General features: G+C 54.4%; 5 protein-coding genes and 1 pseudogene across 6 annotated transcripts; 2 read left to right on the top strand and 4 right to left on the bottom strand.

Moving 5' to 3' along the window:
- Positions 1-5,579: 5,579 nt before the first annotated feature.
- Positions 5,580-24,861, bottom strand: NCLN (nicalin). Of its 2 annotated transcripts, none has more exons than XM_037042496.1 (15): positions 24,395-24,861; positions 18,785-18,975; positions 17,568-17,712; positions 15,899-15,993; positions 14,394-14,474; positions 12,411-12,514; positions 11,217-11,305; positions 10,988-11,127; positions 10,378-10,556; positions 8,517-8,604; positions 8,392-8,430; positions 8,149-8,309; positions 7,158-7,211; positions 6,954-7,032; positions 5,580-6,794 (listed from the first exon to the last, which is right to left on the bottom strand). In XM_037042496.1, exons 1-15 carry the CDS (start codon positions 24,576-24,578, stop codon positions 6,735-6,737), a joined length of 1,689 nt encoding a protein of 562 aa, XP_036898391.1. In that variant the 5' UTR covers positions 24,579-24,861; the 3' UTR covers positions 5,580-6,734. The 2 variants fall into 2 exon arrangements, with proteins under 2 accessions (XP_036898391.1, XP_036898390.1); XM_037042495.1 differs by having other exon boundaries at positions 8,149-8,312; positions 24,395-24,860.
- A 1,568-nt stretch (positions 24,862-26,429) lies between these two features.
- On the top strand, positions 26,430-26,562 carry LOC118984654 (uncharacterized; annotated as a pseudogene).
- Positions 26,563-26,914: 352 nt separating this feature from the next.
- Positions 26,915-31,393, bottom strand: S1PR4 (sphingosine-1-phosphate receptor 4). The gene has a single exon (XM_037042494.1). It carries the CDS (start codon positions 30,893-30,895, stop codon positions 29,741-29,743), a length of 1,155 nt encoding a protein of 384 aa, XP_036898389.1. The 5' UTR covers positions 30,896-31,393; the 3' UTR covers positions 26,915-29,740.
- Positions 31,394-36,825: 5,432 nt separating this feature from the next.
- GNA15 (G protein subunit alpha 15) lies at positions 36,826-57,875 on the bottom strand. The gene is made up of 7 exons (XM_037042493.1): positions 57,312-57,875; positions 50,023-50,207; positions 45,540-45,694; positions 44,750-44,878; positions 42,314-42,443; positions 41,022-41,175; positions 36,826-37,766 (listed from the first exon to the last, which is right to left on the bottom strand). The coding sequence occupies exons 1-7, from the start codon at positions 57,454-57,456 to the stop codon at positions 37,540-37,542; spliced, it is 1,125 nt and encodes a 374-aa protein (XP_036898388.1). The 5' UTR covers positions 57,457-57,875; the 3' UTR covers positions 36,826-37,539.
- Positions 57,876-64,716: 6,841 nt separating this feature from the next.
- GNA11 (G protein subunit alpha 11) lies at positions 64,717-88,006 on the bottom strand. Its single transcript, XM_037042492.1, has 7 exons — positions 87,637-88,006; positions 73,967-74,151; positions 71,772-71,926; positions 71,002-71,130; positions 69,036-69,165; positions 68,747-68,900; positions 64,717-67,439 (listed from the first exon to the last, which is right to left on the bottom strand). Exons 1-7 carry the CDS (start codon positions 87,770-87,772, stop codon positions 67,249-67,251), a joined length of 1,080 nt encoding a protein of 359 aa, XP_036898387.1. The 5' UTR covers positions 87,773-88,006; the 3' UTR covers positions 64,717-67,248.
- A 17,519-nt stretch (positions 88,007-105,525) lies between these two features.
- On the top strand, positions 105,526-114,775 carry TLE5 (TLE family member 5, transcriptional modulator). The gene is made up of 7 exons (XM_037042490.1): positions 105,526-106,021; positions 107,110-107,207; positions 109,535-109,598; positions 111,361-111,405; positions 112,061-112,123; positions 113,536-113,610; positions 113,712-114,775. The coding sequence occupies exons 1-7, from the start codon at positions 105,995-105,997 to the stop codon at positions 113,931-113,933; spliced, it is 594 nt and encodes a 197-aa protein (XP_036898385.1). The 5' UTR covers positions 105,526-105,994; the 3' UTR covers positions 113,934-114,775.
- Positions 114,776-121,896: the final 7,121 nt, after the last annotated feature.

The raw sequence follows: 121,896 nt of genomic DNA, 5'->3' as shown, positions 1-121,896 counted from the left end.
GAAGGACACTGTTGGGGACAAGGGCCAACCCGTGAGTAAAGTCTGTAATTTGTTGACACTGTTGTACTGGTGTCGATTTCCTGATCTGGGTGATCATTTGGTTACCCCGGAGGAGAACGCCTGGGATATTAGGAAATGCATCTTGGCATCTTTAGGAGTGAAGGGGTGGAGAGAGAGACAGAGGGAGAGGAGACAGAGGCAGAAAGGAACAAAACAAAGGTGATAAAATGTCATCATTTGCAGGATATAGGAAGTGTTTAGAAAGCTCTTTGTATGATCTCTGTAAATCTGAAATTATATCAAAATAAAAAGTTAGAAAACAGAAGGGAAGTGTTGCAAAGCGTCGGGCAACACACTCAGCTTCTCCCATCAGGGCCATCAGGTGAGTCGGCCGGTGGCCCAGCCGCTGCGCTGTCTGGCCACAGGCTGACGTCTGTCTCGAACCCCAGCTGCAAGCATCGCTGTTGCCTCCTCCTCCCTGGGCCCTGAAGTCTCTGGCCCCAGGGCAGGTGCCAGGCACGGGTTAAGGTTGCCCTTGCAATTTGGGCCGGCGGTGGAGAAGCTCATGCAGCCCTTTGGGATGCGATCCCCTTGGGGTCACGTTTCTTTTACGCCCCACCCAGCACCCCTGTTCAATTTGCTCTGGACAATTTTGTACGTCAAAGTGGTGATTAAGATCATTAGTAACTCTCAGAACTGAGACTGAAATGTCAAAAACAGCCAAAAATGTGTATCCATTGCAAAATGGATGTTTTGCTGCCTGGTAGTGGCCAACACTTACCCACTATGAAAGAGAAAGAAAACCAGAGTCTGGAATTTTCCTGTAAAGAGTCCGGTGCTAAGCATGTTGGGTTTGGCAGGCCCCACAGTCTCTGCTGCAACTGTTCAGCTCCACCCTCGCATGTGAAAGCAGCCCCAGAAGATATACAACCAAGTGGGCATGGCCTTGTGCCAATAAAACTTTATTTACAACAGAAAGAGGGCCGGAATAGGCTGTGGGTGCAGTTTGCTGATCTCTGATTCAACACATTTCCTCCTGGTGTGCCAAGAGGGACCTATAAAGGTTATAGTGGTGCAAAGGTGGGCACAAGCAGTGTGTCCATCAGCATGGGGTTGGGTGGACAGCTCAAGGCACTGCGCATGGAATACGATACAGCAATGAAAAGGTGTGTGTGTGTGAACAAAATATATAAAAGCGAGAGCTGGGCCCACCCAGAGAATGAACAGGCTGGCTTCTCTCCTCAGCCACAAACATGGGTCACAAGTCTCAATGTTGGTGTGTTAGTCTGGAATCTCCGGGAAACAGAACCAGGAAGATGTGTATATAAAGAGAGGGTGTGGGGCTGGACACTCTGAAATCCCCAGGGGAAGCCAGAAGCCTGGAAATCCCAGCAGGAGCCAAAGTTGCCTCCGAAGGCGCCCTGAGCAGGATTCCTTCCTCCTCGTGGGACCTTCCCTCCAACCGATCAGACAGGGCTCACTCATGTTCCAGAGGGTGGTCATTCAGTCAGCAGTTTTAAATACTCATTATGCCCTGAAAATGCCTTCACGGCAACATCCAGACTGATGTTGGACCAAACAGCTGGGCACCGTGGCCTCGTCAAGTTGACACAATTAACCATTGCAATCAGTAACTTCTCAGTTCTACAGTTCTTTTCCAACTGATTTATAGATTCCTTGTAATCCCAGTTAAACCCAAGGCTTAAAAACAACAACAACAATTGATAGGCTGACTCAAAAATCACATGGAAGTGCAAAGAAACTGGAATAGTCCAAACAACTCTGAAAAAGAAGATCAAAATGGAAGGACTCACACTACCTAAGTTCAAGACTTACTAGGCGGCCAAGGTAGTTGAAACAGTGTGGTGTGAATGAAAGAAGAGGCGCACAGGTCAGCGGTACAGAACGCAGCCCGGAAATGGACTCACACGCAGCCATCAGTTGGATTAAAAGATAAACTAAAAAACAGGTGTGAAGGGTAGTCTTTTCAACAAACGATGCTGGGACAATGGGATACTCACATGTGAAAATCTAAACTTGTCCCATATTGCAAAACATATTTTAAAGGGAGGGGCTGACCTCTTCGGCCCCTTGGTCTTCCTCACTACAGCATTGGTTTCACCCTTTCTTTTCACTTTCATGCTATTTTCATCATCGTCAAAGAAAACAGACATTTTTGTAGCTAAAAATAAGTATGGGGTTTAAGGGCTTAAATTTTTAAACATCAGTTCCTAAGTTTAAATTCCTCAGTACCTAAAAAAAAGCATTCAATGGATCATAAATCTAAATGTAAAACCTAAAGCTATTACACTTTGAGAAGAAAACAGAAAGAAATCTTTGTGACCTTGAGTTGGGGAAACAGTTCTTAGGTACAACTGACACCGGAGCACAATTCATAAAACAACAAACTGACATGCTGGACTTGGGAAAATTAAGAACTTTTGCTCTTTGGAAGATACTTAACAAAAAGACAAACCACAGACTGGAAGAAAATATTTACAAATACATAGCTGCAAAACAGGTTGTACCAGGCATATATAAAGAATTCACATCCTTGGCTGGTGTCGCTCAGTGGATTGAGCACGGGCCTGCGAACCAGACGATCGCGGTTCAATTCCCAGTCGGGGCACATGCCTGGGTTGCAGGCCAGTTCCCAGCAGGGGACTCACGAGAGGCAACCATACATTGATATTTCTCTCCTTCCCTTCCCCTCTGAAGATAAATAAATAAAATGTGATATTAAAAATGTGATATTCTTTTAAAAAAGGAATTCACAAAAGTCAATAAAAGAAAACCCATAGAAAATGGGCAAAAGCTTTCACAGGCACGTCACAGGCATGTCACCAAAGGAAGACACACCAAAGATGTGGGAGACAGATACAACCGTGCAAACAGTCAACAGGAAGACACGAGTTAAAGCCGCGGTGAGACAGCACTACGCACAAGACCGACCACACGGAGCACCAACAAGGATTCGGAGGAACTGGTGGTGGGAGCATAAAATGGTAACATCATCTTCAAAAAAATTCGGATGCCCATGAGGAGACCCAGCCATGTCGCTCCTGGGCATTTACCAAAGAGAGATGAAAGCACACGTCCACGCATTTAATCGTCTACAAATGTTTATAGCAGCTGATGGGTAACAGCCCAAATTGGCAAACAACCCAAATGTCTCTCAACAGGTGAGCTGACAACAAATTGTGGTCCAGTACGTCCTCATTAATGCCGTCAGAAAGTTCTGTGACTATAAGCGAAGAGACACATGATGAGATCAGTCACCACAAGCTGCATCCCGATGTTCTAAGGAAACAACACTGAATGAAGTGCCATCACTGGAGAGCCTGCTGTCCGTCCACCCGCCCAGGGGACACCACTCGGAATAAAAAGGAGTGAACTTTGGGGACAAGCCACAGTACGAGCCTCAGAATAACCATGCTGAGTGAAAGAAGCCGGATAAGAGGGTCACCTGCAGCGTGACCCCATCCATGTAAAAATCTAAGATATGCCGACCAACATGCAGCGACCGCAGATCAGTGGTTGCCTGGGATGGGGTAAAGGAGAAACTACGAAAGAACAAGAGAAAACTTTGAGAGCGAGGACTCTGTTCATCATTTTGATTGTATCTGATTAGAGATCAATAAAGCTGTTTCAGAGGTTTTTTAAAAAGACAACACAAGATAAGGCCAGTATGCTATTGTCTATCCAAAATGTTTAAGCTGTACAGAAAAATGTTGACTATTGTTCCTGTGCTCATAAGCATGTATGCAAAAAATCTTTTAAAGAACCAAAAGGATGTGGGCAGGGGATCATGCCTTTGGGTAAAAGGGGGAGAGATTGAAGTGGTTACAAGGGGCATTGACTTGTGTTTTCCTGCCTTAAAACAAAGAACCCCAGGGAAGAGGTCAAAGTCGCTGGTTGGGACCCCTTTGGGGTCCTGGTGGAGGACACCTTTGCCCAAACTGCTCACTGCCACCCAGGAAGTGACAGGGACCAAGGACGATGCTCACAGCGCTGAGGGAGCCCAGGCAACAACCCCCGATGGGCTGGCAGGGGTGGCCTGACCTCATTTCACCTTCACAGCCGTCCCTGGGGCACAAGTGACCTTTCCAAGTGCAAGTCAGGCCCCACCCTCCCCTCCTCAGCCACCCCTCCTCATGGGGCCCCATCGTACTGAAGAGTAAAATGTGAACACCCCACCAAGACCCTTTTGAGTGGCCAGACATCTCCTCTACACTCCTCTCCAGCTACACGGGCCTGCCCACCATTCCCCCAGCACTCCAGCCACTGCCCGTGCCGAGGCCTGTGCTGGCAGTGCCCTCTGCCTGGACCACCCGTCTGGGTCTCCAGGCAGCTTAACCCTCCCTGTCATTGACTTCACTCAAAAGCCCCAGCTTCAGGGAGCCATCACTGGCCTGCCTGTTACTGTTACTTGTCTTCCCCAGGGGACTGCAGGCCCCAAAGTGGCTGGGACAGGTTCTCTAGTTCTGAGCACCCGGCAGAGGGGAAAACATGAAAATGTTAGCGTGGGTGCGTACTCACCCACCCACGCACACAGGGAGGCAGGACATCTTTGCCAGCTGGGCTAGTGTTTTTGTTTTCCTGGTTATATTCAGTGGGACTTCTTGTGTAAAAAGAGTTAAGGAAACACAAATCCCCGTTAATGAGGCGATAGGCAGGCCTTTCTTCTGAAATGTGGCGGCTTTACCCACGTTCATGCTGAGGCCAAAGTCACTTAGCAGACTTACTTGGGGAAGGCAGGGGGACAGCTGCGACGATCTTCCCACACCCAGAGGACCCCAGAGCTGCACCCAAGCCTGGTCATCCCCAGAGCCTGGTGTGGGGCTGGGAGGTGGGCCTGGCCAGTGGGAGGAGCCTCTACACAGCCTGGAGTGCCCCCCTACCCCCATACTGGGTTGAATGCTGCCCCCTCAAATTCATGTCCCCTGAGAACCTCAGAATGAAACCCTATTTGGAAAGTGGGTCTTCACACATTGTTAGTTGTGAATTTGCATGGACCGTGGGCCCGCCTCCAATGGCCAGTGCCCTCCCCAGATGCAAACACAGTACACACAAGACCACACAAAGATGGAGGCAGACAAAGCCATGCGTCCACAAGCCAAGGGACAGACCCTCACAGCCCCCAGGGATCAGCCCTGACCACCCCCAGAAGGAACACTCAGAGATGATTGTTCGATATGGCTTTATTTTCTGACCATCTGACTGCATCCCACAACCAGCCTGAGCTCTAAACAGTCAACAGCCCTGCAGGAGGACCCTCGTCAGGTGACCCCAGACAGTGTACCCATCACTGTCACAAAGGGAAGGATGAGCCCCCAGAGGTGGCTGGGCATCTGGTGACCGACCAATCTCTGGGGCAGTTGGTCCACCAGACGAGGCGGAGATCGGACGAGGCAGAACCTGTGGCCCCCACGCTGGCCTTCCCATAGGTCTGGCTTAGCCAACGCCCACAGCCTGGAAGGCTGGACGGCCAGCCAGACATGCTCGTGCTCAGGGAGGGGAGGGCTGGCCGGCCCAGGGGGGGAGCCAGAGCCAGAGGCAGAGATTAGAGTCCCCAGAGGAGCCCAGGCCCTCCTGCTGGCGGGCTGTGGGGAAGGGGCAGCAGCAGGCCAGGGGAGGGGTGGGAGGGCCAGTCCTCTAGCCCCTTCAGACATGTCTGGAGCCCTGTGTCCCCAGTCCTGACCCTCCCCCCTTAGCACTTAACGCTTGACTGGTTATATTGCTCATGAATTGGTACACCTGCACCTCCCTGAGGTCCACCCGGTGCTGAGGCCTCCTCCCCACCATGAAAGCAGCTCTCACCCCATGAGGCACCTGGCTTCTGGGGTGAGGGCTCGGGTATGGCTCCCAAGAACCCCACACCTTCCCTCTGGGTCCCACGGCAGCGGCATCCTCTCCAGCAAGCCCTGCCCCACGCCCCACCTGATGTGGGTGTTGCTTCCCCAAGACACACCTGCCTTTCAGATGAGAAAATAGGCCCAGAGGGATGTGCTAAGGAGTTAGCAGAGCGACCAGTGGGTCTGCAGCCCTGGGCCTCCCAAGGCACCCATGTCCCCCTCGAGAGCCAGGGCTTGGGAGTCCAGGCGCCGAGAGAAACCAGCCCGGGGAGATGCCGCTCTCCCAGGGCACAGTGAGAGGGAGCAGAGGCTAGAGGCTCCAGTGAGGGGGATCAATGCAGGGCCGGACAGGGAGGCGGCAGAGTGGGGGTGGCGCCATGTTGCTGGGTCTTCAGGGCACCAGTGTGGTTCAGGGGAGGCATGTCCCTCAGCCCTGGCCCGGGGAGGAGCCACAACCTGGGGACCCAGGGGCTGGTGCCGCCCTCTTCAGAGAGACATGAGGAGTGTGTCTGGGTCATGGGGGGATGGAGACAGCGCTGAAGACAGATGCAGGGCCGGTGCCGGCTATGGTCAGCATCCCAAGCAGGAGCAGCTCCACGGCTGTGCCGGGTAACTCGCCTTCTGCAGCATAGCTTAGCGCCCTGTGGGCTGTGGGGCCACCTCCTGGGCCAGAGGCTCTGCCACGACTTGTTCCCAGGTCCGCGGCTTGGCCCCAGAACTCTACTGAATTCTCCTCCAAGGAGTTCGAAGGACAAAAATGAGAAAGTATCCCCCAAGTCTTCAAGAGCAACACAGAAAAGCTCTGTAATTCAGGGTCTTGGCAAGCCCCTACAGACTGAGGGTGGTGAGGGTGGCAGGCGGGGGGGCCCGCGGTGCTTGTCACTGTGTCTTGGCCTTCAGGAGCAGTCTCTGAACTGTTTTGTACAGGAGGTCGAAGTGCTGGGGGCAGCAGGAGGGCCAAGTGGTCACGAGTGAGGCTGGGAACAAACCCCACCAGGGAGGGCCCGGGGAGCTGTGCAGTCACCTGCTTCCAGGCCGGATGGGGGCAAGGACACGCGTGGCCCATCCAACCCTCCCATCCGAGCCCCATGTGCTCACCTGGACTGCCGTGTAGGCCATGCCGAGGTAGGCGCCAATGCAGACTGCCAGGAGGAGGTCAAAAATGGCTGGTTTGACCCTGGAGAGAGGGGAGGCGGAGGTCAGGGGAGGGTGCGGGACTCGCTGCTCCCTGGCTGTCCTGTGGACCACAGTCCCCTGGATGGTAACCCAGGGGACACGGGCTCCTGGCCCAGAGCAGCTCACCTGTAGGCATTCATCACCTGCTTCAGCTGGTCGTAGAAGACAAACTCGGGGTCCCTGGGAGAGAGTGCATTCTCAGTGGACTCGCCCCAACAGCCGCGCCAGGTCCTGCGGCGCCCCCTCCCTTCCTCAGACACCAGACCACCTGGAGGTCCCACCTGCCCGCAAGTGGCAGGGAGCACCCCATGTGTGCGCCCCCTCGAGGCTGCCGCTGCCCCTCCTGGGACAGGGCTACCTTCTGTTCCAAAACCCCATCTTCCCTATTGCTTTTCTGGGTGCGGAAGTGCACTCCTGAACAATGGAAGGTGGACTACAGACACCGTGCTGGTCTAGAAAGCGTTTCTTTATAGGACGGGTGACCGTGGCCTGGGAATCAGAGACCCTGGCTCCACAGATGTGGATGGACCCTCTTCGGCCTCAGTCCCATCTGAGCGCTGTGTCTCCCGAGAGTTCCATGAGCCGGGAGGAAGGTGAATACCAGCAAGGGCAACGAACACTCTGGAGGACATCTCCTGTGGTGTCTGTGGACACCCCCGGGTGCCCCTTCTACCACTGGCCCTGAGGGGCCTGCTCAGTACAACTGGGGGGCTCGGGAGCCTTGAGTAGAAAAAAGACAACCCAAGGGCTTGCAGTGGGGAGGAGCACCCTAAGGGCACACAGGGCCCCAGGCACAAGCCACCTAATGCACAACGGGACCTCTGGTCCTTCCAGCCCCCGGCTGGGAGTACACGGCTGCCAGATAAAACACGACACCCGTTCTGTGGACTGAGATAAGCCAAGAATCGGCCTTCAGTATGCCCTGTGGGACGGACTTATACTGCAATCTGTTGTTTGTCTAGAACTCAAGTTTAACTGGCACCCTGTAGTTTTTTAGCTATCGTTTTACTTGCTTGCTTGACCCGGCACAGGGGGAGATGCAGAAGACTCTAACGGAGCGTGCTCACCAGGAGCTACACCTTCCATGAGCCTGGGGCGGGGGCTGCCCGCGCCTCACCGTTTGTCAGCCTTGATGTGATGCTGCTTCACCTCCTTCAGATAGCGGCTCAGGTAGTGCTCCAGTGTGCTGAGGAACGTGCCGTCCTTGTCCACCAGCTGGGCAGCCCGTGGCTGGTTGGTGAGCCAGTCCATCACCGAGTCCAGCTGCTCCTGCTGGATCTGCTGCGAAGGGCATGGCCATGGTCACGGGGCCCTGCTCGGCACTGCACCAGGGTCCCTGCCCACCCGGCCCGGGGGTTACCATCTGCTCTGTGAAGACAGGCATGTCCGGGGGGGTCCCCTGCAAAGAGAGGAAGGGACAGACCCTCAGTCCAGACCCACCTGGGGCCCTGGGCAGAGGGCCCGCGGCCACAGTGGGGGTCTCACCTTCTCAGTCAGGTTGTAGATGACTCGAGTCAGGGCCTCCGCGATGAGCCTCGTGTTGCGGGTCAGGGTTTTAGAGTCAACCCGGGACCTTCAGGGGCAGATGGGAAACAACTCTATAAATACTTGGAATCAGCATCATTGATAACCACCAAAAGGCAAAAACAATCACACATCTAATAACAATGAAAGTAAGAAAAGTCACGGCCTCCTTAGGCAGGCTGGGCACCTCTTCACACCTTAGATTCTGCTGTTTTGTTTTGTTGTTTTTTTAACCCTCACCTGAGAATACGTTTATTCATTTTAAAGAGAAAAGGAAGGGGGCGGGGGGAGAGAAAAAAACATCAATCAGTTGCCTCCTATACCCACCCTGACTGGGGATCAAACCCCCAACCTAGGTTTATGTCTTGACTGGGGATTGAACCTGCAACCTTTTGGTATGCAGGACGATGCTCTGATCAACTAAGCCACCTAGCTAGGGCCAGGTTCCACTTTAAAATAGGGCGCCCTGCCTTCCTCAAAGGGCTGTCCAGCACCCTCAGGGGTTATTTGCAGGTGCAGAGAAGCAGGCCTGAAATGACTGGACCCCTCGAAGCCTGTTTCTTCCCCTGCATCATGGGATGGGGGTGGTCGGCATACCTGTCTCCATGGTTTGTTGAGGGCAAAGTCAATGTAACACCCAGGAGTAGGTAAAATATCCCCCCAATCCACACGCACCTGAACCTAGGAACGTGACCTGAGGCAGAGGTATGATCTCTGCAGATGTGGTGAGGAGGAGGTCACACTAGCGTGGGTGGCCCTACGTCCAATGGCGGGCATCCTTTTAAGAGGGAAATTGGCAACAACAGAGGAAGAGATTTGGGTACTGTGGCCCCAAGCCAAGAGACACCAAGGACTGCCGACAACACGGACCCAAAAAGAAGCACTTTGGAGGCAAAATGTCACTGACCCAAGGTGTGAGAGGCTGGGATCCCTGAGAGGGGCAAGGAGAGGGGTGGCCTGGCTCACTCCTCGGTCAGTTTCTCCTTCCCTCCACTTCTCCTTTGCTCTCAGCACCCTCTGCCCCAGAACAACCTTCTCCTGACTCATGTCCCTTGGTTTCATTGTCACCTCCTCCAAGAAGCCCTCTAGCCCCAGGACCAGCTAACGTTCCTGCTGTGCCTGTTCTCTCTCTCTGGGCCCCTGTCACCAGGCTGCCTGCACCCCTCCAGACTACCTGTTTATTTCCCACCCCCTCACTGATGTGTGTCCAGTAGCTAGGCCGTTGTCCACGGGTGGCCAATGAGAGGACAGAGGCAGATACTCCCAGGACTGGGTTTGGCAGCCAATGCCACCATGAAACCCTAGCCCCCCCCGAGGGCTGCCACGCCAGCAGGGGGAACCAAGGGGATGCGAGGTCCTAAAACGACAGCAGCCAGAGACGCCCATCATCCCAGAGGGTGAAGTGAGAAGGGGCTGTTGGGAGGGCTCCCAAGGAGGCAAGAGGGTCCACAGAGGCAGGTCACAGCCCCCCAGCAACAGCTGTGCAAAGGCCTGGGTGCAGAAGCCACAGGGCAAACTGAGGCACTTAGGGTCTGAAAGGCATGCACAGGGGCTGGGGGTGCTGGCAAGCCATTCACTGTGTCCCCCCTGTCCCCAGCAGCCCCCTGCTGAGTTAGCACAGGTAGACCGCCCTTCTGTTTCTTGAGCTGCCAGGACAGTGCCAGCCTCTCCCCCCCATCCACACAGTGACGTGTTCCCTCCAGGCACTCCCATCTACCTACCGCCAGCACCCCCAACTCTGAAAGAGACAGCTTTGTTCCTAGGGCCCAGATGGCAGGGGGAGGCTAGGCGAGAAAGTGGGAGTCCTCAGGGTCCCACTCACCGCACGTCCATAATGCTGCTGCGCTGGCCGTCACGGTGGCTCTCCAGGTGGGACAGGGTGAAGGCAGGCAGCCGGCGGATGGCGAAGCGCTCGTGCTCCCAGGCCAGGATGTCCTCCGCCAGGTTGATCTTCTTGTGCACCATGGAGAAGCGCACCTCCGGGAACTGGTGAGCAGCCACCTATGTGGGTAGGGCAGTCGGAGAGTCTACCCACCGCCCCAGATCCTGGCCACATCCCACCAAGTCTGCAGAGGGACCCCTTGCACCAAGCTTGTTCCACAATATGTTCACCCAGGGCCCTGAGAGTTCACGCAGGAGTGTCCCACGGACCTCCCTAAACCTCCCACATTTGGAAATGGGGAGGAACCCACTTAGCGCCCCAGGAATCCAACTGAAGCTCATGCAAGGCCCCAGGGTCTACAAAACAGCTGGTCTGATACCTGGCCGATGGTGAACGCTAGCTAATGAGGAACAGTAGGGCTAGATAACCCAGCCTGTGGGACACGCCGCGGCCCTTCTCAGAGCCTCAGGGGGGCCTTCTGTGAAATGGGCACACGCCCAGCACCAGTCAAGCTGCTGCCTGGAAGGCCCCCTTGCTCCCAGGCACCTACCACCTCCAGTTCCCGCAGGAAGGCATGCTGCAGTGTCCCCTCCCTGGGCGGCTTGGACACATGCAGGTGGAGGCTGTTCCCCCGGCCCAGGGTGTCCAGGCAGAGGACGAAAGCCACGTTGTCCTGGAGCAGGCTGGAATCTGTGGGAGCAGCAGGAGCTGACTCGAGGCGGGGTGGGGGAAACCAGGGCCCCCGACCCCATGTCCTGTACCAGCTGGGGGCCACTAACCTGTGTGGTCCAGGTTGTCTTCTAACCAGCGCTTTGTCCCCTGATAATTAAATTTGCCTCCTCCAGAGGCGAAGAACAGGAGATTATACCTGGTGGGGAGAGAGGAGGTGTCAGTTCTGGCCGATGACGACTCAGGTCCTCAACAAGGAGGAGGCGGTCTCCCCCAAGTACAAAACCCTAACCAGCCCTTGGGGCAGGGCTTCCCTACTGCCCGCCGCCGATATCAGGGCCGGGTCGTCTCTGGGGGGCTGTCCTCGGCCTGTTGAGCAGCGCTGCTAACTCCCACCCACTTGACACCAGGAGCGCCCCCAGTTCTGACAACCACCAATGTCCCGGACATGGACCAGTGTCCCCTAGGGGTGAGAGTCACTGCTCCAGGGCTTCTCTGAGCTCTCAAGACCAGCCAGGAAACAGACCCAGCAGACGAGCGGTGGAAGGGGTTTGGGGCTACGGCTCCCTGACGTGCACTGAGCCCAGGGCCGTCACAGGCACCGCGTCCCCGGCCTCCCCTCTTCCTCCACCTCACCCGCCCCGCCTGGGCCACAGCTGTCCTTATGGGAGAGAAAAGACGGAAAAAGAGAGGACGTGTGGGGATGGAGGCAGAGACTGGAGTCACGCAGCCACATCCAAGGAACTCTAAGGACGGCAGGGAGCTTCCGGAAGCTGGGGAAGGCAGGAAGCACCCTGTCCCGGAGCGGGGAGCACGGCCCTGTGGCACCTGACCTCGGCCTTCTGGTCTCCAGAACTGGGAACATAAATGTCCGCTGCTCGGCGACCCTGACCCTACGTGCAGTGTTTGGTGGCAATGGCTCTAAGGGACTGACAATCCCACTGAGCCCCTTCCCGCCGCACGGCGGTGCGGTGTGGGCGAACAAACAGAACCACCTGGCCCGGTGTCCACAGTGCTGGGACAAGGAACCCAGTTTAAGTGACTGGTTTTTTTTTTTGAGTGTTTCTATTACTTGCAGCTGAAGGCCTCCACGACACTCGAGGGGACTAACAGCATCTGGGCCTCCTGAGCGGGACTCCAAGGAGTGAATGGGGGAGGCCTGGCCTATGGCAGCCCTCAGCACACACACACTGTTCCTCAGGCCCGAACTGCATGCAGGCCCCAGGGCTCAAGTGTACCCGCTGCGCCCCCATCAGCGAGGGGCCTAGGCTGGCCCCCGGTTCTCCCACCTGGCCATCACTTACGCCGCATGGGTGCGCTTGTAGGTGTACAGCCTGGAGAAGAGGCGGGCGAGCTCCAGCAGCACAGAGATGCCACTCCCGTTGGAGTCTGCGCCGTGAGACAGCCACTGTGGGCAGGCAAAACGAGGCTGACAGTCACCCCCCAACAGTCATGCACAGCACCTCGTCACCCCCCTCCCACAGCACCTGCGGCCCACTCTGCCTGTCCCTGACCTTGTCCCTAGTCCACACTCAGAGCACAGCTGGGAGAGCTGCCCTCCTCTGCTGGGAACTCCAGGCTGCCAGCACCCTGGTGTCCGCGGGGAGGAGCCCTGGACACTTGAGGCCCTTCTGAGTCGCTTGCTCATAGCACCTGCCTGTGCCCAGCAGGTGGCTGTGCCACCAGGGCAGCCTCTGTCAGCCTCAGCACGTGCACCCGGGCCCTCACACCCGTCACTGTGGGGCAGATGGCAGCACCGGCTCCCTCCAACTGGGCCACCAGCCTTCTGGGCCTTGAGAGCCTCCCCCAACCCCAATCAGCAGGGTTCTGTGTTCGAAAGCAGTACTCTGAAGAGGCCGGGACTGGTTCTTGGGGGGAAAAAATCTTGCGATGCCATAGTGGCTTGGGAACCTCCCAAGGTCACGGTCTATAAACCAACATATGTTGTATCAACGTAATTCAATGCATGATGTTCAGCAAGAGAAGCCAGACACCAAAGGCCACACACTGTGTGATTCCATTTACGTGAGATGCCCAGACTGCTAATGGGGATGCGGCTTCTTTTGGGATAATGGAATGTTCTGGAATTAGATATTGGTGATGATTATATAACCCTGTGACTATATTAAAAACCACTGAATTGTATGCTTTAAAAAAGTGAATTTTACATTACGGAAACTGTTTCAAAATTTTTTTTAAATTTCACAGACGGTGAAAAATCAGGACAAAATGTCTAAAAAGAAATAATGAACAAGTTGAGAAGCGTTCTCAGCTGACTGTTCAGGGTCTGACTCTGAGCCTCGCTGATCCAGGTGTTCTCCAGGTTGGCCTTGGCCTTCTAGGTGGTGTGACCCCTGGAACAGCTGTCACTGGTCTAGGCACAATCAGGAGCTCACACCAGGTCCACCCACCGTCGGCACCCTATTTGGTTCAGCTGACTGTTCTTTCAAAGAGAGACTTTCTTGGTGAAGGAAGTGGAGTCACACTCAGCGTGTGCCCCCCGACCTCACTGTGCTGGGGAACCTGAGAGCAGGCCCAGGTGCTGAGGCTTGCAGCCTGGGGGCCGGGCTAAGAGCACCTCTGACTCCTGCCAGAGTGGCATCTGGAACTGAACCCTGGGGGGGCTCCCTGACCATGAACTGCCTGTGCAAACACATGGTTCATCACATGTGTGTGTTCTCCTTCTGGAGTCCGGGATCTGGTATGTGCCAGACAGAGGGCCCCGGATGACTGGCCCCCAGTGAGAGCCCCAAGCACTGGGTTTCCATGAGACTCCTGGGGACCACACCTCACACACATTGTCACATCGTTTTGTGAAAATAAGTGCGTCCTGTGGACTCCACCCAGAGAGGACACTGGAAGCTGACACCTGGCCCCCACCTCGACCTTCTCCCTGCCCTTTCCTCTGGGCTCATTTTGCTCCGCCCTGCCCCTGCATGAAGCATGGCCACAAGGACCAGCATCTGCTGAGTCTGGGGTGCTCCCAGCAAATTATCTTGAAGAGCCACACAGACACCCTGACCTCTATTCCTGGCCTGGCCACCCACCTGAAATGGGACCCTGGCCACAAAACCCATCCCAGCTTAGCCTCTGTCTCAGCTCCACGATGCCGCCCACTCTGCAGGTTCCTCACGGGGAGCTGACATAATGCCTAAAGGGCCTCCGAGTAGGCGCTGCTGATCTGACTGCCGCTGCTGCCCACAGACAGCCGCCCCAGTCCCTGGGCCCGGCTGGAGCCGTGTGGGAAGACAGGCCCCTCCCCTCCTCCGGGTCAGGCGTATACGTACAGGGGCCACTCCGAAGGCATCATAGTGTGCCACAATGACGATGGTAGGCAGGTCCTCTCCGCCCAGGCCCGTCAGCCGCCCCTGTGGAAAGATGGCCCGTGAAGCACCAGCCAGGAGAGGTTCTCATGGCCAGAAGAGTTGGGCTCCCCCACCCAGCGGGAGTGGGGCTGGGGCAGTATTTTTAGCTTTGCTGGCTCTATGGGATGTCATGACTAGTGAATCGTGGGTGATATGTGAACGAATGGACATGGCTGGGTGCCAGTAAAACTTTATTTATAGAAACAGGCTGGGGGCCAAACTTGGCCAAGGGCTGCAGCTCGCTGACCATGGCTGTAGTGACAAGAATCTGCTCACTCCTCTTGCCTCATGCTTCTCCCCCTGGAAACCAAGGCCACGCTTCAAAGGCTGAGCTACATGCCCGCTTGGGGGGCAAAGCTCTGCTGATGAGGAAAAACAGTGCGGTTGTGAGGGGAGCCCCGAGAGCCCCAGGGTGTCAGGGTCCCAGCACCAGCTGAGGACAGTGGGGGTAGTCCAAGCGCCCCGACCTGCTCCCTGACCCTGCTTCCCAGGTAAGTAACAAGGACAGCAGAGCATGCATGGCAGCACAGACACCACAGAACCAAAGGCCACAGCAGCCAGGCTGGCAGCTTGGAAGAGAACCCCACATGATGGGAGGGGCCCACCGGACCCTCAGTGGCTCACCCTGTGACCCCCAGGGAACCAGACCCACTGCGGCTAAACTCGGCCTCTGGGGTCTGACAACAAGGCCTCTGGCCAGCGCATGTTTCCTGCCCCCAAATCACCGGCATCGCATACAGTTCCAAAAAAAGTATCCACCCGATTATTGTGTGGCTTGCCAGAGGCTATAGCAGCAGCCCCCCGCCCTCCCCGAATCAGCCTCTGCAACAGCTGCTGCACCTTCTCCCCGGCCCCTGCAGGGCAGCCCGCTCCACCCAGGACCCCAGCTCCAATCCTCACGGCCACTTCACTCGGCTCCAGGACTCGCAACCCACACGTCCCTAAGCGCCTTTCAGAAAATGCAGGAGAAATTCTAGAGAGTGATGGCATCTTGCTCACCACTGCCCCCTGCGTACAGCAGGGGCTCAAAAGTTACTCACGGAAAGGCATAGGATTCTCCACTGATCATGTGTGCTAAGCAACCCTGAGGGTGACTCACTGAGCTCTGAACGGGGAGCGATGAGAGATGGCCAACAATGTGGCTGCACCCCAACTTTTACCAGTCTGCACACCAACATGGGGGGCAGTGCCAAGCAGCCTTGCACCATCTGGTGTAAACCCCTGGAGATCTGGGCCCACAGAAGCCTCGCTAACGCTGAAGGCAGTCCGGCCCAAGCAGAGGGCTGAGGAGACCAGCACGATCAGCTTCCAGTGCTCACTGGTGGCCTACTGGGCACTGGGCACCAAGGCAGACTCTGAAGATGGGACAGTGGTCTCGGCACAGCCCCGTCCCGGGGTCTCAGCACGGCAACAGAGCGGGCACTCACCTCCACACTGGTGATGAGCCAGTCACTCACGGCCTTGCTCTGGACCCCACTGGTGACCATCTGAAAGCCGTTGGCGGTGGCGGTGTGGAGCAGCACTGGGGACAAGAGCAGGGAGGGGTCAGCCCAAGGGCTCCCCAACACCCTGGACCCTAGGTGCTCAGCCTATGCAAAGCTGTATGCAGAACTGACCTCACAAACTAGAACGCAAAGTGATGACTGGACACAGGAAAGAGCCTAGGCGTCCAGGATAAGAGATGGGGAGTCTCCCTGAGCCCAGGCAGGCAGGGAGCGCCCTCACTCTGCAGGACCCCGAGGCCTCCGTTCCAAATTTAGAGGCACGTGCAGACCCTGACCCAGCCTCCACGCAGCAGTCGGAGGTAACGGGGAAACAGGAGTCTCCCATTGGGCAGCACACGACCCCCAGTCCTGTGCCAAAGGCCCACATAGCCCAAGCTCCCAAAGTGTTGTGACCCGTTCGCTCCTAACTAGAAACACCTGCTTCTGCATCTCGGGCCAGGGACTACAAACAGCCTTGAGTCCCCACCTCCAGCCTGCTGTTACCCACGGACTTACAAACACACTGTATGGGTACATAAGACGGTGCCCCAGAGGACCCCGGAGAAAGGTGCCCTCAGGTGCTATGATAGATTCTCAACTTCTTCTAAGTCTTACTGCATTTCTAAGACAGACAGTTGTGATCAACATTTATGATTTTATCTTCCGTTTTTTTTCACTTACCAATATAAAATAAGCATTTTTCCATGCTGCTAACATTCTGCCCAATGTCATTTTTAATGATTACATAATATTCTATTGAGTAGAAGATCCCCCCTCTGTTCTGTTCTAACTGGAAATGGAGGTTTTTCCAAAAATTCACTCTTCTGCCGCCACAAAGCAGACGACTGTTGTCAGGACTCTGATCTAGACCAGGGGTTGACAAACTTTTCCTATAAAGGGCCAGAGAGGCAGAATATCTTCGGCTCTGCTCTGCCACAACCACTCAACTGGGCTGCTTTGGCGTGAAAACCACTGTGAACAATACATGAATGAATGGACATAGCCAGGTGACAATAAAACTTTATTTACACAGACAGGCAGCCGAGGGCTGTAGTCTGCCAACCCCCAATCTGCCTACCATCCCATGCAGCCTACCACATAATCAGGTGGACCAAACCTTTGTCCAAAGCTTAAACACACAGCGCCAGACTACTTCCCCACGGAGTTGGCTGGGTCTCCCCCCACAGAACCAGTCCGCCCCCCTGTCCACTCCTGTCAATTCTGAGTTTGTTCCTGTGACACTGCCACTTCGATAGGTGGAAACAGAGCAGTGGGCGGCTCCTTTCAGCTGCACTTCTTTGAGTGACTGCTGCCCCACTCCCCACAGCAACCCACCCCTGCTCCCAGTTCCCCACAGCATCCCCAGGCCCTGGAAGGAGGAAGTGGATTTTCTCCTCCCCCAGCAGAGATCACTGCTGACCGACCTGGACGCACTCTGCAGGCAGGATCACCAACAGACCAAGACTGACACACAGGTCTGGGCGAGGCCTGGTAACCTGCACTGGTAATATGGGTAATGTGCTACGGGTCTCGGAGGTGGCACAGCGTGATGTGGCCCTCAACAGGGAGGGCTGCCCACAAACCCACTCCACTCCTGCAGCCCCTGGCCCACCTTCGGCAGCAGAGGCAGAGCCCTGGGAGGCGGAGGCAGCCTGAGTCTGCTCGTAGATGGAGAGCAGGGCCTCGTCTTCCACAGCAAAGTACACAGGAACAACAGTCTCCATGGCCAGCATCTCGGGCTCAATCTCCATGAATTGCTGTAGAAGAGACACACATTTAGGTGACCTACAGACAAGGGCTGTCCCTGGAGGGCAGGTAGGCCAGCGCCTGAAAGAATGCCTCCTCTGAGGGAGCTAATGAAGCGAGGGCTGAGCAAGAGAAGGGGAAGGGGCAGGAGGGGAACTGGGGAGTGCGGCGAAGGGGGAGGGACAGGTGAGGTGTGGCAATGCCCAGGGGTCCTCACCCCACAGGGAGGAAGTAGGCTGGGAGAACAGGCGCTGGGGCCAGCCAGGCTGGGTTAGCTCTGGCACCACTGTGGGCCCATCCTGCCCATTATGTCTTCCCAAGGTGCTGACTTCCCAAGCTGACGTCAGAGACCCACATGGACAGTGGGCATGAACTGCCAGCCTGGTACAGATCTGGTTTTCAGAGAGCGTGGGCTCCCCCATCTCCCCAACCCCCACACCGCCTTCGCATCTGCAAAAGCTGCTGCTTCTTTTTTTTAAAGATTTTATTTATTTATCTTTAGAGGGGAAGGGAAGGAGAGAAGCAGAGAAATATCAATGTATGGTTGCCTATTGTGAGTCCCCTGCCAGGAACTGGCCTGCAACCCAGGCATGTGCCCTGACTGGGAATCGAACCGCGATCGTGTGGTTTGCAGGCCCGTGCTCAATCCATTGAGCTACACCAGCCAGGGCTGCAAAAGCTTCTTTAACACAGAATCTGGGGGCAATTCTATCAGACCCTGTGCATTCAAAGTAGCTCTCTGCCCCTTGGCACTGCTGACATCGGGGTCAGGTCACTCTCTGTGGGGTCTGTCCTGGAGACTGTGGGGTGCGCAGCAGCACCCCTGGCCTCACCCACTTGATGCCAAGAGCACCTCCAGTCGTGACAACGACAGATGTCCCCAGACATCACCCAGTGTCCCCTGCAGAGTCACTCCAGGTAGATAAGGACAAGTGATGACCGGGAAGAGGTGCCATCCGCTTCCTACAGGGCAAGGGCTCAGGGAGGTAAAATGGCCACACAGCTGACTCCAAACCCAGGCACTCCTTTCTCCACAGAAGGTTCTGGACCCTGGCCTGGGCAGAAGGGGGGGCAGGGGCTCACCCGCATGACATCCTGGGGCACAGCGGCCATGGCCCGAGGCAGGATGATGACCACAGCGCCTGCCGACTGCCGCAGGGCCTTCTGATACTGCTCGTAGGAGAAGTCCAGCAGCCGCACAAGCACGCAGCGGCGGCTCAGCACATCTGCGTCAATGGTGCGCGCCTCCGTGTTAAGCACTGCATTCCGTGTGCCTGAGGGAGGGACGGAGAAGGGGAACCACTCCCTCAGCAGGATCCAAGACCTCTGCCCAGAGACCACTGACTCAGGAGCCCCCCAAGTCCCAGCAGCCCCCTACCCACACGCCTGACGTGAGTCCGCCACAGCCAGCAGCCCCCTGCCCACGCTGCAGTGCCCACTGGAACCCTGGAGAGCTGCAGCACCGTCTGAGACCCAAGTGAAGGCTGAGACCCTTCCCCCACGCAAATCCACAGGCCTGATGTCCCAAAGCTCCCAGAACCTGGGGCAAACCCACACTCCGGGCCCGGCTGACCGGAGCCTGGTGGCCCTGTCCTGCTCTCTCTGGCCCCTCCTGCCAGGTGCCCCATCCCCTCTAACATTACCTTGGTCATTTCCCTGGGGCCTCACCACCAAGTAGAAAGTTTATGACCATCTAACCCTCTGATTAGACTGGGTTCCAGGGGCAGAGACCTTGGTTGCTGCAATGTGAAAACAGCACTGACAGCCACTCCTGGCCCCCAGGTTCCTGACGACTCCAGCCAGGAGAAGAAACAAGCAAACACTAAGTCCCCCAGTGAGCCTGAGAAGGCTCCAGACAGGCCAGGGTCGAGTCACTCTCTATGGGGGGCTGTCCTGGGCACTGTCAGGGGTTAGCTGCACCCCTGCCCCCACCCACTTGATGCCAGGAGCAACTCCAGGTGTGACAAACACAGATGTCCCCAAACAATAACCACCTAGGTCCCTAGACATGGGCAAGAGTCTCCTGGGGGCAGCCACCCCATGCAGAAACTCCCCCCTGCTCTACACCCAAGTGCCAGCTTCCGCTTCTCGTCAAGAGCTCAAGAAAGGTAAAAAGACTCAGAGCAAGAGGGAGAGCCTGAGGCCCAGAACGGGCACAGACTCAGCCACTCACAAGCCTCCCCCAGGCAAATGAACCCCCGACTCCCACCTAACCAAAAGTCGCAGAGTTTTTCTAAGGCCAACAGGGACCCCCTGGGCACACAGCACGTGAACACTGCTGCCCTGAGAGAGTTACACTGGGGGAAGGTGGCCCAAAGAAGCCCTAGTGAGGTTAAATTCAGGAGCACGGAGGCCAGTGCAGTGGCACAGGCAAGCGAGGAGTCCAGAGCGCTTCACATACTGCAGGCTGGCCCAGGCTGCAGCGAGCAAGCAAACCCTAGCCACACGGGGACTAGATGGGGCCCCAGGGCCTCCAGGTTGAGACCTGGGCAGCGAGCACAGAGAGGGACACCTCGAAGCGATCGGGCTCCCCAGGGGAGCCAGCCTCGAGCCGTCCTGGAGGTGGAAGCGCCGGGAAGGCGCCATCCATGTACTGATAGATGCGGACCTGCGCGAGGCTATGCTAAGCCTCAGGCTCAGGGCCAGGAGCCTAGATCCCTGCCTCTGCTTTCCAGGAATGAGCTCTTGGAGTGAGCAGATGGGAGAAAAGCTGCTTCCAGTGGAGTGCCCTATGCCGATGGTGGGAGAGGAGACGGGAAGGACACAGCAGGAACAGCGTCCCAGGTGGGAACAGGGAAGGCCATCTCTGGAGCAGGTGCCTGCAACCAAGGAGAAAAGGTGGGCCAGGTGGCACCCGCAATCCGCTAAGGACCTTTTCTCTGCTTTAGACAGGGGGAGGGCAACAAAGACCTTCAGGATGCCCTTGAAGGTCTTAGAACACCTGGAAGGCCCCACCTCCAGGCCCCAGCTGTTTCAGGCCTCCGCCTCCCAGGGGCCCACAGCCTCCGATGTCATTTCAGGGGAAACCGAGGAGGGCAGCCTGTGGAGCCAACTGTGTACATCTTCCCCCTGGGCCTGGTGTGCCCGTGGGGCAGGAGTCAGGACCCCAATCTCCAGAGGGAGGAAGCGAGACCAGAGAAGGAGGGGGATAACAGCAAAGCCAGGCACTGTCCCCCAGACTCTGAGCGCCCTGAGGGCAGAGACCATCTTTGCTGATGTGACCCCCACCCCCCTGCTCTACACCAGCAGAGATTCAGGCTGGGTGGGCAGCCCTGGACACCTAGACAGAAGCCACAGGTTCCCACACCTGGCAGGACCAGACCTGCAACCTTTCCTATTGAGGGCCAAAGGATCGATCCTCTGACCTGATTGGGCCACAACCACTCTGTCACTTGGCTACTTAGCACATCAACTAGTAGTGGCTGTGTGCCAACAAAACTTTACTTACAACAATGGCGCAAGGGCAATCCCAGGTGAAAAAACCCTGGCAAGTCTGGGGTGCCAACACCCCTACCTCCCCGGGCCCTGTGGAGCCTATGGTATCAAGACTGAGATGGGCATGAGCAGGCTGCTACCCGCAGCGCACAAGCACACAGAAAGTGCTGCTGAAGCAGCAGCCCCCCCTGGAAGGACAGAGTCCACCTGGGAGGGTGTGAGGCCACATCTGTGGCCCTGTACCTGGTATATTACTCTCAACACAATTCACAGCACAGCACAAAGAGCACACACCTTCCCTTCCTGGGCAGTTGCCCAGCCCCGTTTCTCAACAGAAGTGAACAGGAAGTTGGGAAATGAGAGACCCAGAGCCAGGATTGCACCAGAGGTGGGGAGCCTGGGGCGTGCACTCTAGAAGAGGGCGTAAAAGACACCGGGGAGACTGCAATCAGCAGTGACCTAGCAGACCAGCTCTCAAAGGCACCACAGGCAGGGAGGGGCACGGGGCTCCTCCCAGCACTCAGGGTCGTTCTGCTGCTGGAGAATGAGCAGCAGAGCCTCAGACTCCTGGGGGGTCTTCCCTCCAACAACCAACTCCCCCTCCACAGCACTAACAACCCCATCAGCTTCTCCCCAGGCAACGATGGTCCGCCCCACATCTATGCAGGGGACATCACTAGGTGTGACCATTATGGACATGCAGGCCTCTCTCATGGGCCTTCATCAGAGTTTCTCAAGCTAGGCCTCTGTTTTCCAGCTTTGCAGACAAGAAGCACTTGGCTGAGATGGGTGGGCACCCTACCATGCCCCCTCTGATTACTCCCAGAACCCACACTCTCTATAAATGCCCCATGCAGGGCAGGCAGTGTTTAGGTTTCTAACTAGGAGCAACAAAGATAGGGGGCCAGGAATGTGGGGGGAGACACCAAGTCAGAAAAAAGGATAGGAAGGAATCTCAGGATCAGGAGCAAAGGACTCAGAGAAGGGAGGGAAAAGGAAAAGAAAGTTTAGGGAAAGGAGAGAAGAGGTCAGGGAGAGAAGGTTCCCAAGGACCGGCAACAGGTGAGGATGGAGAACGCGGCTCTGCATTCAGAAAGACAGTGACCTGGCACCTGTTTCCTCCTCAAATTCAGCCAGTGTTTCCTGGGCAGGTTTGGAGAGGAGAGAGGAGGCCACATCAGGTACAAGCAGGACAGTGTCGAGAGGTCCAAAGGAGGCCAGGGGCCTCCAGGCTGCAGATTACAGCTGTCAAAGGAGCCAGAGAGAGAAGCTGGGTGTGCTGGGAGGAGCAGGACAGGAGCTTCTTAGCAAGGCTTCCGAGTGCAAGCAGTTTAAGTTGGGACCAAAGGATGGGGTAAATGAAGGAGCTGAAGCTCAGGATCTGGAGAAATTGGTTACACTGAGCTTTAGGATCTGGGCCTTTTGGACTATGGACTCCTTTGGGAAACTAACAAAACCCTAGACCAGGATGGCAGCTACCAGTCACATGTGACTATTTGACTTTATAACAATTAAATAACAAAAAAATTCCCTTCATCTGTGGCATGAGCCACATCTCAAGTGCCCAGTGCCCATCTGGACAAGCTGGTGGCTTACGAATCAGTGAAAATATAAAACCCAGTGACAGTCACAGTGAGTTCCACTGTACAGCACTGATCCTTCCCCCAGGAGAATGTCAATGCACAGAAACACACCCACAACACTAAGGGCTCCTGGCCCCCCGCCTCTGCCCCTCCAGAGCTTCAAGTTCAGACCCATCACTGTAACCCCAAGTTTCTCCCCTAGCACTGGGGCCAGAGCCTTCTCTGTGGGGGGCTGTCCTGGGCACTGTGATGAGCAGCATCCCTGTCCCCCCACTAGAAGCCAGGAGCACCCCCAATGTGACAATCATAAAGTCATCATCCAGTGACCCATGGGGTGACAAACACTGCTCTGAACAGAAACAACGTAACTCTGTGGAGACGCAGGGCCTCAGGGGACGTCTGAACTCGCCTCCAGAAACCGAGGCTCTTCGAAGGCCTGGCAATGGCTTGGGAATCAGGGGTCTCAGACTGGGCCTGAGACAGGCTAACAGGAGAGGGCGGACTAACAGAGCTGAGGTAGACCCTTCAGAAATGCAGGGACCAGGAGAACTGGAGACAGGGGCTCCTTTATAAGGAAAGCAGGCTTTGCCTTGAGGGGAACCTAAGCAGCAGACTGGAAGAGAAATCTAGAGGCCAGAAGATTCTGGAACAATAGATCCAAGGGAATTTAAGATGACTTGGGCACTGGGGTAAGAACCGCCCCAGGAAGATGAAGAGGCAGGTGTGGGGAGCAAGGAGTTGTGTAGGCCCGGGGGGGGGGGGGGCAGATACAATACAGAAATCCTAGGGAGAGGAAGCAAGTGGGGTTCCAGGAAGCTGGGGATAAGGAAGGGAAGCTGAGGGTGGCACAACCAAAGGAGAGGACAAGACACGGGTCCAGTAAGTCCTCAGGAACCTAAAGGTTCAGGGACTAAATGGAGGTGGGGGGAAGTCTGGCTAAGGAATTCTGAGGGATCTGGCTCATGAGCTGGGACCAAGGAGAGTCGAGAGCCTGGAGAGAGATGGGCCCTCATGTGGAGCCAGGCCCTGGTTAGCAGTCTGTGCTCTGCAGCCCTGAGGGGAATGGAAGGTGGACACTGCATGAAGAGCACCACAGTACCCAGGAGCTTTGGAGAGCGGGGGCTGGCTGGGGCACCACGTTGGGCAACTCACCTAGTGGATTCTGGGCAGGGAAGCCCACCTCCAAATGATCCAGGGCAGATATAGGCTGTGGGTGTGGACTATGACCGAGTGAGGATGGGCACCAGGGTAGTGTACCAAGGCGTGGGGAGGACTGGGCAACGCGACTCTGACCCAGCTGGAAACTGGAGAGGGAACCCAGGGGTCCAGGAGCAGGGGGAGCTTGGCCTGAGAGTTGGAGCTGTGGGTTCTGGGACATGAAACCCTTGTCTGGGACGAGAGAATGTGGGAGCCAGTGAGGCGGGAAGCGGGGTAATTCCTGGGGGCACTGTGAGGAGAGTTGGGGTCCTAGCGAAGGTTCAGGAATCCAAGCTCTGACTTGCCTGAGCCTGAGAGTGGCGGATCCTAGAGAAAAAGCTGCAAAGATCCCACTGAGGGAAGGGAGCATCTCGCCTCGGGAGGCTGGGCCCTGGGGAGGCAGGTGGGCCAGGGACCGAGAGGTACGATGGGGGGCTGAGGGACGCGGGGGCCCAGGAGAGGCCCAGGGTCCACTCACCATAGGGCTGCCCCTGCAGGTCGTACTGCTGCATGCGGTAGACCGTGAACTCGTGCGCCGCATCGGCAGCGGGCAGCGGCGGCGCCACCAGCAGCAACACCGCAGGCAGGAAGACGATGAAGCCAAGTGGCAGGCACGACGCCTTCAGCATATTCTCCAGCACCTCGCCCGCTTCCTCCAGCATCCTGACCAGCGGGGGAGCCGCACGTGGCGGCGGCGGGAACGGGACCGGGACGGGACGGGGACAGGGACAGCGAAAGCAACGGCGGCGACTCTTGCGGACTCACCTCGGCATGGGTAGCCACTGGGGTCCTGCGGCCACTGCGCCGGGCAGCCCTGGGGTCCTACAGGCATTGCTGCAAATCGCCCTGCTCGCCGCGCTACCTCCTGGGAAGTGTAGTTCTTACGGCGCGGGAGCCACCCAGTTATCCACTCAATTACTCCCCGGTGTAACCTGTAGTCAACCGTTCGGCTAAAACTTCATGTCAGAAAATAGACTCAAAATAGAACTACTTACAGTGGAGCTTACTTAAACCCTGTCTTTGTTGAGGGAGGAGGGGGAGGTGACTGCAGACGTAGAACTTGACCTTGCAACCGAGGAAATTGTTGGGAACGGAGGGAGAGGCCTGTTTGGTGCGCTGGGTCTCCTGGGAATTGTAGTCCCATTGAGCTAGCACAGGGAATCATGGGAACTGTGGTCTTCCTGGCAGAACTCCGAGAAAAATCACTCAAAACTTTCAAGGACTGTAAGTGTTAAATCCCAAGAGAGCAAAGACTTTGGTCTGCTTTGTGCATTGATGTATCCCCGCAACCTAACACAAGGCCTGGCACACAGTGGGTGGGCTATACAATCTTGGAATGAATGAATGTACAAATCATTATAGAAGGTTCCTGGAAGGATGACACAATAGATCATGGGACTTGTAGTCTGGGGCCTGGTGTTCGTGCAGGGATTGGTGACATACTTAGGCTTATTCATTTTGGGGTAATATTCATAATGAAAAATTATTTGTTATTTGTCAGAAATGAAAATTTAACTGGGTGTCCCATATTTGTATTTTCTAATCTGGCCACCCGAAGCACCCCCTGTTTCAGGGCTAGAGATCTTGACAAGCCTGAAAAACTCACACCCCCGTGTACAGATGGGAAGACTGAGGTCACAGCCAGGGTAAGTAATACAACAGACCTGGCCAACAGCAAGTTGACATCCCAGGCTCCAATATGGTGGCATTTGTGCTGATTAACAGCATTGGGTTCAAGTCCCACCTGCTCCACCTCTCAGATGTGTAACCTTGGGCAAGTCTCTTCACCTCTCTGAGCCTCGTTTTCCTCAGTTGCCAAATATAATAAATAACCAAACACTCTATGGTTCTTCCCAGCGGTGTTTAAGAATCCAGTAAAATAATCCACATGAACTAACTTGGAAAGAGGAAGGCACACATGAAGCTCTTGGTTAGTGTTGATATTATGAGAACGCATCCACTTGTGCAGCCCCAGGATTACTGCATCTGCTCTGCCTGCAGAACACTCTCCCCCACTTTTCTGCATGGCTAGCTCCTTACTGAAATGTTGTTGGGCGTTTCTTAGCTCTGTGTTTGTCACCCCCACCAAACTGGGACCTTTATAAGGGCAGAAAGTAGTTATTTATAGCGGGAACTTCGGTGCCCAGAAGAGAGCCCAACACACACTGGTTGAGTGAATGAGTAAGTGAGTGAATGAACTAAGGAGTAGTGAAAGCTCCAACGCACTAGCCACCTTTCCTAGGCATTCTTCTTACTCCCCTGCTTCCAGCCATTTCCCAGACCTCTTCAGGGAGGTTCCAGGCCTGAAGAGTCAGAAGTGCCCTGACAATGCAGGGAAAGAGACAGGAAGTTATTCTGGCCCACGTGCTCTTCATTGGCAAATGTTTAATACCCGTTTCTTCCATCTGCCTCCCATTCTCCCAGACCAGGCTATGAACACACAAGATGCACACACACATACCCAGAGACAGGCCAAGATAGGGGCCTGAACATGGCTCAGATGATGAGACTTGAGCTTTGCGCAGTGGCAGTATCGTAGCCAATGAGGTTTATCCGAGGCGCGATTATTGCTAAAAGATAATGAGACTTGAACCTAGAGCTGGCCATGTTGCCTCCTCTCCCAAGCCTTGGTTTTTCTGTCTTAAATGTGGAAGGTCAACTAATCCTGCTTTGTGGAGATGAAACCACAGGCAGCCCAAAGAATGATATCTAACATTTTTTCTGAGTTTTCTGAGGAGGAAAGGAACCGGTATTCATTCATTCATTTACTCATCCATTCATTCAATCATTGAAGAGGCAGTAACATGCGTGGATTAAGAAGCCACCTGCCTAGGTTCAAATCCCAGCTCTAGTGCTTCCCAGCTGTGTGACCTTGAGTAAGTTACCTAACATTTCTGGGCCTCAGTTTCTACATCTATAAAATGGAGCTAATGGGGAGGTTTTGTGAGGATTGAATGAGTTAATACAAAGTTGAAGTTATCACACACCAGGCACCAAGTGATATATAAGGCATTGTTGTTATTATTATTCTTTCACAAGTACACACATAATAATTCCAGGACCTCTTTATGTCTCAGGTTATCAACATCCAGGTGGGCAGGGGCTATCAGTGTCCTCATTTGACAGATGAAGAAGCTTATGTCCACAGTGTTCAGCAGAGCTGAGAAGTGGTGATAGGTTACAGACCTCTGAGCCATCTAACAAGCAGAAGACGAGGATTCTTGGGAACAATTTCGCCACTGTCAGGAAGGAGGGCTGGGGGAGGAAAGGTGGAGTGGGAAGAGGTTCTCGAGGCTCAGCAGAAGGAGTGCTGCTGACTCCTGTGTTTCCAAAACTCCTGGTCACTGAGTACCTGCTGTACGCTGAGCTCTGTGCCACGTGCCAGGGACATAGTAGTGACCTGGATGCTACCACAATCTCCATCACCACACAGTTCACACACAGTCCAGGGGAGGAAATGGACACATGACTGGGGAGGTCAGAACTGCAACAGGACTCAAAAGCAGCTGAGGGAGTCCAGAGGAGGACTAGAGAAGGGGAAGTAATCAGAGGAGACTTCCTGGAGTAGGTGATGCTAAAGCTAAAACCCGAAAAATGGGCAGGGCAGATGGGGCAACTGGGAGCCAGCTCAACACAGGGTGAGCACAGGCTGAGAGCTTTGGGGGTGGTCCAAACTCCACTCACATCAAATTCCACAAAGCCCCCATCCTGCCTACTGCTGCCCCAGGTAAACACATCTGAGAAAGGCATCAGGAAAATATAAGAATCATTCCAGCTTGTTGTGCACCCAGACACATGCCAGGACTCTTTCCAGCTGTGCCCAACAGAACTTTCCATGGTGATGAAAGCGTTCTGCCTCTACAGTGTCCGAAACAGTTGCTATGAGCCACATGTCACCATTGGGTACTTGAAATGCAGTAGCATGACTGCCATGGGTTGAATTTATATGTTGAGGTCCTCACCCCCAGGACCTCTGAATGTGACCTGACTTGGAAAATAAGGTCATTGTAGATGTCATGAGTTAAGGTGGCCCTAATCCAATATGGCTGGTGTCCTTATGAAAATAACAGGGAAATTAGGATGACTCACACACACACACACACACGGAGAATGTGGTGTGAATGTGAAGGCAGAGATGAGGATGCTGTGTCTGCAAGCCAAGGGACACCAAAGATTGCCAGCAAACACCAGAATCCCTCGTGGCTGCAGAAGGAACCAACCCTTCTGGCATCTTGATCTCAGACTTCCAGCCTCTAGAACCAGGAGAGAATAGACGTGGGCTGTTTAGACCCTCTAGTCTACGGAACGATGATGCGGCAGCTCAGCGAGCCGATACACCGAGAAACTGCAGTTTCAAATTTCCTCCCATTTTAGTTGATGACAAATAGCTGCGCACAGCTAGTGGCTGCTATACTGGACAGTGCAGTGAACGGTTTCCGGTTGGTGCACGGCCCCCCGCCCCGCATTGTGCAGAGGAAAACAGAGATGGGGGCGGCCCCGAGAACTTGGGGAGACAGAGAGATGGGAAGACCCACAGGCACTGGCTCGGTCCCGGGAGGACAGAGAAAGGGAACATCCTCCCAGCCAAAGGTAGCCACGTTTGGGGGACGTGCACCTGTGCTGTCCAATATGGCTGCCACAAGTCCCACGGGCCATTTAAATGCAAATTAACTCCAAGTTCAGTTCTTCGTTTGCACTGGCCACTTACTGAGTGCTCAGTAGCCACGTGGGGCTCCTGTACTGGCCAACACAGGTGTGGAGCCTTTCACTATCACCTGACCTTCTGTCGGACACATGGGTGCCACCTCCTGAGCATGTAACAATAGTCTCATGCTGGGGGTTCTGCTTGTTAGCAGCTCACTTTACATGGGGAAGGATGAGGACGAAGACAAGGCTGTTAGTGCTGAAAGAAACTCTAGAGAGTGGGCATGTTTCCTGAGGTCAGCAGAACCAGACGCTGCCCCTCTGCTGGCCTGCAGGCTGGGTTCCCAAGCGAGACGGAGCCCAGGGGTGGAGGAAAGAGGCTGCGGGGGGACCAAGATGAAAGATGGGGCAGGAAAGGGGAAGTGAGTGAGCGAGAAGGGGCGGGTGTCAGGTCCTGCTGACCTCCACCCTGCTAGCCTTGTAACGCGCACACACTTCAGCAAAGTGGTCCAGTCAACCGCAGGGGTGTGTGCACACCCCCTCCCTGCCACACCAGGAAGTGTCTGTGTGCACACGGAGGTGCAGCTTGTGCTCACAGCAGGGCATGCTCTGCCCCCTCCTCTCTCTTTTTCACACACACACAACACCCACTGTCACAACCACATGCTCCCCAGAGCGCACAGACCCAAGGCCTTCACTGACCACAGCCAAGGATGCAGGCTCCCAGCAGACCCACCGTCCTCACACGATCGTCCCTCTGCAAAAACGTGAATAAGAGGAAGGCTGAGACATCTCATACCATCATTGAACTTCCATGTTGCTAGGGCAGCAACCCCACAGCCTACCCCTCATCGCCTAGGAGCCCCACGGAAATCCAGAGAGGAGCTGGGGCATACAGAGTAACCCTACTGTCCCCAGGCCAGGGCCCTCTCTGTTCCAGTGAGCAGTCACCTCCTTCTGCGAGACCATGAAGCACCGGCAGACCTGGGGGCTGTGAGGAGGAACACAGGGCCTTGGGACCCTTGGCTGGTTTCCTGCTTCATCCTCTCCATCTGGGCCTGCCTGCTGCCTCTCTGCATGCTCCCAGGCTCCTGGCCCACCCATTGTGGGCCCCTCCAGGCCGGGAAGAGGGCCTGTGGGGCCATGCACTGGCAGCTGGACCTTCTTCCCCAGCTGCGGCTCAGACGCTTCTCACACTGGAGATACTAGTCAGTGGCTCTCGCATCCGAAAGCTGAGTGACCGGGAGCCCCGGAAGCTGTCCCTGGGTCTCAATGAGCTGTCAGTGGTGGAGGCTCCAGAGTGGGCCTCAGCAGCCCGGGCCAGGCAGTCCCCAGGCCCTCGAAGGCCCAGCCTGAGACACCCACTGCACAGGAAGCCCAGCACGGCCCGGCAGACTTCCCGGCTGCGGAAGGAGTAGATGAGTGGGTTGACAGCCGAGTTCAGCACGGCCAGCGCCAGGATCCAGTCCATGCCCCTCAGGTACTCCTGGGCCCAGACGGTGGAGCCAAAGATGTCGGCCAGCAGCAGGCCAAAGAGTGGACCCCAGCAGACCACGAAAGCCACCAGGATCATGAGCACCGTGTTGAGCAGTCGGCGGGCCTTGCGGCGGACCGGGGGGCGGGAGGCCTTCTGCCCGTTGGCCCGCACCACCCGGAAGATGGCCCCATAGAGCACCATGATGGTGGCCAGGATGCAGGCAAAGATGACCACACAGAAGAGGATGTAGGCCTTGGAGTAGAGCGGGAGCAGGCTGGAGCAGCTCTGGAAGGAGCACACGCAGTTCCAGCCAAGCAGGGGCAGAAGGCCCAGCAGGGCGGCCAGCAGCCAGCAGAGCCCGATGAAGCCCAGGACGCGGCCCCTCTTGGTGTCCCCACTCTCGGCCACCGGCCGCACCATGGTCGCAAAGCGCTCACCGGCAGTAAAAAGCAGGCTGAAAGTGGACGCGGCCAAGGCCATGAAGAGGACGCCCTCCCGCAGGAACCAGGCGGCGGGCACCAGGCGGAAGGTGTGGGCCCCGGACAGCAGGACGTTGACTAGGTAGGCCAGGCCGGTGAGCAAGTCGCTCAGTGTGATGTTGACCAGGCAGTAGTAGACCCAGCGCCGGGACGGCATGCGTGTCACGATGGCCACCAGCACCAGAAGGTTCTCCAGCACCACCAGACAGCTCACAGCCACGAAGAGCCCCTGTAGGACCCCCAGGCTCCCGTCGGTCTCCACCCGCCCCATCAGCCGGCCGGAGTGGTTGTAGTGCAGGATAATGAGCTGGCTGTGCCCACGGGCCGCCAGCCGCTGGCAGGCCTCGTGGGCCTCCACTGGGGACCCTGTGGCATTCATGGCAGTCCCCCAGGGCAGACTGAGGCCCGGGGTGGCTGGCCCCAGGCAGGGTGGAGCTGCTGCCTTGCCTGGTCTTGGTTTCCTGTTATTTGAAATTTCCTGTTATGTTCGAGGTACCCCCAGGGTGGGGGTGAGGCCCAGGCAGGGAGGGGCATCCCAACGGTTTGCCCTAACCCCAGGACTCAGGAGGGCGCTGTAGCCGCCCCTGCAGCGAGACCCCAGCCTCTGTCCTGCCTTCGTTCCTCGAAAGCCCAGGGGGGCGGGGGCCCAGAGGGAGGGAAAATGTGCCCCCCAAAGCACTGGCCACCCCTCCTGGCTAGGTCACTCCCTCTAGGAAGGGACGATTCCATCACTGTCTCCCCAACTGCTCCAACTGTGCCTGGAACACAGCAGGTGCTTAATAAGTGCGTGTTAAGTGACCACCCACACGAGCGTAAGCACTGCCAGCCACCTTGTTGAGGTTTGGGTGCACCCCATTTTATCCTCATGACAGGGCCAGAACAGACTTGCAGTACACCTGTCCCAGAAGGGGAAACTGAGGCCTGAAGAGGTGGCACCAGCTGTCACACAGTGGGAGGTGACCACCTACAAGAACGCAGGGGTGTCTGGGTCCAGACCCTCCTTACCAGGGTTTTTGGTTGTCTCTTCTGGCCCATGAGGGAGGCCCTACTAGGAGCAGAGTTGGGAGCCCCCACCCAGGGCAGTCCCTTACCCCTGGGAGGAGGAATTCATAGGAAAAATGGGGGCTCACCCCACCCCCACCCATGTCCATCTGACCGAGCTCAGGCCTTCTGAATCTGAGACGGCTGAGGACTGAGGTGTGGGCAGTAAGTGGGGGTGAGAAGTGGGAGAGGCAGCCTGGAATGACTGGGGGCATCATTCTACCGAGTGAAAGATCGCCGGTTCGATTCCCGGTCAGGGCACGTGCCTGGGTTGCTGGCTCAGTCCCCAGTTGGGAGTATCTGAGAGGCAACCTTCAATCTTCTCTCAGCCTATTCTTTTTCCCTCCCTTCCCCCTCTCTAAATAAAATTTTAAAATAAAAAATGAATTGAACAGGAACTAGTATAAAGGACACATGGACAAAACCTAAAGGGGGTGGAAATGGGAGGGAGGTGGGGAGCACTAGGGAGGTGGGCTGGGATGGGAGTAAAAGTCAGAAAACTGTACTTGAACAATAATTAAATAAATAAATTTTTAAAGATGAATTGGGAGAAGTAGAGCGGTCCTGGGGGACGGGAGGGGGTGAGGCACAGCCCTACCCTGGGGTCTCAGCGGGGAGGAGTGTCCCGCGCCAGGTCCACCTGAAAGGCTGGGAGGGCGGGAGATCAGGGAAGGCAGCCGGACGACCCCCGCCCAGCCTCTCTTTGTTCACTGTTCAGCTGTGGCAGCAGGACCGTTACAGGGAAGTTCACAGCAGGGCACTGCCTTAGGAGGCGGTAGCATATTGTCACTGGAGGTGACAGGCAAAAAACGGCCCTAAGGGGAGGTTGGGGGAGGAGCCACCCAGGCAGCAGTGCAGGCAGCTGGGGTCGGAGGCGGGGGCAAGGTGGGAAGCCGAGCCGAGGCTTTCCAGCACCGCTCTGTGCAGTGGGACCGCTGACCCTCGTTGCTGGCCGCGCAAGGGGCCACCTGACTTGGGCACATGGACAGAGACACACTTCGTGTTCTGAGGCTACACCTGTATCCTGGACTGAGTCCTGATTCTGGGCTGAGCCTGGACCTTGGACAGAATTCTAGTCCCAGGCTGAGCCCTGATCATGGATCGAACTTTGATTCCAGGCTGAACCCTGAGCCTATGACCATAAGCTGACTATGACCCTGATGCATAACCTTGGTTGAGACCCCTGAGTCCTAATCCCAAGATGAGACCCAATTCCAGTTGAGCCTTAACCTCAACAAAACCCCAACCCCAGCTGAGCCCCTGACCCGTGGCCCAGAGAGCAAGTCCAGGAGTAAGGCACAACACCGGGCGGGAGGCAACAGTGTGACTACCGAGGCAGAGCTGTCCAACAGTGGCCTATGCCATGAACCACCCGCTGCAGAGAGAGAGGCCACACACCCAGCATGCCTCGTTTCATCTCACAGTTCTCTCCGTGTGGCAGAAGCACAGGCTCCCTCTAGAATCTGCCCTGAAGGCATAGCTCCAACAATATGCAGATTAACACGCAGAAGGTCACCATTGTTGTTTGTAAATGAAAAACATTAGCACACCAAATGCCTGCACACAGGAGCAAGATGGGTAAATTCTGCTGCATCAGAGTGGAACACTATGCAGCCATGAAAAAGAACACAGACAACCTCTGTGAACGGAATGGTGTGATCTCCAGGCCATATTGTTAAGTGGGGGGAAAAGTACGAAAGAGCTTAGGTCATATGGTACCTTTTGTGTAATAAAGAAGTGGGATAGAATATATACATATCTGTTTGTTTTTGCAAAACAAACCCAGGAAAGATAAACCAGGAACCAATGAGATTGGTTGCCTATGGGAGGGAATGACACCCTCTGAGTGTCCCTCTTTGCCGTGTCTGGGCTCGGTGAATGCTTCCTAGAGTCCACGATAAAATGAAATCAACAAGGATGGAGAAAAAGAGCTTTAAGATAGGCTAGAAGTAGAAAAGAAATTAAAGTAATTGGATTTCACATGAAAAACATAATCACCCAGAAATGGAAAAGAACTGGCCCATACAAACTTTGGACACAGTACCAGCTCTCAAGACAAAAGGAACTGCAAAGAGATTTTGAACTTTGTTTAGATTAGTTTTCGAGAGTGGAAAGGAGGCAGCGATTCTGAAACTCCCGCCCTGCATTGAAGCGAGTGCATCGACAGGAAAAGCCAGTTGTGCCCTGGGGGGTAAGGTGTGAGTGTGGAACGGGAGAACACAGAAGACCTTCGCAGGAGTAGAGCAGGATTGAGAGTGCCAGTGTGAACTCATGATTCAAACAAAAGTCTGTTTTCTGACTCTGTCCACCGAAACTCCCCAACACAATGGAAGCGTCAAACACCCAGATCTTGCCTTCTCAATAGCACCCCCTTCAAAAAAAAAAAAGAGTGAGGCAGGAAGTGTGCAAAATGAGCCTGGAACATGTTGGTGTGTCAGAAAGCAAGAAAGTGCTCTGAGAAGGGTGGGGACCTGTCCCGGAGAAGGAGACGCGGGAGCCAGGCTCAGGGGCCGCAGGGCCCCACCTGCAGCCAACGATCTTCAAGTCAGAGAGACAGGAAGTAGAGGGTGGGGGCCAGCGCCTGGGGGAGGGGGTGGGCAGTGAGGGTTTAATGGGGACGGTTTCAGTTTTACAAGATGGAAAGTTCTGGAGCCGGTGGCAGTGACAGCTGCATGCAGTGTGAATGTGCTTAATGCCACTGAACGATTCTCCTACAACGGTCAAAATGCTCAGTTTATATCATGTGTAATTTACCACAATAAAAAAATGGGAAAAATCCTTCCCACATGATCCAGCAATTCCATTCTCAGGTGTCTGTCCAATGACAGTCGGAAAAATCACTCCCGTGACCATTGTGACGTCACTGATCCGGGCCAAGAATCACTGCCGAGATTACTGGGCAGCAGCTTTGTCGGGGAGCAGGATATTTTCATAATATCAAGTATCTTCCTACGGAGTACACACTAATTACAAAGAGAAAAATAGCCTAGTTGAGAAACCTGGTGAATGTCGCCTTAGCCGAGAGATCCAGATAAAACATCACCGGAAATGCACCAAGTGAACACGGCCGGCCTCCTGATAGGACACTGAGGGGGACACGGCCCTTCTGTGACACCCGTCAGAGGACGCAGCCTGCATCGGATCACGGGGACACAGCAAACAGACGCACACCGAGGACGTCCCACCGAATAACTGGCCTCTACTCCTCAAAAAGTCAAGGTCAGGAAGGTCGTGAAAGACAAAGAAGGCTAAGCCTGCCTTGGATGAAAGGAGACCCAAGACACACTGAGTGGTCCCCGATGAGAGACCAGAACGGAGGAAAGCTGCTGTAAGAGACAATACTGAGGACATTTTCATGTGGGCTGTGTATTAGACAGGACTTGATGGATGCTGCAGGTCCCGAATTTGACCAGCACCCTCTGCTTTTACAGAAGATTGTTTTCATAAGAAATACATGGTGTTCGGGAGTAACGGTGCCCGACATCTCCGATTTACACTCAAATTAGTTAGAAAGGGAAAGAAAGAATGGGTATATCCCCTATGGAATATATTATGCACTTTTATATTATGTTTATAATATGACAGCTAGGGGGTCAGCAAATTTTTTTTTCTGCAAAGAGCCAAAGAGGAAATCATTTCAGCTGGAGAGCCAGACAGTGTCCGTGGGAACTGTTCCCCACGGGAAAGACAGCTGGACACAATATGTAAATGAATGGGTGTGGTTGTGTGCCAATAACGCTTTATTTACAGAAACAGGCATTGAGCAGACAGTTTGCTGAACCCTGGCCTAGATGCAGGGAAGATGGGAGTTCACTGCAATAGTCTTGCAACTTCTGTAGGTTTGAATTATTTTCAGAATAGAAAAGATGATGAAGAAAAGAGGGATTTCCAAACTCTGTGGCCAGGGGATGGTCTCTAAACACATTCTACTAGAAGGAATCAGGGCTCCTTGGAGAAAGGGCCGAATGCAGAGCTGGTGCCGGTCAAGTACAGGACAAGCCAAAGAGCATCTCACTGGGCCAGAACCATGAACTCTTAAGGCCACCGAGGTCCTGTCAAGGGGACTAAGGAACAGAGCCATTGGACTGGCCACTGGCCAAGGCATGCCTGAGGTGGTCAGAAGCTGAAAGAGGAAGGAAGGATTCTGCCCTGGAGCCCTCAGAGGGAGTGCGGCCCTGCTGGTGCCCGGATCTCAAATGCTGGCCTCCGGAATCGGGAGAACACATTTCTGTCATTTTAAGCCATCCAGTCGATCTAACCCACTCGGTCTGTGGTACTTTGTGATACCAGCGACCAGAAAAATACCAGCATTCCTCGAAACTGTCAAGGTCACCAACAACAGGGCAAGTGTGGGAAACATCACAGCCAAGAGGAGCTTAAGATGCTGTGATGGCTGAGTGTCATGTGGGGTCCTGGAACAAAAAAAAAAACCATTAGGGAAAAATCTAGGAAATCCAAATAGAGTATAAATGTTAGTTAATAATGTATCAATATTGGTTCATTAATTATAAAAAAGTACCATGTTAATGTCAGAGGTTAATAGTAGAGAAATTGGGTGTGGTTTTTTCTATAAAGCAATTTTTCTGTAAATTTAACTAGTTTAAACATAAACTTTTTTTAAATTAAAAAAAAGCCTGTTGAATGAATAGAATCTTGGCTCTGTGATCTCCCAGGTGTGTGACCCTAGTGAAACTGTTCAGTGACTCAGTTTCCTCATCTGTAATACGGGAGCGAGGGGGCTGTGGCCGGGTAACTCAGTTGGTTAGGGCATCCTCTAAACACACCCAAGTTGCAGGCTCCACCCCTGATCAGGACACATGTGATAATCAACCCGTAATGAGCCAGTAAGTGGAAAAACAAATCTCCCTGTCTCCTCCCTCCCTCTCTCTCTCTAAATCAAATTTTAAAGCATTTGAAAAATGGGAATGATAAGGAGTGTTCTACATGGAGAATCCCTGAGGATGCTGGGACCCCACGACCGGGCATAAGTGGAGCCATTATCTTCATCTCCAGAGATGGGTGGGAGCTGTGCTGGAATTTGGGTGAATAGCAACATGGGGTGGGCTTAAATGTGCCCCCCTCCAGGGGAGGGGTCAGACTCCACTTCGGGGCTCAAAGTGTGCACCTTCCCTGAGAGCTCTGAGTAAATTGCCCAGCACCAGTGTGTGAACAAGAACTTTTCCCCTTCCTTCTCCATGTTTCCATCCCATCTTGGGCAGGACATCTAAGAAGGGACAGCGAGGGGATAAACAGAACACCCCTCAGAAATCACAGGTCCCCAGAACATCATTTCTTTAATGTTCAACCTGGCCCTGCAGGTGAGGGAATAAATACAGTAGGTTTTAAAGATGCAGCACGCCCAGCCCCCAGCCTGGGAAGGAGGGGGAATGCCTGTGGGCCTCAGTTTCCCTCGTCTGCAATCCTGAACAGGATACTCTTCGAGACAGGAGATTGTTAGAAAGTACACCCCCTAAAGGGAGGTAGGTGTCGAGGTACCGAGACTTCAGGCTGGGAGATACCACCACACGTCCGCTAGGGGGCGACAGAGTCCGGTTTCTGACCTGAAGGACCACAGTCCCATCCCTGGGGATGTGCATCACCCACGGGGGACTCCAGGAGGGGATTCCAGCAGGGGATTCCACCCAGGAGGGGAAACACCCAGAGGTGGGGATCCTAAGAGAGCCCACCCACCCAAGTTCTCCATCCCCTGCTCTCTGCACCTTTTCTTCCACCCTGGCATCCCAATGGGCCATTGTGTTCTCTTTCCGAAGAGGTAAACTGAGTCTAGAGGGGAGCCCAGATGCTGTCCTGGAGAGCAGCAGAGGACAGGCAGCGACTGGCCTTCCACTCCCAACTCCCTCATGGCCCTCCCACCACCTGGGCCAGCAGCGACAAGTGGAGTGTCTGGGCTTTCCGCGCTCTAGCCCAGCCTGCGTGTCCTGCCTGCCACACTTTCATCTGACCGGAGAGGCAGGGCCTAGGTCACAGCAGGTTGATCTCGTCGAGGTAGCGGGCCAGGACCGAGTCCCGCACGTCCTTGAAGACTTTGCGGATGTTCTGGGTGTCAGTGGCGCATGTGTAGTGGCTGAAGAGGCGTCGGGAACGCGGGCCCTTCCTGGCCCCATCAGCGCCGATCACACAGCTGGTGTACATGCGGGTGTACATGTCCAGGATGAACCTCTTGGCTGCCTCTGCGTCCTGCTTCGGGCCTAGGGGGCAGAGGTGAGGGCAGTCAGGGCACAAGGCTTTTGAGGCTGGTGGGGACCCTCTTCCAGTTATGAACAACTTAGGGCAACAGAGACCCCAGCAACCATCCATCCACCACAGTCCCAGCAGGTGGACACCACCTAGCCGGACACGTGACTCCAGCTCAGCCATGAGGAGCATCAGGCTGGGTGGGTCACATGACATGGGATGTACTAGTGAGCCTCAGCTCTGGGACTCTGGTCGGAATTTGTGTTGAAGCGAGGCCATCCCTCTTTGCTGGGTTTGGAGCTGCAGCGACGAATGCCCGTGCAGACAGGAAACTGAGGCCAAGAGAAGGGGAGGGATGGCAGTGCTGGCAGGCACATGGGCCACTATGGTGAAAGCACAAGATGAATTACGGGCCCAATGCCTGGCTCTACTACTACTAGTTTGGTTACCTGTTAACCCACATAACCTCTGTGAGCCTCAGTTTCCTCGTGTGTAAGATCAGGATCAGAATCGTCCCAGGTCCCCCAGAGTTGTGAGGACTCAAAGCAATGTCCAGGGCTCTGTGCTCAGTGATCAGAAGGCTTCATGAGTGTGTGCTGTCATCACTCTTTCAGAAAGGCAGCTTAGCATAGGGGCAGGACCTGCCGTCTCTGAATCCAGAGGGCCTGGGTTGGAATCCTGCCTCTGTCACTGGCTGTTTGATTTCTGGCAGGTAACTGTACCTGCCCATGCCTCAGTTTCCCCATCTCTAAAGTGGTGAAAAGAGTTTTACTTCACAGGGTTGGGGTTTGTTTTTTTTAATGAGGATTAAGCAAGTCAATATGTAAGGATGCTTCCATCGGTGCTACACGTGCTCGTTGTTACTGGTTAATTTCTGTCACCAACATTATTTAATACACAGGAGGCAAAGGCCAAGAGCCAGAAGTTTAGTATACTGGGTGCTCCAGCCTCTGGCTGGGACAAATGGATGAGTTGTGGGGGTTCCCTCTGACCTTAAAGAAAACAAACAGTCCTCAAAACGATCTACTTTACCCCTGTTCCCCAACTCTCCAAGTGCTGCTCAGCTGGGAATGGGGGTGAGGGGTGTCCAGGCCACCATCCCGGAACAAGTTGACACCTGTCACCCAGACCCTGAGTTTGTGGGTATGATTGGCTGAGACTGGCTACTTGGGCTCTGACAAGGTCAGGGGGTCACACCCATGGTGATGCTACCAAAGTTTAGTTCACATGAACTAAGGGCTTCATCTACCACGTCTGACTGTGTATCAAGGAGAATGGTGTCTCCTCACCCAAAGTCATGTCCACTGAGAACCTCGGAATATGATCTTATTTGGATATAGGGCCTTGGCAGATGTAATGAGTTAAGTTGAAATGAGGTCATGCTCGTGGAATTTGGACCCCAAATTCCATGACTTGTGTCCTTATAAAAAGAGGAGAGATAACCAGAGACAGCGAGAAGGCCAAGTGCTGACGGGGGAAGAGACTGGGGTGATGAGTGGACAAGTCAAAGACGGCTACGGACAACAGGCAGTCACTGGACACCAGAAGAGCGGCCTAGGCCAGGTCCTCCCTCACAGCCCCCAGAGGAACTGACCCTGCTTGGTCACTCACTGGCCAGCACCTTGGTTTCACACTTCCAGCCTCCTGGGCTGTGAGAGAATAAAGGTCTGTTGTTTTCAGCCCCCATTCCGTGGCCATTTGTCACAGCAGCCCAGGGAAACAGACAGCTGGTCTCCAAGGTGGCTGCCATTGCCTCCTGCCCCCCAAAGGTGCATGCCGCCTGGCCATCACCAGGTAGACTCTGTTCACCTGCATCTGAGCCTGGGCCAGCCTCACCGATATTCCTGACCAATGGAATGAAGCGGAGGTAACCATCTGGGACTTCTGAGGCAAGGTCAAGAGCAGAGGCTTCTACCTGGGCTGGAGCTGGCCACCCTGAGACAGCTGTGCTGTGACTTACCCTGGATCAGCAGATACGAGATGGAGGGAGAGAGAGGAAAAGAAAGAGAAAGAAAGAAATGGAGAGGGAGAGAGAGTGAGAAGCAGTAAAAGGGGGAGGGGAGGAAGGGGAGGGGAGCACAGAGTCGCCATATACACACGGCACAAGAAGCCGTCTCCGAAGTGCATCTCCAGTCCCAGCCAGCCCAACTGATGCCACAGGTGGACTTCCCAGCCTCAAACTTCCCCAAATTCCTGACCCCCCACAATGGGAAGCAAAGTGAAATGGCTGGTTTAAGCCCCCCACTTTGGGGCACGTTTGTTACTCAGCCGGGACACTCCCGGCAGCTCCCTTCTCCCTCACAGTGGCACTCGGGGAAGGGCTGGCCGGAGCACCCTGCCCCGACTCACGGAAGCCCAGGTCTCCTCTGGAAGATACACCACATGGTGCCCAGCACTCGCTCTGCTCCGCTCTGCTTAGCCTGGGCCCTTTAGCTTTGCACCTCGGGGCGCACCAAAGGTTTGTTCCCAAACCTGCTGTATTCGTCCTCATTAATGCTCACTCAACAAGACACTACACAAATCTATTGGCTACAAGCGTAGCATGAAAGAGGTTTGCTGCATCACTGAAAACGGGGCCGCGTGCCCTGGAAAGACTTGTTCAGAGGTCAGTCACAAATATAAAGACAAAATCGCGCCCTGGCTGGTGTGGCTCAGTGGATTGAGTGCCGGCCTGAGAACCAAAGGGTCACCGGTTGGATTCCCAGTTCAGGGCACAGGCCTGGGTTATGGGCCAGGTCCCCAGTTGGGGGAACGCAAGAGGAAAGCACACAATAATTCCCTCCCTCTCTTCCCCTCTCTCTAAAAATAAATAAATAAAATCTTTAAAAATAAAAAATAATATAAAATCGCCACACAATTAGGTACAAATGAGCCAACAAATGAAAGTTAGAAAAAGAAAAGTGTCAAAAATCTAAGAAGATTCTGGAAATAGTTGTCGATGCCTCCCTGCCATAAAGGGTATGCTTTATGACAATGAACTCTATCCGGCAGACCCGCCCTCACAAGATCTGTAATACATGTCTTCTGAGAATCCTCCACTTGAAGCGATCACATCACGCATGAAGGTATCTGTTATGTATCCCCATTCTACAGATGGGAAAACTGACGACAGAGAGAGGCTGGGCAGTGGAAAGACCTGGGTCTGGAACTGAGACCCATCCAATTGTATCTGAAACTCCACTGACTGCAGACTGGGGTGAGGCCCGGGTGGGCGTCATTCTTGGGAGCTGCTTCTGGGAGGTGGGCCTTGAAAGTTCTAGAACACTCACCCTGGAAACTGGGGAAGTAGGTAGCCAGGTGGGAGGTGGAGATCTTCTCCTCCAGTATGTCGGTTTTGTTGAGGAAGAGGATGACGGATGTGTTTTTGAACCAGGGCAGCTCCAGGATCGTGCCGAAGAGGGCCAGACTCTCCTTCATCCTGTTCTGGGTTGGGGGACAGAGGCGGCTCATGGCTGGGGTCGGCCATGTGGGGATGGGTCCAAGGACATGCAGCTGGCTGCCTCTGTGTGCCTGACATGGTTTCATGCCTCACCTGGTTTGACTAGTGTTCCCCTCCCCCCCAAATTCATGTCCGCCCGGAACTTCAGAACATGACCTTATTTAGAAATAGGGCCTTTAAAGATGTAATTCGTTAAGAAGAGATCATACTGAAATTGGGTGGCTGGCCCTGACTCCAACGAGTGGTGTCCTTATAAAAAGGGGAAACTGGGACACAGATGTACACAGGGAGGAAGCCATGTGACGATGGAGGCAGCGGTGGGGTGATGCGTCTACAAGCCAGGGAACACTGAGGACTGCCAGAGTCACCAGCCGTCAGGGCAGCACAGGACAGACTGTCCCTCCGGGTGCCGGAGGAACCAGCCCTGCTGACGCCTAGATCTCAGACTTCGGTCTCCAGAACAGGAAGAGAGTTCTTTTCTGTTGTCTCAGCCCCACCCCGCCACTGTCTCTGGTCACTTGTCACAGCGGCCTGAGCAACCTAGGACATCTCCTGTCACTGGACTTGAGCAAGAGTTATGTCCAGATGACCTCAGACGCATTCTGTCTGATTTAGTCTGAAAGTCAGAATTATAACATCTCCCTCTCAAATGCACAAACTGCCCACGTGACACTTCAGCCACGAAATGTGCACATGTCAGAGGTGACAGCATGCTCGACCTCCATGCTGGGTGTGAACTAGGAGAAGAGGTCACAAAAATTGATCCTCACAGCGTTTCTGAATCAAGGTGTGACGCTGTCCCTTCAGCGTGACAGTATTTCCAACACAGTTTGCATCGTGCTGGCGGGAAGGGTGTCTCAGCACACGACTGTCCCTGTGTGTATTTGTGGGTACACCCATGCCACGTGTCACTGGCGACACAAATGCTTGTGGATCAGAGTTTCAGGGCTCAATGATCTGATCGTGAAAGAAGGGAACCCGAGGCTCAGAGCCCCACCAGATCCCCACCGGCTGCTCAAGAGCGGCACTGAGGCCTCCGCCCGGCTGGGGCTCCCAGGGCCCACGGGGGGGGGGGGGAGAAGAGCGGAGGAGACGGCGCTCCTGCCTCCCAGGGCCCCTCACCTCTTGGCTGTTCTCCTCCAGGCACTGGTCGTACTCGCTCAGCGAGGCCAGGTAGATGAGGGCGATGACGTTCTCAAAGCAGTGGATCCACTTCTTGCGCTCCGACCTCTGACCCCCAACATCGACAATCCTACCAAAGTGCCCCCTTTCAGAGGTCAGGCTTAATCGGAACCCCACAACATGGCACCCAGACCCCAGTCACATCTAGGACATGCCAAGATCAACATGACAATCAGCAAGAACAGGGCCAGCCGCTGGGCCCACACCGCTTGAGTGTCACTGAATTTCACCCCTCAATGGGATCACTATTGCACCCATTAGACAGATGAGGAAACGAGGTGCAGAAAGGAGAGGGGACTTCCCCAAGCTTCTACTGCACTGGGTTGCCTGATTTCTACCCTCGTGGTGGAGGACAGATCCAGAATCTTCCCTGGTTCTGGCTGGGTGACCCGGGGGAAACCGCAGACCATCTGCACAACTCGGCTTCCCTACCAGTGAAATGGAAGTGGTGTGTTCTGGCTGGCCAGGAGACTGTCCAGTGGTGAATGCCATCCCCTCTGTGTGTGCCCCAAGGTGAGGGTAGGGCCTCCACCCCCGCTCCCCACAACAGAAGCCAGAGCCCTCCTGCCTTCCTGTGCTACCGTCTAAGAAATGTGGGTCGCCGATAACGAGCCCTGCGTCATTTCCCCGGGACGCGACCGGTACTCAGGCAGCCAACAGGAAATGCCAGAAACCTCAGAGCAAGAAGGGACTTGCCCCAGGGTAGGAGGGCAAAGAAGCTAGTGTCTGCGGCTCCTGCTCCCAGAAACCCACCCCTCTCATGCGTTAACTCCCTCAAACCCCCATATCCGGAGGAGGATGTGGGTGCCATGGATGAGAGCGGGGCTCTGGAGACAGAGATGGGGGGTGCACTGTATGCCAGCCCCCCATCTCAGAGTCTGCTGTCTCTGCGCCCTCACTCCGCTGACTGACCTCTCTCAGCCTTAGAACATGCTCAAGTCTCCCACCCAAAAATGTGCCCCCAGCCGAGCCTTCCTTGCGAATGTCCCCAGACTTCACCTTCACTCCATCCACCTACCCATCTATCCATCCTCCACCCACATACCTATCCATTCATCGATCTGTCCATTTATCTGCCCATCCATCCGCTTACCCGTGTCCCCATCCACTCTTCCATCCATCCATCCATCCATCCATCCACCCGTCCGTCCATCTGTCCATCCATCCATCCACATGTTCATCCTCTCAACCTTCCAGCCATCCTGCCACACTTGCCACCTCCGCTCTGACCTTGTTCTGATCATCACTACGAAGTGGGAGCTGAAACTCCTCTCCAAACCTGTGGGACTCTCCAGCTAGTGAAGGAGACCCGAGGAGAACAGCTAAGTTATGAACCTGCCTGGAAAGGACTACTGCAGAGGGCAGAATAGCATGTGTGGGTTGGGAGGAGGCAGCCCAGGGAAGTGAGACACTCAGCACGGGTGGGTTGATCACAACCCCTGTGCCCAGACATCACCCCGCACTCGCCACAGCTCCCTGACACCAGCCCACAGACACGGAGCTTGCTCAGGTCACTGATGACTCTAACTGCTAATCCCAGAAGTCTCTTCTCCCATTGCACTCTTCCTGACCTCTCCTTGGACTTTGACCCTGGCCATCACCCTACCTGGACGCCGACGTGCGGCACTGGCCACCACAGCTCTGTCTTCCAGCTCAGGCCTATGCATGCCCAGCACCTCCCAAGCACCCCAGACCCCCAAGACTCGGTTGTCTTGTCTAACACCCCCATGCTGTTACCACCACAGTGGCTGCACCTTCTACCCGGTCACCTTCCTGGGAAAACTGGGAGTCATTTTCAGCTCCCTGCTGTAGGTCTCCCGCTTATCTGGTCCTGCCCATTCTATGTCGGAAACAGGTCTTGCACTATCCCCTCACCTCCATCCCCTAGGCCACTTCCCTGGCCCTTACCAACCCTTCCTGCCTGGACCATGCTTCCTGCCTCCTAACCCTCCAGACCTCCAGCCTCACCCCTTATGGACCACTAGAGGGCTCACCCTCTGAGCTTCCCCAACCTCAAATCCACCCCTCTGGCCATAGCTCTGATCACACAGTCTGCTTCCCCTGCACAATAACCTCTCAAGAGCTAGCACTAGTGAACTCCTATTTATCCTTCAATGCCCTCCTTCAATGCCATCCTTCAATGTCCCCTCCTCCAGGAAGACCTCCCCTCCCAGAGCTCTGGTGCCTCACTCTGGGCTCTTTCAGGTTCCAGTCCTGACTATATGGGAGGCTGGAGATGTCCATGTCCAGCTCTGTCTCCTTTAGGCTAGAAGCCCCAAGAGGGCTGGTCCTAGGAAACTCCTACTCATCCCGCAGGGCCCCAGCTGTTTTGCCCCTCCTCCAGGAAGCACTCCCCACCGTGCAGGCTGCGCTCACCGCAGGTTGGTTTTCTGCACAGAGAAGCAGTACTCGTTGATGCCGGTGGTGGGCATACGGCTGCGAAGCACGTCCTGGGCCGTGGGGATGTAGCCCTCCTCGGCGATGCGCTCTAGGTCCGACAGGTAGCTGGGGAGCAACGAGTCCTGAGCCCAGCCCTGCAGCCTTCCTTGGCTTCTCAGAACCACCACCCAAGGCCCAGTGAGGACCCTCCTAGGGAAGGCACCCTCAGAAGGGGCCAGGATCTCTGGGGTCTGCGGCCCAGGAACACCACCCAGAGGCCGTGGGAGCACTGGGTGGAGCAGCTGGGAGCGATGCGACCATAAGACAGTGTGACCTCAGGAACAGCAATACTGCAGAGGGGTGTCACCTTGGAGGGCTGTCACCAAGAGTGGCGTTGCCCCCAGAGTAGTGATGGCCTGGGAGCAAATCACCAGAGGTGCCCAGCATCATGCCCAGGACAGATCAACGCATGCATCACCCCAGAAACGGTGTTGCCTGGGGGCAGCCTCACACCAGGAAAAACCTCACCCCCAAAACAGGATCACCCCAGGGACAATGTCACCCCAGGGATGGTGTTACCCTGGGGCACAACCATCCCACAGCCAGCGCGTGCCCCACGGCAGGTCCCCAGGGTGGGAGCTGGCCTCCTGGGACCCCCCTGTCCAGGTGCAGTCCTGGGACTGGGTCTCTGCCAGCTGCACCTCTTCCTGTAGCTGTGCCCCGTGACCACCTCGCCCAAAGCCCCGCCCCCTGCACCCGGTGCCCACCGCCCTGACCCCTGACTCACTACACCGCCGAGTCAAGCAGGTGGAACTCGCGCCGGCGCTCGTAGCAGGCCCGGATGCCCGCATCCCTCCACAGCTCCTGCAGGGCCACCGAGTAGTGCTTCTCGAAAGTGGTCACTTTGTAGGGGTCCTGGCTCATGACCAGGCTGGCGTGGTGCTGGCGGGATGGACGAGGCAGGTCAGAACCAGCAAGCCCCCTCTTCCTCTCCTTTCTCTGCCGGCCACTTCTCCTTCCTAGCCCAGGAACGCCCTGCATCCCTGCACCTCCTCACCTTCGTCTCCTCTGACGCGCTCCAGCCTTCATTCATGCATTTAACCACAGAGGGAGCGTGGGGGGGAGCGGTGCCTGCACCAGGGGCAGCAGGGAAACATGCTGGGGAGAGCAATGCGGGAGAAGGCCGTGGCTGGGTGCACTGGGGCCTCCTAAGTGAGGGGCACCCCTCCTGCTCTTTACAAGCACTGGTTCCTTGACTCCTAGGGGACAATCCCCATGTTACAGATTAGGTAACAGGTGTCCCCATGTTACAGATTAGGCTCCTGAGGCATGAGAAGCAACGTGCCTGGGTCCCACTCTGCGGTAGAGCACAGGACAGCCCCTGGGCCGGGGGACGGGTAAGTCCTGGGCGTCTCTGAATAATCCCTGTGTAGAACCAATCAAACTGTTTGCAGCCTGTTACGGCTTGGATTTTGTCCACTACGTCATCCTGGGCGAATTCCCATATGTAAGTCCCAAACCTGAGGACCTGAGGATGCGACTGTGTTTGGAGGTGGGGTCTTTACGGGGGTGACAGAGTTAAAATGAGGTCCTGCAGGTGGGCCCCAATCTCATACATGACTTGGTGGCCTTATACAAAAGAACAGGGTGGCCACGTGAGGACACAGGGGAAGGTGGCCACCTGCCAGCCAAGGGGAGAAGCCCTAAGAAGCCAGCCCACCGACGCCATGATTGCAGACTGCCAGCCTCTGGAACTTCGGACAAACACGTTCTGTCCTGCAAGCTCCTGGTAGGTGTCACTGCGTCATGGCAGCCTGAGCAAAATAATGCACGGCCCGAAAATAGGTGAACTCCAGAGTTTAAATAAATGTAATAAAAATGAATAATAATTGTAAAAGCAAAAATTAAGAGAAAAATCCTCCTAAAAATTAAGAGTAAAAATTATATTCCATGAAGGTCCCAAGTGGAGCTTAATGTGCTTTGAATGAAGTGAATAAGGGTCCTTTGCTCCTAAGACAGGAGATGGGAAAGGAGACAATGGCGTCCACTCACACCATTTCTAATGAACACTGTACTGCAGTCCCCATCAGGGCAAAGGAACGGAAGGTCGGGTTTGGAAAGGAATAAATCACACTGTGGTTATTCACAGATGATATGACTATATGTAGAAAATGCCAACAGTCTATAGATAAACTATTAAAATAACCAAGAGAACTTAACAGGGTCCACAAATGCAAGATCAATAAACAAAAATCAAATGTGTGTCTACATACTATCCACTAACTAGTGGGAATTTTAAAAAAATTAAATACCATTTACAGCAGTACCAAAAGATAGCAAATACCTAGGAATAAGTCTAACAATACATGTAAAACAAAGGGCTTCTATCTAGAATGTACAAAGAATTTGCTACAAATCAGTAAAGAAAAAACTGAGGGCCCTGGCTGGGTGGTTCAGTTGGCTGGAGCAGCATTGGTACACCAGAAAAGTCGTAGGTTTGATTCCCGGTCAGAGTGCGTGCCTAGGCTCAGTTCGATCCCCAGTGAGGGTGTGTATGGGAGGCAACCAATCAACGTTTCTCTCTCACATCTGTCTCTCTCTCTCTCTCTCTCTTTCCCTTCCTCTTCCCCTGTCTTTAAAATCAATAAACATTTCCTCAGCTGAAGATTTTTTAAATATTTTATTTATTTATTTTTAGAGAGAGGGAAAGGGAAGGAGAAAGAGAGGGAGAAATACATTAACATATGGTTGCCTCTCATGTGTCCCCTACTGGGGACCTGGTCTGCAACCCAGGCATGTGCCCTGACTGGGAATCGAACCAGTGACCCTTTGCTTCACAGGCCCATGCTCAATCCACTGAGCTACACCAGCCAGGACTTGAAGATTTTTTTTAAAAAACTGAGAAATTATACTTTTTTTAAGTAGGAAAAAAAACAAAATTAAAAAATGGACAAAAAGATTTGAACAGTTGTTTCACAAAACAGAACGTCCAAGAAAACACACACAAAAAGTACACAAGCTTATTATTAATCAAAGACATGAAAACCAAAACCACAATGAAATGCTACCAATCGCCCACCAGAATGGCTTAAATGAAGTAACAGACAACATCAAGTGTTGGCTAGAACAAGGAGCAACCAGAACTGCATGCATTGCTGGTGGGAGTATGAATTTCTACAATTACTTGAAAAATATTTTGGTGTCTCTTACACGTCCCCTCTAGGTAGATACCCAACTGAAACAGGCAGATGACCCAAACGTCAACATTAGAAGGGACAAATAAATAAACCATGGCATACAGTTATGGTAAAAATAAACCATAACTATGCCACCAAAAGATGGATGGATCACAGATATACTGCACAGCAGCCGAAGCCAGACAGAAAAGATCATTCCAGAAAACTTGAGAATTAAAACAAAATGTATGGAGATGGAAGACGGGATAATGGCTGTCCTTCGGGGGAGCCTCTGTTTCAGCTGTAAAGTGGGGTACTAGTGGAGATGGGTCACTTCAAGAATTAAAGAATTGCCTCACCCATGAACACTCACCAAGCCCACACAGCGGCCCAGGCTCGGGGCTGAGCGCTTCGGGCGCGTTCCATTCCTCACTCTCACTCCAGCCCCATGAGGGAGGGGCCGCTGGTCCACCCGGTTGCTCTTCCAAAGTCCTTGGACCATCCCAGATTCACAAGTAAGATGCTTTCAGATTTTAGAAAGGCAATGTGACCTCACACCTCTTAGGGTGACCATTGTCAAACAAACAAAACAACAACAAAAAACCATTCCGTGTTGGTGAGGATGTGGAAAAATTGGAAACTACTACTATTACTAGGAATGCAAAATGGTGCAGCCACTTTGAAAAACAGGACGGAGGTTCCCCCCAAAAGTTAAAATAGAACCACCATATAACCCAGCAATTCAACTTCTGGATGTTTATCCAGAAACAAAATGAAATTACATCTTGAAAAGACATGAGCACTCTCATGTTCATTGGGACACTATTCTTAATAGCCAGGTGCAGAAAAACCCCATGCCCACGGACGGATGACAGATGAAGAAAATGGGGTCCGTCCACGCAGTGGGACAGTATTCAGCCTTTAAAAAGAAGAAAATTCTTGTAAAGTTTATGACTCTGTACCTACTATGCTGTATACCTAAAACTAATACGAAGTAACTGAATGTCAACGGTGATTCAGAAATAAAAATTAAGCCCTGGCCCGTGGCTCCTTTGGTTAGAACATCATCCGGATACACAAGGTTGCAAGTTAACCCCGGTCAGGGCACATACAAGAATCAACCAATGAATGCATCAATATGAGAAGCAAAAAAATTGATGTCTTGCTCTCTCTCAAAATCAATAAATGGAAAAAATTTTAATTAAAAAAATTAAATTAAGCCCTGGCTGGTGTAGCTCATGGATTAAGCGCGGGCCTGTGAACCACACGGTCTCGGTTTGATTCCCAGTCAGGGCACATGCCTGGGTTGCAGGCCAGTTCCCGGAAGGGGACACACGAGAAGCAACCATACATTGATGTTTCTCTCCCTCTCTCCTTCCCTTCCCCTCTAGGGATAGATGAATAAAATCTTTTTACAAAAATTAAATTAAATTAAAAAACAAAGTAAAAGGAATTTCTACAATAGGCAACAATGTGGACAATCCTTGAGGACATCATAGTAAGTGACATAAGCCAATCACGGAAGAACAAATACTGCATGACCCCACTTACACTAGGCAATAGGCAGACTCAAGGGACCAGAGTAAAATGGGCTGGGGGGCGGGCGGGAGGTGGGGTGGGCATGCGGATGTGCTATTCAGTGGGGAGTTTCGGTGACTTTGGGGGTTGAGGTCTGCTACACAACATCCTTTCTCCAGCCGATACTGTACTGCGCACTTAAAATTTGAGACGGTAGATCTCATGTTGAGTATTCTGATCACAACAAAAGAACTTTTTTAAAGATGATGTGATGCATGAACTGCATAGCAGCCCCTCCCCGCAGTAATCGGTCCATTGTATTAATATTGCTACCAGGGAACAGGCGCTAACTCCGGACTCCCACGTGAGTTATGGGGTCCAAGGGTGCAGCGCTGGGGGTGCGCAGGGCACAAGGAAGCAGGGAGCATGCCGGTGCGGAGCTGCCTGGAACGCACCGCAGGATCCCAAGAGACCCCAGTTAGTAACGTTCTTAACAAGGACCTGGGGGGTCCTTAGCGACCCGCGCCTACTGAGTGGCAGCCTAAGCGACCCGAGTGGCAGCCCCAGGACGCTCACCTGGCTCTCCGGCCTGCTGAAGGGGATCTGCAGCTGATCCATGGCCTCGATCATGGCCCGCATGGACACGAAGATGTTCTGGTAAACGAGCCGCCGGAAGCCCTTGCGGTCCTCCTCCGAGTAGCCCGCCCCGTGGATGATGCGCATCTGCTTGATGAACGTGCTCTTCCCGCTCTCGCCAGGGCCTGCGGGGCAGCCAGCGCGCGGCCTCAATCACGACGTTCCGGGTTCAAATCCCCTGGGCCGAGGCCGCGCTAATGGACCCTGGGGAGCGTCTTCCCCACCCTGTGCCTCAGTCTCCCTACCTATAAACCACGGATCGGGGTAGGCCCTGCCTGCTCCGTCAGTGTGAGGGCGGAATGAGTCCACCGGAGGGGGCCCCTGGGCGGAGTCGGCAAACTGGGGCGCTCCGCCCGAATCCAGCCACAGCCTGCTTTTGCACAGCCAGGGGGTTTTCACAGTTTGCGTGGGGTTTTTTTTTCCTGTTTCTGATACTTCCCACGGTCCCAATTTTTACATTCCAAATGGTTGAAGGGACTTGAAAATTGTTTCGTTAAAGCGTGAAAATTAAACAAAATTCAGCTTCAGTGTGTCTATCGATAAAGTTTTATTGGCACAGGACGACACCCGCCGGTGATTTTATTATCTGTGGCTGTTTTCTCCCTGCAGTGATGGAACTGAGCCGGTCTTTTCTCCCTCTGGTCCACAAAGCCGAAAACGTTTACTCTGTTCTTACCGAAAAACCGTGGGCCATGGCTTACAGCACGCTTATGTATAGGAGGAGCTACATTAGTGTTTATCATAATTATAATTAATTTTTTGCTATAATAATCTCACGTAGAGAAACTTTTATGAAGGAAATAAAATAGGATAAAGAGTGTTAGGCGGCTGGAGGGAACGAGAGGGAGGAAGTGATGGCAGGAAGGGGACTGGGCAGGTCGCGCAGGTCCTTGTACTAGGACTCAGGCTTTTATCCCAGGGAGGTGGTGTTCACATGCGCCCTCTGGTGCCTGCTTCTGGGGAGGACAGGCTGTGGGGTACCAGAGCAGAGGCACTGGACCCTGGTGGTAGGAAAAGATGGTGTGGCCCTGGGAACTGGTAAGAAGGGGTCCTATACGTGAGATAGTTGGGAGACGGAATAAACAGGGCTTTCTTGATGAGCCAAAGTGGGGAGAGAGGCCCTCCCAAGGCCAGCTACAAAGCCAAGTGCAAGTGAAACCACAGGCCCCTTCTGAGAGAGGGTGCTAGCCCTCTGTGATACCAATTCTGGAATCTTCAAGAGCCCAGGAGCAGAAGCTCAAAGACCAAGTCTCAGCACCCTGCTGTCTGAGCTTCAAAGACCCCCTCCCTCCCTCTCAGCGCCTCTGTTTTCTGTCTGTAAAATGAGTGTGGCAGCCAGACAGGAGGCGCCAGGCTGGAAGGCTCCTCCAACATCCGATCACCCTGAGTGGCTCTGGGGGCATGGGTGCAGGGGTTTTCCAGGGTCCAGAGTGGGGCCTGTGCAGGAGGAACTGGAAAAGCAGCAAAAAGGGAAGGGTGGCCTGGTTGGAGCCCAGAAAGAGGAAATGAAAGCAGAGGGAGGTGAGCAGAAAGGAGGGTGGAGAGTGTGAGAGGCAAAGAGAAGGAAGGTACTACCTTGCATCACCCCCCCCCTCCGGGCTGTCTTATCCCCCATCCACCCCCAGCATGTCTGAGGGTGTGGAGGGCAGGTCTGAGGTAGCCCTGGGTGTTATAAATCCACTAGAATCAAGGTCTAAGAAAAAGAGCCACTTTTGCCCTGGCTCAGGTGGCTCAGTTGGTTGGAGCATCATCCTGTACACTGAAAAGGTCTTGTCAGGACAAAGGCCTAGGTTGCAGGTTCAGTCCCTGCTTGGAGCATGTACAGGAGGCAACCAATCGTTTCTCTCTCTCTCTCTCCCTCTGTCCCTCCCTCTCCATCCTCTTCTCTCTCTTTAAAAAAAAATCACTAATAAAAATATCCTTGGGTGGAGATTAAAAAATGAGAGAGAGACATGTTTGTGTTGCCATAAAGGACATCATTAGTGGGGAAACTGGGAGAGCTGGCTGGTGTGAGTCGGGGCGGGAGATGGAGGGGCACGTGGTTGACAGCACCGCACTGGGCTCAGGGCCAGCATTTGCCATGGTCCTAGGGGGGCCCCGCTTTGTAGCGGGACTCAAGCCCACTGAAGTATTTAGGGGTAAAAAGGCATCAGGTCTGCAACTTACAAATGGTTCAGAAAAAATGAAAACATATGTATTAAATATGCACATGTATAGTAAATAAATTATAGCTATAATTATGCATTAAATAAACTACAAGCCTGTATATATACACTAACATGTAGCACATATGTTTGTGTATATATTTGGGGGGAGAAGGATAAAAGAAATGTGGTAAAATGTTAACATTTGCAGGAGAATCTAGGCGCAACTTTTAAAATAAGTCTGGATGCATTTCAAAGTAAGTTAAGAGAGAGAAAAAAAACCCAACTCTAAATGCAATGTGAAATGCTGGATTGGGTCCTGGAACAACAAAAAAGGGCCTTTGTGGAAAAGACGGTCAAATGGCCCAATGCACCATCTGGGGTTTAGTTAACAGCAATGTGACAAGAAGGGTCCCTGTCAATCCCCCAGTTAGGACAGTGGTGCTGCGGTTCTTGGGACATGCGTGGCAGGGGAAGCTGCCCAGGAATAGAGGGTAACTCTGTGTACTCTCTCTACAACTTGTCCGTACATCTGAATTTTCCCCAAATAAAAAGTTCCCTAAAAAAAAAAAACGCTGAAAACCTCTGGCGGGTCCCCCAGGCCTGGGATCCCCCCAGTGTGGGGCCACATGTGTCTCGGATTCTGGAACATCTTGGATTTCAGCTCATCAAGCTCACTGAATATTCCGGAATTGAAACACCCGAATATCACAGCCTCACTTCCTAATGAGAAGCCCGGGGAGACCTCCAGTCTTCAGAAGCTTGGCGATTAGGGGAGGGCAGAAGTGATGGAGCCCTACACTCTTGAGAGCCGCCAGCAGGAAGCGCCACCTCACCTGGGCTGTAGCAGGAGGGACAGCTCTTGGCCTCACTTTTCGGGAGGGAAAACTGAGTCCCAGAGCTGTTGAGGGGACTGCCTTGAGTGGCACACCTGGCAAGTGGCCAAGCTGAGACTCAGGCTTAGTTCTGCCTGAGTCCAGAGATCCTGGGCTTTTTATTTTTTAAGGTTTTATTGATTTATGTTATGTTTAGAGAGAGGGGAAGGGAGGGAGGAGGAGAGGGAACAAAACATCCACGTGCAGGAGAAACAGAGCTCAGTGGCCTGGCACGTGTCTCCAGCCGGGCCTGGCCCACAGCCCAGGCACGTGCCTGACAGAGAACGGAACCTGCACGAGCCTCCAGTTTGCGGGACGATGCCCAGCCTGCTGAGCCACACCAGTCAGAGCCTCATGGGCGTCCTAGTGACCATACAGGAAGGTCCCATGGGCTGCCTAAACAAGAGCAACACTAACAATAACAACTGGCATCACTATCATCATCACAGCGAGCGTGATGGAACTCCTGGCATCTGCCAGGACAGGGGCCAAGGCACTGGGTGCCCACCCTCGGTCAGTCCTCAGGAGATTCCTGCTGTTTTCCTGTTTACAGAGGAGACACGGGCTCAGGAAGGTGCAGTGTCTTTCCCAGGGTCACACAGCTCATGGGGAAGCAGGGCACTGGGGTCAAAGCCTTTATGGGTCCTTCACCCCCAGAATGGGACATGGCCAGTTGGGTGAGTCAGGTGTCATCAAAGTATCAGTTAACATGACATTTCTGCAGACGCTCAGAAGCTGGGCGGCCCCTCTGGGTGCTGCCCAAGACAGCACCCAGACTGATGGCAGAGGACTTCACCCTTCGACCTTTCGGTGGCCTTCCAACTTTCAGATCTCAGGTCTCCTCCAAAAGTATAGAGAACAAAGGTCCCAGGAAGCAACAGTTAACTAGGTTGCAATGCGCTGACTTTTTTTTTCTCTTCTCTTCTGCTTTATTAAAGAAAAAAAATTCTGGTCTTCACCCACAACGTGGATTTTGTGACTCACGAATGGACCACAGCATGAATTCTGAAAAATTCCACAGGCGGAAGCCCCGTGTGCAGCCCATGCCTGTCCTGAAGCCACTGAGGAACCTGGAGCCTCTAAAGCCCCTGGCTCCTGGTCTGCCTCAGGAACAACCCCCCCCCCCGCCCCACGTGGCACTGGGAGCTGTGGGTGGGGGCAGCTGCATCCACTTGGTGGGGTCTTGCCACCCAGACAGGAAGCGACACTTCCTCCTGGAAAGGATGAGGAAGTGGAACGCAGCAGACGCCTGGAGGAGCTGGGCCAAGGCCCAGGCATCACGAGACAGCATGTGGCTCCTGTCGAGGGGGTGGCAGTCCCAGCCCTCGCCAACCCTGGGGTACAGGAGCCAGTCTGGGCAGCAGAGGTGGAGGGCAGGCAGCTCAGCTCGGCTCCGGCGCAGACTGGCTGCTGACTCAGACCGATGCTGCCACCTCCCCGGACCTCAGTTTCCCCATCTGTCACTGGGGTTCTGTGGCTTTTCTTTCCTGAGGTGTGTTCACAGGGCAGTCAAACACACAGACTTAGAGCTGGAATTCTAGGTTCTGACACCGGCTGTGTGACCTTGGGCAAGTCGCTTCACCTCTCTGGGCCTTTGTTCCCGCATCTTGGGTTATGGCTTCATTCTGACTCCACCCCTCCCAACATGGTGATCACTTCCTGTCAGGGACAGATGACCCCTCCCCCCACACATACTTGGCCCTCATCCTCAAATGGATTAGCAAACATCTAGAAAAAATCATTTTTGGATTTAATTCCTGTTTTCAAGAAGGGAGGGAGGTGTGGAGGTGGCCCTCCGGGCAAGGATGGGGGCGGTCAAAACCAGTCCACATGGTTGTCTGCGGGGTGACCAGAGGCACTTGGACACAAAAACAACCTTTTCCCCACCTCCTTCCCCCACTAGCAGAAGGGGCCTCCTGAGTTGGGACTGGCTGGGCAGTGGGCAGGTGGGGCAAGGATCCTTCCCAGCTCCAGGAAGGTACAGTATGGCTCTGGAGAAAATCTCCCCTGAATCAAAACTGATTGATTGATTCATTCATTTGTTCACTCCTTTATAAAGCATGCACTGGGCACCTACTATATGTCAGGTTCATTGTCCAGCTGGGCCAGGTGCTAGGGGCACAGAAGTGAATAAGACAGACGAGATCCCCGCCTTGTACTGTTCTCTCTACAGCCACAGAGAGAGATGATAAGCAGGCAAACATCTAAGAGCACCTGTGGGTGAGAGCTACGAAGGGAAGTCGAGCAGAGGACAGAGAAAAGGGGGCTGTCTGTGTGTGGCTGTGGAGTTCAGGGAAAACTTCTCCGAGGTGACAGTCCAGCTGAGACCTGAGTGACAGTGCCAGCTGTGACCCTGAGAGCTCTTGGCAGTGAGAACAGCAAGTGCAAAGGCCCTGAGGTTCGGATACATAAACTCAAAATCTGCAAGGAAAGATCACTAACATTGATAAATCCCTAGTCTGACAGAGGAAGGAAAATGACTGCGGACAGATAATTAAAGAGGGACGTCACTATAGACCCTGCACACATGGAAAGGATGATGAGAGAAGGTTTGAAAAATGTTATGCCCATAAATTTAACGATTTTGAAGAAACAGATTTTTTGAAAGACATCCCTAACCAAAGCTCACTCATGAATCGATAGCTTAAATAGCCTTGTTTATTAAAAATAACAAATAATATGTTAATATATCACATATATTAGTAATATAATAATACCCTATCAAACAAAATATAGACATAACTAGTAAAGCAATTAAATTCTTTTTATTTTTTAAAGATTTTATTTATCTTTTAGAGGGGAAGGGAAGGAGAGAAACATCAATGTGTGGTTGCCTCCTGTGCGCCCCCTGCAGGGAACCGGCCTGCAGCCCAGGCCTGTGCCCTGACTGGGAATCGAGCGGCGACCCTTTGGTTTGCAGGCCTGTGCTCAATCCACTGAGCTACACCAGCCAGGGCCAATTAAATTCTTAATTAAAATTTTTCCGGGCTCATTCATGATTTTACTAAATGTTTAAGGAAAACATAAAATATTCAATGAAGAGCAAAGAAGCCAGGCAGCTGCAGCCGAAATGTTATGGCCAGCAGGCGGAGCTGGGGTCCAAGAGGCCACAGGGCCAGAGTTTGAATTTTATGCCAGATCTTCTTGGAGAAATAAAGGGGTGGGGGGGACTCTCTTCACTAGTTCGGCAAGAAAGAGCAATGTCAGAAGTTGGAGGGTCCCTCAATTAGGGTGCAATTTCGGGGTCCAGTGCTCCCACTCTCTTTCCACTCCTCGACCCTTCCCACTGAGCAAGGAAAGAGAGGCGACTATCCAGATGACCAGCCTCTCTGACCGGGGCCAAGCAGCTGTGACTTCAGGACACCTGAGGCCTGCCCAGCACCCACCCAGAGCACAGGGGGTCCTGGGAGTCCCTCCAAGGCCCGCAGCTCTGGGGCCAGTCACGGGCATAGTGCTGGGGGGAGTGGACACATGTGGTTGACAAGACTTGAAGTTTCAGAGGTCACGATCTGCTGCCCTTTGAGTCACCCCTACTCTGTCACCTGCTTTAATTTTCCTCCTCAATCTTCTAGCTCTTCTAGCCGGAAATTGTTTTAGTTTACCAGCTTAGTGTCTGTCTCCCTCACCAGGAGATGAGGTCCTTAGAGGCAGGAACAACTTCCACCTCCTTCGCTGCCGTGCCCCAGGAGTTGCTCAATACATTTTGGATGTATGAATGAACCAATCAGTCCATCAGAACCAGATGGCAACACTCTGCCCACAACACTCACGCTAACGAACCTCCAGAACCCAGGTCAAACCCCACCCCCTGCCCGGCTAGCTGGTGTGACAGGGAGAGAGGAACTGGGGGGCCCTGTGGAGACGGAGGGACAGGCCAGGCCTTACTGGCCTGGGCAGGGACAGACCTGAGCTCACAGACCTGAGCTCACAGTTGCCTTCCCACGACACAGAGCCGGTAGGGTGTGCTGGGCCTGCCAGGCTGGAGCCGCCCCACAAGGCCATCCCACCAGGCCATCCCACCAGGCCACCTCTATCCCTGCAGATGCTCTGCCTGGTGGCTGGGCCCGTGTCTGGACAAGGAACTGGGCCCCTCGGTGCCTCAGTCTTCTCGTCCGGCAGGTGGGTTCCCAGGTTCTCTGGCCCCAGTTGGGGCGGGGACCCTCTCCTCCAGCCTTCTGCCTTCTGCCCACCCACCAGGCCCCGGACTCACCCAGAAGCAGCAGTTTCAGCTCTCCTCGGTCCCGCCTCTTCTGTTCCAGGAGGATCTTGTTGATCTCCTGGTCAATCCGGGCGGCGGCCTTCTCATCCTCCGTCAGGCACCAGGGGCAACAGCGCCAGGTCAGCGACCGGGCCATGATTCGGGGCCTCAGAAGGCACAAGGCAGCATGGCCCTGGCCCCCTGGGGAGGTCACCCCCACCCCGTGGGCTCCAGGGAGGGCTCCCGGTAGCCAAGCGTGAAGGGGCGGCCCTTTTCTTGGGGGACAGCCCCCCCCGGAACCCTCAACTTCCTGGCCTTTGGCACCCAGGCAGCACAGCTCAGAGAGGCCTGAGCGCCAGGCACTAGGCGTTGGGGGAGAAGGAGGAGGAGCAGGAGAAGGGGTGCAGAGGCTCAGAGCTCCCCGCCCATCTGCAGACCTGCCCAGCCTGGCCTAACAGGTTGACTGGGGCGGCAAGGAGAGGTGGGTGCCCCTGGGGAGGGTGGGGCACCTCGAGGAAGGGCCTATGAAGTCTGGGTCCTGGCAGCCGACTGGGCCCTCCTTCCTCATTCTGAAGAAGGGGTGGACTCCATCCTCGGCGGGCCCCTGACCCCGCCCCTGTCACCAGGCCCACCCCTGAGAGCCTGTTCAGAGCCAATTAGGAGCGATCCTCAAAACACCCACAAGGAAGGCGGGGAGGCACCCACTGTCTGAAGTCCTTGCCTGGGAGGGTTCGTTGCACGTGCCCATCCCCTCAGAGTTGCTGCTACCTATCTCCTCCCATGTACAGATGAGTAAACCGAGGCACAGACCATGTGGAGCTAGATGAAGCCTGGAGCCAGCTCTCACCCATGCTGCTCCAGGTCTAAACCCATTATAACCAGGCAGCTTTAGAATGGCCATTTATTCTTCCAGCAAACACCGACTGAGCACCTACTATGTGTCAGGTATCCTAGGCGCTGCGGAAAGACAAAATCCCTGACCCCTCTGCCTAACATTCCAGTTAAGAGAGACAAGTCAGGAAAGGTAGCTTTAAAAAATATTCAAGTCTGTTAAATGCATTCTGAGGGAAAAGAGTGGAGGAGGGGCTGGGAGGTGTTGGGGGGCTGGGGCTGCAGCTTCACACAGGGAGTCAAGGAAGGTCACACTGACCAGATGGCATTTGGCACCAGGAGAAGACATTGAACAGGCAGCCCAGGTGGAGGCAAACCTTGTGAGTTAAACCGTCTGATCAAGGCCCCCTGCCCGGACCCCCCTTAGCCCTCAGGACCCTCAAAGTAGGACAAGCATGCAGGGGGGAGCATAGGGTTGCTTCCCGACTCTCGCAGCCATAGGAGGGATCGCAAGTTGCCATTTCTGGGTGCAGAATTCCCTTTGAGAGGTCCTTGAAAGCTCTAGAAAGTTCTGGAACACTGCTCTCCCAGAGAGATATACATAATTCAGGGGCCTCTAGAACCCTCACAGATGTTACTATCAAGGCTCAGAGAGGGTGAGTAGGTGCCTGGGGTCACAGCAGCAACCGTCACCTCGTGGAGCCCAACCACCGGGAAGGTGCGATGTACTTTGTTGTTGAATCGTAATGAATGGTGGGTGGAAAGTGTGATAAGGCCCCCACACCCCAGTCAGGTAACTGGGGCAGGCAGGAGCTGCCCTACGCACCCACCCACCCGCCCCCAGCCGGATGGCCCGGAGGAGCTCTGGGTGACTTCCCACTGCCAGGCAGGCAAAGAAAAGCAGAAATCAGTCTGGGCTGCCCAGAGCTGGGAGGACAGCGCAGAACAGAAATAAGCAGCGTGGCAAAACCGGGAGGCCAGGCTGAGTCACAGGCTGGAGGGCAGACGGAAGTGCAGAGTGCCCTGGACACGGGGGCCACCCTCTCCGGGCATCTCCCTTCTGCTCATTCCAAGATGCACCCAGGTCCCAGCATGTCACAACATGCTGGGTGTCAGACCCTGGTCCACCGCCTTCGGTGGTTCCCACTTGACCTCCTCAGAAGAACGACCCAGCTCCCTTGATCCCCAACAGGGCCAGCCTCTGTGAATTTCTCCAACTTCAAAACAAATCTCCCTTCCAGTTCCCCAAAAAGGCAAATGGGTTCCTTTCCACATGCCAGGCACCTGTGGGGACATTTGTCACATGTGGGTTCATTGGGGAGTCCCAGGTGAGCTTGTGTGTGCATACAAAACCCACACAGAGAAAGTGCATAAAATGTGTGTGCATAACCCAGCCAGTCCCTGGGAAGCCAGCAGCCATGTGGCCCCCAGTCAGGCCAGGACTGAGTCATCGTCAACCCCATGGGGGGGTCCCCAGACACCCATTCTAACAGGAGCCACCTCCTGCCCACCACCCCCTCCCACCCCACAGTCACCACTGCTCTGACTTCTACAGCATTTTTAGGTCTGGGGGGTGCTTTTTGGCAGTAAGATTGATTTCATTTTTTAATTTTTTAGGCGTAATGGTGTTGTCTCTGCTTTCTTCGGCGTTTGGTTCTATGCGTTTTAACATGTGTAGAGTCATGTAGATTTCCGGTGAGAGTCGACGAACACAGTGCCCTCCCCCGGAAAAACTCCGTCCTTTGTAGTGTCCGACCTCGCCCCAGTGAACATCGGTCTGCTCTTTGTCACCACAATTCTGAAAATCTTTCTGAGCTCTGGTCAGGTGGCTCCGCGGATTGAAGCATCATCCCCTACCCCGAAGGGCAATAGATTCAGTCCCTGGTTGGGCGCAAGCGGGAGGCAGCTGATGGAGGCAACCAACCCATGTTTCTCTCTTTCCCTCCCTCCCTCTCTCTCCCCTCCCCCTCTTACTCTCTCTCTAGAATCAATATACATCTCACTGGGTGAGGGTTTAAAAAATCTCTTTGAGCATGTCATATAAATGGGATCACACATGATGCAGCCCTTGAGACTGGCTCCTGTCACTGAGCACTTGGAACGTGTCTGTGCAGTGGGTGTATGAGGACCCGTCCCTTCCGACTGTTGAGTAGTTTTCCCGCTCTGTGCACACGTCACTGTTCACCCACAAAATGACGTTTGGCTGGCTCCCGTTTGGGACCGTCGTGACTACTGCCCCTGTGAACTCACGTGGGCGGGGCTCGTATGAAGAAGTAGTGCTCACCTCTAGCATAAATCCCTACAAGCGGGACTGTTGGGTCCGAGCACACCTGTAACTCGGTAAGAAACTGCTGGGCGCTTTCTGGGGGTGGCTGCACCGTGTCCACCCCCACCAGTGACGTCTGAGAGTTCGTTTCCCGCATCCTCACCAGCACTTGGTGTTGTCATTTTTTTTGTATTTTAGTCCATTGTGAATTTGGTCTGCATCTCCCCAATTGATTAATGATGTTGAATATCTTTTCATGCTCACGCGCCACCCACATCTTCTTTGGTGGAGTGTCTATTCAAATTTTACCGTTTCTTTTAGTGGGTTGTCTTTTTCTTACAGTGTTTTGAGAATTCTTTACATATTCCAGATACAAACCGCTTACTGGGTGTGTGGTTCACAAATATTCTCCCCCACTCTGTGCTTTGGCTTTTCATCCTCTCAACCATGTTCATTGTGAAGCAAAAGTTTTTAATTTTGATGATGTTCAATTTATCTTTTTTTTCTTTATGAGTTTTATACCTTTGGTGCTGTCTATAAGAACTCTTTGCCAAACCCAAGGCCACTATGATCTTTTCTTCTAGGGTTTTCATTGTTTTATATTTTATATTGAGATCTGTGATTCATTTCGAGTTAAATTTTCATATAGTCGAGTTTTTTCCTTTCTTTTTACCTTCCTTCCTTCCTTCCTTCCTTCTTACATGTAGATATCCCTTGTCCCGGCACCTTTACTGAAGAGGCCGTCCTTTCTCCATTGCATTTTGCCCAAAGTCTGTATTTGTGTATTTGATGGTTTTACTCAGATCTTCCATATTCTTCTAATGTTCTGTCTGCTCATTCTATGTACTGCAGAGAGAAGTGTTGAAAAATAATTATAGATTTGTCTATTTCTGCTTTCCGTTCTACTATATTTTTCTTCATATATTCTGTGCATCCACATTGAGGATCGCCATGTCCTCCTGCCGCTTTACTTCCTTGCTTTTCTTTATAAATTTACAGCCAATTAAGTAACCCTAAAATTCATACTTAACTCCTGCCACTTTGGAACTTGTAAATGGAACTGCACGAGATGACCTCTGGTGTGTCTGGTTTCTCTCCATCTCCTGTTAGGGTTGTGCCATAAATCCCCTCTGGTGCACATGGCTGCAGTTCACTGGTTCTCATCACCTTATCAGTATTTTCTATTTAGTTGTTGAACCCACACATAAATCACATATTCATCTGTTTTCTCATTCTCATCAGTATTGTCTATTTATTTTTAAAAATCAGATGTCATTGACACATACTAGTTTCAGGTGTACAATCCGATGATTCAGTACTTACATATTGTGAAATGAACTCATCAAAATGAGTCTAGTTAGCATCCACAGCCACATAGCTACCATTTTTTCCTTGTGATGAGAAGTTTTAAGATCTACTCTCTTTGCAACTTCCGAATGTGCGACACAGAGGCCACGCTGGACTAGTCACCCATTCCGCCGCCGAGGGGAGCTTGGCGAAACATCGCTTTGCAGGTGGAACGTGCAGAGCAGCCGTGAGCATCTGGTCCGTGCCTTTTGGTGACCATATGTGACTTTCTATGGGAAAACACTCGGGTGTGGAACTGCTGGGTTATAAGGTATTTCCCAGACATTAACTATTATTTGCCAAAGTGTACACACTAACTTACACCCCCACTAGCTCTGGGGAGATTTCAAAGAGCTAAACTTATTCCGACACAAAGACCCTCCTTTATGCAGAAAAGATGCAGTCCTTGCAGCTTCTCTGTTATTAAAAATGTCCCTTTTGTTTCATGAAGAATAAGATATTTACAGTTTTTTCAAAGCGTCTCCCACCCCTCAGCTGATGGGATTATTTGCCACCGAGGGCCACAGCTGCTTCCATCCCTGGACGCTGCCCTTGGCCTCCTCACCCAAGGCCATGCCCCCCACAACGAAGGGTGGCCCGAGGCTGGGGTATGAAAGTCTACCCCCCTCTTTTTATTGATTGATGAGTTATTCATTTGGATAAGACAAGTCCCCACCCAGCCCTTTCCACTCCGGGTATGTATCCGAAAGAATAGAGATCAGGGCCTCGGAAGGTCACGGAAACTCCCTTGCCCGCAGCACGGCAGCTCACACGGCCACAGCGTGGGCACTAACTGCCTATCCCTGGCCAGCAAGGCCAGCTTTTCGGAAGTAGGACCCTGGCTCTAAAGGCTTTTGGTTTTGAAACGCTCCCGGTTCTGCAATGAGGACATGTTTTCTTTCTGCCCCAACTCCACCTGGCCGCACAGGTTGCAGTTTGTGCGGACATCAGGGAAGCATTGGCCATCAGGGCAAGGGACTGACTTCTCCCTGCCTTGGTTTCCCATGTGGAATGGGGGGGGCGGGGGGCGGGGGGCGGGGGGCTACAGGAGCTCCTTTGGGTGGATGCTGGGTAGAGCCAGCAGGTAGGTGGGACAGCAACAGAGCGGCCCCCACTGGACACAACAGGCATGAAGTCTAGGTGATGTCCATGTGCACCAGCAGCCTCAACCAGGACCCCTTCCCAAACCGACTTCCCAATTCCAGCTTATCTCCTGAGGCTTCACATAGCCTAGCTCTCATCAACTCCCACCTGGAACAGCTCAGTCCCCTCCAACCTGGCCCCAGGTTCCCATCCTTGCCTCCCAGTCTGTCCTCCCCATGTCAGCCACCAGAGGGCACTGTGAGCATCCAAGTCAGGCCGGGCATCTCCCTTCCTGTCTATGCTCCCCACAGCAGTCACCAAAGGTCTAGCTCCTGCAAGGACCCGAGTTGGATCCTGTCCTTCCTCTGCCTACAGCCCTCCAGGGCACCTACCTCACTCACAATAAAACCCCAAGTCCTGTCTATGACCCGCAAAGCCCTGCATGACCTGCCCTTGTCCTCGCCTCCTCCCTCTTCTCCTTTCCTCTGTGCCAGCCACAGGGGCATCTATGAGTACCTCCCTGCTGTTCTTTCAACACACCAGGCACAGTCCTGCCCCATGGCCCTTGCACGGGCTGTTTCCTCTGTACAGAAAGTTCTTCCCTCAGGTCACAGCAGGGCTCCTTCCCTGCGTCTTCCAGGATCCTGCTCATATGCCGCCTTCTCGGAGAGGCCTTTCCCGACAAGCCTGTCTGAAATGGCCACTGTTGCTCATCCCACTTCCCTGCTCTGCTTTTTCTTCATAGATTAAGTCATGGTGACGAGTACTGCTCCCCCCAACTCCCGCTGTATCTCTAGCACCTAGGACGGTGCCTGGCACACAGGGAGCCTTCGAGGATGTGCTGTGGGCGGAGGAGGGTGGGGAGAAGGTGGAGATCTTGCACACGCCTGGTGGGGATATGAAGCAGGGCAGCCACCGTGAAGAAGACAGTGGCTCCTCCAACTCCCAGTTTCCCTACAACCCAGAAATTCCACTTCTGAGCATTTATCCAATAGGAGTAAAAGCAGGAACTCAGATTTGTACTCCCCTGTTCACAGCAGCATTATCCATAATGGCCAAAATGGGGAAACAACCTGTGTCCATGGACGGATGAATGGACGGTAGTCCATCCGGACAATGAACACTATTCAGCCTTAAAAGGGAAGGACATTCTGTCGCCTGCTCCAGCATGGATGAACCTGGAGGACAGTGTGCTGAATGAAATAAGCTAGACCCAGGACAAATACCATGTAACTCCAATTACACGAGGTCTCTAGAGGAAATCAGATTCATAGACAGAAAGCAGATTGGGATGCCCGCGGATCAGTGTTTAATGGGGCAGAGTTCCAGTCTGGGAGGCGAGAAGTTCTGGAGACAGATTAGACAGTGAAGATGGCAGCACCACACTGTGAACCTAATGCTGCTGAACTGTGCACTTCAAAATGGTTGATGGTCAATTTTACGTTATGTCTATTTACCATGATTAAAACCTTTAAGGAAAAAAACAACTGAAAAAAGGCAGCAGATAGCCTGCCATCCATCTTCAGTTTGCAGAAAGGTGGGCGGCTTTGCCTTCCCGACATCTCGTGAGAGGCGTGTCGGGCCCTGCCCCTTCCCCCAAAGGAAGTGCCTCTTTTGCAGGGCGCTCCAGCCCTCAAGGCGAGCGAACCTGCAGAGCAAAGAGGACCTCAGAGCAGGGCCCTGGTGCCCCAGTCCCAGCCCAGGGTGGAAAGCGACCCCAAGGAAGCTGTAGCTACGGCTCTGGTAAGCTCAGACCCCCATCCAAAGGTGCCAGGATCCAGGTTACCCACAGGGGACAAGACAACATCCTGGGGGTGCTTCAGGGCCTTCCACTGCCCCCCATCTATCCCCGTGGCCAGCAAAAGGAAGTAAGGCAGAGGGGCCGCAGCGTTTAGGAATGAGATTTATTCCAATTTAAAACAATTCATTTCAGGAGAAAGATATGAAAAGTCAATTTCCATCAGTTATCTCTGGATTAAGGGGTCAGGGCCCCAACACACTGAGCAGCGGCTGCTGTCCCGCCCGTCTGGACGGGCCAGCCTGTGTCTGCCACAGGTTGGCATTGAGCTAACCGTGCCCACCCCCCAGCTCGCACGACAATACATGCATTTCAAATGACAAAAGTTTAAAAACAGCATTTTTATATAATATTCTTTTTTTAAATAGGTTAAGGTTTAAATCGTCTGAAATCAGGACTGTAATATACAAGTATAACCAGACAGTGTTCACCCCACTGGCCGCAAGTCCCCATACTGCCACTAGGGGGCATTGGCATTAGGGCCTCTCTCTCAGGGAGTTGGGTGCAGGGGGCATTAGCTGTACTGTGACCTGACACAGTGGGAGGAGCTGGGAGGTTGGCATGAGAGAGAGCATTAGGAGTTTATCAGGGTACAAATCAAAGACATCATCCAACCTGGCATGGGACCAGAGAGGGACCGAGACCTCCTGTCCCGGCTGGCACTGACAGTGGCACAGAACTGGTTGTGGATCCCCAGGACACAGGGTGGCCCTGCCCTCAGCTCCTGGGGTGGGGTCAGGCCTGTGGGGTTCCAGAAGACTCAGGCGGGGGCTGTTTGGCACTGCAGCCAACCTTGGGCTGTGGGAGGCTTGGCACACTACCCCCTCTCTAAGAGGAATTAGTTCTTTGGGTGCTCCCCACATGCTCACACCACGGCAGAGCCCAATCCAGTTCCCCTTTTGTGATCTGGACCCCTGAGAGGCCCACTGACAACAGCACCACCTGCTTCCCCCCACCGACTGAGGGCGAGAATGGGGGATTATGTTCAACCCCTTCAAAGAGATACATGGCACAAAAAGGACTCTTCTTGGAAAGCTGGCGGAGAAGCCGGAATCGAGGGGCTGTTCTGCTCCCAGATGGGGCTCATCACCAGGAATGCAGCCACCCCCACTTCTGCCTGCCTTCCACTCCCCACTGCCCTGAGGCCCTCCTGGCTTTGTCCTGCTGGTGGGACCTGGAGAGGGAAAGTGACTGGCTACCTAGGAGGGCTGCATTTTTGCATTGCTTCTTTTGTATTTTTTACTGGTGCCAACAGCGTGGCCACGCAGACTGCTGCTGTTAGGTGCAGGTGCAGTGGGCAGGGCCCACGTGGCCGGTGGTCCATTCCCCTCCCATGTGTGCAAAAAGCAAACACTGTAGTGTTCATCTACATCGTGTGAAATGCCACATCCACCCCACAAAAGACCAGCCCCCTGCTCGTGCCCTCCCTCCAAGCTCCTCTGGGAGGGGCCACCAGGCCAGGCAGCCCATGGCTCTGGCTCAGTGAGCGGCCATAGCCTGGACGCCGCCCAGGGGCCAAGGTGCCAGCTGCTGGCTCCCACACAATCCTCGACAGCTCTGGGCAAAGTGACCCCGCTGCCTACTTGATTCCCAGTGGCTCAGGGCGTAGGGGTCAACTAGTGCGTGTGACGGAGGCCACCATGCCTGGGAACCACTTTAGGACTCTCAACTTCTCTCTGCCTTGTGGGGACAGACCTGAGAATATTCTGAAAACGTCCCCAGCTCACTGTCATCACTGTTTCCAAACTGATTACAACATGGAATGAGAGCGAAAGCCAGGCCCAAGTGGGCCAGGTCCAAGTGGGCCCTCTCCCAGCCTGGGCCCCTCGGACTCCTAAGGGCACTCTCCAGCCTGGGTGGTGAGCACATAACCCTCGGGTGCATGGGGACCAGGCCAGGGGGACCTCCGAGCAGACCAGATGGCCCCAGAGACACTGCCCAGTGCATCCCCCAAGCCCCAGGGCCCTCAGAGCGCGGTGGGGACCAGGCAACCCCCCAAGGCTGAGAGATGGTCAGCAGACGTCTCCTTCACTGCAGAGGAGCCCATGCGCTTTTAGTCTTCCCTTAAAAAATGGTTAGGCACTTCCCAGGGTGGGCAACAAGGGGTGCCACCCACCCCCACTTCTTGGAGTCCAGTGAGCAAGAACACAGCAAAGTTGTGAGGATGGCAATAACTTAAAAAAAGGAAGAAAGAACAGTCAGTCACAGTCTCCACATCTCCACGCCAAGGGACCAGGGCCACAGGCGGCTCTGTCCCACCATGGCCTGAAGGTGTGGCCCTGGCTGGGGTGGGGGACACTGAGGGAGGCCTGGAGGCACGGGGGGCAGGGCGCTCGCGTGTCTCATCTCTGCTGGTCTCATTTTTTTTTTCTTTTTTCCATTTTTTTTCTAGAAAAAAGGCGAGCCACAGTCAAGGCCAGAAAAAGGCAGCCTGCGCTGCTGACGAAGGTGAGAAGGGGCATGGAGTGTACAGGAAGAAAGAGGTGCACCCCTGATAACTGTGAAATGAAAACCATTGGTTAAAAATATGAAAAAAAAACCCAAAACAAAAACCCAGCTCTTCCGCGCGCAGAGCCGCGGCCACACCGTCACACAGGAGGGCCTGTCCCATGGCCCCCGCAGGGTCACACCAGGTTGTATTCCTTCAGGTTAAGCTGCAGGATGGTGTCCTTGACGGCCGCAAAGACAAAGCGGATGTTCTCCGTGTCGGTGGCACAAGTGAAGTGCGAGTAGATGATCTTGTCACTGTCAGGGTTCAGGTCCACGAACATCTTCAGGATGAACTCCCGGGCGGCCTGTGCGTCCCGCTGCGGCCCTAAGGGAGGTGAGGCGGGTAAGTCAGGCCTGCCGTGCAGGGGTAGGCACTGGTGTGCCAGCCACATGGGGCAGCGTATGCCGTGGGCTCCTGGGCCAAGATGCAGCTTCAAGGATGCAGCTCTGTGTGTGTGGGCATGCATGGGGGTCTGCGTGGGCCCTGGGCACCCTGAGTCAGTCCCACCGCTGCTGTGCACAATGGGCACTCACCTCACTTCCAAATTGGGGCCAACCTTCCTTCCCAGCCTCACTCCACTCCATTCTATTCACGCTGCACCACACCCCACACCCCGACATCCAAACGTGGACATGTGTCCACACACGTGCACACGTGCCCAGACCTGTATGTGCACACACACCCATGTGCACATACAAATGGCTGCCACCCCAGCCACTACCTCTCATGGCTGTGCTGGCTGTCCCCGCAAATGTCCATACCCCTGCCCAGGGGACCCTGCCTGTGATATCCCTCCTGCCCAGTCCACAGTCTGCACTCACCCTGAAGGCTGGTCCCATGATCCTCGCTGTTCCCTCTCAGCAAACCTCCTGTTTTCTCCCAACTGGAGGGACTCCCTGTCTGCACTGCCCCACCCAAGGGGCCCAGAGGGCTGAGCTCAGAGCCCAGCACCCTAACCACTGCCAGGCCTCACTCAGGTCTACAGGGCAGGAGCCAGTGGCCCAGGTTACGAGGCTCCCAGCACGGGCAGCACCACCTGCCCTGGGAAGAAGGAGTGGCTGAGCGCGCTGGCGCAAACAGCTACAGCTCATGCATGACAGAGCACAGGGCCAAAAAGCAGGTGGGACGGTCCACATGAGTTGTCTGCCCTTCACTGAGTCCGGCTGATCCAGGGAGGTGTTGGGACAGTGGTCCTGGGTCACTGTTCATTCCCAGCACCATGCTCCTCCTCATGGCCAGGCCACTCAGTCCACAAGAACAACTCGCTCAACATGGGCAACTGGGGCCAGGCCCCGAATGGGGTACCCCCTCCCCCAGACAATGCTTCCTGGGGACACAAGGCCTTTCTGCCCATCAAGCATTGGGAGAGCCCTGGACGACACAGTGAGAACACAGCTCCAGGGCCCAGGAAGTCCTGGCTGGCCCTAACCACGCACCAGCCCAAGGGAACCACCCTCCTGGCCATCAGATGAGGACACCAAGGCCCAAGCGGGAAAGGGGAGGTACTGGAGGCACCCAGATTGCCTGCCCAATAGACCTGGTGGACCTTGGGGTCTCCAGAATGTCTCCTGTTCTGCTGGGGCCAGGCAGGAAGCCAAAGCCCAGAGTGGCAAGGACAGCCCAGCGCTCACCGTCAAACTCGGGGAAGTAGTCCACCAGGTGGGAGTACAGGATCTTGTCCTCCAGCAGGTCCTTCTTATTGAGGAAGAGGATGACCGACGAGTTCTGGAACCAGGGGTAGGTGATGATGGTCCGGAACAGGGCTTTGCTCTCCTCCATGCGGTTCTGCAGAGGGAAGGCTCCAGGATCGACGAGGCCCCGGGAGCCCTCAGGGGGGCAGGGGGCTGGTGCTGGGGAGCCCTCACCTCTGCCCAGGGTCTCCCTCCCCCCGCAGGCCGAGCACTGGGAGGGGTGCCTCACCTCGTTGTCCGACTCCACCAGGACTTGGTCGTATTCACTGAGGGCCACGAGGAACATGATGGATGTCACATTCTCGAAGCAGTGGATCCACTTTCTCCGCTCGGACCTCTGTCCCCCAACATCCACCATCCTGCAGAGGACAGGAGTGCCACAGGGACTCAGCTCTGGGCTCCCCAGACGAAACTGCTGCCTCTTCTGCCCACAAACCACTTCCACCAGCACAGCCGTGTCTGCCAGAGCCTTGAGGACCCCCAACACCTGCCGGAGCCACAGGGGCTCCCAAACACCCATTAGAGCCCCAAGAACCTACCAATATACATTAGAGCCCCAAGGGCCTTCCTATACACATCAGAGCCATGAAGGCCCCTCAATACCTGTCTGATCCCCTACAGGCCCCTAATACCTGTTAGAGTCCAGAGCACCCCTAGTACATGTTAGAGCCATGAGGACCCCCGTTATCTGTGGGAATGAGGTTAAAACAGCAAAGGCCTGACGTCTGGCTCCAAGAGTGACCAATTCCTGTCCTGATGGGAGCCCTTGGTCTAAAGCGCCAGAGGACAGGCACCCCACATCCCACCCTCATGAGGAAATCCCTCCCCCACTTGGTCACCACACAGCATCAACTGTAAAACACCAGCCCCAGTCTCGACCTCTCCAACAGGGACACCCAGATAGACCAAGGGGCATTCAGCTGACGGACACGTGTCAGTCACTGCAAGGAAATGAACAGAGGGCTGCGCAGAGCAGGCTGCACAGAGCGCAGCTGGGTGTCCGGTCACTGGGTGAAGAGAGCAGGCTGCAGAGTTCCCTGTCTAACGTGAGAAGCAGGCAAGAAACAACGGGTTCAAAAACAAAAGGGTAGGTGGGGGGAGGAACTGGGGATGGCGTCTGAGAGTCAGTGTGTTACGGGGGCTTTCTCCTTTCTGCTTGTGAATTCCCTAAGTTTCCAATAATGAGCAAAGAGACTATTTTTAAAAAGAAAGACAAAGGCTGTAAGGGGGAGCAGCCCTCAAGCCCCCCAACCTGAGCAGGAGAAGGTGGAGATTCCCACAACTGCCCCCCACCTCCACAAGGGGAAGGCAGGGCTGAGGCACAGGCGCCCCGCCAAGGCCGACGGAGGCGAGTCCACCTGGCAAGGATTTCTCAGAGGACATTCCAGCAAGCACAGGTGGAGTGCGGACATGCCAGGGTGACTGCGAAGGGACAGAGAGTGGTGACAGACCAAGAGCCCTGTGCTTGGATGACAGGCACACGCTGGCAGCTGCAGCCAGTCTGGGAATGCCATCGGGGACAACGGTGTCTGGGGCCGCAGCCTCTCTGGCACATGAGCCTCCCCGGTGGAGCTGGGCTGAAACCCGGGCCCCAGGGGCCAGCTTCACACGAGGTAGCCCCTCTGGGACCAGGCTCCTCTCGCATACTGGAGCCAACAGGCCGTCCTCCAAGGACATCTGAGCACCAACTGGGGCCGGGCCATGAGCTTGGTGCCAGGGCCCTGGCCTGTCTTCTGTGATCACACAACCAGACCAGTGCATAGTTGGACAAGGGCACAGCTGGATGAGATGCAGCTGGACAAGGCGCCTTTAGGACCCCTCAACTCCCCACAGCACCCCTGTGCTGGCAGAACTCCAGACCAATTCTTGCTCTCGCAGCACCACTCAGCACCCTCCTTCACGCACAGCCCTGTCCTGAAGTCCCCACCAGAAGGCCATCTCCCCCAGGCCACCTCTGGCCAGCCCCCAACAGTCACTGGGACCTGGCTCACTCTGACACTTGGGGACAGTTACTTATTTATCAATCTCATTCCCATCCTGGATCAGAAGCTCCCTAACGGCAAAGACCAGGGTCCATTGCATCTTTTGTTGCCCCCACCACAGGGGTTTGGAGTCTGGGAACAAAGAGTCCTCAGAGCAGCCCCAGGGCTCCCCAGAACAACACCACTGTCCTCGGGAAGCCAGGACACAGGCACCTGAAGATGATGTTCTCCAAGTCGAAAGGGTATTCGATGATGCCAGTGGTGGGCACACGGACCCGAAGCACATCCTGCTGGGTAGGCAGGTAGCCAGAGGTGGCGATGCGGTCCACGTCAGTCAGGTAGCTGCAGGAGAGCAGGGACAGAGCTGCTCAGGCCAGGCTGTGGGAGGAGAAGACATCCCAGCCACCACTGGTCCTCGAAGGAGGAAGGGCCTGTGAGGGTCTTCAGCAGGGGCTGAAGCAGCCTGGAATATTCAGGACAAGATGGGACACGGCCTCCCCATCCGTGACCAGGACAGCAAGGAGGAGGCCACTTGCTGGGTCTCGTGGGGCAGAAACAATGCGGACTCGGAGGCCCTCTCCGATCACAGCTGCCCCAGCACAGCTGCTCTCGGAGAACGGGGACCGACGCCGGGGTTTCCACGAGAGGCTGCTGTGCTAGAGGGGTGACTTTTCAGGAATGAACTTACTATTTTAGGGTTGTTTCGGAGCCACAGAAAAGTTGTACAGACTCAACAGAAACCTCCAGCACACACCCAGTCTCCCCACCGTGAACGTCCCTGTTAGTCTAGCCCACCCATCTAACTAACTAGTCTAGTTAACTAGCTAGATAGTCAGCATTCACGAGGTCATTAACTGAGTCCGCCTTTCTCCCAGGTTGCCACAGTTCTCCCACCATCCTTTCTCCCTCCCAGGCCCCTGACCAGGACCCACGCGACTGTCAGCCCACTCTCCAGCAGGGCAGGCAGGCAGTGCCCCACTCACTACTTGGCGGAGTCGGAGAGCTGGTACTCCCGCCGCCGGTCATAGCACTCCTGGATGCCGGGGTCGTTCCACAGGGTCTTGATGGCGTTGACGTACCGGTGCTCAAAGGTCGTCACCTTTTCCACGTCTACTTCCCGGATCAGCAGTGCATTGGCCTGTGAGGGCAGGAGGGAGAAGGCCGTGGCTCTCCACAGGCCTGGACACAGGAAGCACCCCTCACTCCAGGACACGGCTTGACACTCAGCACCCAGCTGACCAGAGCTGGGACCACCAACTCCGGTTTTGCATGAACACCACAGAGAAACATGATGGCCACGGCTGTCCTTCAGGGCCAGGTCCTGAAGCAAACCCGAGATCAAGACTGAGACATCTGGGAACAGGGCCTGCTCAGCCACCACGTCCCCATGTGTGTGTGTCGGAAGGGTCACTTGCAGGTGAGGGAGGTGTGTGCCGGTTAAAGTTGTGTTTACAGAAACAGGCTGCAGTGTGCCCCCTTCTGTCCTAGACGCTGATGGTCATCTGTGGTCCAAACGTGAACTAACCCTGATGAGCCTCAGCTGAAGAGATCATGAAGAGATCAAACCGAGACCCAGTGGGCCACAGGCTCATGGTGGCCCCACACATGTGACCTCACAGCCAGGACAACAGGACTGGCAGGGGTCCCTGAAAACCTGTGAGTGGGGTAAAGGTAAGAACACACCCATCAGAGACACATCAGAAACCTGACTGACCTTCTCAGACCTGAAAGTAAATGGACTGACTTAAGCCTCCTTCAGACATATATGGACCCTGGGCCAAGCATTTGACCAGGGAAAACTGCCGGGTGTGTGAGAAGCCCCCAAAACAGATCTACAAAAGCAAAGCTGAGGGAGGTCACTGGTGGGAGCCATAACGAGTTCCAGCTGCTGGAACAGCCCCTGGGGAGAGCAGACCGTCACTAGGCACACGCCAAGGGCAAATGAGAAAAGGTGTGCAAAGAAACACTTGTTCACAACTCTGGCCGGCATGGCTCAGCTAATGAGAGCGTCACCCTCTAAATGAAAGGTCGTAAGTTCAATTCCAGGTCAGGGCACATGCCTGGGTTGCAGGTCCAGTCCCGGGTTGGGGCACATCCAAGAGGCAACCGATGAGTATTTCCTCCTAACATCAATGTTTCTTTCCCCTCTTCCTCCCTTCTCCCTCTCTAAAATTAATGGACATGTTCTCCAGTGAGGGCAAACAACAACCTGTTCACAAATGTCACAGCACTAGAATGCACAAAGGCCAAAAAGTGGGGACAACCAATGTCTACTGATGGGCGAATGTGGTCCATCCACACACTGGAACATCACTCAGCCATGAAAAGGAGCGAAGCTCTGACCCTCGTCACAATGTGGATGGGCCTCAGACACATGATGTTCATAAGGGGGGCCAGACACAAAAGGCCACACAGGGTGATTCCATGCACGTGAAATGTCTGAAACAGGCACATCCAGAGAGATGGGAAGTGGGTTCATGGTGGTCAGGGGCTGGGGAGGAAGACGGGAAGTGATTACTGATGAGAACAGGTATCTTTTTGGGGAGATGGAAACTGAATAAAGGCGATGGTGCTTGACTCTCTGTGACTATGTTAAAAACGAGTTGTGCACTTTAAAAGGTAATTTGTATGGTACCTGAATTCCATCTCAACAGAGCTGTTACTTAAGATTAAAAAAAAAAAAAAGCCCTGGCTGGTGTAGCTCAGTGGATTGAGCATGGGCCTGCGAACCAAAGGGTCGGCAGTTTGATTCTCAGTCAAGGCACCTGGGTTGCAGGTCAGGTCCCCTTTAGGGGGCGCACAAGAGGCAACCACACAATGATGTTTCGCTCCCTCTTAGTCCCTCCCTTCTTCTCTCTCTAAAAATAATTTTTTTTAATCTTTAAAACAAAAAAAAGAGGGAAGTACCACTCCCATGGGGTCACTGGGAGGGTCAGATATGGTTTGTAAAGCACCTGGTAGGACAGGGGTTCTCTGAGGGGCCAGGAATCGGGAGTTCACACAGCCCACCCCAAGGCAACTAACCCACTGAATGGCTTCCAGGCCACAGAATGGGGGCGCTAACTACCCGAAAGGGAAGCCCAGGCTTCCGCCAGGACGTGCAGGCCCAGCACTTCCCCACTGCTTCCTGCAGTCCGTGTGCTGCCCGGTAGCGCCTCCCAGCAGCCTAGAGCCTCACCTTGTTCTGCTCATACTTGTACAGGATCTTCAGAGTCTCCATGGCCCGGATCATGGCCTGCATGGCGGTGAAGATGTTCTGGTAGACCAGCTTGGTGAAGCCGCGCTTGTCCTCCTCCGAGTAGCCCGCCCCGTGGATGATGCGCATCTGCTTGATGAACGTGCTCTTCCCGCTCTCGCCAGTGCCTGCGACACGCAACACTGCCCAGTGAGAACGCACGGCGGCCAGCACGCTACTGGCTTGCAAGCTCGCCATCTCCCCACCACGTCCCCACCCAGCGGGCCAGGAGACAAGCCTCTGGGACACATGCTCCTGGTCGCAGGTGGCTCACTGGCCCTCAGATGGGGCGTAGGACTCGCCTGACAGGCGACCACTTGTTGAGGCACATCCCCGGGGTTCACCTCGGTCGTGTTCCCACCTGCACCATCCTACACAAGAGGACGCTGAGCATCAGAAAAAGGACGGATGGTCCTGACTGGTGTGGCTCAGTGGACTGGGTGTCACACCCCACAAAGAGAAATGTCACCAGTCCAATTCCAGTCAGGGCACATGCTGGGTTGCAAGCCAGGTCCCCAGATGGCGGCGTGCGAGAGGCATGCAGCTGACAGCTGTCTCTCTTGCACATCGAACGTCGGTGTCTCTCTCCTCTCCTTCTCCCCCCCTTCCCCTTTCTCTAAAAGTAAATACTGTATTTCGCCACGTATAATATGCACCCACATTTTTGGCCCAAACTTTCAGGAAAAAGTCTTTCATTTATTTTTAATTCAATTATTTATTTTTCTATATATAAATACTTTTTTATGTTATAAAGGAATTTTAGCATTTATTTTTTAACATACTAGGGTATAAGAAATTTTATGTAACTAATAATTATAAGACCCAAGAACAGATGGAAGGTATTTCAGGTACTCCCCATGTATAACACACATAATACGCATCCTTATTTTTCCCTCAAATATTTGTGCAAAAAAGTGCACATTATACACAGCAAAATGCAATCTTAGGGTAAATAATATTTTTAAAGAAGGAAAGAGAAAGAGAAAGGATGACGGTCTGCAGGATGGTAAGCACCTGCACGCAACAGGCAGGTCTGCCCCCCTGAAGTGCCCGGCGGGGCCACGGTGACAGGAGGCCACAGGGACAGGAGGCCATAGTGACAGGAGGTGAGCGGCCACCACGCTGGGTCTGGCTCTGGCTCTGGTTCGGCGCAGGTCAGAACTGAACGGGGCTGCAGACGAGGACGGGAAGGCCTGCAGGAGTTACATGTCTCTCCACCAGATGCCGCCACCTCCTCTCCTAGTCAGGACGACTGGCCACCGCTCCCTTGGAGTTCACTCAGCCCTGTCCCTAAGCCCCTCCTAGATCCCAGTCTAATCTGACAATGTCTGTCGACACCCCCACTTCACCCTCAATGGCAGAACAGTCTCCTCTAAAGGAGACTTGGTAGGAGTTTGGTATCTGCATCCAAGGCCACGGCAGTGAGGGCCTAATCAAGTTGCAGGGCACAGGGTCATCACCCCAAGGTCCCCAGAAGCTCCTTTCTCATTAGCCCCACACCTGTAACCCAACCCACATGAAGACATCCCAGCACGCTCCCGGCTCTATCCAGTGCAACCACAGCACTGTGGCCCATGTCCTCCCAGAGGCTGGCACCCGCTGCCCTCCCACCACCACATCCACTCTTATCATTGTTCCACCGTGCTGATCGGCGCCTCACCGAACCCCTTTGTGTCTCGTCTCCTCCTCAGAAAGCACAAGGGGTACTGCCAGCCAGCCGAGCTTTTCTAGGATGAGCCCTCTGACTGCCCCCGCACCTCAGAGAGGGGCGCACTGAGGTTCTGCTGCCTCGAAAGACCCAAGTCAGGAAGCCAGCCACCCGAAAAGGGCCCCTGGGCCAGCTGCGAGCCCCTGACCTGGAGAGGAGGTCCTCGCCCCAGCGCAGGCCATCCGACCGGGAGACCTGCGTGCCGCCGAGCCCTCCAGCCTCACTGGAGCACCAGTTCAGCCCAGGGCCTTCTCTGCTTCTGCTTCTCACCGCCCCGGTCACCCCACTTTCGTGCACCCCCACACCCAGGGACAGCAAATGCATGGTTCTAACATGTCCACATATCTCTGAGGAGCTGAGGCCTCCCACCAACAGCCACGTGAGGAAGCCATCGTGGAAGAGGCTCCTCCAGCCCAGGGAGCCTTCAGATGACACAGCGCAGCCAGCAGCCTGACTGCAGCCTCAGGAGAGACTCCCAGACAGAGAGGCTTATATTCCTGCCCTCAGACTCTTCAGCTACTAAGTTTTGGGTGATTTGATTATAGAGCAAGAGAAAACCTCTCAATTCTAAGAATGCACTGCTTCAGACCCTACTCACAGACTGAACCCCTTACCCCCTTTTGGGGACTCAAAACAAACTTGCCCAAACCCACCCCGCCAGGCTCGTCTTCAGCACCTGGGAGTCGCCCTGTGTCCGCCCATGTCCATGCGGCTGCCAAAGCTGCATCTCTGTCCATGGTGCCGTCTGCTCACAGCCACCCGTGACCCGGGGCCTTTGCCCCAGGCAGGCAGCTCCCCGCCCTGGACACTGGGAACCACGACCACCACCTGTGTGGGAGCCTCTCTGCAGGCTCTGTCACCAGCCTCTGAGTAGAAGCTCCTGGAGAAGAGGCCAACACCATGGGCCCCACAGTGACCACACCACCCTGCAGCCAGGGCTCCCCCGCCCAACGACCGAGTGACTGACCACAGGTGCCTGAGCTCGCTAGGGGAGACCCAAGTCAAAAATGAGAAACATCACGAAGCAGAGACCTGGGCCGTATTGCCTCTTTCTGCTACTTTATCAACTACCTCAGGCCCTTTCTGCAATAAATAAATATGGCTTTGGTTCTGCCATCAAGTGGCAATGATCCCCACACCATCCTACCTCAGACAGTCTCCTCCACCAAAATGTATGAGACACCAAACACCCACCTGCTCCAAACCCACGGAGCCCCAGGGGCAGGAGAGGGTAGCAGGGCTGCGTGTGTGACCCCCGGTCTCCCCAGAGGGACCGCGCTGCCCTGCCTCACAAGGCGCTGCAGAGCGGGGGGCAGGGGGGGCACTAGTAATGGCACTTCGTGTGTGTTTTCTCCTGACCAGGCCGCCCCCCAGCCCCCGCACTAATGACAGTCATCCTGGGGGCAGGAGGGGCGCCCCAGGCGCTGTGGGGTGTTGAGCAGCACCCCTGGCCCTCACCCACTCGATGCCAGGAGCACCCGTCATGACTACCACAGATGCCCCAGACACCACCCAGTGTCCCACAGGGACGGGTCAGCCCTGTGCTGACAAAACACTTATCACACAAATGTCTGGAAGGGTCTCTCACTGGCCACAGCGAACAGGTACAAGAGTGAAAGCCACACACCCAGATGAAGCCAAGCCAGGCATGTCACACCCTCAGTCCCCAAAGCCCCTTGTGGTGCCACTGCCCCAACTACAGAGAAGGACAGGCAGCCTCGGCTTTCACATGAGGGCGCAGGGAGGACAAGGGACGAGGATGAACACACGACTGCTGCCCGAACGAGGAAGGCACGAGCCTCATATCAGCATTTTAAAATGTGGGCAAAAGTGATCAAGAGGGCCCCCCATGGAGCTCTCCAGAGGCAGTGCAGGCCACCGAGGAATGTGTGTCACACATGCGCACACACATCTACACACATACACATGCATGCAGCCCACGCCAACCAGTATGAGACACTGCCTGGGCCCCAGGACAGGGCGGCAAGTGCAGGGAAGTGTCTGTCGAGGGGTCCTGAACGCCACCTCATGATTGATGAGAAGCTGCCAGCCCCCAGAGACGTCAGGGGTCAGGAGGCAAGTGGCCACAGTCACGTAGGTCCCTCCAAACCCTCAGCCATCGGTCTGATGTCTGCAAGTCCCCCCACACTGCAAGGACAACAGCCATGACCAACCTCCAGAGGAGGCAAAGGGCACAAACAAAGCTCAGGCACTCGGGCGCTGCAGGTGTTAACTCATTTAACTGCGACAGTAGTTCTGCAACACATATCTGCATCAAATCGTCATGTTGTACGCCTTAAACTTACTACATGCCCCATGTCGATGGTGTATCAGGAAAGCTGAGGGGCAGGCAAAAGGGACCCCCCAGGGATGATGTGGCCTGGGACGTGGAATGAGCAGCCATCACTTTTGGAGGAAGGTCAGAGAAAGGAAGGTGTGGAGGCAGCAGCCCCAGAGTGGGAAGGTCTGCTGGACAGGGTGCCACACATCACGTGTTGCCTGAGTTCTGGGCCAACAGAGACTGAGTGAGGAGATGCCAGCGCCAGCTCCAAGAGTGAACCTCCAAGCCAGGAGCAGAGGCACGGGTGGTAGGAGCCGGCAGGGTCCTCTGCCCTGGAACAGGACAAGCCCAGCTGGCCAGAGAGGTGCTCAGTCACCACTGTGCCCAGCAGGAAGGGAGGGACAGGCTCTGAGCCACACAGTGCTGGCCCAAGTCACCTGTTTCAGATACTCTGGCTTCATTTTGAGCTGGCTGCTGTCTCCAGGTCAACTCAGCCACTGCCACATCTCGTCAGCACATCACCCATGACAGGCTCTCTGGCCCCGGGATCCTCCATGCACCTGACCAACGTCCACTTACCCAGAGAAGTCTCTGGGTGTGAAGCTGCCTGGACCCCGTGGCCACCCACCCAGTCCACTGCAGACTCTCCATGGCCCTGGTCAGCTAGCTCTGCCCTCCTGCCTTCAACATATCTTGCCCAGCCCTCGGTCCTGCTCTTCCTAGGAAATCTTGTCACACACACCCTTCCACAGCTGCCGCCCCTTTAAGAAAAGCAAGCCTCCTCCTCAAGCAAAAATCAGCAAGACACCCATGATGTGTGCTGGTCCACAGGTGTGCTGGTCCACAGCACCCACCGCACCCCAACCATGCACAGGGCAGCTGTCTGGTCCCACATGTGGCAGTGCAGATAACTTTATTTATAGTGGCCAAAAAGTGGCACTTGCCCTATGCCCTCCATCGGGTGGACAGTCACAAACTGTAGCCCACCCACACCATGGACACTACTCAGCAATGACAAGGAAGCCCCGTGGACACACCCAAAGGCTGATGTGCCACAGAACTGTGCCAAGCAGGAAACAACTCACCCCCAGGAGGCCACGTGCCTTCTGGTCCTGTTCATAGAGCACTTCTGAGATGACACAGCTGAAGAGAGGGAGGGTGGATAAGGTGGGGGCTTCGAAGGGGCAGCGGGGTGGGAAGGGGACATGAGTGTCCCTCCTGTGCTGGCAAGGCTCAGGGCCCTAACAGTGATTGTGGGTTCAGGTGCCTGCTCAGGCGACAATACTGCAGGGAAGTGACACTCTCACCACCTCCCCATAAGGAAGCCAAGCAGCTCCAGGTCCTGGCTACAGTCAGACCTCAAGTGTGTCCATGGGACTCCTAGCCCTGCCTCCCCATGGTTTCTTGGTAACACAACAAGCCTAGCATTTTGAGAGGACGTCTGTGGGCACCTGCAGCTGTGTGCCAGCGCTCCCACCCGTTACATACAAACCACCCCCATGGGCCCCTCCCCTCCCCTCCAACCCTGCAGAGCTCCTGGCACAGAAACCCCAAATTCATGGTTTCCAAGAAACGCCCAGCACTCCGACACCCCAGCCATTCTTTCCAGAAGCCATCCCAGCCATTTACTCTGTGTATCTGTGAGGTCTGCAGTTCTCATTTTCGGCACACTGGGGCCAAGCTCCCCAAAACCAACGGTCTGCCTTGTGGCCTCCTGCCCCAGCCCCTAGCACAAGGCACAGAAGGCCCTGCACAAAGTTTCCCCCGATAAGTCTGAGCCAGTCCACAGTGCTGGCTTCATCATGCACTCCCATGGGCCCCCAGGTCCTCTGAGCTAAGGCAGGCTGGACTTGACCTCTGGGCAACAGAGGTGGGGGGACCTGGGAGTACAGCCCATGGGTTGAAGTGTCGTCCCCCCTGCAGCTGAGCTCCTGGAAGGTGGCTACAGCACCCGCTTGCCCATCCATGGGGCCTAGAGAGTTGGGGACACCGCAGGGCTGAGGCCTGCAGGACACCCCCCCACGCATCCAGTCCTGCCACCACCAGAAGGGCGGTGTGAATGCCGCCCCCTCTGAGGCCGTCTGGAAGAGGAGGAGGAAAACAAGCCCCTCTGTGCAGGAAGGGGGCCACCGACCCGCCTTCACTAACTGGCAGCGATCTCGGACTGGATTAAAGGAAGTGAGTCTGAGCCCCAAGCCCTGGCAAACACTCCCAAATGTGGGAGAGAAAGGGGGTTCAGCCCTGTGCCAGCTGCAACCTGGAGCGCAGGAAGGATGACATTTACCTGGTACTACTAACAGACTCGGTGCACAGGCGGCCTCAGTCTGGCAGTAAACGCTGAATGTCATTGTCAGAAACTGGGGTTGGGGACGGTCACCATGCTGTCCACCACTCTGGGGTGTGGGTGGTGAAGCCAGGAACCCCCAGGGCCACAGGGAGGCCCAGGCTATAGCACTGCGGGGGACTGCAGCGTGGACCTCAAGCTGTGTCAATAGATCCGAGATCAAAAGGGGTGCCGGCCTCATGCAGGAAGATGCAGAAGATACAAAACCCTCACGTAGCCAAGGGGAGCTACTACAGGCCCCTCTCAGCCCCACTCACCCGTTCCTTCATTGGTTCAGTGGCACAACTATCACCCCACCTCCCGCTGGACAGGTGAGGAAACTGAGGTCACACAGCCATAACTACAGGACCTCAAAAAACTAGGTTCTCTGGCTTCACGACCACAGTGCCTCCCTCCGCCCAGGACTTCCATCTCTCCTGTTCCACAACGGCTGCCACAGGGAAGTGAGAAAACGTAAGCGCACTGGGGGAAGTGCTCTTTGGCCAGCCACAGGGCCACCAGAGAGAGAACACCCCAGCCACCTACACTGATAAGAGGCAGGAAGTAGGGCAGAAAAGCAGACCTATGGACTCAGCACAACATCTTATCTCTACCCAGGGCAGAGTTGGGGGCTGACCTCTCCTGCCCAGGGGCCTCCGAGGTGCGACACCTCTCAGTCAGGACACTCCACCTGCTATAACTGAGGCCACTGTGCAACAGCCTGAGGGTGGCACTGCCTCTGCACACTGTTTCAGTGGGTGTCTTCTGAGTCCCCACTTTTATCCCCAAATGCTAGGCCTTTTTAAAAAAGACTTTACTTATTTTTAGAGAGAGGGGAAGGGAGAGAAACATCGATTGGGCCCTAACTGAAAATAGCAGGAGCCACCAGTCCCACCCATTCCGCAACCGGCCGGTTTTAGCCCAACTATGGGTGGGTGGGCAGGAGACAGAGATGGGGATGGACCCTGACACCTAGCCCAGCTCACTGACATCGCCACCAACTCAGATGAGAGGAATGATGGGACAGAAACACACAACCTGCTCCCAGGTCATACTTCCACCCCCAGGGGGTCTCCCTGAGGGGTCTGACCCATCAACTCTTGTCCCTCCCAACTCTACGCCCCCCATCAAGGTCCACAAGCAGACAGACATCAGGACAGGAAAGGTAGCCTCCACCTGTTTCAGCTGGAGCCGCACCTTCAAAGGTGCTTATTGTGCACGCACCTCCTATAGCACCACCTAGGCGCTGGGGACCGGACAAGTACCAAGACAGCCAGCCCTGACGGCCAAGCTCTGGGCACCCTGCAGCAAGACAGGGAAGCCCACTCCCTGTCTTAGTACTTTAGCTGAGGGTCTGGCTGGCCAGTGTGGACAGTGTGAATGAAAACAACAGTGCTCCCGAGCGTAAAACTCATCACCAGAGCACCTTATCCGCGCAATAATCCTAAACTGCTGTCAGTTCACAGAAGGGAAAACCGAGCCTCAGGAGTCACGTGCGGACAGAAACCCCACCCCAGCAGCACGTTCCAGCACTTCCCACCTCAGTCCTGGTATAGATCCCGGGGTAAATCCCAGGGCTGTTCCTGCAGCCTCATTTTTTAAAAGATTTTTGTTTGTTTGTTTGTTTGTTTGTTTAGAGAGAAGGGGAAGAAGGGAGAAAGAGAGGAAGAGGAATATCCACATGCAAGAGATACATCAATCGGGTGCCTCTCGCACACCCCTGCTGGGAGCCTGGCCTGCAACCCAGGCACGTGCTCTGACTGGAATCGAACTGGCAACCTTTTGGTTTGCATGACAACGCCCAACCCACTGAGCCACCACCAGTTCCTGCAGCTTTTTAAAAGGAACTTATGTGCCATGGTTGGTGTGGCTCCGTGGATTGAGTGCTGGCCTATAAATCAAAGGGTCACTGGTTCGATTCCCTGTCAGGGCACATGCCTGAGTTGCAGGCAGGGTCCCTGGTGAGGGGTACGTGAGAGGCAGCCATGCATTGATTTTTCTCTCCCTCCCTTCCCCTCTCTAAAAAAAAGTAAATAAAATCTAAAAAAATTTTTAAAAGGAACTTACACAAAGTTTTCACTGTATGCCATTTCATACCATGACAGAAGCAGGGGCACCATTCCCATCCAACAGATGAGGAGCCCAGCCTGGGAAACATGACTGAGTGACCATGGTCCCAGCCTCAAACAGGCACTTCCCCTGCTGCCCACCCTGGCTGGGGTCAGGGGAGCAGGTCCCGGGGTGGATTAGCCAAGCCCACTTCAGGGGACCTCAGAGACAGGCAGATGTGAGCTGTGCCCTGGAATGCCTGTGCACCTACCCAGCAGAGCACAGGACCACAGGCAGGTGGTAATGGGGTTGCCTGAGCAGGGAGCCTCACGTGCAGGCAAGCTGGGGCATCAGGGGGTGCTAGGTGACTCCCATTCCACCCGCTTGGAGGAATGAATTCAACCACAAATCAGTCACTCAGAACACATTTCTGAAGCCTGCAAGGCCCTGTGACACATGGGGGTGGGGTGGTGAGGGCCTGCAGGTGGGGCAGGAGTGGGGGGCAGCAAATGAGGAGGAGTCACGCTGGCGGGGTAACATGCCCACAGCCGGCCAGGGACCTAAGGCTGAGAGGTACAGGGAGACCACAGGCCTAGGGGCACAAGGACTATGAACGACTCCACGAGCCAACCAGCTGAGGTCTGGGGTCCTGGTTCTGTGAGCATCCTGAGTTCCACCAATAAATCCCATCCACCACTCACAAACAACAGGCCGAAGAGCTACTACCTAGGCTAACAGTCCCCACCGAACAGGGCACACTGCTAGAAAAGGAGCACCCTCCGGAGGACCAGAGATAGGACCGTTCCTCCCACTGCTGTCCAGCTCTGCCCACCCTGCATGGCTCACAGGTCCAGACCAGACCCACCCAGCCCAGGGCCTGGACTGAAAAGAGAGCAATACACCCCTCTGCCAGGGGTCCTCATCTAAGCTATGTCTGGCCTCCCGCACTCCACTCCAAATGTCCAGGACCACAAGCAGTGATGACTACAGTGGTGTGTGAGGCTGCACCTAGGAGAGCTCCACCATAAGAAGCAGAAAGTGAAACCTTCTGTGGTTAAATGTCTGAGGCCGAGCACTTCCTCCAGTCTCACCGCAGTGACCGGCACAGCTCGGCACACATAGAACCATGCCCAGAAGCATGGGTGTCTGTGCAAATGAAGTGCAGCGCCAGCCTTGGCCCCAGAGCATGGTGACACACCTGATGAGACCATGCTCTGAGCGCCTGAGACACCAACTGTCCTTTGTGGGGAGCTGGTTTGGCCCTGCAGGCCCCATGGGAAGGGGACAGAGCCTCATCCAGGCACCGGGCATCCTCCTGGGCCTCACAGGAAAACAGACAGCTGGGTCCAAGGGCAGCCTGGGCTCCTGAGGCACTTCCAGGGACTGCACCAGGGAAAGCAGACCCTTTTAGCCAAAAGTATTTAATTTAATTATAATTTAAAGGACATTAAGACTCCTGGGGTGAGCTGGGTCCTTTCACAGCCCCAGGGGAATCGAGGGGCGAACGAGGAGACACCCAAGGGTGCCCTCTGCTCTCAGTCTGCAGGGGATGCGGCCAAGCCTCTCTGCCAGAAGCCGGCGGCTACAATCCACTCTGCACCTCAAAGCACTGGAGGCGCGCCCTTCCCTCCGGAGCCACCACACCCCAGGCCAGATTCCAAGCCTTTTCACCGCCCTGTGGGGCCCAGAGCTGGCTGACAGGAAGCCTGCAGAACTGCCCGCCCAGCTTTATTTAGAAATCCCTGGAGCCACTGGGCTCAGCCTGGTCAGGATGCTGGGCCTCTGCGCCTCTAGAACAGGCTCCCATGGAAGGCCTTGAGTTTCAAATGGGAAACCTGCCTCGAGGAACAGACAAGGGACCCCACCTCCAGTGGTTTTCTACCAAATGGCAAAAACACCATGGCAAAGGGCTGTGCCAGAAGCAGAGCACCTCGCCTGCCTGGGACCCCCACCCCGGAGCTCCCAACTGAGCCTCGGGGCTCTGGTCCACAGGGCCTGAGAGCAATGCTCACTGTGGGGGCTGCAGCACAGACATACTGGCCACCCTGCTCCCAACCACAAACACAGCATTAACAAGGACAGGGCCGGGAGCACCAGAGCTGTGACACTGAAGACCTACATCCATACATTCACATGTACACCGTGTGCTGAGTGCACACATACATGCACACACACACAACTTTGGACCCAACAAAAATACGTACTTTTAAAGCACTCACAAAACATCTGACAGATAATGTACACTAATGATAAGCCGGCACTGCAACACACATTTCACACCATGTACTACCACCACAGAACAGAGGGGCTCTCAGACAGAGGTGTCCCGCCCCCAGGGCATGCCCGGTCACATCTGGGAACATGTGCGGTTGTCAGACTGGGGGTGTTCCTGGCATCAAGTGGGTGGAACGAGGGATACTGCTCAACTCCCCATAGTGCCCCAGGGAAGCTGACCTGACCCCAATGTCCCGGGTGCCAAGGTGGAGACCCTGCTGTATGGAAAAGAGATGCCTTTCTGAAGTGATCAAAGTCCATCTTAAAAAGGAGCTATGGGGGAAGCACTGGAGATAGAGACGTAAGGTTCCCCCAGTCAGCGGGCCAGAGTATAGCTCCAAGAGCTCCACAGGTTGGTCACGTGCCACCAGGATGGGACATTAAAACCCCCACCAGGCTGAAAGCCTCACTGGTCACGTGCACACAGACCCAAGAGACATCAGACCGACATGATGAAGTGGGCAAGGGCTCCTCCAGTGACAATCACTTGCTCCCCCTGGTTTCAAGCTTCGGGGCCAAGGCAGACACCACCAGAACCTCACAGAAACAAGCCCCCCTCAGCCTAGACTGCCGCTGGAAAGCTCGGTCCTCCCCTCAATTATCTCCCTGCAAAATGTGGACAGTCCTTGTCCAGTGGCTGGCTTGCCTGGAGGGGAGAGGCTGGAATGAGTTCCATAAGCAGGTTGGGCACCGGGCAGAGGGTACTCAGTAAGGATGCCCTCCTCGAATCCTCATACCCTACCACATCCTCTTGTCATCAAAGTCTTCCCAGTAAGGAGTCCTCAATCTGGGGAGACAGGCTGCCTGGTCATAAGGGTCCTCAGGCTTCCCAAAGAAGTCCCAGGCCCAAAGCCTGCAGGATTGCTGGTAAGGAGCACCTCAGGGTCAGCCCCCATCCCCACACATCCCCACTCAGCACTGATGGCTATCCTCATGTCAGAACCTTTTAACCATGGACCTATGAGCTCACGTCACCCTCACTGTCTTATCTGCTCCCCATGCCTCAGATGTAACCTCAAGAGACAGGTGCCCAAACCCCCACTGCGCAGGCAGCAGTGGGCTAGGGGCCCCCCTAGGGTTGCACAGGAGGGGAAAAGTGGAAACGCAGACACAGGGGTCCTTGCAGCCAACTTCCCGCGCCCTCAGGCAGGCACTGGCCACTCCTAAATCAGCTGCCAGGTTCCTGTGGGCTTCCAGGCCCAGGGAGAATGCGGAGGCACACCAAGGCTGCAGAAGCACAGGCTGCTGACTTGTGGCCTTGACCCTCACATCAATCTTGAAGCCTAGACATACTACAGACAGGCTGCAGGGGCACCTGGAGGCTCACACAGCCCCCGATGAAGGCCGGCTGATGGTATTGTTAAGATACCTCTAATTTCCAATGCCCTTCCAAGATAAACTCTACTGCCCACTGCAAAAGCCACCTATCACATGGTTCTCCTAAGTGCCATTCGAATACCACTGCACGTTTCCTCCAAATGTTCAGGTTACTCTCTACCTGACTCTTCTGTAAAGATGGCCTTTTCATAATCTTTAGGTGAATCAAAATACATATATTTGGAAAACAAAATAGGGAACGTATTTCACCAAAGGGAGGACCCTGCAGGCGGAAGAAGCCATGCATTTCAGCCAAGACCCGCTGCCTCCCAAAGGGCCGCCAACGCCACTATCCACTACCAGGAGCTCCGCAAGGTCTCTAAACACTCCCCCGTCCTCCTGCCCAGGCCCATCAAAGCTACCTCTGAGAAGCTTGCCAGCATTTCCAACTTTCCCCACAGTCCAGGAATGAAAATGAAACAGGACTCATAAAGGGCAGGGCCCAGGTTTCTGTTTTGTAAATGACCTTCTTGCCTTTGACGGCTTAGGTAAGTCCTTCAACAGCCCTTATTTGGGGTGACAACACTTTGCTGACAGCTAGGCCAACTCACTCCCTGCAACAGGTGTGCCCTAAGGGGTAGGGACTCCAACAGGGATCTTCCCGGAAGGAAGAGGAGGAAGACCCAAGAGAATCAGCTCCCACAAAGGTGAAGAAAAAGACTTGGGGAAGGTTGATGAGTTGGCCAGTTCTGAAAACCTGCAGACTTAGGACCCCACCTGCTCCCAGTTTCCAGCTAAAACAGAAACGTCCAGAAGAGAAGAAAGTCAGTCTTTCAGTCTTTCCCCCAGGAGGGAAAAAGTTTCCCCCACCCCTGCAGTGAGGAGGGGAGGGTCGAGGAGCTACAGGGAGGACGAAGAGCTACGGAGACACAGAAAGAGCTCAAGGGAACGGGGCGGGGGGGTGGGGGGGGGCACGGTGGTGGAATAGGCCCTGAGTGCAGGGAACAGGGCTCCACCTGGTGGGAAGAGCAGAGATGGGATCATGGGAGGTGAGGGGCGCGTCTGCATGCAGATTACGACCCAGAGGTTTGGGCCTGAACAGATGCTGGGGGAAACCAGGGGGAATACTCAGTTAGGTACAAACAGTGGGAGGGCCAGCCCTATGCAGGGTGGGGGCTCATCTCGTGAGAAGGGGAGAGGGCAGACCCTCCAGGGTTCTGGGGGCCCGACATGCACAGAGGTAGGGCTAACCTAGCAAGGATCAGAGACCTCCCATGGACGACACAGGCTGAACCTGAGGATCCGGGATACGGATGTGAACCACAGAGGTAGGGGCTTACCCATAGGGTTCCAGAAACTCGACATGGGCAATAGTGAGAAGGGTCTCTGAAAAAACCTGAGACCTCATGTGCACAGTACAGGCAGGGGCTGGCCCTACAGTGTGCAGTGCAGGTGGAGATAGATCCCGCAAACTGGGGTCCCCGCCATGCACAGCACAGGCAGGGGCTGCCCCAAGGCCTCAGACCCCAGCCTCGGACAGAACCGACAGGGACTGACCCTCAGGCCCCTGTCTCCGGCGTGGACAGCACCGGCAGTGTCGGCCCCGCCCGACAGCACGAGAACCGTCGGCTGCGGACCCCAGCAGGCCCGGCCCAACTCACCCAGAAGCAGCAGTTTGAGCTCGCGCCGAGCGTCGCGCTTGTCCCGCCTCAGCTGCTTCTCGATCTCGGCGTTGATCCGCTTGGACTCCTTCACCTCATCGCTGAGGCAACACGCCATCATGGACTCCAGAGTCATCGTCCCGGCCCCGGCCGCCCGCCGGCCGCCCCCGCCGCTGCCCCCCGGTCCGGCCCTTGCCTGGAGCCGCCCTGTCCACGCCCGCCTGGCCCTCGGCGACGGCCCCCGGGCCGGCAGGTCCACTCGGCTGCTTGAGAACGCCGGTCCCACTCGGCCGCGCACTCCAGCCTAGCCACCCCGGGTCCGCACCACCACCGCTACCGCCGCCGCCAACCGCAGCCGCCGCGACCAAGCGACAGCACCGTACAACCTAACTCTCCACGGAACAGAGCCGACGGGCGGGCGACACAGCCAATGGGAGGAGGAGGCGGCCAGCGCGCCCGCTGTGAGGGCGGTACTAACGGCCGGGGTGGGCGGAGTGGGGCGGGGCGAGGCGGGCGCGCCCGCAGTTTGGTTGCGCCAACCTGGGAAGGGGGACGCTCAGCCCGGAGCCAGGCAGGGCCGCCCAGGATTGTGGGAATGTGGCGGACTCGGCAGGGCGGCTGTGTGGCGCTCGGCTCAACTCCGCCGGGGTCGGCCCCACTCCGCTGGAGAGCTGGAGGCGTGGACCCCGCCAATGCGGTCATGGGGCTGGGAGACCCCAACCCCACGCGAGACACTGGGGTTCCAGCCTTCGCGGTCTCCTGGGAAGAGCCTTGGTATTATCTAACGGGAAGGAATCTTCCACTCCTCCATTCTTAGAACAAGCATTAATGGAACACCTCTTGTATATTGGACCTGGGGATCCCGATTTACTCAGCGCCTGCTATATGCCACATATGCAGCAAGCTTTAATGGAGTGACTCCTGTATAGCACACATGGATCAAGCACTAATGCATCATCTGCTATCTACCAGGCACACACCAGGCATTAATGTAGCACCTGCTATATATCAAGTATGGGCCAGATGTGGGTGCAGCACCTGCTATCTAACTAGGTATAAACAAGCATTAATGTAATATACCTGCTATATACCAGAGAGGGCAAAAGCATTAATGCAACGTCTGCTATATACCAGGGAGGGCAAAAACATTATGGAGTGCCTACTGGAAATTAGGCATTAGTGCAGTGCCTGCTACATTCCAGGCAGCAAACAAGCATTAATGAACTGCCTACGGTATACCAAGCATTGTTTTAAGCCCCTTAACCAACCCTACTACCCTGTTGATATTCTTGGGGCGCAACCACATCCCTTCATTTACATATAGAGCTCTGGCTGCTTTCACCCTGCTCTAGCAGACTTGAGTTGGGGCGACAGTCCTAAGATATTTACTCTCTGACCTTTTACAGGAAGAGACCTAGAATGAGGCCCAAACACAGAAGAAGGTGCTCAGTCAATGCCTTCTGAATGATGGGGAAAAAATAAAAGCCTGAAGTGTTCATGATACTAGGAACCCATTTCACTGACGAGGAAGCAGGTCTCTGACTATGGCACCTCTCCCAGCCCAGACCTGCCTGGATCCCCCACCTCCTCTTCCCACCTGGCCCTGCCCAGATCCCATCATACACCTTCCAAGCTGCACCTTGACACGCTGTACTCTCGTGTCTCGAGATAAGGGGTGAGAGGAGGGTCAAAGTCTCCATTTATTACTTGATTGGGAGGGTGGGAAGATTAGCTCTCGAAACTCTCATCTTGGGGGCTGCCACCTCCACCTCAGCCAGTTGCCTTTCACAAACAGAAAGAAGTTCCACTTGGAAAAAGAATGTACAACCAGGAAAACAAGAAAAATGCTGCCCAGGGAAGGAGGTCAGGCAGGGCTCCCTGACACCACCACCCCCCAGTCACCGCCCTGTGCGTTTCCACCACCCAGCCCTTTCACGGCCCCAAATAATCCTTTTTATTTATCTCTTTATTCATTTATTCTCCCCTCCATAATATAGTATATCTGTGTCTGTCTTGATCACTGTTATATCTAGAACCAGCTGGGTACACAATAGGTGCTCAATAAATATTGAAGGAAAGAATGGTTGAGTCGCTTACTGTTTGCAAATACGGTCTGCTATCCGTATCCACCACGCGAGACTGTGAGCTACAGGTAGGCAGTAACCACCTGTGCCGGGGTCCCTGCGGGGGCCCCCATGTCCAGCACAGACTCGGGCCTCTCCATCTGTCCAGCAGTACGGCTGCGTGCTGGATGCTAGACTGGATATTGCTGAGTGAAATCAGTCACCCACGTGCATGAGTTCCAGAGAACTTGGTTCATCTCGTTCTCTGTGGCCTTCCCAGGGCCTGAAACACCACCCGGCATCGAGTAGGTGCTCGATGAAAGTTGGTGAAACCAGCAAAGGGACCCAGCTCTCCTGGGTGCTTCTTCTCTTTCTCTGGAGTAGAATATAATAATAATCATACTTTCTTCCCTTCTTCCCTTTTCTGCCCTTGTTCTTTGCTGTCATCAGCCTCTGCCTCATACAGAACAAAGCTCAAGACTGAATCTTATTTTTGCTGTTTACTCTGGTGTGGGCAGTAGGCCAGTGACTTAACTTCCCTTGTTTCCCCATCTGTAAAGTAAGCATAATATTAGTCGTGGTTTTCTTTTTTCTTTTCTTCTTCAGAGAGCTGTTGTAAATAGCCAAGGAGACGATTCTTGTGAAGTGCACAGTAGAAATGTTTACTTCAATCCATATTTAAATACTAGGGGACAGTGGCTGATAGCCTCCAGGATGAGCCCAGTGAGCCCTCCTGCCTGGTGCTCGTGGCCTTGTGCAATTCTCCTCCCACTCAGGAGGCAGGTTGAATTTACAGTTACACTTCTAACAGATAGGATATGGCAGATGTGACTTCAGAGACTCGATTATGAAATGTTTCTGGTGTACGTTTTGGGCCCCCTCTGGCTTCCTCTTGTACCTTCAGTCTTTACAGAAGACTAGGCCATCCTCCTGCAGAGTCATGCCTGGTAGAATTGAGACCTCCCACCAACAGCCATGCGAGGGAGCCATTTTGGAAGTGGCTCCTCCAGCCGTGGATCAAGCCTTCCGATGAGGCAGTTCTGGCTGAACACCAGCCTGCAGTCTCATGAGAGAACCCAATCCAGACCCATCCAGCTGAGTCGAAGCCAAATTCCTGACCCTGAGAAACTGTGTAAGATAATGAAGGTTTTATTGTTTGAAGGCACCATGTTTAGGGGGATTTGCCACACAGCAATTGATCTCTAACACATGCACCCAAGAGGAATAAAAGCACATGTCCACCCAAGACCTGTACTCAAATGTTCACCGCAGCTTTATAGATAGCATCTCCAAACTGGGAACGACCGAAATAAATGTCCACCAACAGGTGAGTGGAATACACAGACTGGTCAACCCAGGCACTGGAATATTATTCAGCCACGAAAAGGAAAAGCCCTCCCTGCCCTATGGCAACGTGGAGGGATCACAAATGCTTTACACTGAGTGAAACAAGCCAGTCACAAAGAGGATGTTTAGTCCAATTCCACTCATATAAAATTCTGAAAAATGTCAGCTATAGAAGTCCAGTGTGACTAAAAATGGGTTGCTAACTGACTGGGGGTGAGGTGGGGACAGGGGGTGCTGAAGGAACTTTTGGGGATGACAGAAATGTCAGTTCACCACTGTGATTGTGCCCACGGTTGCATGGTTGGGGTGGGGGGCATATGATCAAACTCATCAAGTTGTACATTTGATTAAAAAAAAATTTTTTAAGATTTTTATTTATTTATCTTTAGAGGGGAAAGGGAAGGAGGGAGGGAGAGAAATATCAATGTGTGGTTGCCTCTCATGCGTCCCCTGCCGGGAACTGGCTTGCAACCCAGGCGTGTGCCCTGACTGGGAATCGAACCGTGATCCTTTGGTTTGCGGGCTCGCACTCAATCTACTGAGCTACACCAGCCTGGGTCAGGTTGTACATTTTAAACATGTGCAGCTTGATGTATGTCATTGAAATCTTAATAAAGGTGTAAAAGTATAATAAATGTTCCAAGAGGTGGTACTTGTAAAGCACATAGTAGGTGCTTAATAAATACTTAAATGTTGAAAAGGACACCAAAACAGGGGCAGGCAGTGTGGGGCCTGCAGCTAAGGGTGGAGAAACAAATCGGATGGGTGAAGAGTTGGTGGGTTTATTTATTCATTAAATGTCATCTGTCGTAGGCCCTCCTGGCAGTAGCTCTGCCCTGGGCATCGAGGCGGGCAGTGAGGGGGTAGCAGGGAGCAGGTCACCATGGGCCCTCTTCCATTCTCATCCATTCACTAAATGCCAGCGATGAACCAGGAGCTGGGCGGGTGCTGGGAAGGCCCCCAGTGAATAAGACAGGGAACTGAGGCCCATGGAGAGATGGTGAACTGGACCCAGGGCCCAGCCAGCGCTAAACGCTGACTCTGCATTCCCCATATCCACAGGCCCAGAAGACAAAGTTCACCCGCCACTGCCACACCTTGATGGCTGGGGGGGCCTGCCTTCCGGGCTCACTGGGCCTCCCTGCCTCCTCCCCAAGGACATTGGATGCCATGCCTTGAGGAGTTTGATTTTATGAGGGGTCCAGGAGCAAGGGTACAAAGCAGTTTTCTTGGCACAGAGCTGAGAGCAAAGGTGAGCGGGGCCCAGGGCTGGAGGCAGGCAGGGCCGAGGGGCATCCAGGGTCAAAAAGCCAACTCTGGAGTCAGGTGGCAGATTCCACAGCACTCAAGTCCTTGCCCTTCTACAGGCCTCATGGCTGAAAACAGCTCCCACTGCCTTCCCCCGTAAAGAAAGTTGGCAGTAGCTCATGGACACGGCATCAGAGGACCTGGAAAGGTGCCTCACACCCAGATCTGCCTCATGCCCCCACCCAGCACTGTCCCTAAACTGCAGTCAGAGAAGATATTTGTTTGTTTCCTTTTATTTTTTAAAAGATTTTAATTATCTTAGAGAGATGGGAAGGGAAGAAGAAAGTGAGGGAGAGAAACAGTAATGTGTGGTTGCCTCTCAAGCACCCCCTACTGGAGACCTGGCTCACAACCCAGGCATGTGCCCTGACTGGGAGTCAAACTGGCGAGCCTCTGCTTCTCAGGCCGGCGCTCAATCCCCTGAGCCACACCAGCCAGGGCTGTTTCCATTTATTTTTAGTTTCTCAAAGATGGTATGAGCCAGGAAGACTTAGGGGGTCTAGGTCATGGTTTTGTTCGTAGCACCCAGCTCTGGGCCTGAATTACAAGTAGGTGCTCATGAATGTTTTGGGCACAGCTCCATTATGTTAGCTCTTGCTCTTTACCAAAACACGACGTACAGATGGCCAAGAAGCACTTAGGAAAAAGCAATTTAAAAAAAACAGTAAGTTGCCCTGGCTGGTGTAGCTCAGTGGATTGAGCGCGGGCCTGCGAAACAGAGGATCGTGGTTCGATTCCCAGTCAGGGCACATGCCTGGGTTGCAGGCCGGTTCCTTGCAGGCTAACTACCAGCAGGGGGTGCACGAAAGGCAACCATACATTGATGTTTCTCTCCCTCTTTCCTTCCCCTCTAAAAATAAATAAATAAATAAAATCTTTTAAAAAAATTCTCTATAAAAAATACAGTAAGTTGTGTTTAGACCAGAATGACTAACATAAAATAGTTCGACCATTCTAAGTGTTGGTAAAAATAGGGGCAATGAGCCCTGGCTGGTGTAGCTCAGTGGGTTGAGTGCTAGGCTGTGAACCAAAGGGTTGCTGGTTCAATTCTTGGTCAGGGCTGGTTCAATACCTGGGTTGTGAGCCCCAGTAGTGGGCATGTGAGAGGCAACCGTGCACTAGTGTTTCTCTCCCTCTCTTTCTCCTTCCCTTCTCCTCTCTCTAAAATAAAGAAATAAAAATCTTTCTTAAAACATAGGGGCAACTAAAACCCTTATCCCCAGCTGATGGGAAAGCAAAACGGTGTGGCAGGTTTTCAAAAGGTTGAGCACACACCTACATGGGATCTAGCCATTTCATTCCTAGGTGTTTACCTAAGAGAAGTGAAAACATACAGCCATACAACGATTTGCACACAGATGCTCAGCACAGTCTCATCTTGAGCCTCTGGTAGACTGTCTGGGTCTTTTCTTATCCCATACACACTTGCCCCTCCCTCAAGCTGTGTGACTTTCAGGAAACAGCTCTCCCTCTCAGAGCAAGGCATCAGTGTATCTGCAAGAAGAGCGATCCAAGCAGAGGATACCTCCCATTCAAAGGTCATGGGGCAGGACAGGGCCTGGCATGTTGGAGGAACATGTATGGCCGGAGCAGAGGACTGAGGGGGAGAGACGGAGGACATGAGGGCATGGAGGGAACAAGAAGGGGGTTGGAGCCCTGGCTGGGGTAGCCCAGGATATTGAGCACGGGTCTGCCAACTAAAGCGTTACCGGTTTGATTCCCAGTCGGGGCATATGCCTGGGTTGCAGGCTAGGTCCCCAGAAAGGAGTGCAACCACACATTGATGTTTCTCTCCCTCTCTCCTTCCCTTCTCCTCTCTCTAAAAATAAATAAATAAATCTTTTTATTTTTTAAAAGAAGGGGGTTGGGGAAAGGGGAGGCAGGTGGTGCAGGGCGTTGTTGAGATTTTACCTTGAGGAAGATGGGACCCTGGCGGAAGTGCAGTAGGCAGAGGGACCTGACTTTGAGGCTCCCAAGCGCCCCCTGATGGTTGCTTCTAGGAGGACAGGCTGTGGTAGGGGCAGAAGGGTTCCAGAGCGAAGACCTGGGCCAAGGGGACCAACTGTATTGGTCTACACAGTACATGATGGGGGATGGACCACGGTGAACACTGAGGGAATGGTGAGAAGTGAGCTGGTCGGTAATAACCCAGACTCTGACCCCACAATTTCTGGGTTCAAGTCCCAACTCCATGACACTGACCTGTGACCTTGAAGCAGTGATTCAACCTTCCCCCATTAATATTTTTGTAAAACAGATACCTACCTCAGAGGTTTCAATTCATGCCAAATGTTCAAAACGAGGTTTAGTGCACAGCGAACAGTTTATGAGTGTTGGTTTTTCCTATAATAATAATAATTATTATTATAGTTTATTTTTCCAGTGAGGCAGCTGTGAACGGTGATTCTCACCTGGGGCTGATTATGCCCTACCAAAACCCGGTAATGTTGGTGACATTTCTGATTGTCGTACTTGGAGTACTCTTGGAATCGAGTGGGTGGGGGCCAGGGATGCTGCTCAACACCCCACAGTACCCAGGAAGTGGGCCCACAGAAAGTGACCTCGCCCCGATGTCCAAGTGCAGACGGGGGGACCCTGGACTAGACCGTCTGCGGTGCTGCGCGGTATCCAGCACAGAGCCTGGCCCACGGTGGGTGCCTCCCAAGGACGTGCAAGCTGAGGGCTGCCGTACCTTTAGCTCAGCTTGTGCCCAAGTCGCAGGATCCTGGAACATGCTGCCGCCGTGTGGACAGTTGTGGAACCTCACCCATGGGCCGGGGACCATGCTGCCTGCACCACCTGACCTAGGGGAGGGTCTCCACGCAGCGCTGCCCGCCAGCGCTTTCTACGAAGATGGCACTATTGTATCTTGGGGCTGTCAACATGCTGGCCGCTTGTGGTCATTGAGCCCTTGCGCTGTGTGTAGCAGAGCAACGAAGAAAATTTTTTCATTTCAATTAATTTACATTTAAGTGCAAATAGCCAGGTGTGCCCCTCCCTCAGTGATCAGGCTGGATAGCCCAGTTTGTAGAAAAAACTGGGGGTTGGGGGGCCTGGTGTGTGTCTTTGGGTAGGTGGGCATGTTTGTTTTTATGAACATTTAAAAAATTAATATATATATCAAGTGCTCGCTAACTTCAGACCCTGTTCTGAATTCTTTACTCTCATCCACTCAAGTATTTGACTCAAGCACTTTACACAAGTAGATACCAAATTTATATTCATTTTATTTTTTAAAAGATTATATTTATTTTGTTTTTTTAGAAAGGGGAAGGGAAGCCCTGGCTGGTTTGGCTCGGTGGATTAAGTGCGGACCTGAGAACCAAGGGATTGTGGTTCGATTCCCGGTCGGGGCGCATGCCTGGGTTGCAGGCCAGTTCCCGCCGGGGGACCCACGGGAGGCAACCATACATTGATGTTTCTGTCCTTCTCTCCTTTCCTTCCCCTCTAAAAATAAATAAATTAAAATCTTTAAAAAAAAAAAGAAAGGGGAAGGGAAGGAGAAAGAGGGAGAGAAACATCATTATGTGGTTGCCTCTCACACACCCCCTACTGGAGACCTTGAGCGAAACCCAGCCATGTGCCCCGACTTGGAATCCAACCGGCAACCCCTTGCTTTGCAGGCTGGCAGGCAATCCATTGAGACACACCAGCCAGGGCTATACTCATGTTATAGAAGAAAAAAACTGAGGTCAGAAATGACAGCTGCCCAAGTTTTCTTACTCCATGCTAAACCCCAGCTAAGGGGCACACCCACATGCCTTTCTCTTCTGCCCCTCCTTCCCCCACAGGTGTGCACACCCTAAACACAGGGTCTCCATGAGACTTGCAACCGGGGGAGCAATGGACAGCAGCAGCTCGTCCAGGGCTAGCCCCTCCACCTATCTCCACAGCCTGCTTTTCCCTGACTTTCCAGCAGCCCCTCCTGGGCTCGCTCTCCTGTTGCTTCTTCCGTCCTAAGCCCTTCCTTGTTTCACTGCCTTCGGCTTTAATAAACATGTTCTCCAAATCAAAAAAATAAAAATAAACCCCAGTTAAATGACCATCATGCCTGATTTTTTACCCTCACAACTTTCTGGAACTGTTAGGACTCCTGTTTGCAGGTTAGGAAATGGGCTGAAACAGAAAATGCACCTTGGTGGCCATCACTCAGTGAGTACAAGGCCAGAGCAAGAATTCAAACCCACATCTCTCTGGTGACTGTGAACCCACACTGCCTCCCTGGAGTGGTTTTCAGGGGTGAGGGGCTGGGGAAGATTGGGGAGATGTGTGCAGGATTGGGAACTAGCCAGATTTGAGTCTGAATCTCATGTCTGTCAATTCCTGGCTGTGTGATCTTAGGGGAGTGTTTTGCCCTCTCTGGGCCCCTGAGTCTCCTTGGCAATAGCAACTTCCTCCTGGGGCCATTCAGGGGATTAAATTACATAATTCCTTGTTTTAGTCTGCTCAAGATACTGTAACTAAATGCCATAGACTGGATGGCTTAAACAACTGAAATTTATTTTCTCCCAGTTTTGGAGATTGCAAATCTAAGACCAAGGTGCCATCAGGGTCAGTACCCGGTGAGGGCTGTCTTCCTGGCCTGCAGATAGCTGCCTTCTCGTTGTGCCCTCACATAGTAGAGAGAGAGCTCTGGTCTCTTTCTCTCCTTACAAGGGCGCTAAGCCCACTAAGCAGAGGCTCAGAGACCTACAGTCACGTGTACAGAGCCGCACAGCCCACCAGCTGCAAAGCTGCCGCAGGCACTTGGCTCTTAGATGTCTCAGGAGGCAGCAAGGGCCTCTGGAGAGCAAGCCAGGTGGGCAGCCACACCTCCATGATCCCTACAGTCCCCAAATGTCCTCAGGTGTCCCCAGTGACATGCCTGCTGGAGGTGGTCCCCTAACCACTATGCCTAATTATTGCACAGTGCTAAGGAAATGCTGGGAACACCTTTTAATGGCCTTTAAACACCAGTTTCTGGCAGTTTCAACAGCAGTTTCTGGCCCTGCCAATGCCAGGTTCCCAAGGGTGCAGCCAGAAGCTTCCAGAAGAAGAAATACAAAAACAAACCATGTTCACTGTTGAGCTTGACCCTGGGTGGAAGGGACGAAGATTTGGGTGCGCACCCCTTCCAGACTAGGGGACCTCCAGCCAGGTCACATTCTCTCTGAGCCTCTATTGAGCTCATCTGCAAAATGGATTACTAGTAAACGAAAGAATACATGAAGAAGAACAGCTCCCAGCACATAGGAGGCCCCTGCCATCAGCCTCATCATTATTGCTGTTTGTTCATTTATCTTTCCCGGATTTCATGAGCTGTAGAAAGAACACATGAGGGCTGTGGGGATGACGGAGCTGCTCTCTCCACTGTGGGGCTGAACTTGGGGGAGATGAGAGAGTTACTTATCTGGGGTTCCACGTTTAGGGAGGCTAATAACTAGTGCCACTGAGGATGTGGAGAGATCAGAACCCGCAGACACTGCTGGGGGGAGTGAAAAATGGTGCAGCCACTGTGGAAAACAGTCTGGAGGCTCCTCAAAGGGTGAAACACTAAGTTTTCATCTGACCCAGCCATTTCACTCCTAGGTGTCCACCCAAGAGAAATGAAAACCTATGTTCATAGGAAAACTTGTACATAAATATTCATAGCAGCTTCATTTGTAATAGGCAAAAGGTGAAAACAATCCAAATATCCATCAGCTTAAGGATAAATAAAATGTGATATGGATAAATATCTATGGTGGAATATTATGCAGCCAAGAAAAGGAGTGAAGCGCTGGCACTCACTGCAACATGAATGGACTTTGAACACACGATGCTCAGGGAAAGAAGCCAGTGCAAAAGGCCACACAGTGTGTGATCCTATTTATGTGACATGTCCAGGACAGGCACATCCAGACAAAATGTGAATTTGTGATTCCTGGGAGCTGGGGAAAGGGATAGGGATGGGGCTTCTTCTTTGGAGTGCTGAATGAATGAAATAAGCCGGTCACAGACACCATGTGACTCCACTCACAGGAGGTCCCTGGAAGAGTTAAAGCCAGAGAGACAGGAAGTAGAGGGTAGGTGCCAGGGGCTGGGGGATGGGGAGTTACTGTTTCATGGGGACAGAGTTTCAGTCTGGGAAGATGAGAAAGTTATAGACATGGATGGTGATAACGGCTGTACAACAGTGTGAGTGTGCTGAATACCACTGAGCTGTGCACTGAGAAATGGTGAAGATGGTAAATTGTGCTCAGCTACCATCCGTCGATGCACGCTTGTTCCCACTTTCAGCTGTTGTGAATAACTCCACCATCAACACTGGCATACAGATATGTTTGAGTTCCTGCTTTTAATTCTTTACGGTATACACCTAGGAGTGGAATTGCTGGGTCGTATGGTAACTCCATGCTCAACTTCTTGGAGGGCTGCCATTCCATTTCCCACAGCACGGCCTTACTCTCCACGGCCTTCCTCACCTGTGCGTGAGGGCTCCAATTTCTCCACACACAAAAAATGGTATTTTCCATTTTCTAATAATAACCATCCTCGTGCATGTGAGATTGTGTCTCACTGTGGCTTTGATTTGCACCTCCCTAATAATTAGTGAGGCTGAGAATCTTTTCATGTGTTTCTTGGCCATATGTGTGCATTTTTGGAAAACTGTTCAGGTCCTTTGCCCATTCTTGTCTTGGGTGGTTTGTTTTGTTGTTGTTGAGGTGTAGGAGTCATTTTTTAAAATTCATTTTTTTAATTTTTTATTTGTTTATTTTTAGACAGAGGGGAAGGGAGGGAGAGAAACATCAATGCGTGGTTGCCTCTCCCACACTCCCCAGTGAGAGACCAGGCCCAGAACTCAGGCATGTGCCCTGACTGGGAATCGAACCAGTGACCCTTCGGTTTGCAGGCCCGCACTCTATCCACTGAGCCACATCAGCCAGGGCAAGGTGTAGAAGTCTTTATATATTCCAGATAATGGACCTTGCTTAAACACAAAGATTTGCAACTATTTGCTCCCATTTGGAGTTGCAGTTTCATTCTCACGACGTCCTTCACTTGTGCTCTTAATTTCCATGAAGTCCAATGTATCTCCTTTTCCCCTCCTTGATATTTTTGTAGGCCTTTCACAATGTTTTCAAACTCAGTTTGTCCAAAACGGAACTAGCAAACTACCTGGACACAGTCTCTCAGGCCAGGTCCCTCTTGCGACAACTCTACGAGCCATCCTTGCCACCCCTCTGTTTGGCCAGCCGGTAGATGCTAATGGCCACCCTGCTGAATCTGACTTGTACCCAGCCCCTTCCCCCCCTGCCCAGCCCCCACCCCCCATCCGGCCTCCATCCCATCTCCACTTGCCCCACTCCCTCTCTGCTCCCTGAGGTTTTTCCTCCCAGGTACCCGCTGGGCACACTGCCCAGGCCCCATCGTACTTTCAGGGGCTTGTAACATGTTTTAATTTCCTTTAAAATCGGGAGATAACAATGACGATAATAATCACGAGTATATCATTATACATCCAGACTAGATAATACCTGTCTGTGTACCCACACTATGGTCAAATATCGTATTATTTTTTACAGAGGAAGGGACCCATGGAAATCATAAGGCCACCCTGCTTCTTGCTCTCCTAGAAGCAGCCAGAGGGAGGTTCCAAAAGCCAAATAAGATCACGTTGCCCTCCTCTGGTACTGACAAACCTTCCGTGGCTCCCCAGCACCCTCTGAATGAATGCAGAGTCCAAGGCCCCGACGGTCTACCCCTCATGCTCCCCATCTCCTCTCTTCTCTCCCCCTGCCCACTCCCCTCCAGCCTCCCTCGTGATCCCCAATCTCAGCAGCTTGGTCCCTTCCTCTGGGCTTTGGCACGCGCAGGCTTCTCTAACCAAGTCAGCTGTCGACTAGGTAACCCCAACATCATTCATTTTAGGCAGACCCTTCCAGGACAAACCTTGGACCTCCAGCAAAGGTCAGATTCATTGTCATAAATTCTCCTAAGAAGGAACTCCGCACCCTCTTCTAATTCGTCACTTGGCTCTTATTACAGCACCAAGGTCCTTCCCTCTTTGCAACGGCAGCATCAGGGCCAGGTCACTCCCCGTGGTGGACCGTCCTGGGCACTGTGGGTGTTAAGCAGCATCACTGGCCCCCACCCACTGGATGTTAGGAGGATTGCCTCAGTGTGACAATCACGGATGTTCCCAGATACTGTGAAATGATTCCTGGGGGCAGAACCACCCCTGGCTGGGAAACCACATTAGAGTGGCAACCAGATAAGCGCCTGCCTCCCCAGCTACGCTTGCACCAGGGGGAGTGGGAGCCCGTCCTTCTCATCCCTTCCTGAGGCTTCAAGGCACACACTCCAGGCAGAATGGGTGGCATTAGTGAGTCCCAGGGACAGGGCTGCATGCGGCTGGAAGAGCAGATCCCTGGTGGAGCTGTGCTGGGGACTGAATTTTGTGCCCCACCCCCAATCTCTGTGTCGAAGCCTAACCCCTAATACGATTGTATCCGGAGATGGGGCTTTCAGGAGGTAAAGTTAAAGGAGGTTGTCGGGATGGGGCTCTGAGCCGACAGCACTGGTGTTTCTGCAAAAAGGGAAGAGAGAGACCTCCCCACAGCGCTCCCTGAAGAAAGGCCACAAGAGGACAGCAAGAAGGGGGCCATCTGCAAGCCGGGAAGAGCGTTCTCACCAGCACGAGAATCAGTTGGCCCCTTGATCTTGGACTTCCCAGCCTCCAGAACTGTGGGAAATAAATGTTTATTGTTTAGAAGCCACCAGGTCTGTGGTGTTTGGTTACGGCAGCCTAAGCTCACTCAGCTGCATTGTGCTTTGACTGGGCAGCCTAATCCTGACAGAGATAAGTTTCCTATCAACCGAGATTCATTGTGCACCTACTGGGTGGTGAGTGCCGTGCAGGGAATGCAAAGGACTAAACCCGAGCCTTGCTGAGACTCTAGTGGGGACAATAAGCATACAAATGAAAATATAAAGGCAGAGCTATTATTACTAAGAAAAATATAGAAGGGCCCTAGCTGGTGTGGCTCAATGGACTGAGTGCCGGCCTGTGAACCTAAAGGTTGCTAGATTGATTCCCAGTCAAGGCACGTGCCTGGGCTGCAGGCAGGTCCCCAGGTTGGGGGTGTGTGAGAGGCAACCGATGGATGGATCTCTCACATGTATGTTTCTCTCCCTCTCTTTTTCCCTCTCTCTCTAAAAATAAATAAAATCTTTTAAAAAGTACAGAAGGACTAGTGAAGGGTTTCAGGAAATTTTAGGGAGGTGCACAATGTCCTGTCTGAGGAATTGATATCTGAGATCTGAGCTGAAACATGGAGGAAGCGAGGTGATATCTAGAGGAAGATCCTGCAAAGCAAAGAGCACAGCCCATGCAAAGGTCCTGAGGCAGGATAAGGCCTGGCATGCTGGATGAACAGAGAGGAGGCCTGTGAGGCTGGAGCAGAGTGACAAGGGGGAGAAAGAGAGGAAGTGAGGGCAGGGAGGGGGCAGGGTGAGGGGTAGGTTTTCGGGGCCATTTGGGCCAAGGGGAAGACCTGGGTTTTTCCAGGTCCCACAAGGGGGAGTGGGAGCCCTGGAGGGCTGTGGGCAGAGGAGGGATGGGATCTCAGTCAAGTTTTGAAAGCCTGTCAACTCTGCAAACGGGAGGGATTTTGGTTCACCCTGGTCACTGCTGTCAGCCTCCACTTAGAATCCTGCCTGGCACACAGTAGGCACAATAAGTGTTTGCTGAGAGAACAGATGAATAATAGCTCCTTTGGGTGTGGGGGAGACCAAGTGCTGTAAAATCACATGGCCCCAGGTCACCCAGCCAGGTTACGGCAGGCCAAGGCCTGAGCCCAGAGCTGGACAGCTGAGGCCCCAGCTCCGCCAGACCTAGCAGAGGGAGTCCCCGTGCCCTAATGGTGGCCACCTGTTTCTTCCCCTGCCTGTGATTAATGGCCATGCAACCCCATCCATCACTTGCCAGCTAGCGCCTGGCTCTGCCCGGGAGGCCATGGGGCCCAGCACTCATTTGTAAGCAGGCAGCCAGGCTCGTCTCAGATGGTTGGTGACGTGAGACAGATCCCGGCTCCAATCTGGTCCTAGATGTGGTCCTGAGAACCCCAGGGAGAGAAAAGACCAGGCTGTGGACCCAAGGGGCAGGGGCTGAGTAGGGGCTGAGGGGTGTGGAATGGTAGCTGCCCAGACAGTAGGATCTTCAAAAGCCCCAATTCTCCTCAAATTACTTGCATTACCAAAACTGTCCCCTCTTGGTTGCAGCGTCCCACCCTGCCTTTTCGTCCCCTCCTATGAGCTGTTCTTTTTACCTCCAAAGAGCTCCAGCCCAGCCTGTCCCTCTCCTGAACCTCAGTCTGGGCACCCCCCCCCCGGGTCTAGTGGCCTTTTTCCCTGCCTTCCCCATTCCCACTACCAGCAAAACCTTCTACCCCTCAGCACTGGTGGTCTCTCTCCATTGCTCTAGGCCAGGGCTCCTTAGCTGGGGATGATTTTGCCCCGCACTGCCACCCCCATGGGCAATATCTACATACCTTTCTGCTCCTGGACAGGAAGGTGCTCCTGGGAGAGTGGGAAGGCCAGGGATGACGCTCAACACCCCACTGTGCCCAGAGAGTCCCCCACAGAAAACAATCGAGGCCAGAATGTCAACACTGAAGACAGAATCCCTGCTCTGAAACCCCCCATGGCTCTGCAGTGCCCTCCAGGTCAAATCCCATCTCCTCAGTGCAGAAGGCAGGTCTTCGCAGCTCTGGCCCCAGCCCTCCACAGCCGGTATCCCACCACGCCCTGCCTCATGCCCCATCTGGAAGGGCAGTAACCCAGAGTCAAGAGGCTCGGCACCTGGGTTCCATCCCGGCTCTGCCGCCTACTGGCCGTGTGATCTGGGCCTTCACTTAACCTCTCAGTGCCTTCACTTCCCCTCCGTCCAAACGTCATTATCGGCAGTACCTAGACTTAACGTGCTTGAGGCAGCGACTGGTGTGGTAGTAAAAATACGTGCAGGTGGCTTAGTTTATTATTATTCATGGTTTGGGTCACATTTCTGGGCTTTGTTATGTGCCTAAAGGCCCCTTTTCCTGAAAATCACTTTTTTATAATCACTCTCCTTCAAAGGCAAAGCCCCGAGTCCCTTCCTGTGGCCCAGTCCTGACCCCACTGGGCTGGGAGTGTCTGTGACCGCCTCTGGAGTCTGTTAAAATGGGAGTGTCTGGTTGCAGAGTGCCATCACACTGGGAAGGGCATGACCAGGTGAGGGGCAGGTGCAGGCGTCCTCCCAGGGGAACGAGTATCTGGTCCCCATGATGAGTGTGGAAGTGCGTGTTGGGGGCAGGGCCAGCTTCGTGGGCAGGCAGCTCACGCACTCAGACAGGACTGTCCTCTCCGACGAAGGACCCCCCATCTGCAAACTCCTAATCACTTTGAACAAGAGGCCATATATTTTCATTTTTCCCCAGGCCTCCCCAAATTCTGTAGCTTGTCCCAGTCAGGGACTCTCATATGATCTGTGGGGGTCTATGTAGTCCAGAACCTGAGGGGAACACTGACTGGCCAGGGCTGGATGCTGTCTTTTTTTTTTTAAGATTTTATTTACTCCTTTATTTTTAGACAGAGGGGAAAGGAGAAAGGGCAAGAAACATCAATGTGTGTTGCCTCTTGTGCACCCCTTTCTGGGGACCTGGCCCTCAACCCAGGCATGTGCCCTGACTGGGAATCAAACCAGCAACCCTTTGGTTCACAGGCCAGCACTTAGTCCACTGAGCCACACCAGCCAGGGCTGGATCCTGTCTTTTTAAAATAGGTTGACATTTTGCTCATCATGCATTTTTACTTTTATTACATTTATTGGAGTAACATTAGTTAATATTATACAAACTTCAGGTCGTACATTATAATCCAACCTTTTTATATTCCATTGTGTGTTCACCACCTGAAGTCTAGATTCCTTCCATCACTGTAATTTTTTGGCATCAATTTTTAGTTTTAGAAGTATTGCATTAAAGTATTATTTATCTTGATGGATTTTTTTGGTGAGAGTGGGGTGGGCTTTAGATTTTGCTTATTCATTTCACTCTCATCTTAGCCCCTCATCTGCCCAGGAAAAGTGATGAGGTCCTAACTTTCCATTTTACAGGTGAGAAAACCCAAGGATCAAAAAAGTTTTTCATTTGTAGAGAGCAAGCTGCATAGTTGAAGGTGATATGAGAATTGAGACAGTATTTAACACTTGCTAGGGCTGTAACATGCATTATTTCAACGGCTTCTTTGAGGCCCAATTCCCACACAGCAGGGAGACGTTTATCAAAACCCGAGTCAGGTCACACCCCTCCTCTGCCTACAGCCTTCTGTGGATCCCACTCCCCTCAGAGGAAACTCTCAAGTCCTTCCTGTGGCCCTGTATCAATAATGTGTCACCAGCTACAGAATTTGCAGGGTCAATACAAAATGAAACTTCAAAGCCCCTTCTTCAAAATAATTAGGAATTTCCAGACCAGAACAGCAAATCATGAACCCAAGCACAGGCCATTCTGGGAGAAGGCCCCTTGTTCCAATGCTGGAAGCTGCTAGCCCTGCCTTCCTGCTCTCCTTTCCTCCCAGGCTCCCCTGCACCCAAAGCAGGGCTGTCTTTGGGCCTTTGCACTTGCTGTTACTGTCTCCTTGAATAAGCCACCATACCCCACACCCCATACCCGTATTGGGGATTCCTGCCTCTGTCGCCTTCAGGTCCTTTTTTTCAGGAAAGAAGGCCATCACTGACTTGCCCATGTTTCAAATTGCATTCTTCTTGGCCCTCACCCCTGGTTTATTTTCTCCATAGCTGTTACCACCATCTGACCTGCCAGGGTTTGGCCTCAACTATTTGTCTCCTGTCTGTCATCTCCACCAGGGTTGGTACTTTACATGCCCCCACCCCCATCCCACATCCTGGAGCAGGGTTTGGCACACAGTAGGTGCTCAATACATGTATGTTGCAGGTATGACTCCTGCCTTTCTACAATAGAGGAAAATGAGGTTTAGAGAGAACAGCCAGGAAGCCAAGGTTACCGAGCATGTCTCTGGCACGCGTCCAGGTCTCCCCGACAGCGCGGGTGGTTTCGATGGGGGCCGCTGGGCCTCTTTTTTGACAGGGAAACCGAGGCCCAGGTGGCTGCCAAGGCCACCTAGCCCAGAGGGGCAACAGCGCAGCGCCGGGGTCTGGGGGCCGAGGCTGAGCCAGGCCCAAGGTCACCGCACTGGCGGCCCGAGAGAGGCGGGCTGGGTGGGGATCCACAGGCCTCCCCGGGCGCGCGCCCCCCCCCTCGGCGGCGCGCACGGGGCCCGGGCGGCAGCAGCAGGTGGAGTCGGAGCCTCCGCGCAGCCGAGGCCGCGGCCACTGCCGACGTCGCCGCCATTAGACAATAGGAGCCGCGGCCCGGCGTGCGAGGAGGCGGGCGGCGGGAGGGGCGCCGGGCGCGCAGGAAGCGGGGCCCGGGGCGCGCCGGGGCCGGGCGCACGGGGAGGGGGCGCAGGAAGCGGTCGAGGCCGGGTACAGGAGGCTGCGGCGGCGGCCCCGGGAGCTACTGATCGGCGCCGGGACAAAGGCGCGGCCGCCCGGCGCCCCGAGGCGCCGGAGCCGGGGCGCACAGCCGGGGCGCAGCCCGCGCCCCCCCGCAGCGACTGACATGATGTTTCCACAAAGCAGGCATTCGGTAAGCGATGCCCGCGGCCTGGCGCCCTCCCCCCATATTCGGGCCCTGCGCGCCCCCCAGCTCCTGGCCGGTCCATCCCCCCTCTCCCTTCTCTCGGCCCTGTGGGCCCCCCAGGTCCTTGCCTGGCACACCCCCTCCAGGTCCCGGCCCTGCGCCCCCCAGTTCCCCCCCGTACCATCCCCCTCCAGATCCGAGTTCTATGCCTTCCCTCCCTCAGCTCCCTGCTCGGCGACTCCCCCCAACTCCATGGCCGGGTCCCCTCTAGGTCCGGGCCCAGCCCCCCAGCTCCCCAGACTTTCCCCCCACTGTAGTTCCTTACCCCCCTCCCAGCTTCCCGGCCCGGAGTCCCCCCAGCTTCCAGGCAGGGTCCTCTCCAGCTCTCCTCCCGGACCCCACCCCAATCCCTAAGCCCTGCGGTTTGCCCCCCGCTGAGCCAAGCAGGGCCTGGGCGGCCTTGGCCTCCGGCGCACCGGTAGCCCCACTAGGCACCTCTAACGCTGGGCCTGCATTCGGGGCCTGGGAACGGGAGGAGATTCGAGACGCACCCCTCCCGGAAGAGTGCGGCCTGGCGGAAGGGTGCAGGGAATCTTGGGGGGGGGGCCAGTTGAATTTTGGGTGCTGAGAGAGGCCCCTCCCCGAATGGGACTTTGCGGAGAGGCCTCGCTCCCCCTCTTGGGGAGGGGGAATTCCCTACGACGCTTTCTCCCCCCTTCCGGAGGCAGTTGGGGCTCTCGGATGTGCACCACCCCCTCCCGGCGCTTTGGAGCAGCAGTAGAGGGCGCACCCTGCCCCCCACCAAGGGCGGGCGTTGAAGAGCACATCCACAGCCTGGGGGTGGCGAGGGACTGAGAGGCTCCAGGCGCACCCACCCCGTCGGCTTCCCCCGGAGAGGCGGGGGCAGGAAGCGAAGGCGGGGACCGCGCCAGGGGCAGTAAACACAGGCCGGGGAAGTGGGGCAGAGCTGGGCGGGGGGGGGCGGGGGGGGACGGCGCTGCAGCTGCGCTGGCTGCTTCCTGGGGGCTCCCGGGAGGGAAGTGAGCAGCCGCCCTACTCGCCTGGCCCTGACTCGGGCCGTCCCCTACCCACAGGGCTCGTCGCACCTCCCCCAGCAACTCAAATTCACCACCTCCGACTCTTGCGACCGCATCAAAGACGAGTTTCAGCTGCTGCAGGCGCAGTACCACAGGTGAGCAGAGGCTCGGGTCCCTACTGGGGAACAGGTGGAGCCTCGAACGCAGATGGCAAGGAGGAGGCCTGGAGCGGAGATGGTGGGCCCTGCTATATACAAATACTTGAAAAAAATATAGGTGTACAGCGTCTTATTGTATGGCAGTCGCTGTCTTGGGCACTTAAACTCTTTTAGTCTTAAGAGCAGCCCATTTCACAGATGAGAAAACGGAGGCACAAAAGTAAACCTCTTGCTCACACTCAGCTGTATGGCTTCAGGGCCATTCTCCCACCCGACCCCAATCTCCACTGAACTAAAAACCTCCCAACAACTGGAGTTGGGGTGGACCCCCACCTCCCAAAAGAAAAGGGTAATGAAAAAATTCCCCAAAAGAAAAAATTCTGCAACCTGCTATCTCTCTGCCTGGTTTAGGGGAAGCGTTCCTGGCCTCCAAGAGATTTTTATTCTCCTCCTAGAATTTAATCTCTAACATTTGCCATGCACTGGGGTCTAAGGGGAAGGAGCTATTACTGTTTGCACCTTACACTGAGACCAGGCACGGAAAGTGTAGGGTTTCCAGGGGAAGCACAGCCAGGAAGTGGCAGGACTGACATTTGCACCCAATTTCTGGTTTGAAGAATGCAAGTTCTCCACCTCTGTGTGACAGGAGAGATTTGTCTAGGAACCAGAAGGAGGTCCCCAGCCACTGATTTCAGCGAAGTCTTGGGCCCCCTCTGGGCTTCGATTTACCCACATGAACGGATCCTGGGTTTTCTCTGAAAAGAAAGGGGGAGTAGTGATACATATATTCTTTGGTTTTTTTTAAACATCCAATCTCTTGGGGTACTTCCCATGCTCTGTAAGTGTTAACTACGGAATACACATCCTTTGTTTAATCTTCCTTGTTGGTCTATTACTATGCCGATTTCAAAGATGAGAAAACTGAGACATTGCTGGTCAAGGGGCAGAGGGCACACACCCAGGACCTTTGTCTTAGTCCCATGACACAGAGGTTTCAGGGTCTTTGCCTGGCAGGTCCCGCCTTTCTGAGCCCCTGCAGGGGGTCCTCCCCCAACCCCTCTGGTCCTTGCCCACCTCAGAGTGGCTCCAGGACTGCCAGTCTCTGAGACCCGGAGTCACAGTGCTGCCACAGTGCTGTGTGTCCTTCTGTAAGCTGGACCCCTCCCTGAGCTTTGGGGACTCCATTCGCTAGGCCTGGCTTCACACCATTTATGAGGGATCCTACCATGTTGGCACTCAGGACCTGTTAGGCCCTCAAGAAGGCAGAAATCCCGAATTTGGGATGAAATTGTCTGTTTTTTTTTAATGTTGGCAACAAATGATCACTTTTTAAAAATTAGAGAAAACAAACTCAAAGGGGCCACAACAACCCTAGCTGTGGTTGGTCTCTGAACTGGGGTGGACAGTTACGGTCAGTCTGGCAGACCGACACGCCAGGTGCCTGGGGCAGCGGAGATCAACAGGCGTTCAGCGGTGCTTACTCAGTGCCAGGCATTGTTCTAAGGACATTTCTAGTCTCGATCCATTTGATCCTCATCACCCCACCCAGGGAGGTTGATACTTCAAGAGGTGCAGAGACTGAGGCCCAGAGAGGTAGAAGGGTTTGCCCAAGTCACACAGCATCCAAGTTGTAGGGCTGAACTTTGAACCCAGTCCAGCTAGATTGAGTTTGTACATCAATCAGTCTCTCTACTTAATGCCCTAATAGAGAAATGCCCACAGCTCCTCCTTGCTGGGAAGCCTGAGAGAGGCCAAGGGGGTCACCATCTCTTATTAACCAACAGTAGAACTTTAACCCCTAGTAAAATCAAGGCCTCTAAGACCGGTTGGGCCCCATTGGAGATTTCTTGATGAGTTCAGCCCAGAACACTGCCAGCCAGCCCCTGGCCCTCTCCTGGCCTCCCTCATAGTTTCTATTTGTCCCTCCCTCTTGTTGGAGGGTTTTTCCCAGTGGTTGGGAGTATGGCTCTGAAGCCAACTTCCTGGCTATGTGACCTTGAGCCAATTACTCAGCCTCTCTGAGCAGCTACTGCATTATCTGTACAATGAGTGATGTTCACGATACTGACCTCATCGGGTTTGGGAGTGGGTGAAGGGTTGTTTGACTCTCTGGCTGACCTAGGGTCAGAGCAGTTTGTTCTGACTTGTTGTTTTTATTATTACCATTGTTTTCTCCACCACCAGATCTTTAAGGCTGATTTCCTAATCCCCATTTTACAGTTAGGGCACTTGAGGCTCCCCCAACCCCATCCTCACAGAGTGTCCCTTGTCAAAATTTGGGGCTCAGCCCAGCCCCCACCCCCTCTCCCCATGTTCTTCTTCAGCCTGAAGCTCGAATGTGACAAACTGGCCAGCGAGAAGTCAGAGATGCAGCGTCATTATGTGATGGTGAGCAGGCGGAGGCGAGTGGGCGGGAATGTGGGGGCCCCAGACTCTCCTCCACCACCAGCAGCTCCCGCCCAAACCCTAGCCACCTCCTCTGGGAAGTGTGAGGATTCAGGGTCCACCTTGCTGGCCTGGCTGCTGGCCCAGGCGGTGGTGGAGGTGCCAAACCACCGGGTTGCAGTCTGGGCCTGCCAGGTCCCCTGGTTGTCCTTGGCAGCCAGCAGAAGAGGCAGTGGTTGTGGAAGCCAGGAACTGACGTGGGGGAGCAGCCGGATCCCCGCCCCCAAGATCCAGACATCCCAGTGCTTAACCCCTCCTCTCCCAAGCTTCGGAAGAGGACTCCTAGACTTTACACACACATACACACACACACACCACCTTCCAGGAGGCTGACACCTTTGAGGTTGGTGGGAGGGAGGCGTAACAAGGCATTCTTTGGACTGACATTTGAGACCCTGCCCATCCACACTGCCAGAATCACTTGCTGTTTCATACTCGCCAGGTGGCAGTTTCTGCATCAAAAATTCTTGCTTTGGCCCAGTCCCTATTCCCTGCTCTCCCAGGCTATGGGGGGGGGGGGGGCAGGACCAGACTGAAGCTCCCAGTCCCCGAGGAAATGGGCTGGGCAGAGAAGGACCCAGGAGGGACGGGGATTCCAGGGGGGAGCCTGAGGAAGGCTGCTCTGTGAATTGGGCATTGCCCCTGGGGTCTTGAAGAGTGAGTAGGAGCATGGTGGGGGGACAGGGACAGAGGTGGGGAGAGAAAATGACCAAGCCAAGGTGTAGGAGCATCTTGGCTGTCTAGGGGTGGTGGGTAATGGGAAGCCATGAGGTTTAGAATGGGGGAGGGGGGCTGCTGGCTCCAGAGCCAAACCCAGCAGGCTTTGTTTATCTTCCATTATTTATACCCAGGAAGGCAAACTTCCCTGCAGTCTGGGGCCACCCGCAGACAAGACACATAAAGATAAAAGATTAGGAGCCCTGGAATGTGTGTGTGTTGGGGGGGAGGTGGGGCAGGACCAGACTGAAGCTCCCAGTCCCCGAGGAAATGGGCTGGGCAGAGAAGGACCCAGGAGGGACGGGGATTCCAGGGGGGAGCCTGAGGAAGGCTGCTCTGTGAATTGGGCATTGCCCCTGGGGTCTTGAAGAGTGAGTAGGAGCATGGTGGGGGGACAGGGACAGAGGTGGGGAGAGAAAATGACCAAGCCAAGGTGTAGGAGCATCTTGGCTGTCTAGGGGTGGTGGGTAATGGGAAGCCATGAGGTTTAGAATGGGGGAGGGGGCAGGGTTAGATCTGGGCCTTGGGGAGGGGGGCTGCTGGCTCCAGAGCCAAACCCAGCAGGCTTTGTTTATCTTCCATTATTTATACCCAGGAAGGCAAACTTCCCTGCAGTCTGGGGCCACCCGCAGACAAGACACATAAAGATAAAAGATTAGGAGCCCTGGAATGTGTGTGTGTTGGGGGGAGGTGGGGCTGGATACTTACCCAGAAACCTGGGAGCCAAGCTGGGGCTGAGGCCCTCGAGCTCCCCCAGCTCTGTAAGCAGCCCCACCAGGCACCTGGGCTGTTCCCGGTGTGGGTGTCTCCCCCCTCCTGTCTCCTCCTGCCCGCCTCTCTCCATCACTTCCTGCTCCACGTCTCTGTCTTGCTTTTTCCTCTTCTCTGCCTCCCCCTTTGTCTCTTTCTGTCACTCCCATCTCTTTGTCTCTTAAGCCCACCCATCCTTCACCCGCCCCCATTTCTTTTTCTCTCTCCCCTCACGCAGTACTACGAGATGTCCTATGGCTTGAACATTGAGATGCACAAGCAGGTACGCCCTCTCGCTCTCTCCATGGCACCCCCAGGCAGGTAGGAGCCCGCCCCTTGGCTGAACACCAAGTTCTGCCCTTGTGATCCTGCTCCATCCCAAGTACCCCCTTCTTCCTTAGGCCTCCCTGGGAGGTTGTTCTGCCTGAGGAGGAGGGGCAGAGGCCTTCCCTCAGAATGCCACCACTTCTCTGTCCTCTCTCCTTTGTGACAGTGGCAGGAAGGTGATAGGTACAGCTACTCCCCCTGTAACCTCAGATCACCCCTTGCCCTCCAGCCTTGCTTCAGCCAACTTTGCCCTGAGGAGGTCACCATCAGGGATATCACAGAATAATGATGTCAATGCCCTCCCCTCTCCTTCCTTCTCTCCCACGGAGTGCTCACTACCTACCAGGCACTGGGGGTCATCTGCTCAGGGCCACACAGACCCGGAGTGGCCCAGTCTGGATTCCGGCTTGTGCCTGCACTGTTAGCTGCAGGGCAGAGCACCAGCCTCAGATCCCACCTTTGCCACTGATTGGATGCTGGTGGACCCCGTGTGTCAATACCACCCTGCCTGAGCTCATCCCTCTTAGGCAGAACCCAGGCCTCTTAGGCCGGTCTGCGCCTGCGCCCACGCGAGAGGACTGGGGACTGAAGAGTCTGTGTGTTTGTTCTAGGCCGAAATTGTCAAGAGGCTGAATGGGATCTGTGCCCAGGTCCTCCCCTACCTTTCCCAAGAGGTGAGCAATGCCCCTGGGGCTTCAGGGAGGAGGAGGAGGAGGTAGATTGACCATGAACTTGTTCAGGCGGTGCCCACTGAAGTCACCTGGGGCAGCAGTGAGCTGGATGACCCCCAGGCACATGCCTCCCCTTTCTGGACCTCCCAGCTACTGGACAGCCTGTGCAAAAAATCCCCAGGCTGGAGAGCCCCCAGGGGTGCAGGGCAGTGGAAGGAGGGGCCTCACCCTGCTGTGGAATTCCTAGCCCAAGTGAGTCATTTCACCGTAAAAATGTCAGCTATGCCAAAGGCTGCACCAAGAATTTTTTTCCTTGTTTTGCTTCCACCTTCCACTCTCCTGAGATTCACCTGAGAGGCCCTGTGAGCTTCTTTGGGCCCAGGGACAAGGGGCATGTGTGGGGAGGGTGCCCTGTACACATAGGAAGACAAACACGGAGATAAACATAGATGCAACACAGATACATATGGTGCCCACACATGGACACACATGTACACCCCTGTGCAAACATACAGAGATGCACATGCCCAGATACAAATTTGGACATGACAGTTACATAGGAGACGTAAATACACACACACACACACACACAAGTATGCACTTGGCAGAGGCTCATGTGCACTCCCCCGGGGAACCAGGCACCCAGCCCTTCCTCTTCAGCTTTTTGGGGTTCTCAGATTTTCTGCTTAAGGCCCACTCCATGCAGACCCCACACCTGTGCCCCACCAGACTGTAAGGTCAAGCTCCTGCTCTCTGCCAGGTTTCCTGTCGATAATTCATCATTTCCCCTTTTATCTGTACCCGTATATCAGGGACCTCTGAGGGATGTACGTGCCTAGGGGCCATTCCAGAAGGGCACCATAAAGCCCGACAGGAGAGGGTTCTAGAGGCCTTGGGGGCTTCCCCGAAGCCGAAGCACAAAGGAATATGGCGAAAAGGAGACACTGGTTTTCTGGGAGGGGGTGGGAAAGGGTGGGAGATAATGTTCTGAACCCCAGCCCTGCCAGAATTCACTGGCTGTCCCCAGCTGTGGAAGGACAGGAGCTTGCATCAGCAGATCTCACAGCACAGTCTCCGAGTGATGGGAGAACAGGACTTCCCTGTACAGTGGGCCAGGCTGTGCACTGCACTTTTCTTTGCACATGGCGTCAGATAGCACATGATCCAAGGTTTCTCTCCGACTCCCCTGAAGGCCTTTTTCCTAAGTATCTGTCCCCAACCCCTTTGGGTCTTCTATGCATCTCCCTTTGTCCCCATTTCCCAGCTGAAAAGACTTGGTGGAAGGAAGTGGCTGGAGAGGGGACTTTTCTGGTAGGATGGAGAGCTGTGGGGGGTGGGGCATAGCACTAAGGCCACACAGGAGAGGGGCTTCTCCTGGGTTCTCACACAAGCCCCCCCCTGGCCTCTTCTTCCAGCACCAGCAGCAAGTCTTGGGAGCCATCGAGAGAGCTAAGCAGGTCACCGCTCCAGAGCTGAACTCCATCATTCGAGTAAGTCTGGGGCCTGGCCGGTAGGGGGGTAGGGGGTCAGAAGAGTGGCAGGTGGCAGGTGGACTGGAGGTAGCTAACATCCCCCTGCCTCTGCCCTGCAGCAGCAGCTCCAAGCCCACCAGCTGTCCCAGCTGCAGGCTCTGGCCCTGCCCCTGACCCCACTACCTGTGGGGCTGCAGCCGCCTTCACTGCCCGCGGTCAGCGCGGGCACCGGCCTCCTTTCACTGTCTGCGCTGGGCTCCCAGGCCCACCTCTCCAAGGAAGACAAGAATGGGCACGACGGTGACACCCACCAGGAGGACGATGGCGAGAAGTCAGATTAGCGTGTGGTCAGGATGGGGAGGGTGGGGGGACAAAGAGGAAACGACACACAGAGAGGAATGTTCACCGCAAGACAGTGCAGCTCTGGATTGGCTAAACTCCTGGTAGTATTTATGGTAGCTGCTGGGGCCTTGGCCCTGCTTGTGTGCCAGCCCCTAGCTTTGCTCTGGCTCCCCATCTCCTTCCCCCTTCCCCCTGCAGCCTGAATGGGTGAACACCTGCTTGCACCACAGATAAGGCCAGCTGAGGCCTGGAGACGAAAATGGGAGGCCAGGTCAGAAGGGAGCAAAACCTCAAGAAGTCTAACACCCCCTGCACTTCCCCATTTCGCACATGTGTGACTGACAGTCTGCCCGCTGGGCCCTCAGGGCACACCCCAGCTTCCCACCCTGGCACTGCATGCAAACACACTGCTAGTTGCCCCTTCCTGCCCTGGGCATCCCTTTCTCTCCCTCTACCTCCCATCCATTCACCTCTGCTAGGTCCAGACGCTCATGCACATCTGGTCCTCTCTACTTGCCCAGCTAGGATGAGCAGGGTGGGGTGGGCAACCCAAGATTCCCCTTATCCCTTTCCCAAATAAAGATGAGGGTACTCAAGTTGTCTTGTTTTTTATTTTATTTTATTTTTCTTCCAGTATACTAGCTTGTCTTTTAAGGGGAGTTAAAAAAAAAGACAGAAAAATGTTTTAAAAAAAAAGCAACACCCACACCTGTGTCTGTATATAGCCTTTTAGACTGTCAGCTTTTGTTGTGTTCAGTCGTTTGAACTCTGCAGAGAAGTGAAAATGCCGTATCGAGGGTGGGCTTAGCTGTGCCTTTCAAATAAAGATGTGAGAAGGTTGGTTGCTGTGTTCTTGCCTCTGTGTTGCGGCTGCCTGTGGTTCCCCCTTCCCTGTAAGGAGGGGACTTCTTTCATGTCTGGGCTCCCTCCCCTGTTACAGGACCAAATACTGAGAGTCCTAGGTAAGTCCATCTTGTAAGTGTGGTCCGTCTCCCAGACTTGATGCCCAGACCAGAGAGGGTCAGCTGGAAGCTGTAGGTCATACCGCCAGCCCAGGTGCCTGGAGGATTAGGAGAGCTGGTTTCTGAGCGGCAGGCCAGAGGGCCCCTAAGTGAAACCCTTTGAGACTGAAGAATCTACCCCCACCATGTACACATACATGGACCCTTTTTCCAGATCAGAGAACGCAGAACCTCCACCAAACCTCAACCCTGAAGGAGAGCTAAAATGAAAGATTTCCTGATATGGGCCTGGGTGGGCAGCCATCCCAACTTTGCAAGGGCTGCACAGCACAGAAATCCCACCCTCAGGGAGCTGGATTAAAAAGCACCCAGGAGACTTTTTTAAAGTGCAGGAAATTCTCATCTGCCTCCCTAATTCAGTGGGTTCCCTTGGGAGTCGGGGGAAGCATGGTGATGGCCCACTGCCCTCAGTGTAAATGTCTACGGTCCCCATGGACAAAGAGGATACCAAGAGAAGAGAGGACACCCAGCCTCCTGTTGGGTCCCACGTCTCTCCACTGCAGGCAAAGCACCCCTAAAAGTGCCAGTGTGATGGGGTAACTCACTGCTCGCTATTCGGCCTATTGTTGAAAACCCAAACTCACCCCAGTTGGAGAGTGAATTGTTAACATCTGCGTGGGAGGCTCTTTGGCACCCAGGGGTGCCGTCTCTGGGTCCAGCCCCCAGCGGCTGTGCCACTCGACTCTGCCCCCAAAGATGAGGATTCAGAGCCTTGTAGTTTGATAGTCATCGTTGCCCCAAACTGGAAACTACTGGCTGTCCAGTAAGCACAGGATACGTAAGTTGTGACACAGTTGTGTCGTGGAATGCTACACAGCCATGAAAAGGGTGCTCCTGCTACCTTTTTTGTGAAAAAGTAGCTGCTGCTACTGCATTCAACACCATGCAGCTCTCACACTTCCTGCTGAACAAAAGGAGCTGGGTACTAAACAGTAAATACTGTGTAATTTCTTATATATAAAGAACAAAACCAGGCCTGAGTGACCTCATTTGGCCACCCTTGGCAGGGGGTAAGAGTCAAGGGGGTTTCTAAGAGGCTGGCCACATTTTGTTTCCTGCCTTGGGGGGCTGATACCAGAGTGTGTTCACTTTGAGATAATTCATCAAGTTGTTCACTTACAATGTGTGCTCTTTTGTGTGATGCATTTCACAAGTTTAAAATGGTTTTTTAAAACATATTATCTTTGTCCTCCATAGCCCTCAAAATACATTCTAAGTTCTTTACCAAGGCCCATCAGACCCTGCAGCGAGGCCTCAGCAGGCTGCAGCCCGGCTGGAACATCTTGCTGTTCCATTGTTGGAGGCCTCTGCACATGCTGTTCCCTCTGCCTGGAAAAAGGTTCTCTTTGTTTCCCCTCCCTAGCTTTCTAATCCTCCAAGACTCCAGAAGTTACTTTTCTGAAGGCCTCCCCCAAAGTAGGGGAGCGACAGCCCCCACCCCAGCCTGGAAAGTGCTTAGAGCAGAGCCTGGCACAGTCAACTCATTCATTCAGAGACCTAACTATGAGCTCCAGAGACGCAGCAGGAAACAAAACACACGAATCTCTGCCCTCCCGGGTGGAATAAACAAATAAGGGAAATATAAAATGTATCAGGAGGCTTGTTGATAGAGAACAAAGCAGAAAATGGATGGGGGTTGTCAGTTGTATTTTTTTCATTTTTTGAAATTTGCACAGAGAAGGAACTCAATACATGGTAGCAAATGCATTGAGGGCAGACCTGGGTTTGTACCCGACTCCTATCCTAAGCAGTGATTTGAGGCATGAAGTCACTTGTCTGATCGCAGTTTCTGGGAAACTGTTGGGAGAATTAGCAGAAAGCTTGCAAAGGTTCACTAGCTGTCAGTTGGTATTATTATCACCACTGATGTTGCTGGCTGGTGAAGGGCACGGGGTGGGGGGGCGGGGGCCACAAACCTGACTGCCCCCACCCAAGGGTCTTTTCTAACGGAGGTGTGGGGATCCTGCTCAGCCAGAGACAGGTCTGTGACCAAGGGTCTCCCTCTGGGCCTCCGAGCCCTCCATCGCCGCCATTCCACCGGCGGCGTGGGTCCCTTGGGGGTTTAGAAAGGGACCCGGAGATTGCGGGGGCTGGAGGTGGTGGGCGCGGGATCTTGGCCGGGAAGCGGGGCGAGCGGAGGTGCCATCACCGGAGCTTCCTCGCAGCCGCGGTCTCCCGCGCTTAACGACGCGCCGCCGGCGACCTCGGCTAATTGATCCGCTAATGGGCCCCGCGCCGCGGCCGCGCCTAATGAGGCGGGAGAAGGGGGAGGAGGGGGCGGTAGGAAGAGAGGAGGGGGGTTAAGGGCCGAAGGAGGGGGAGGGGAGAGAATGGAGGGGGGTTAAGCAGGGAAGGAGGAGGAAAGAAGAAGAGGGAGAGGAGGAGGGGGAGGGGAAGAGAATGGAGGGAAGGAGGGGGTTAAGGTAAAAGGGGTAGAGAAGTGGGGAGGAAAGAAGAGAGGGGATGGAGGGGGTGAGGAGGGGGAAGAGGCAAAGAAGGGAGGGGGAGGGGCGGTGACATTTGGGGAGGGAGCTCAGGGAGCAGGGAGGAGAGGAAGCGGTGCTCCCAGCTCCCTGGGCCCTGGACTCCAGGGGAGGAGAGCAATGGGAACTAGTGTGAACCCATCCCTCTCTGCCTGCTCGGCGCCCCTCTCTCAGACCCTGCCCGCTCCGTGAACCCCTCTGGAAGGCCTCCCGCCTCATCGACCCCTCCTCTCTCCCAGCCTCCTCCCCCTTTCCAAGGGTGTTTCCAGTAGGGAACCTGAGTACATCCAGGGTGTGGGAGGCCCCAGCTCTCTCTCTGCCCCGATTTTCCCGGCCATACAATGGTTCTAATGTCCTCAGCGTTGGAGAAGCCCACAGCTACCAATGACCTGACACTGCCCCAGCCCCTGTTCCCACACACCCCTCCTGCACTTGGGGAGAGAACTGTGAACACGCCGGCCCCTAGAGCCAGGCTCACCTAGCCGTCCCGGTGTGGCTTCAGGGCTCAGCAGGGGTTGGGGAGAACAGCTGAATTCCCCAGCCTGAGAGGAAAGCACCCTCAGAATGCGAACTGTAACTAGGATGTGACACATTAAAGATTCACATTCCAGGCCCACCAGGTACCTCTGCTGTCTGAAAAATTTACATGGCCTTCCTCCTTCCCAAGTCATCTGGGTGTTTGTAGCTTGGAGGAGAAACAGAAAGAAGCAATGCTGCAGCAAAATCAGGGTCCTCTGCATCATCTCACTCTCTCCCCGTTGTGCAGAGGGGGACACTGAAGCCCCAGGAAGGGCAGGAAATTGTCAAAGTCACAAAACGAGGCAGGCCACAGCCTAGTCCCCTGCCCTTGACTGGCAGAGCTCTGGGTCCCATTCTGAGCAAGCAGAAATAATCAGAAAGGGAAAGCAAGTCATCAAACAATAAATGGCCATATCTGCCAAACACCTGCTGTGCGCCTGCCTCGGGCGAGGGCCTGCTGCTTGTCTCAGTTGGTTCTTGAAAATACCCACGAAGGAAGGACTATGTCACAGATGAGGAAACTGAGGCTTCAAACTCAAAGTGACTGCCCAAGGGCACACGGCTGTGGAATCTGCCTTCTGGTCCAAGCTGTGGGGTCCAGGATCTTAGCCCTTTTGTTTAAGAGAAAGAGAAGCTTCTGGGCCCAGTGCAGGTGGGCAGAGCGGTGTGCTCCCCACCCCCAGCCCCTCAGAACCTTTCCCTCTGCCTGGAACACACTGATCCCAGAGCCACCACACTCTCTACCATCACCACCCCCTCTCTTGCTTGTTTTATCTTCATAGCACTGACTGCTATGGACAACTTAAGTCAACAAAGATTCCCCTGTTGTCCAATTCCCCCGCTCTGATATAAATTCCTTTTTGGTCACTCCTGAATTTCCAGGGCTTAGCTTAGAATCCTCCAGGGCACACAGTAGGTGTTCAGTGAAGACTGAGGGGGAAAGTGAGGGAATGGCAGTGGAGCCAGTGCCATGGGTGGGTCTGGGCCTGCCCTGCAGGACCCTGTCTGCCTGGATGGGAAGGGGGGTGGGGCTAGGGCTTCTGTGAGCCACCCGAGGTGTTTGAACAGGGGGGGCCACACCCAGAGGTGCAATGAGCAAGATCTTCTGGGGACCAGAGCCAGGCTGGAGTGCAGACAGATGTAGGGGCTCAGGAAGAGGCCCTGGGGGTATTTAGATGTTTGCTGACATTTGGAACTGCGTGCAGCACCCCGACCCCTGCTCACTGCCAAGGACGCCCTCTGAGGGTCTCTCCCAGGTCCCCGCCTTGCTCTCTCTCTCCACTCTCCTGCTTCTGGGAGTCTGAGTCTCTGCCTCTCTGGTGTGTGTGTGTGTTCTCTCTCTCTGATCTATTTCTCCCTCTGTCCTTCAAGGTCTTTCTAGAGCTTTCCCTTTCTACTCTCCCCGTGTGTCCCCGCTCTATGCCTGCCTCCCCGCCTTCCCCGCCTCTCATCCGACCAAGCAGCCACCCCCACCCCCACCCCGGTGCTGCCTCCCACTACCAGCCTCTCCCAGCCACCGGGGCCGGAGGGCCCGGTTGCTGGGCGCCTGCCAGGCCTGGAAGCTTGCCCCTCCCCCACCCTTGACCCTTCGCTCTCCACTCGGCCTCCTCGAGCTTTGTCCACTCCATTTCCTTCTCTCTCCCCACTCTCCCTGTACCCCTCCCTTCTCCACTTCTGGGATCCCAGGACCAAGGCCATGCTCCTGGCTGCCTGCTGAACCTGACCCAGCCTGTTGGGTTACGCGCTGGTTCGGACTGCGTGGGTAATGGCGGGTTCCCTGGGCAGCAGCAGCTTCCGGGGAAGGAGGGGGCGGATGATCTGGCACTTTGCCCGGCTGGACATGCATGGGACGCGGGGAGGGGTGGCCCTGGGGGCCCTGAATTGCAGCCGCAGAGCGCCCACCCGAGGGTGGGGCGGTGTGACTTAAACAGGACCCTAGGCATCCCTGGGCCTTTACCCTGCACGCCAAGCCAGACCACCCAGCAACTGAAAGGTGTTGGACGCCTGCCTGCTGTGAGTGAGACGCTGAGTTGGGTGCCCAGACACCCTTACTTAGGCCCTCTCCACTTTCGTGAACCCACGGGGTGGTGAGGAATACAGACAGCAAACTAGTAAATAAGATAATTTCAGAGAACAGTCAAGTGCCAGGAAGAATAATCCAGCAGGGCCAGCGAGAATGACAGGAGATGGGAAGCCCCCTCTGAGGAGGAGATATTTGAGCTGAGACTTGGATGACATGAGGAGCCTGCCTTGCAAAGGGAGATGGCTGAGGAGTGGGAGGGCGTGTGGTGCAGAGGGAACCACCGCAGCAAAGCTTGGAGGCAGGACGGAGTATTCTGTTGCAGAGCCTCAGCCCCCTACTTTGCAAGGCCAAACCGTCACACACAAGGTCAAGTGAACAAAGTAGCTGGTTCAAGAATAGCAGTGGCAGGTACCATTATCAAGGGCTAGCCCGTTTTTCCAAATGAACAAACTGAGGCCCAGAGAGGGTGCAAGGTCTGAGCACAGACCAGAAGCTGGAGGAGTAAGATTCATGTTGGGGCCCATGGTTTCTTCCACCTCTGCAGTGCCTACAGAGGGCTGGGCCAGCCTGGGCACGGGCCAGGAGGATGCTGGGACAAAGGGTGCAGAGGGTGAGGCTCAGACTCAGGATGGAGGGGTCAGGGGTGGTGTGGGGTAGTGGCAGTGACCAGGATGCCTCCAGGGCTTTAAAAACATGAGTGCCTTTTGGTACCAGCTCCAGCCCTGTGCCCCCCCTCACAATAATAGCTAAACCTGTTCATCTACTGAGCTATTTGACCCTGTAACAACAGGATGAAGTTTTGATCAGGACCTCCATTTTACAGAATCACAATAACACAGCAGCCAAAGTGGGATTTGAGCCCAGGCCATCAGGAAAGTGTGACCTCAAATTGCAGAGGACACCTATAGGGCTGGGTTAGTGCTAGGCAGGTTTTCAGGGGCCCTGGACCCTGTTCATGTTGGATGACCCAGGTGAGGTTCTGCCCCTCTGTAGGTTTGCCTTTTATTCTCCCCACAAACATATGGGGCAAGCACTGACTATGCTGGGCAGACCATAAACAGACAAGCAAATGCGAAGTAAGTGTTCAGAAGTCACGAGGCTGCTGAAGGAAATGAAATGAGAGGCTGACCAGGCTGAGAGGTAGGGGTTTCTTTAGCCAGGCAGGCTAGGCCAGGCCTCGCTCGGATGTGGTGTTTTTTATATTGATTTACAAAACCATACAGGTTTCAAGTGTACAACTCAACAAATCATTACCTGCACATGACATAGTGCACCTGTCTCCCAAAGCAAAGTCTCTTTCCATTCCAGTCCCCCACCCCGCTTTTAGGATGTGGTGTTTGATAAGACTGCAGGGAAGAAAAACCGTGGCCCAAGCAAAGGAAACAATAGTCTATGCAAAGGCCCTGAGGTAGGACCTGGTGTATGTTGAACATCAGGGAGGAGGTCCAGGTGGCTAGAGGTGAGTGAGTGAAGGAGAGAGGGGGAGGAGGTAAGAGTTGGGAGGGGACAGGGTCAGATCACCTAGACAAAAGTGGGGAGTTTGCATTTCATTCTGAGTGGTGAGGAGCTATGGAAGGTTCTTAAGCAGAGGGGAGGATGGTATCTGATTCGCATTTTAATGGCTGATCAAAGATGTGGGAGGAATGGAGAAGACTCTACCCCAACTGGGGGGTGTGAGGTCAGGGCGGGAGAGAAGGGCCCTTTGGGGTCTACTGGGCGTACACATGGCTGCCCTTTACTGAGCATTTACTGTGAATTATGCTGAGTACTTTATAGGCCTTGACTGATTTGAAGATTCTATTATCAACCTCATTTCCTCCAGCCAAGGTCCACGCTGAGCTCCTTGCCTTCCTTTTCTTCCCTGAGCTGGAGAGGCTGGAGTGCTTCTTGCCACTGAGCCTATGGCAACTTGACA

Source organism: Sturnira hondurensis, unplaced genomic scaffold (assembly GCF_014824575.4).
Source record: "Sturnira hondurensis isolate 20B ecotype Veracruz unplaced genomic scaffold, ASM1482457v3 Scaffold0003693, whole genome shotgun sequence".
Lineage (NCBI taxonomy): Eukaryota > Metazoa > Chordata > Mammalia > Chiroptera > Phyllostomidae > Sturnira > Sturnira hondurensis.
Note: the sequence above shows the minus strand (reverse complement) of the source record. Positions and strands in the feature narration are given on the sequence as shown.

What these genes read in the sequence shown, in the direction of transcription:
- NCLN (XM_037042495.1), bottom strand. Translation starts at nt 24,578, where the DNA reads ATGCTGGAGGAAGCGGGCGAGGTGCTGGAGAATATGCTGAAGGCGTCG. An exon ending in GGCTCATCACCAGTGTGGAG is followed by an intron (nt 14,475 to 15,898) that starts GTGAGTGCCCGC and finishes ATCTTTCCACAG; the next exon opens with GGGCGGCTGACGGGCCTGGG. An exon ending in TCTACAACCTGACTGAGAAG is followed by an intron (nt 8,431 to 8,516) that starts GTGAGACCCCCA and finishes CTCTCTTTGCAG; the next exon opens with GGGACCCCCCCGGACATGCC.
- S1PR4 (XM_037042494.1), bottom strand. Translation starts at nt 30,895, where the DNA reads ATGAATGCCACAGGGTCCCCAGTGGAGGCCCACGAGGCCTGCCAGCGG.
- GNA15 (XM_037042493.1), bottom strand. Translation starts at nt 57,456, where the DNA reads ATGGCCCGGTCGCTGACCTGGCGCTGTTGCCCCTGGTGCCTGACGGAG. An exon ending in GTGCAGAAAACCAACCTGCG is followed by an intron (nt 42,444 to 44,749) that starts GTGAGCGCAGCC and finishes GCACTTTGGTAG; the next exon opens with GATTGTCGATGTTGGGGGTC. An exon ending in TGGAGGAGAACAGCCAAGAG is followed by an intron (nt 41,176 to 42,313) that starts GTGAGGGGCCCT and finishes CCCCCAACCCAG; the next exon opens with AACAGGATGAAGGAGAGTCT.
- GNA11 (XM_037042492.1), bottom strand. Translation starts at nt 87,772, where the DNA reads ATGACTCTGGAGTCCATGATGGCGTGTTGCCTCAGCGATGAGGTGAAG. An exon ending in ACAAGTATGAGCAGAACAAG is followed by an intron (nt 71,927 to 73,966) that starts GTGAGGCTCTAG and finishes CTGCCCTCACAG; the next exon opens with GCCAATGCACTGCTGATCCG. An exon ending in TTGGAGAACATCATCTTCAG is followed by an intron (nt 69,166 to 71,001) that starts GTGCCTGTGTCC and finishes TGTCCTCTGCAG; the next exon opens with GATGGTGGATGTTGGGGGAC.
- TLE5 (XM_037042490.1), top strand. Translation starts at nt 105,995, where the DNA reads ATGATGTTTCCACAAAGCAGGCATTCG. An exon ending in TTCCACAAAGCAGGCATTCG is followed by an intron (nt 106,022 to 107,109) that starts GTAAGCGATGCC and finishes CCCTACCCACAG; the next exon opens with GGCTCGTCGCACCTCCCCCA. An exon ending in TCCCCTACCTTTCCCAAGAG is followed by an intron (nt 112,124 to 113,535) that starts GTGAGCAATGCC and finishes CTCTTCTTCCAG; the next exon opens with CACCAGCAGCAAGTCTTGGG.